Source organism: Coffea eugenioides, chromosome 1 (assembly GCF_003713205.1).
Source record: "Coffea eugenioides isolate CCC68of chromosome 1, Ceug_1.0, whole genome shotgun sequence".
In the NCBI taxonomy this organism is placed as follows: Eukaryota; Viridiplantae; Streptophyta; class Magnoliopsida; order Gentianales; family Rubiaceae; genus Coffea; species Coffea eugenioides.
Genome location: NC_040035.1, coordinates 39,257,573 through 39,397,118, shown reverse-complemented (window position 1 = coordinate 39,397,118; position 139,546 = coordinate 39,257,573). Strand labels below are relative to the sequence as shown.

The window sequence follows — 139,546 nt, the reverse complement described above, 5'->3', positions numbered from 1 at the left end:
AGTTCGGATTCACAGACCTCCAAGTCATGAGTGATATAGAGATTGCCGTTATTGAATTCCAGAATTGTGATATCCAAAGGGTCAAATAATTTTATTTTTGGCCATCTGAAAGAATTAACGAATGTGGGATAATAAGCAAATAAGCATACAACAAACAAATGGTCAAGCAATACAACGAAGATATAAACAAATGAATAAACAAAACAACATGACAAGAACAACTTGTACATTTTCATAAAACCTTTGATTGAAAGCAAATGGAAATGAAAACTTAACAATATTTACATGCGAAAATGTTAGTCAAAAAGTAAAATTGTTTTCATTGGCTATTTACAGATGCAACTTTTCATGAATTCACATGAATGATAAACCCCTTTTAGTTTACCGAAACTCCTTCCGAACGGGCAGGGACTCGGCTGTCCAATTGGGAATTGATCCTTCGGGGATGTCAGGAAATTCAGCTTCGCCTGGAACACTATCCTCAAATGTTGCCCCAACGAACAATTGAGCCAAACTTGCTTCAATTTCGTCGACTGGATTAACCTCTGATGTGATAACCTCTGTTGGTCGTGGAAAAGTATACCGCAGTGGTGGAATGTCAAAAACCCTTTGCCTGCCCTCTTTCTCTGCTTTCTTACGTTCCTTCATTTCTTTGATATCCTTAGCAATTGGTCGGAACCCTAAGCCAAATGAATCTTTCTTCTCCATAATCTCCACTGGCTTCAAAACTCCTTGCAGATTTCGTCCTAGTCCCTTGTCAAATTCATAACCTCCTCGGATCATTTCCTTAGCCATCATAACACTGGCCTTTGGTAGAACTTGCTCCTCGTTTGTGATCCAACTTACAGAGACGATATCAGCCGTGCTATGGGGAGTCATGGTGACATTGCGGCTTCCATCCTCTTTTGTCCCAGAATCAGTGATTACAAGGCAATCCTCTTCGGCAAATATAGTGATCAGCTTGTCATTCACTACAAACTTTAGCAATTGATGCAATGAAGAAGGCACAGCCCCAGACTTGTGAATCCATGGCCTGCCAAGCAAAACGTTGTAAACACTAGAAAAATGCATGACTTGGCAGGTTATTTGAAACTGGGCGGGCCCCATTTCAACTACTAAATCAATTTCTCCTATTGGCTCTCTTTGCGCTCCATCAAAACCTCGGACTATGGTCCCTGAAGGCCTCAACTTGACGTCTTGCAATCCTAGCTTTTCCAAGGTGCTCCAGGGACATATATTAAGAGCAGATCCATTGTCAATTAATACCTTCGGCAGCATTTTTCCGTTGCACCTCACAACTATGTACAGGGCCTTGTTATGTCCAATGCCTTCCGACGGCAATTCCTCGTCGGAAAAAGTAATTTGCTTGGTGAAGAGTACATTCCCAACTACGTGTGAGAAATTATCAACTGAAATGTCTCTAGGAATTTGAGCTTTAGTCAGTACTTCGAGCAATGCATCCCTATGCACATCTGATGAAAAAAGTAGATCCAACATGGATATTTGAGCGGGCGACTTGCTAAGCTTCTCGATCACATTGTATTCGCTTCTTTGGAGCCTTTTAAGGAAATCTAAGGCTTCTCTCTCGGTAATTGTTGGTTTGGCGGGTGGCTCAGAGTTATTTGCTTGAATCGGAATGGTTGCTTCAAACGGGCTTGCAATTTTCCCCGATCTTGTGACCACTGATACTTCCTTCTTTGCAATTGACCTTTCCCCAATCTGCACGTCAGGTTCATCATAATTCCATGGTACTTGTTGCAGGCTCAGGACAGGCTCCTGCTTCGGGAATTCAATAACCACCGGCTCTAAAGACTCACTCTCAGCTGGCGTGAGATCCAAGATAAAGGGTTTCTCGTCCTCTTCAAATGGCAGTTCTATGACAAAAGGTTGGTCTGTGACCCCAAACACTTCAGCTTTCCTTGCCAATTCTTTGACTGGTTCCACATACTCCGTATCATCCAGAATAACCCCAATGGTATTGGCATGTTCCGGTAAAGGGTTCCTATTTACGTTCGGCCCTTGCGCCTCCCTTTTCCGGATTACAATCTCCCCGGCTTCAACCATATCTTGGATTTTATGCTTAAGCGCTTTGCAATCAAAGGTGGCATGTCCGGGGGCCCCAGAATGATAAGCACAGACAGCTTGTGGATTATACCACGCGGGCATACCATATGGGTAGGTAGGAGGGGGTACTGTACCAATTTTCCCGGCGGCCTTCAACTGGTCATACAATTGGTCCAGAGGCCTGCCTAAATTGGTAAATGTACGGCTAGGGGGTCGGTTGTAAGGTTCAAGAGGTTGAGGATGGTTGTAAACAGGTCTATTTGGTGGAGGAAATCTTGGGTTATATGGAGTGCGAGGTCGGTTTTGAGGTGGATTTGGTTGGGAAATTTGAAAAGGGGTTGAAAGTGGGTTTGGATAGCTTGGGTGAGGTCGAGGGTGGTGGATGTTGGTAGTATATACAGGATGCGGATTTGAGTAGTAAGGGTAATGGGGTTGGTAGGTTGGGCTGTGTTGGTATCGGGGTCTGGGTGAAGGGTTTTGGTTCCAAATAAATGTTGCATCCCCCTCTTTCTTTTTGAACGGCGGCTTCTTCACATTGCTTCCCTGCCCTTGTAAAGCATCCAACTGAGATTTCAGGGCAGAGACATTGACAATCTTCCCGGCTCTCACGAAGTCGTCAAACTCTTCCAATTTATTCACAATTGCAGCAAAAGAACAACCAGTCATGCGGAAAATTTCTTCGAAATATGGAGGATCATGCGCCTTTATGAATGTGCGAATAATTTCATCCTCAGTCATCGGTGGCTCCACCTTCGCAGCTATCTTTCTCCATCTCTTGGCATATGTCTTATGATCTTCAGATGGTCGCCTTTTCGTTCCTTCCAGAGTAGTCCGAGTTGGCGCTAGCTCACAGTTATACTCATATTGTCTAATGAAGGCATTGGACAGATCGAGCCAGGTCTTCACTTCCTCCGGCTTTAGGTTGGAATACCAGTCAAGCGCATCCCCTTCTAAGCTTTCTGGAAATAATCTCAACGGCAAATTCTCGTCATCCACTGGCTTGCCCAACTTGTTAGCAAACAAGCGCAGGTGCGTTTTAGGGTTGCTTGTTCCATCATATTTGTTGAATTTAGGGGTCTTGAACCCCACTGGCAGTTGCACGCTCGGAAACAGGCACAAATCATCATAATCCAACACCCCTTGTTTGCTTAAACCTTGGCTTTTCCGGATAAATTCATCAAAACGATCCAAGCGTTTAAGTAACTTCATATTAATCTGGGCAGACGACTCTCCCATTTCTGGCTTATTTTGAAAAGTGTGCTCCGGCACCACGGGCTCCGCGGTGGTTTGATAAAAAGCTGGTGGGTTCTGATGCATGTTTGGGTCGCTTTGAGGCTGAAATCCTTGACCATAAGGAGGGTAGAAAGGAGGATTTTGAGTAAAAGCATATTGCGGGTTAAAAGTTCCCTCAAAGGTGGTTTGAAATGGAGGAATAACAAATGGTTCGGATTGTGGTTGTGTAGCGGGTACAGGCTCAGGTTGCACTCCGCTACTAACGAGCTCGTCAATCAACTTCTTCTGAGCGGCCATTTCTGACGCCATTTCCCCAAATTTTGTGAGTAACTCTGTCAACTGAACCCCAGGACTTGCAGCTTCCGGCTGGGTAGTGGCAACGGCCTTATCGGATGATTCTGGTTGAGTACTCATGTCTACACGATTCCTTTGGGCCTTACTTCGGGATCGCGTAATAATGGGGCTTTTCCGAAAAGCTATTTTGAAATTTACCTGAAATGAAGAAAGAACTCCCTTAGATAAACCAATGATTACTGAATTTCTGCAATTTATTCAAAAAGAGAAAAAAGAAAAAGGCATGAGTTAGTAATTATTCGAAAAATTCGGATGCATGTCCTATGGGGGGGCCCTTTTTGTGCCAAGGGTAGGCCTAGCATGATGCAACACTTTCGGAATGAGACCCATTAATCAAACCTGTTATTTGACAAACACTTTGTGAGAAGGGATTCATTGCAAAAACCAAATACATCTGTTTACATTATATTGCGAAGGCGATTTTGTACAAGATCACCAAAGTTCCTAAGCCTATCTAGTACAGAGTCTTTACTCTCTCTAGTATATGGCATCTGGACACGTTCGGCTTGATCATATAATTCCCCACATTTCCGCTTCATCTCTTGGCGCCTTTCTCGCTCCTTCTCATATAACCTCTTGTTTTCTTCTGCCTTTCCTTTGTGCACTTCGATGGATTTCTTCAACTGTACCACCTCCATGTCCTTGGCTTTAATGATGGCTCTCAGCTTCTCAATTTCCTCATACGACTCATGTTGCAACCCTTGCGTGGTGGAATCTTTCAACCAATCCTCGTATGGTGCGGTCATTACCCCACTCTGTTTGAGCTCCGGAAGATAACGAATGCTTCTATCATTGGATATTGTTCTCCAAGATTCAGTGATTTGGCTCTTCATAGGGATCTCTTTTGGGCATACCCCCTGATCAAAGAAAATGGTGACTTCACTAAACTCGGAAATCGGTGGCGGCCCCTGAATGCGACCTAGTTGTCTGAGAAATCTTTTCGGGGTATATGAGATGATTCCTTGAGTTCCCAGCAAGAGAACACGTTCGGATTCCTTAGTGCGAAGTATCGGCTCAAAGCAGTCTGTCCAATCTAATACCCACCTAATGTTGAAATCTTGCAATGTTTCCAAGTAATCCACACATTCGGATGCGTTCTTAGGTAGATCTCCCTCGTTGACTCTTTTGGGATGTGTGATTACCCAATTATATCCAACCACCGGCAAACTATCGGCAACTGATGCTTGTCTCTTAAAATGTTCCGTAGCCCATATGTATAAAACCAAGTTCGCCCCATGGAAAAACTTTTCTCCCTTTCGACAACCAGTACAAGCTAAGAAAATATCTGCGAGAATGGTCGGGACTATAGAGCATTGCTTACCCTGAATTCCTAAGAGAAGGTCATTCACAATTTTTGCTGATTTGAAGGCTATCTTTTGATCTTTTCGCGGAAAGAGATAGGTCCCAGCCATAACTACCCCATATACTAGTAGCCTTTTGCGCTCCCATACGGCTTTGGAAGTGAACACAAAATCCGTCACATGCCTCTCGAATCCATCGCGTGGCGCAAATCGTTCAAACAGAATATTCACAGCGACGCCCTGATCTGACCTTCGTAGCACGGACTCTTTCAATCCTATAATTTGACAAAATTCGGCCTTGTCGGAAGCAAATGGAAACACCAAGGCAGTTCCTCGTGTGGGTAAACCAAGGAGGCCAGCTACTTCTTCGAGTGTTATAGTCATTTGCCTATTGCCTATTCTAAAAGCAGTACACTCGGGGTCCCAAAGATGAACTAAAGCCTCTACCAAATAATTGTTGGATTTGATCTGCTTAAAGTCTCCAATTGGTCCTAAAAATTGGGCTACTTGATTCAATTCACTAGGTAACATGAAGGTGGGCCATTGTTGAACCTCAGTTGACGGTATTAACAATTGGTAGATGCGGCGAGGGCAAGCCATCTGATAATGAAGAGAGTAGTTTGTCAATTACCTTACCTACGAGTCTCATTCCTCCAGTTATGCGATAACTTAAACGTGCAGTCCCTTGAAGGGTTAAATACCCATGGGACACAAAAGGGTTGGCTTTATTCCTAAAACGGGATTCCCTACGTGGCGTTCCCTTTCTAGGGTTTATGCATGATGCCATTTTATTAAAACAATAAAATATGCAATTTGAAATGAAACGTGACCTAAGGATCCCTTTATTTGCCAGAGTAGGCCTAAAACGGTATGGCATTATGAATTGATGAACAAAATAAACCATAATTTGTCAAACGTGCAATAGCCTATCTACAAGGGTAGGTCCTAAAAGAAGGTCATGCCAGACCTCTTATTTCTTAATGTTTGTGAATGCCAAAGACAAAAACAAGGAAACGTGAGCTCAACACATAATCACATAACACATTTGGACAAATAGAAAATATAAAAGGCAATAAAGATAAATAAGAAAAGAGGGTTGGGACCCCTCCCCTCGTGAATAGTGTCCCTAGTTCAGGATAATGGCTGACTCTACTCTAGGCAGTTCTAATATGAATGCATGAGACTTGGCTTACTAATGCATCTAGACTCGATAGGTCATAGGCCCCCGAGCCTTCAGACTTAGAAACCAAGGGTCATCAATCCCAAGGTTCTTTGTCGGTGGCTCGAGCGATTCCCCAAACACCGCTACGCACACATCGTGTCACGGCTACGTGTTTGAGTGAATCTATCAAAACCTCAATCTTCGACCAAAAGCTAAAGGCTATCAACCAATAGCTTTAAGCGGAAGATTGAGTGACCCATTGGAACATGCTACACACACATCGTGTCGTGATCACATGTCCAAGTGAGTCACCTAATCCTAATAGGGTGGAGTGGCGTGACAAGCCACTAAAGAAAAATAAAAGGGATAAATAATTAAAGCGTATGCACGTATGCTAGTGCTCGTTTGGAGGGGAGGGATCAAGAACCAACGCGAGGCTCTAAGGTGATGTCCCCCACCCAAATGCAATGCAAGCGCGAGATAAACAAGTAAACATACATCCAATCAACCAATCATACATTTCGCGAGCGAGGGAGTAGTTGGATATGCGTGAAATGCAAAAATCCTAATAAAAGGAAAAATGCAATCCTAAACACCCAAATGTAATATATAAAAAGGTTAAAAGAAGAAAATGGTTGATTAAATCAAATTTGCTTGGACTCTCGAATGTCCCCAGTGGAGTCGCCAACTGTCGCGCCCCATTTTTTGATAAATAAATAAATGGTTTGAAAAAATGTATTTTTTGATTCAATTTGTGGTTGGAAAATGAATTTTGATTTAAAAGAAAAGTGGGCCTCAATGGGGTTTTGAGAATGCGACGATTTGACCCAAAATTATAGTTTAAAAAGGGTTTTTTGAAATAAAAATCGGAGTCGCCACTTGGTAATGAGTTAAGGTGTACCAAGTCACCCAAAAATGAATTTTTACAGAAAAAATAGGAAAAAGTAGTAAAAAACCCCTTTTAAACGACTCCTAGTCCACGCAAACCAAAGAAAAAGATTCGGGAGTCACATTTGACAAAGGGGAAGGCAAGGATAAAAATCCAAGGCACCCCTTTGACCTAGCCAAGGCTAGTTGCGTGATTTAATCAAAGATTTTCTTGTTTTAACCAAAGAATTTATTACATTTGGATGCACTACATGAATGCAAACCCTAGACCTAGGGGTATTGGGGGAAATTTCTCTTCAAAGGTTGAATGGTGCCAATCACATTAATTGTGAAGCCCAATAATGACCCTTTGGAGAGGTCACGAATAATGCGAGTGGGATGCAAATGAATGAAATGCATGTATGCAATGTGAGGACATGAGTTTGAAAAAGTAATAAAAAACAATAAATATGTAAATGAAAATGTGCACGTGAGCGGGCAAGGTATGGTATGTGAAATGATAATATGAAGTGCATGTGTGCAAGTGATGATAAAAGTGTTCGTGTGCAAGTGAAGAAACATAAAGGTGCACGTGTGCAAAATGGGAGGAAAAATGAAAGTGTGATGAGGGTATAAAATGGTAAAGTGGATTTGAAAATGCATGAGCCTAGGGAATTCATGCATATTGGGTACGGGGAGACCTAAATCGTGACTCAATTTGCCCTTTTATAGAGGGAATACAAGCGTGCTAAGGCTTAGAAAAAGCCACACTCGTCTATATCCCATATTTAAGGGGACCCTCAAGCAGATGAACCCTATAACTAGCATGAAATGCAAAAATCCTAAAATGGAGGGAAAAGGGGTTCGAGGGGCATGCAAAATGATAAAATTAAAAAAATGCATGACATGTAATGAACATGCAAACATGTACTAACGAGGGGAAGTCCCTAAGGGTCTAGCGTTGGACTAGCCCATTCTATGAATTCCGACTAGCGTTGGACTAGTGGAAACGTACATTCATCCATCACATTCATCTACACTACGGAAAGCTAGTAAACATGTCAAACACTCATAAACACGTAGCACGTAGCACTTAACATGCTTGACTAGATGCAAAACCTAATAAAACAAGTAACACGTAACACATAGGCATGCAACCAAGCTAATGAAATTATTACATTCACTAACTAAAACAAAAGGGAAAGGGGAAAATGGACCAAATCGCTCGCCAAAGCCCTATTTATTACAAGCCAAGAGGTGTACACATACCCCATAAATGAAAGGAATGAAAGGAATTAAAGAAATGTAAAGAAAGCAAGGTAGACATGCAATTCACTTAGCATATTGGATCATATAGGAGAGATAAACAAAGATAAAAGAAATTATACCTTCCCCTAATGGTAAGCAAATGAAGGAAAATGGCTTCAAAACAATAAAGGGGTCAAGGCATCAATTTAAAAGTAAAGTATAAGCAAAAACACCAAAACCCACCTAATTGCGACTTGAATGAGCTCAAAAAATGCTTAAAGACCAAGAAAACGGAATAACCCGTTCAATTTCCAAATATAGCATCTACTAAAGACCCAAAACAAGCATTACTCAAACATTCAAGTCCAAATAAATCGTTTAAGCACTTCAAAGATTCCAAAAATAAAGAAAAAGAGCCAAACAATGATTGAAGTTGCAATGATTTTAGGACTTAATTACAAGATACTAAAACATGCTTGGGCTATTGTGGCACAAAGAGAAACTTAGAGGGATCAAATTAATTGAATTCTTCAATTTGCTTGGGCCATGGTAAGATAAGGAGAGACTTAGGGGGCCAAAGTGTAAAGAAAAAGCCAAGGAATGGTTCAATTTGCACTTTTAGAAACCAATTACAACCATCAACAACCACTCAAGTCTAATTAACACATTTTGAGAAATTCACAAGCTCAAAAGCAAGGAAGGGGGCCAAGTCATGACTCAAATTGCAATTATTTTAGAACTCAATTGTAAGCTACTAGAACATAGTTGGGCCTTAGTAATATGCGGAGGAACATGGGGGACTGATTTGCAATTTTTTTTTTGAAACTTTTTACATGCCAAATTCATGCAACAAAGAAAACAACGTAAACAAGTTTCTGCAATAAACTTTCGGCAGCTTCCTCTTGTAAACTTCATGCCAGATTTTAAACAAACTAACTAACCAACACCAACTCTCAAACACCCTTGACAACTGAACATTTTTGTTAACTCAATCCCTTCATAAACAACCAACCCTTAAAATGAAATGAAAGATCAAATGATGAACCATATTGCGGCAGAAAATAGAACTTGCTGGAAATTTTATTTCCCAAAAACGCAGGTTCCCATCCAAATGCCTAATTTTGATCTAAACTTTGTTCCCCAGATACCAAAATGGAAAACTAAGCAACCAAATATAAGAACTTCCGCATCTAAAAGGGCCAAAAACTTAACAGGATATCACGCCACATTCTGAAAGAAAAACATGTTTCAAAATCTGCTACAACTAAAGGAGAAGTCTGCTGCAGCTTCATTTACAAATGGGCTCTAGACAGCCTTAAGTATAACCATTTCATTTGTCCAAACTCTGGATTAAGCAATCAAAACAAATAAAACTCACATCCAACAAGCAAAACATAGAAGGAAATTATATAAAACACTTATGGAACTTTTAGGCAAGATGGAAAAAGATTGCTGTAATCTTATTGATTCACTTTGAGTTAAGCGCATATGATATAGCAAGGGTGAAATATCTTGAAGACTTTGCTGGACAGCCTCAATAATAGCCTTTGGTATATAAAAATCCTCCAAACACACACTAAACCCCTCGGAATACAGATTTTCCATCAACAAGGGTGTCAAACAACTGAAGAATCTTAACACCTCCTTAGGACCTTTTTGTAAAGAAATGAGAACATGTTTGGGCTTTTGTGGAACATGGAGAAGCTTGAAGGATTAAATTGATTAATTTTTCCAATTTCTGGGTCATAGTACAACCAAAAGAAACTTGGGGGGTTAAAGTGTAATTTTCTGAAAAAATATTTTCATGCAAACTTTCATGCAATCACGAAAGAAAGAAGAAAAAGAAACCGCTGCAACACTTTGCTCTTTGAGCTTGCATCGGCCAAAACAGAAAATCTGCCCATAACTTTCTTTCAAAACAAACAAAAAAACAAAAAAAAACAGGTTTCAAACACAAACTTGGGACTTCAGCACACCTTCTTTAACCAAACCTTTCACCTAAACACTTCTCAAAAAATTTCAAATAACAAACAGACTAAGTAATTTAAACACTAAGGATTTCAGCATGCCGAATGTAAAGCCTGCTGCATTTTGGTTTCCTAACTCAAATTTCCAATTTTAACACACGACTTTGATTAGATACCTTCAGCTCCAATGTCACAGCTTTAAGCTAAGCAACATGCAACATGATTTCAACATGCAAACAAAGCAAAACATAGAAAAGAAACTCATGCAAATGACTCAAAGAAGTTCATGCATTCTGCAAATTTTCCTTGTTCCTCGTGTGACAACTTATCAGATTTCATGTTCCACCGCAAGTTTAGCTATTCCAATCAAATCCAACTTGAATCAAAGAACAGAATTCCCTACGCATCCTCCTAACGTACACTGACCAGGATTTAACATTAAGAGAATGACCTGAACTATCCATATCAGCCACCAAAACAAAAATGAGTGAAACAGAGGAAGACACCAGCAAAGAGAAAGAAAACCCCTGAAACTTTGATAAAAACCATTTCAACTCTTGCCCACTAACCAATAAACGCAACCCAGAGACAACGAACCCACCCCAGAAATTAAACCACTCAAACTTTAGAACAACCAAACGATACATCTAGCAATGTTGCTGCAACAACAGATACTCTGTTGCAGCTCACTATTGTACCGCAAATTGCTGCTTCGAAATGCAGTCAGCAAAGGCATGAAGACATGATCAAACAGGACCAAAAGGAAAATCGAACCAGTCCAGAAATTTCAACAAAAGACCATCAAAAACTGAGCACTTCGAACTAGCAAACAGAACCCAAACATCTAAACATTTGAACTGATTTGAATTGGTAACATAGGATAGTCTTAAACAGAATTTTCCTTCGGTTAAAACCTTGTATTTGGCACTTAAATCTCACATGCACAACTACTGAACTGATTATCTAGCATTTCCAGTCCAAATTCAGTTCGGTTATTACCAAGAATTCGTCAATCAACCAGCAATTTGTTCAGCTTCCCTCGGATGAACTTGCATGCAAGCCGATTTTGTTTCATCTCTTCTTTTCTAGCTTAATCTGAGCTAACTAACTTCATGCAAGACCTAACCATCCAGTTCTTAGTTAGTTAATAACATTTAAAAGCTCAGATTACTCCAAGAAACAAGATTAACGCTGCATTATCCAAATCAGTTCTCGGTCAACTCATTTCTTTTGCAAAACAGATTTTCTCATGTGGTAATTTCATCATTCAGTCGCACCATCCAACATGCAGACTCTTAATCTCTATCATCTACCATTAATTAGCTTAAATTTGGCTCAGAAATTACCTCTGTAACAACTCAGCTCACGCACAAAAAAAATCTGAAAATTTTTCCTTCCTTCCTCTCGGCTTCACGCACCAGTTCGGTTCGCGAGTTGGTGTTGCAGCTGCGGTTGTTGAAGTGGGTGGATGATCGCAGTTGGTTGAGGGTGAAGGGTGCAGAAATGGGAGGAACTCACGCAGTGTCTTCCTTTCCGTTGCTCTAGCTCACGGTCTGGACAGACAGGAGAAGAAGAAAGATTGCAGCTCGCTATTTTCTTTCCTCTCGCGGTGCTTACCAGGTAAGTCTCTCTCTCTCTTTTGGTTGTGGCTGGAAGGAACCAGAAATACTCCCCCACTCTCACTCTTCCTCACAGTTTCAAGCAGACAGCAGAAAAGAAACCTCGCTCTCTGTTTTCTTCCTTTTTTTTTTTTTCTCGGTCGGTATTACCTACGTAACTAATCACTCCAGCTCCTTATCAGTCGGTGGTGTCAATACCGAAGCTCTCCACTCAACTTCTACTTCTAAGGTTCACACAACATTCACGGCTTTAGTTAGTTTTTTTTTCTTTTCTTTTCTTTTTTTTCTTTTCCTTAACTTAATAATTTAACAAAAATAATAGTAAAACTAAATAATAATAAAAACAACAATTTTAATTACAAACACATCAAAATCAATCAAACTAAAAATAACAAAATTACCATTTTCGATCTTTTCTTTCATTTTCATCATTTTTCATCATTTTTTCCTTCTTTTCTTTTTTTTTTTTTCAAAATAAATTAACAAAAATAAACCAAAATGCCAAAAGATTAAATTTGAATGTATTTTTGTGAACAATTTTCTTTTTTTCTCTTTTTCCATGATTTTTCTACGTTAAAACTTAAGAATTAAAATAGAAACTAGAAACTAAAAAAAAACTAAAAGCAACCACGACAAATGAGAATAAAAAGTAAAAGAAATTACACCAAAAATTTGGTGTCTACAAAATAAACAAACAAATTAAACACTAGAGAGATTTGGCTATGATTAGGCTCATTTGTACTCCAGTTCAAAAGCTATTCAAGAATTTGCAAGTTAAAGGAATCTTGTCAAGAAAACCTTGAAATGTGTAAACATTAAGTTAAGAGTAAATTTGTGTATATGTCTGCAATCATTCTCCTCAAACTAAATATATCCCTCGACAAAAAGTTTTGGGCTGCTTTCGATTTTCTAAAAGTTTTCCAGACTCAAGGCATATTCTTTAATTATTGAATATAAGTAAAGAACGAAACTCTTCTTCTGTATAACTTTAAGTGAAGTCGCACTCGAAAATCAAGAAAGAAGCTTGAAGGCAATATTTTGTCTCTAACTTAAAACTTTTAATGTTGAATAAGGGGGAAAATATTCAAATAAGAAAATGATTTATTAATTAACATTAACCTAGAGATCAACGTAACGTAAAATTAAGAGGCAAAAAACAAAAAGGTGATTATCATTGCCATAAAATGTTACCCACTTGTATTGCTGAGAAGTTGCTGGGAAATTAGTAAACGCGACAAATTCAGAATTTTTTATTTCCCATCTCAGGATTGACACCAACTAAGTAATGCTTTAAAAAAAAAACAACTAAATAATGCTTTAGGTAAAGATGTTCACGATTACTCAAAGCTGCTATTAACGTTGTGAAATATAGTCTTGCATTTACACTCTAAACATCCTTGAAAATTTGTCAAACGAGATTCATTTTTTTTCTACTTCTTTAGGAAGAGTTAAATGTACAGCAAACAATCTCAACCTGAAAATAAGAGTTGCCATCTGGCAAGATGTACCTAACTACCTATTTAGTCTTTGTACAAATGGTTTGTACTACAAAAGGTAGTTTTGTGTAATGACCAGAGGGCAGTTCTGAACTTTGACAGACATTCCTGATCAGGTTACTAGCTTAGGCCACAATCTGTCAAATTTTGCTCCCACAATCCTGGCACACCCACAACTCACCATCACTCCAGCAGTTAATTTGCAGAACAGTTAGGGTACAAACTAAATGCACAGCAGAGCACAGAATATACCCCAGAAGCACATACCATCACACCTGCAACACCTATAACCACAGGGATTGGCCCAGTGACCAGAGAAAAATTTAACACTCTCAAAGTTCTCCCTGTCAGGTTCAATGTTCGAATTCTTGGCTTGGCAGTGGGAGATGAGAAGGGTGTGGAGGTGGATGGGATGATAAAAATTAAAAAAAAAATTCCCATTTTGACACAACACATTTGACTAACTGAAAAAGCACAAATACAAGATCGTATCAGATTTTGTATTTCCATTTATTAGATGAAACATATCTTTTACATAGAACTCACTAAGGTAAGTTTATATTCCATCATGTAAGCTTCAAAGATACTTGAGAAGCAAGTGTAAACATCTGGAACAAATCATAAGTATATCCATCCTCAATATTTGAGCAATCAATTTAATCAAACAGTACATTAAGTTGTTATTAAGACAAAGCAACTTATTTATGCATTACAACGACAAATATGACATCAATACAAACAGAACCATACAGAAGATAGTAACGCTTACGGCAGACGATCGTTAGCCTGATCATCTGTGTGAATTTCCGACGATGAAGAAGACTCCTCAATTTCTTCTGGTAACCATCCGTCTGAATCTCCATCTGACCATGAAGAAGACTCATCAACTTCTTCCGAGATAAGGATTTTAAGATCCATGTTTCCATAATCCATCTGTTGTTTCTTAATGTCCCGAGCTAAATCTCCAGCAGAGTATAGGCATCCATGCACCTCAATCAATTGAAGAGTTAAAGTATCCTGTAAACAAGAAGGGAGCTCTTCCAATTCCGCGCAACCCTCCAAAATTAATCTCTCAAGACTGGGAAAATGCACTCCTGTGCCCATCCACCTGACCATCTTCAAGGATTCCAATTTCAAGAACTTGAGTTTAGGGAAGATTTCCTCCTCTTCCATGCATTCAATGTCTCCCATGTCCCATTCCTTTTCCGCAGCTGCTTGTCGGATTAATTTGAGAGCCTCAAGATTGGGTAGCTTTCTGATTGTGCAAATTATACTCCATGAGAAGTCCTCCAGTGTCAACTTTTTCAGATTCAAGGGGGGATGAAATTCAATACAATTTGCAGTAATTTTACCCAGTAGCAGCTTTAGTGATTCTAGCTGACTCAGAGAGTCCATTGCCACGATCCTTGTGCTCTCACTAGAAGATTCCTCTGACTGTAGCAGACAGCATTTCAGTCTGCGGATATTTGGAAACTTCATCATCATCTTTTCCATGCTTTGCCCGAGATAAAGCTTTGGAGTGGAAAACGTGTGTAAATTGTATAACATACAGGGGCCTTCAGGATTTTCCTTTGCCAACCTAAGATCAATCAAAGCACCACGTACTTGTAGATGCCTCAATTTCTGCAATTTCCAAAAAATATCTTCCAACGATGAAAGAACAAAATCAGAATAATGTGTTGTCACAAGAAACGTTTCCAAGCTCGAGAGGTTTTCCAGCGAGGGTGGGATGCATTTGATCCAACCCGAAACAGCCAAGTACCTCAACTGAATGAGCAACCCTAATTCACACAGGAAAGTAAAACCAAGACTAATTTGTTCCAAATCCAACACTTGAAGAAGTTTCAGGTGACAAACAAAGGATGAGTTGTATGATACTCCACGGCCCCAATACCATGAGAAGAATGTAATAGAGAGCGTACATGGGGACAAAATATCTTTGACTTCACAAAATGCTTTGGCTGAGAGTGAATAGATAACCGATATGGGTAGTGTGGTTCATCAAAATTAAGAAATCCATCACATCCTCGTATCAAATGTAGAAAATTTTGATCTTGAGCTTTTCCCAAACAAAAGACATGCAACAAATCATGAATGTGACACGTCTTGGCCCCGCCAATGGATCTTTGTTGCCCCTCCATAACCAAGCTTCTGTTGATTAGAGCTATTAAATAGCCTTCTGCTAATTTTTCAAGGCTCTCTGATTCCTTCTTTCGCACAAATCCTTCAGCGATCCACAGCAACATCAACCTCTTTACAGAAATTTCTTGGTCTTCTCTAAATGCACTGAAGTAAAGAAGGCATGGCTTCAAATGGTCAGGCAGATGCTCGTAACTCAACTCTAATATGCTCTTGCATTGTTCTGTGGCACCAATCTTGCTGTTTGAGTCTAGCCTTTCTGCTACCTCTTCCCAACGACCTTGATCTAGAGTCCCAAGAATTCCAGATATGATGACGATTGATAAAGGCAGTCCATTACAGTTTTTTGCTATTTGCCTCCCAAGAACACTTAGCTCTACAGGATAGCCACCTTCTATGGTAATTGACAGCTTCTTCTGTAGTAACTCCCAGCTTTCTTCTTCATCAAGTGGCCGAAGATGGTGAGATTCACCAATAATCCCATGATGTCGACTTGTAAAGAGAATTCTGCTTCCGTTGGTATCATCCGGGAAAGATATTTTCAAAGCATTCCATGCCTCAATGTCCCAAATGTCATACAAAACTATAAGATACTTCTGTTTCCTCAAGTGTTTGCAAAGCTTGTGAGCCAAATCATCTTCATCAAACTCCGAATATTGAGCTTTTGGATCAATGCATGCCAAGATCCCAAGCAACAGATCTTTTTTGCAATATACTTGAGAGATACAACACCATGCAAGAATATGGAAGTGAGATGTAATTGACGGGTCACGGTAAACTCTATCTGCCAGAAACGTCTTGCCTAGTCCAGGCATTCCCACAATGGAAATGATGTCCAACTGCAGCGATCCTCCTATAAGTTGACCAATAATTGTTTGCTCCTGATCCTTCAGATCTACCACAGCTTTATTGATTGTTGAGATACTACCCTGTGATGGCACCTGGTGAAATACTCCACTCCACTTCCTTCCTGCTATTTCAAAACAAATTACAAAGAGAACGAAAGATCATTAACAATATCTGGAGAGCTAATATCATCATCTTTTAAACTATTGCAGGATATTACCTTGTGATGACACATCCCTCAAACCATGGGTAGGTTTTTGGGCTTCGATGCTGTCAGTCTCCCCTGTCTTAGTTTTAAGAAGCTTAATTTCTGCTGTGACATCATCAAATAGCAGAAGAGAATAATATGATATATCTCCAACAATTAAGGAGTCAATAACAAACACTGCCTTGTATGCCACTTCCACAACATGACTACTAAGAGCTTGGAGCTCTTCAGGGTGGTTGCTTTGATCCCTGTTGTTTTCCAAGAATGATCTTAAGAATACAAGACCATCTTGCACTGTTTGAAGTTGAAGCTTTTCCTTATCTACGTGCTGCTCCAAATTATTTTCCAAGAATGATTTCAAGAATGACAAATCTTCTTGGATTGTTTGTGGTTGGAGCTTGGCATCCTGGCTGTGCTGCTCCGTGGCATTCTTTAAGTATAGCCTTAAGAAATGAACTCTATCCTTTGCAAAAGTAAATATAGGATCAACTTTACAAGTTGCCAGTTCCTTCAGCTTTTCTTGGAGAAGATTGATAATCCCCAGCACATTAGTAGTAGGGAAGTTGAACCTTGGCACTACAGGATAGCTTTCATCAACAGCTGCCTTGATAGTGTTTATCCTCCCCAGCAAACAAAAGAGCTTAACATCTATTTCCTCAGCTGAAGCTACTTGAAGGTCATTCTGATAAAGTGAAAAAATTACAATCCCAGCGTCATTGACCACAGCTCCAATAAGATCCTTGATTTTTCCCTCTATCCCATCGTACTTCTCCTTATTGAGAATGTTTCTTAAGAATCGCAGTCCCTCAAAAAGCATCCGCAATTGATGCTTCAAAGATACCACAAAATAGGCAGGACAATTTAGTAGTAACTCCCCAAGATGACCTAGGAGAGAATCAACAAATTCAGTCACTATAATCACATCCTTCTTGGCAGACAGAGTGGGGGAAGTTGTTCCAGATTCAAGGACGCAAATATATGTGAGATGGGCTCGGTGATCAACACGCATGATCTTGTCTGTTAATTCAGAAATCTTTGAGTCCATCCAGTTGAGCTCTTGATAGTCATATCTGAAAAACCAGCAAATGTAACAAAGATGTGCTGCAGATAAAGCCACAACTGCACAGTGCTCCGAGAGTTTCCTCTTGGACTTGCCTTGCAAACTGGCAAAGAGAATGAAAGTTCTAAGGAACACTAGCTTCTCTTGAATCGGTTCCAACAATTTTGCAAGTCTTGAATCACAGGCTTCGCCCCAGATGACAATATCCTCAAGGTTTTTTAAGAGAAAATTGAAGAGTTCCATGAATTCATCTCTCAAGCCAGAACTGGATGTTAAAAGGCTATCTACATTCGAATTACGACTCTCGCTGCGATAGCGGTACCTGTGGAATAATAAGTCCGGCATCTTAACATACGATTTACTGAAATTTTGCCTATAACTCTTTAAGATTCTTCTTAAATTGGAGATCGCCCCAGCCAATTCGCTGGGGGGCAATCCATGCTCCAATTGAGAAAGAAAAGAGCAAAACTGCTGGCAATTTTCACGAACAGAATCTCTAAAAATTTCAGTTCTCGTTGACGAATAACACAATTTCCTTGCACACAGGAAAAATATCTTCACTAGGCTCAACTCTACCTTCAGCTGCTTCAGATCATGAACATCCTTGCAGAAATCTATGATCGAATCAATGCAAGTCATTGCCTCGGTAGACGGAGTGAGTGACCGCGATTCCCAGACAAAGTGAATTCCATCTCTTAAAACCCAACAACAAAGACGAGCTGCGAATAGAGCCGCAAATGGAAATCGCTCGATATATTCAAGGCGATTCACCCAGCCATAACTGAAATCCCCGCGATTCACCCACCCCGAACTGAAATGTTTCACAAATGGAAATCGCTTGATAAATTTGAGGCTATTCCCCCAGCCTGAACTGAAATGTTTCACAAATGGAAATCGCTTGATAGGATGCCCTTGCGGTAATGTTGAGTAAATAAGAACAGGTTTCCAGACTTCTGCAAATCTTGAATCACAGAGTACACCAAGGCGGAGAATGCACTCAACATTCAGTTGGAAGGATGTGAAAAGATCAATGACTTCACTTTTCGCACAAGACATCTCTTCCCATCCACCCGTCCAGTCATTATCCCAGCGCTGCTGCAAATATCTCGTTCTGGATTCCGAAAAGAGTGGCACCATGGAATCCCACATCCGTTTGTAAAAATCCCTGATTTGTTGCCCAAAATTCACTATACTTTCTCGATCTGCTACAGTGGAGGGCAATCCATCCTTAAGAAGAAGAGAATAAAAACCCTGCCAACCTTGATGAACAGAATCGTCAAGACATCGGGTCTGTTGCCTAAAATTCTTCAAAAAATCTCCAAAAATGAAGGTTGCTGCAATTGAGTCGAAGCTGGACGATGCCTGATCTAATTCAGAAGAAGAGTAAATCTGCTCCCTTTCGTCACAAACAAAATCTACAAGACTTTTAAAAGAAATCTCCAATTTCCATGCAGCCAGAAAATACTCTCTCACTTCTTCTAATTCCCCCTTCAACTTGTCGAAATAATCCTCCTCCCCGATGAAAACACCCTTGTCCACCAGCAACTGCAGCATATGCAAGATCGTTTCAGTATTCCGAATAAATGATGCTCCTCCCGGAAGAACCTCCTCCATGACTGAGAGTTTACACTTTTTCTGATAGAAATTTGTCAAAACCAGCGGACAGGAGCACTATCCATGTCTCTTAATAGAAGTATTCGTAGGTTCCCCAACTTAATACGACGAGCGATAATTATAAAGTAAAAGAAAATATGCCTTTTGTGACTTTTAAGCTGCTTTTTGTAAGTGGATTCCTATGTATTTTGTGAGTGGACTCCGTTGCTCCTTGGAAAAAGTAGATTCATATGCCTTTTGTGTTGGTTGGCATCAACTCAAAATCAGAGGAATAAGCAAAATTTGTCCAACTACATCTCATGTCTCAGTAATGCTAAATTTTTCTACCTGATTAATCAACTGCCTAGACTCTTCAAATTCTCTCTGCACATTTGTAAGCAAAAGTGTAAGCATCTCCGTCGAAAAAGAATGTAATAAACTTTTTATAAAAAAAAGTTGTAAGCATACAGCTTTTTATAAAAGGAAGGACTTTTATTTTATGTTCCTGCAGAGGCCCCATCCTGGGTCTAGACACGTGGCAGCCCAGGTTTGGACGAGCTGGGCCTCGACCTCAGGCCCTTGGCAACCGTCCTGGGCCGTGCCGCCACTAGGGCTCCAGAAGAGCCAGGGGACCGTCCCGCAGAGGTCGGAGGAGATCCCTCTCCGTGCGGGATAAGGGCTATGCCAGGCAAGTCCCGAAACGTACGGAGGTCGGACTCTCAGGAAGGTATAAATGGCAATGCACGCCACTGACACAAGGTACGCTCTCTACTGGCACATTACGCTGAACTGTCTTACCTCCCGCTTCATCCACCGGAGCACTAAATTCATTATGAGTTTTTGCCTTTTTAAGTTCGAAACCTACACTAGCACACTCGGTGCTCCCTCACTCAGTGTCCTAGTGGGGGGCTAGGGGGATGAATGATAATGGACGTGTGACGCCTTTAAAAGTGTGGGAGTGCTCGACCCCAAGAGGTCGGCACGACAGAGAACTTTGAAGGAGTCTGAAAGTTCAACGCTCGGCCAGGAGGTCAGCGTAAATGCCTTTAAAGCGTGATGCTCGACCCCAAGAGGTTGGCACGGGTTAAAGCTTCAAAGGGGAGGCTCAACCCCAAGAGGTTGGCTCGGCTCCAAGCATTAGTATCTGAGGGTTCTGCGTTCGACCCAAGAGGTCGGCATGAATACCTCTAAGGCTCGACCCAGGAGGTCGGCGTAAACACTCCTACAGTATGGTGCTCGACCCAGGAGGTCGGCACGACGAGGAACCACGTGATGCAAATTCAACGCTTGGCCCAGGAGGTCGGCGTGAATGCCTTTAAGGTGTGGTGCTCGACCCCAGGAAGTCGGCACGGCTTTAAAGACTTTAGGACTTGAAAGTCCGATGATGCTCGGCCCCAAGAGGTCGGCGGGGCGTGAACTATTTTGGGTTGGTTAGAATTCGGGAGTTCGACGCTCGACCTAGGAGGTCGGCATGAACGCCTTCAAAACCAGACGTTCGACCCAGGAGATCGGCAGGAATATCCTTAAAGTTTGGTGCTCAGCCCCAAGAGACTGGCACGTCCTCTTGGTGGGTCTATTTGGTGCTCGACCCGGGAGGTCGGCACACGGTTTTAATAGTCTGATTGCCTTTGACAATTTAGCTGTTGGATTAAAAAGGGGATATATTCGGTGCTCGACCCAGGAGGTCGGCACATGGTGGTGGCTGCTAGAGTGGGTCGCAGGCGAGAATTGCAAGGAAATTTCCTTCGAGTTTTATATATGCATTCAAAGCCTATCTATTACAAAACTTCCAAATCGCCTATCTATTACAAAGCCTACCGAGCTATAAGAGGAAGACAACTCGGACCCTCTTCTTCTTGCTGGTAGCCTGTTTGGAGCAGGGGCTGAAGGTACACCTTAAGCATGTTGAGAGGCGTATGGTGAAGGCTATTCAGAAAGATAGCTGGGGAGGCCCTGGGACAGGGGGCCCATCCATTTCGAATGGACCTTCAAGAGCATTTTCAATTGGAGCATGGTCACGTCCTTATAAGAAAATGGAAAGGGTTCCTGGAGTGGTCGCTGCCCTAGGCCACCAGCTCTTTCCCTGAAACTCTGCCAGGAACCTCGTCCTCCTTCAGGGGAACCTCCGCCAGGTCCGCTCCTACATCAGACCTTCTCGCCAGCTCCTTCAGGGCATGCCCCTTGCAGTACCCGTCAAAGAGCCAGTCTACCCTATCCTCGGCTTTAGGATTGTACTCCTAGAACGCGGACAAGTCAAAGCCAGGTAGGCCGAGCTCCTTGACCCGGTCCAGAGCTCGCGTGAAGCCGATCTGGAGGATGGGCTCGTTGAGGAGGGCGACGTCCGCGGCAAACTGTTGGGAGGAGATGAACTCCCGAACAGCCTTCTTCCGTTCCCGGCTGACGGTGCCGGAGAGCTCGATGGCGTGGTCTTCCTTCAGCTTGGCCACGCCGGCCTTTTCTTGGTCGAGCTGGACCTGAGCCGTCTCCAGCCCCTTCTCGGCCTTACCCAATTTGGCCTTAAGGGAGTCCGCCTCCTTAAGGGCCTGGGTAAGCCTCTGCTCTGTCTCCCGATTCTTCTTTCGCAACTTCTCCAAGTCGGGAGACAGCTCGGAGAAGCGAGTCGCCAGGGCAGCACCAGCGGCGTTAGCCTGAGGAGGAGGGAAAACAGGTCAGCATGTTACGCTATCTAACCAAAACACAGGAGGACAACTGGCCCAAGGGGCTAGAAAACTTACTTGAGCTTGGGCGGTGTAGTACGCGTCCTGGAGCTCGGAGGGGCTCGCCAGCTCCATCCACCTCCTATCGCGCGGGAGGACCGAGCCCGCCATAAGCTCGTGAGCCACCTCGGAAAACTGGGCTCGGTCGTTGATGGAAAGCTCCCAGGACGGACAGAAGTGGCGGGAGTCGTGCATGGTGGGGGCCTGGCCCGCCTTCAGGGGGCTATGTGGCGAAAGTGCCACAAGCTCGCGGGAGGTGACTCCCGAGCATGCTCCTCCGCGGAGCCAACGCCCAGGTGGATTGGCCCCCCCGAGGTCATCTGGAGGGGAGGGGGCGGTGTTGAGATCAGTGCCAGCCTCTTCCCGGGCTGGGAGGGCTCGTCCCCTCGACCCCTCTTCTGCCCGGTCGCCTTCTTCTTGTTGTTGGCAGCCTTCTTGGAGGGGGATGAGGTGTCTTGCGCTTCCTTCTGGGGGCTTGGCCGCCTCCTGGGGTCGGGGCCGCCCCAGGGGTCCTTGGCCGCCTCTGGCTGAGGGGTGGGGTAGTCTCCTCAGTGGACGCGCCCAGTAGCTTGGAGAGCCTCCTCACTGCGAGAAACACCGCCAGGTCGGCCAAAAACAGGTCAGTAGGGAAAATATATAACGTGAATGCAAATGCAACGAGCTACAGGGACAGAGTCGGCGTTACAGGCGTCGAGGTCGATAGGGGAGGCCACCACCTCGCCGGGGGACCCGGACAACGTCCCCATCAGCCCGATCACAGAGATCTGCTGGGTGGAGAACTTGGTGGCATGGAGCTTCACCTTAGAGCTCACCAGCTGGATGAGGGTCTCTGAGTCCAGGTCCTCCGGGTAGGGATCGGATTTGACCTCCCCGATCTTCCACACGGTGGCATCACAGCCGGTGGATTTGACAAAGAAGAAGTCCCCCTTCCAGTTCTTGACGGAAGTAGGAAACGCGAAGAACAGGTCTTGGGTGCCCTTATCCCCCCGACCTTGGTTCCCGGTACGGCGGAAGAAGTAATACCACCCAGCGAGGGAGGTATTGAGGATGTAGGCAGCTCGGAAGAGGGAGAGAGAGTAAGGGATGGAGCAGATTCGGCAGTAGATCAGGAATCCTATGATGATCCTGATCGAATTAGGATGGACCTGGGTGATCCTGAGCCCCCAATAGCTCAGGATCTCAGACAGGGCTGGAGGGATTGGCAGTCGGAGCCCCCCGATCAGCTGCTCCTTGTAGATGGCTACAAAGCCAGGGGGAGGTCGGCTGGCTCGGTCGTTGGGCCCGGCAGCCCTTGACTCGAAGGCCGGAGGGATGGAGAATGACTTGACCAACTCGGTCACCGCCTCGGGGGAGATGGTGACCTCTTCGTGGTCGGGTTAACCGTAGTTGGGTTCGGGATCATCCCCCTGCTCAGGGGCAGGGGTCCCCTCGGAGGAATCCCTATCCTCCCAGCTCCTCCCAGGGCTCCGCCCGGGGATTCATGTGGAGACTGGGGAGAAGGGACGGAGTCGGCCTGTTGCTCGATATAGGCATCGAACTCGGCCGCCTCCTCTAGGTCCCGGGCAGAAGGAGAGCTCATGATAACAATGGGCTCGAGTAAGTCAGGAATGGGGAAGTACGGATTAGAAGAAGAAGAAGAGGGAGGAGAAGGAGAAGGTGACGATGAAGATGAGGACGAGGATGAGGAAGAAATGAAGATTCTGGGGGTTCTACGAGGGGCCGGAATCTGAGATGCGGTGGAAGTGACGCCGGAATGATCCGACATAAAAAGCAGAGAGTGCCTAAGCAAGAGGAAAAAGTGAAGGGGGAAGGGAAAAGATTTACTGATGACTGAAGTAGAAAAAGGATGAAGGAGTCGCCGGAATCTGGGCACAGAGAGCCGAAAGCCTCTTTACTGGGAAATGAAAATGCGTGAAGGAAGGAGAAAATGGCAAATAGAGTTGAGTGAAGTCTGATGACTCCCATTTATAGGGGGAGAAATGGGGGGAAACGGTTGCTTGAATTTGAACCGTCCCATGTGAATGCATTTAATGAGGGTACGGAGACCGAAGGGACGCGACAACTGAAAGGACGTGAGTGCGGCTTCCCTATGACAGCACTGTACCGGTGGTGAGCTTGGCAGAGCAGTGCGCGGCGCTGGCCTTCCACGTGGCAGGGATAGATTAGGTCTGCCTGACAGCCCTACCTAATCTAGGGGGTTAGTGCAGAGGCCCCATCCTGGGTCTAGACACGTGGCAGCCCAGGTTTGGACGAGCTGGGCCTCGACCTCAGGCCCCTGGCAACCGTCCTGGGCCGCGCCGCCATTAGGGCTCCAAAAGAGCCAGGGGACCGTCCCGCAGAGGTCGGAGGAGATCCTCCTCTGCGCGGGATAAGGGCTATGCCAGGCAAGTCTCGAAACGTACGGAGGTCGAACTCTCAGGAAGGTATAAATGGCAATGCACGCCACTGACACAAGGTACGCTCTCTACTGGCACATTACGCTGGACTGTCTTACCTCCCGCTTCATCCACTGGAGCACTAACTTGATCGTCGGAGTGCCCTCGGGGACGACCTCGGGGCCCCCTGTTAGATCATTCTCCTCTGTCTTGCAGGCTTGGGATCAGCTCTTCCCGTCAGCACGCCGAGTTCACCAGTTCAGCTCGGTCCGGGGAAGCTCAGCGCTTCTTCAGTTCCCATACCTTGACTTGACCAATTTTTTTTTTTACAAGTATCTTGAATAAGTTTCATAGATATTTCTTCCGTATGATTGTTAAATTTATTTGGCATTCGCTCAAAAGTTTTACACGTTTAACTTTCTTTGGCAATATTTTTTCTTTAGAAAATTATAATGTTTGGTGTATAAGATTTTCGTTTCTCTTGATATTTGGTTGATATGTACGATTTGCATAATCATAATTTTAATTTTTTTTCTTGCATTTTTGTTGAAAAAGTAAGAATATTCTATTTATTACGTACCATTAATTGACACTCTTAGTAAAAGCTGTGGATGGGAAAACAATTAAAGTACATTATTGTTTAGGATATTATGCCACTTATAAAATGATGGCGCAAAAAATAATGCACACTTTATGGCTTCATTTTGGCAATACGAATTTTTCTTTTTATCTTGTTTCAGAATAATTTGATCAAAATACCTTAAAGGCAAAGTTCTAAGTGATGACGAGCCAATAAAAACCATACCAATTGTTATACTCAAAAGCAGGACATCATTATTATTAGAACAGAAAAGAAAAGGACTATTCGAACAAAACAGAAAGGGACAGTGAACCACAACAGATAATTTCACAATTCCCTTTAGCTTGTTTCAGAAAACAAGCAATAAAAAAGTAGCATCAGGCAAATTTTTCTAAATTTCACAAAAACAGATTTCATGCAAAGCCAAAAACTAGAAAGAAAATAAGAATGATTTCAAGTTAATTTCAAGTTTTACTTTTAAACTTGATTTCTGATTGTTATATCGTAGGTATTTCCAAAATTTGGCTGAAGTTTTGTTCTTTAGCCCTAACACCTTTTAGTCCCTGTTCATCCCAAATTTTATTGGTGTTATTTATTAGTTTTTACCTTTTATATTTGGCAATAATTTTTAATTGAATTTTTATTTATTTGTATTTAACTAAAGTTATAAATAAAGCGTGGACTTTTCATTTAAAACATCAAAGTTTGTTTGAAGTCTTACCAATATTCCTGAAGGGGCCAAGCCAGAGTAGGAATTGCATCACAGATGAGGATGAATTGTTCCAACTTTTTCAATGACACATATACCTATTATATATATTTTTTTTAAAACCCGACTTTGTCAAAGCTCGTTTGTTTTGTTCGTCAATTAATTAAGTCAAACATGAATACAATTTTTGTGTTTAGCGATTCTGGCTTGATTCAACTAGCATAAAATTTAAAATTTATACGTAAATAATTCAAAATTTTCGAATTCGACAGAATCAAACCTCGTTCATATTTGGTTCATACAATAAACAAGTTTAGGTTTACATATGATTTCAATCGCGAACAAATTAAACACTAGAGAGATTTGTCTATGATTAGGCTGATTTGTGCTCCAATTCAAAAGCTATCCAAGAACTTGCAAATTAGGGAATCTTGTCAAGAATACCTTGAAATGTGTAAACATTAAGTTAAACCACAAAAAGAAGCAATCAAGCATTTGAATATTTGATTCCTCCTTTTTCCTTAATCACATTTTGTATATGTTAAATACTGGTGTAGCAAATATATACTGCATTCCCTTCCATGAAAAAGTTAATGTTGTTGATACAGAAACACAATACCCATTTCATACAGTTTAGAGAGAGAGAGAGAGAGAGAGATGTAAGCGTTAGATATAATGCTTATAGTATCTTATTTTTGCAATTTAGGAGAGATTCTAAATCTTACTAACTAACTACTTTAAGGGAAAAAAACAAGCTTTATAAAATTATTCTAGAAAACTATAAGAAATTTTTTAGAAAGATGCATTTATTTATACGGTATAAATTTTCATCCTGTGGTAGTTTTGATCAAAGGCCATTCTCTCGAAATAATTCTCCCTTCCCTTTTTCTCAAAATTGTCGTACCGTTTGGGGTGGAATATCTGAAGCCAATTGAGCTGGTCCTCTCATTTTTAGGTCTACTCAGGAGTAAATTCTATCCAAGCTGCTTACAAGAGTTTCACTTTCAAGTTTCAACATCCTTGGATTATGAGAATACCTCCAAGTTAGTTATCTAACACTTATTCCACGGACCTCAGAAAAGTCTTGGCATGCTTAAGAAAAATTATGAATTCCAACGTGCAAATTGGTATGAAATGTTCAATCCCCAAACCCCACCCCACGCAACCCAAAAATAAAAAAAAAATAGAAAAGAAAAAAGAGGTTTAAACTTTAAAGTATTGTTTATATCTTTGTCGCTCTGCATATTACCACATAATCCTCTAATGTTTGAAAATATCTGTAAAAGCCCCTTACAGTGTTATGTAAAATAAAAAAACTAGATGTGCTTCAAAAAGATATATAAAAAAGACAAAAGAAAAATAAAAAGGGATTGTTGTTCTTTTTCTATTTTCATGGTCAGTGCCTCACACTTATATTTTATTTTGCCAAGTTAAATTAATGTTAACTATTCTAGTTTTCATTTTCATAGGGTAGCATAGTGTATATTCTTTCCAAATAGCAAATAGTTTTGTTATGCCATTCATTTAAAAGTTGTAAGTTGAAAGATGAAAACTCATTCTTTTGCAATATAACCCATTGTATTAGTTAATAGCACAATTTTGCTATCTGTTAGTACATATGTTCATTTCCTCTTACTAAGAAAAAATTAGAATGAATTATGTTAATTTTTTTAATACAATTTGTTAGTAAAGAAAGCTTAATTACAAAAAAAAATTCCTATTTTATGTTATGAACTATAAGCTTTCCTTATTTGGCTCATAATTTTTAGTTGAAGATTATTTTAATTTCAATTTAAATGCAGTTGATTAATAAAAAAAATTTTACAGTAGCTAAAGATTGAATAAATTTCATGTATTTATAATAAAACTAAAAATTGAGCATCAGGAAGTCTATATTTTACTTTTCGTATTGCACAATGGAACATGTACAACATGTAGTAATAAAATTTGATATTGGGTTTGACCAAAAATGAAATTACAATTTTAACAATCCGTTTTGAAAACTAAATTAATTTTGTCACAATTACTTTTATATTTATACCGGTGAAAATATTACAAATCTCCAATTAAGATTGTAAATTTAGCTATTTCATGTCTTATGTCGAAACATAAGATATAATATTTTCAATGTAAATAATATCTTAGAATAGGACGAAATTTTCTATTATCAAATCTTAGTGTCACTTTTCATTTAGAATTATTGGAGTTGAAAGAAAGAAAGAGAAAAACCTAGGAAAAACCTAGGTTAAGCAACATGGTTAAAAAAGCTAAAGTCAATGGTTGAAAATTACATTATACACGTGTCTGTTATCCAAAGATATGCTTAGAAAAATTTGAGAGAAGGGATAATGGAGAGGAGGCTACTCCATTAGAATTAGAATGCTATCCAAATGCCTGTGCCAAATGGGCGTAAGAAGGATGCTACTTTCAAGTTTCAAGCTAAAGTTAAGGACTTATAACCCATTAAGCACACTTCAAACACGCCAACAACAATATAAAAACGCCAACGCCAATGACAAAACTATTGACTTATAACCCATTAAACATGCCAATCACAACATAGATCGTATTGATCAAGCCTTTTATCCTCCTACTTTTTTCCCGAAAATTGTACTAGTGAAGAAATTTCTATATTTTTGGGGCTCAGAGATGTTGATTCATGTCTTAGTTCACATTTTTAACTCAAATGTTGGCCACAAAATGTGACGTCACACTATGATGTAGGATTTTATAAGTAGTCGTATTGAAAATTTTTTAGTTTGTAAAATTCAGGGTCAATTCACTATATTAAGACAACTGACAGGTGCCGAACCTGTGCAATAATAATTACCTACTCAAGAAAAATACAGATTTTGTATATAGCGGTGAGCAGGGTCGAATCCACAGGGACTGGGGATAGTTCGTTTCTTCTAGAGTTCAAAGTATAGGGGGTTTTGAGATTAAATGCCAATTAAATAAATTAAATGCAGAAAGTAATTAATTCAAAGAAATAATTAAGAGAAAACTCTAGGCAAGGGTACACTTCAGAAATGGTTCAGGCACTGATCATTGATTCACACATAATTCCACATTTATTAATAGACCAGTTATAGTTGTCATGCACGTGATAAACAACCAACCTTTCCTTAATTTCTCGATAGTTAAGGTACGACCGTTAACTATTTCTCTAACCCAAAAACAACCCTAGGTACGACCATAGGATTTAATTTCTAGATTGCATTAATAATTAGAAAGGCCCAATCCTAACTAACAAACACGCTACGAGGGTTTGTTTAAGTTAGATCGTATGCTCCCTTGACATAAACCCAATTACGCCAGTTGCTACTGAGATAAAGATAACGAACAATTACGGATTCAATTATCCCTATTTAGCAAAATAGCCTATGTGAATAATTAAATATTGCGCATCTATTCAATCACTCACACGAGCTATAGCAATTAAAAGCAGGAAACAGATAAATACCAATAAATTAAGGAAGCAATTAAAATAAATTAGATCTCACAGTAATTGTTGAACCAAATCTTCAGTTGTCCCCTTGACTAGAATTAAGAGGTTAGTCCTCCATTAATGGAGAACAACCATGCGAAAGAGCTCAGAAAAAAAAACTAAAACTATGCTAAAAGCCTAAACTAAAACTATTGATTCATTAACCTCTCGTACGTTTCTCCCTTTTTAAAGCCAAAAGGAAGTCTAATGCTATCTCTAGTGGTCCCCACACCAAATTCAAAGTCTTGTACGTTTCTTTTCCTAGAGTCCAAATGACTCATGCTTCTTATCCGTGGTCCCCGCACATGTGGACAAAGCCTCAAAAGTACTTGTTGTTCCAAGTTTCTCTATGTTGCTTTCTTTGAAAAGCCCAAATGACTAAATGCCTTGCACTAGCTTGTGGTCCCCACCAATTCAAGGACCTAAAGGTTGAAGCCCTTAGAAGTCTGCATTTTTCCATACAAGTCCCTCCTTTTTGGTAATTTTCTGCTTCACTCCTGAAATTGATTCCAAATACCAAATATGAGTAAATATCAGCAATTAACACAATATTTGTCAGGGATAGAAGGGGAAATCAATAATAAATTTACTAACAAATTATACCCTATCAACAACTTATAATTGTTTGATACTGTCCCATTTGCAACGATCTGTACTAATTTTCCAAGATATCATATTCGCAAATTAATACAGACCCGGAGATCACGAAATTAGGAAAGACCAATTGCTGCTTTTGCCTTAAAATTTCTTTAAATTGATGCAAAAAAGTTCTTCCAGGAAAGAAAAACTGAGGAGTTCGTGAGCCTCCAATAGAAGGAAGAAAAGTTAGATACTATCAAATGATTTTTGTATCTAAATCTTTAGTTGATACAATTTGTTCAAAGTTGTATTAACACAATACCGAATGCTAGTTGCATGTTTATACGTGAATAACCGGACATGTCATAGTGCCGTCTTGACTCAGTCTTGAGAAAAAAATATGGCGGAATTTAAATTATCCTTTCTTTTATGGATGGTGAAAAAATAACAATGACTTGAATAATGTTGCAGAGCCTTTGGGCCATGCTCCTTCAAGACTTCCATGACATAGTTGACGAAGACTTTCTACGAATATTCTTGCTCCTCTTGTCCATATCAGGACCACATTAAAGCAGCAAGTGAGAAACACAACTTAAAAGCTGAAAAGATTTATATGTTATGCATAGTGCCAAACCATTCTTTCATTTGTCTCCAAATTTCTGGAGAACTTTTCAAAGAATTATGGAGATAAAAGCTTCTGACATTATACAAGAGCAGCGTGATGCTTAATTTGATTTTCATAGAAGCTTTCGTGGATCTATGAAATTTCTTAATCCGGAAATATACACGTAATTAATACAAGATAGCAATTGTTTGAAATATTACTTGAATGGTGCTCTAATTTTACCTGCAAAGTGCTAGAAATTTAGTTGCTAAAAAAGTTTTACAAATAAGGATTTATTGGCGTGATTGAGCAATGAAAGGGTTCATAAGAGAAAAAAATGAAGCAAAATAGATATTAAAATTTGGTATTGTGCATAACTCATGAAGTAGTAAGACATCCGTACAAAATCAGATAGATAGCAAATACACAGACGACCTCTCCTCTTTAGGTTAGAAAGACTTTAATTTCTAACTTTTAACATTTCTTTCACCTTTTACAATAAGTTAATCGAGAAAAGAATAGATCCCATTACATATTTGTCTGCATGCAATTCCGTAGAAGGCCTATCAGTCCAACTTCTAGTCGACATCATTAAATTTTCTGCAAGACTTAACACATTAGCGTGTCTTAATTGGAATGCTTAGCATAGAAAAACATTGTGACAGTATGTAATAGTCTCTGTAGTAAAGTGATGTGATGAAGAAACGATAGGGAAATATGTTGAATTGATGACCTCTAGAAATTAGCCCCACAAGTTGATCTGTGACAGAATTCTAAGCAGGAAAGTGATGTAATTACAAAATTGGGAATTTCGCCATTTTCGTCCCTAAACTTTTACACTAAAACCAATTTCGTCCTTTATGATTTTTTTTAGCCAATTTAGTCCTTCGACTATTTTGAAATCTCTAATGTAGGACTTTTGCGGCGGCGACATCATATTTTATATATTCCGTACAATCGGTGATGGGTATATCTGTCTTTTTAAATTAAATTCTTCAATTTAGACGGACTTTGACCATAGTTCTTCTTCTTCGATGAATTTCACTGAAAATTTCATCTGGATTTATTAGAAACTTGCCCAAACTCTCTCTCACACACTCAAATCAAAGAAACAAAATCCATGAGAAAAACATAGAAAACCAAGAACCAAAAGGAAAATTGAAACAAAATTTGAAGGAGAAATCTCTCTCATACACATTTTTAAATATACTCACCGGTAAACTCATTTTGTTTGGTTCTGATTCTTCGATCCTCCATTCATGGTTGCTAGCAAAAACACCACCAATTGTCACTACCGACCCACTTTCATCCGTCAACTCTCTCATGACTAGTCATCATTCATTTTTCACCTTGAGTTTCATATGGACTCATAAGAATCTCTCCAAAATCCTTGCAGAATCTTAGTTGTAGAGTTGTATACTCCATTTTCTTCCCAAGAAAAGAAGAAAAGAACCAAAAACAGAAAACCAACAAAAGCATTAAGGGAATCCGAGGAGCAAGGGGAGCTCGCTGCCGCCATCACCATTGCCGGAGTTGCTATCTTCTTGCTAGAACCACCACTACTTACAGATCATCATGAAGAAAGTACTGTGCAGTTTCCATAATCCTTTTTTTGTTTTAATCTCTAGGTTGAGATGATTTTTTTGGCTGTTGAAATTGCTATCTTCTTCCCGTATGCTTTGTTTTGTAGATGAATGAAATTGAACAATGATACTTGCTGCAATTTTGTTGTTTCTTTTTCACCTTTTCTGCCTGAACGAAGCTTGACAAGATATTTGTCGACTTAGCCATAGTCAAATTTCATACGAAATATTCAATTTTTGTGACGACCTTAATCTGTTTGACAAAATGCCCAAACGAAATGAGTTTGTAAGTAGACTTGAGAGTATGTTTGAGAGCCATTTCTCCTTTAAGACGTGCGGCGTGCCTCAACCCGATTCCCACCGCTATACCAAAATAATCAAGCACCCTTTGTTAAAAGATGAGACCGCCCCTGGTTTCCGGTTCCTCCGATTGTTTTTCATTTTGCCATAGTAACCCCTCTGGGCTCTGAGAACTGAGACCATCCAGCCAACCACGTATATATATATATATATATATATATACACACACACACACACACACACTTGTCCTCCCACATTCATTCACCGGTCACCACCCATTCCAAAAGAAAGGCCAAGACCTGCTCCTCAAGGCAAAAGAAATTCCCTTCCTTATCGAACCCACCAAAAAAAAAAAGAAAGAGCAAAGGTAAATATAATAATAGCTCCACGGATTGGAATTCCATCTTTTCTCCCCAACTTTCTGGAACTTTCTCATTTTTTCCTTCCGCTACTTTTTACTTGCAGCTACAACCGACATCTTAGATGTCGCCGTCCTCGTCTCACCGTCGAAAAAACATGAACTACTAAGATCGGAGCATTGGACACGTGTAAGCCACTCAGCAATGACGTCGGTTGTCTCCCCACCAATGGCGCTGTTACCATCCATCAATCTCCCATTCCTTTCAACTCTGCTGACTCCACTCTCGGACGCCACCTTGCTCGCCGTCTCGTCCAGGTCGGCGTAAATGATGTCTTCTGCTTGAGAGTATGTTTGCTTCACTTTCTTTATGGTTCTTGATTTTTTGTTTTTTTATTGTGAAATTTATTTCATGATTTGAGTGTGTTAGAGAGTTTGTGCGAATTTCTGGTGAATGGGATGAGATTTCTATCGGAGAAGAAGAACTATGGTCAAAGTCCGTCTAAATTGAAGAATTTAATTTAAAAAGACAGATATACCCATCACTGATTGTACAGAATATGTAAAATATGGTGTTGCCGCGCAAAAGTCCTACATTAGAGACTTCAAAATAGTCGAAGGACTAAATTGGCTAAAAAAAATCATAAAGGACGAAATTGGTTTTAGTGTAAAAGTTTAGGGACGAAAATGGCGAAATTCCCTACAAAATTACATTCAAATTGATGATATTGGCACGGCCTGATTACAGCCTTTAAACCGTTGAGAAGTAATGTAGAGACGACATCAGTGAATTCATTGCTGGAGATATCTGTAAATCTTCCGAACATAATTTTTTTTTCTGAACGTAAGTTGATTCTTCAAAGTGCTAATGGGCCCAAAAAACCAAATAGCTTTCGAAGTCTTGGAATTTGGAAAACTTCCGAGTTAGTCATGTTGGAAACATGTCACCTTGATATGCGTGTTGAGGACGTCAAGGGCTTCCAATTTTCTTCAGAGTTAGCTAATTATCGTGTTAAACGGTGAACCTTTCAAGAAATTGTAATTCAAACCAAGGCTTCTCAATAAACGTTTTTCAAGTTCAGTGCCCAAAATTGAAAAGGTTGTGTTTGGATTGCATTTTTCATGATTTTTCATGGAAAAATTACTGTAGCGATTTGATGTATGTGAGGGAAAAAGATAATAGGGAAATGTGATCACGGAAAACGACGTAATTTTCCGATGAAAAATCGCAATCCAAGCAAGGCAAGTTTCCCAAGCATGGTGGAATTGCAGTTTGCATGGTTGATTTGTTTTTAGACAAGTCAAGGACTGTCAGTCCTGCTCATTTGCACATAGAAAGTAGCAATGGATGCTGGACTTGTGATTAAATCTGGATTTTATAACAACTAGATTTTTTTTTTTAATTAGTGAGCCGAAAGAAGAAAATTAAGACATTATCAAAATATTTTTGCATCTGCTTCTACATTTGTTTAAATTTGTATCAGCATGGTACGTATTACTACTTGAAAATGAAGCATCCTACTTTTCCTTCTTAACAATCTCCAATTGAAGGGCAACTTTAAACTGATCACTCTTTTGAAGGGCAACTTTGTGCTAACCATTTTTTTTTCACCTATTACAATTAGTTAGTCTAGGAAAACAAGGATTAGTCTGGAAAGGGCAGCTCCCAGATTGATTCCAAGGAAGACCTATGAGTCCAACTTCAGCTCAACATTGTTAAAATTCTTGCAAGGCTTAACATGAGGCCCAACTGACAATTGTGTGATAGTTTGAATTAGAATCTGGTAAATAGCATTTAGGAAGGGCCCAAGTCCTAAGGCCCGCCCAACTGACATCTCTAATATTTCTTTGCACAAGAAAAAAAAAACCATTTTCCTTAGAAAATGGTTTCTACATCCATATAATATCGGTTAGGCAGAAAATGGCAATGTATTTTCTTTAGACTTTAATGGCAATGAATAATGACCAATAAAAAATAACAATTAGATTTCTTTATAACTATAACTAGTCGATTTGAGTCATTGGAGATAATGTTGCTAGCTTCGGAAAGTTATCGATCAGATCAAATAAATTAAGCGTAAAAGATGAAGGACAATAAATTAGATACGGATAATGAGCTTCTCACAATTTTCTTTTTAACAAATGTCTTGATTCATGTAAACACACATAAATTGTCTTGAAGACTATACTTGGATCATATACAAACAACCAAGCTGACAAGATATTTTTTAAAATATTATGATGTATTTACCCTTTATCATGTATCCTTTGAAATTTTTTAATAAACAGCTCAGAGTTTAGGTCTAACCCCCTGTCACTTTTCAGTTATTTTTAAATTAAAGAGAAAAAAAAAAGAAAAGACAAGAGACATAATCATTTGCACAGATTATGGAAAGCGAAAGATTAAAAAAAATGTAGAATGAGGGAGAAAACATAAACCATAGAAGATGATCAAATAATGGAAAATAAATAAATCATGAAATGAGCAGAATTTACAAACCTATAATCATTCAGAAGATAAACCAGTCCATAACCTACAAGCGAATGAAACCCTGAAAAGCTTAACTCTCGAAATGGTGTCAACTTTGATACATATTAATATATTACTCCTTTGATTATCTAGCATTTGGATTGCTTTTTTTTTTTTTGAGTTTTTGTAGAAAAAATTACTGTAGTGATTAGACATATGTGAAGTAAAATGTGATTGAAAAATGTGATCATAGAAAATATACCAATTTTTTAGGGGAAAGCAGCAATCCAAACTTGGTGGATCAATAAAGAAAACCTGTGTGTGTGTGTGTGTGTGATGCTAGGGGGGAAAAACTGATTATTCAACGTATAGAGAGAAATTGAATAGATATAGACTGAAAATTAATATATATATATATATATACACACACACACACACAATCAGATAGACATTTGTGACTTCATAAAATCAAATGCTTCTTTGTAAAACTGTGAACTCTTATCTAGTTAGGCATTTTGAAAAACATTCTTCCTTTCTTTTCTTTTCTTTTTTATGAATAAAAAGGCTGTAAGGATTCCCCCCCCCCCTTTTTGGGTCAGAGGGAGGCTAAAGGTAGCAAGAGTTTGTGCAAAATGGAATAGTCATCTAAGGTCTAACCGCATGGGCTACAGATAGTGAACAATTTCTTGAATTTCATCAATTTCTTGAAAATAAATCATTCCAAGAATCTCATTACAAAATACAAAGTAGTTGAGATCAACATTCTACTTACAAGGCGAACTTAATTTTAATGGTTAAATGGGGAAAGCGAACATCAATTATGCAAGCTTTTCAGACCTGGGAAAAACTAAAGAAGAAGGATAATGTTATAATTGGTAATCATGCAAAGGAATAACATCAATTATTTGATAATAGGGGGTAGAAAAAGAATGCTTTGATTACCAGTTATGTAAATTATTGCACTGCCCTTCTTAAGTGCCTATGTGGATCCATTTCCTCGGTCGCCTTCGCAGTTTGAACGACTCTTCGACAATCGTACTTGGTTTTCCGGTTGAGAAAATGAGACCTCCCATAACTAATCCGAGCACCAATCCACAGCCATATCCCAGGAGAACAGCTTTCCAAGTGAACCCATCAAAGAATTCAGAATCATCATATTGTTGTGGGAATGGTGTCAAAAAGCCTATTATTTCGCAAATCCATAGTGTCTAGATACTGGCTGGAGTTTCCCAAGCATCGAGGAATTGGGCCAGACAAATTGTTATTTGACAAATCAAGAATACTAAGAAGACTTGAGTTACAGATAGAAGGTAGTATTGGGCCCTGAAGTGAGTTGGAACTCACATCTAGAGAATATAGATCTGGAGTAACAGGCAGTGGGTCTATGGTACCGGTCAAAAAGTTATGTGAAAGGCTCAAGTAGAACAACTGATCCAAAGTCTTAGACATGAACCAGCTTGGAATTTTGCTGCGAATCATGTTATTTGAGAGGTCCAAAAATTCTAAACTCCCTGAATTTCTAAGAAACTCTGGAAACTCCTTTATCTGGCAAGATGACAATCCCAAGACCCGGAAATCTGGATAGGAAATGCTCACATTGTTTGTAGTGTTCCATGGTGCTTCACTGTTAAAAGCGTTGTTTTGAAGCTTATTGGAGTCCACATACAAGTCTTGCCTTACCCCCGTAAAAAAGTTAGATGAAAGGTCAAGGTAGGATAGGGCCGGAATGGTAAAAATTGATGGAGGAATTGAACCGCTTAGTTGATTACTGGAGAGATCTAAATGTTCAAGATGCTTAAGGTTGAGAAGTGAGATCGGAATGTTCCCGGACAATAAATTATGACCAAGTGACAGCCTACTTATCTTTTGTGAAATGGAAAATTTGTCTGGAATATTACCTCGAAGATAGTTATCGTCCAGATGCAATTCAGTAAGCTGTGTAAGGTTGCCAATTGATTCAGGAATGACACCGAAAATTTGACAATAACTTAGATCCAAATGATTTAAGAACCCTATGCACCCAATTAAATCTGGCAACGCAGAGGAGAAACTTGTACGCGATAGGTCCAACTGCCTCAGAGAATTTGAAATGCTGCAGTTCAACTTAGGTAAACTAACAGTAAGATTCTCATTGCCACCTAAGAAGAGAACTCGCATATTTGGCAGAAGAAAAACATTACTCGGTAGATTACCTCTTATTCCAGTATCCATGAGGTCTAGATACGTCAAAGATGAAGAAAAATTCACCCTCAACTCGGATGAGATGCTCACCGATAAAAGCAACAACTCTCTTAAATAGATTTACAATAAAGAAAACATGTACGTGTGTGTGTGTGTGTGACGCTAGTAGGAGTCGTGTGTGTGTGTGTGTGTGTGTGACGCTAGGGGGGGAACTGATTATTCAACGTACAGAGAGAGATTGAATAGATATAGACTGAAAAAATATATATACATTCAGATAGACATTTGTGACTTCCTAAGATCAAATGCTTCTTTGTAAAACTGTGAACTCTTATCTAATTAGGCATTTTGTAAAACATTCTTCCCTTCTTTTCTTTTCTTTTTTGTGATTAAAAAGGCTGTAAGGATTTTTTCCCCCATTTTTGGGTCAGACGGAAGCTAAAGGCAGCAAGAGTTTGTGCAAAATGGAATATACTGATATATAAAGTATCCATTTAAACTCAATCCCCGAGTACAGACTAAATATCTTGTTTTTAGGGTACGAAAAGAATAATGGTTGTTAGACGAAATATGAAACTGATCTTTCAAGAGTTGAAAATAGTGAAATGACTAAAGAATGTTAAAATTTCACACAAGACTTAATTCGAACAAACTACAAGCATACGTTCGAAAGTGTGTAGGTTCTTGTAAGGCTTTTATAATACTTTGCTCTAAATGTACAAGTTAAGCACACCAAAACAGAGGGAGTAAGCCCCCCTTTAAAATTCTAACATTATTTCCACCCCTACTTGTGTAAACTTTTGGATAGAAATTTTAAAATTTTTTTGAATAAATTAATTAGTTCCACCTATTATTCTGTACGTTCAGGACACAAAATAGAAATACCTTTCCTATAAGATGTACACAAAACTGATAAGAGGGTTTTTTTTTTTTTTGAAGGAAATGATAAGAGGTTTGACACAGGCCGTCCTTAGGTTTAGGTAAATGTATTTTTTTTCAAGGTAAATGTTTGATAAGTGACTTTGAAGCATCTTCATGATCAATAAATCCATTGGGTTTAAAAAGTGATGCAATTTGTTGCTCATCATTTGTATACGTTGTTCTACGCGTAATAATAGTCTGTCACCTGGCTCTACTTATAAGAAAAACCTCTTACAACTTTCTTTGAATAAGACCTCCTCCACACCTTTATATAAACTGTTATGCTGATCATAAATTTATCAAGCAAGAATGAGAAGACAAATAACATTTTTTAGTGCTTTACTTTTCTTCTTTCTATTGCAACCTCAAGAAGTGATCTGTTTCACTTTCTTGGGAGATCATTTGTGCCGTCATGATGACGCTGTTGCACTGCTTCAATTCAAAGAAATGTCTAGCATTTCAACTTATGCTTATCTAGATTGTGAGGATTTGGGTCAGTATTCATATCCAAAGACAACACATTGGAAAGCGGATACAGATTGTTGCAATTGGGACAACGTCACATGCCACAACCTCACCGGCCGTGTGATTGGGCTGGATCTGAGTTGTGGCCAGCTTCAGGGAGTCATCCATCCAAACTCTAGCCTTTTCCGTCACTCCCATCTCCGCCGCCTCAACATTGCTTTTAACAATTTCACCTGTTCACAGATTTCACACCGATTTGGCTCGCTAAAAATTTTGACCCTCCTCAATCTCTCATTTTCAAATTTCGAAAGTGAATTTGCTTCAGAAATATCACACCTTTCCAACCTAGTTTCACTTGATCTCTCTTTCAATAAGTTTGTAAGATATGAACCTAGCAATTTTGAAACAATGCTTCGAAACTTAGGGTGTGTTTGGTTCTACAGAATTGAAATTGAATTGGAATTGGAATTCTATAGAATTAGAATTCTATGACTTGGAATTCCAAAGCACTGGAATTCTTTTGTTTGGGTAATGCATAGAATTGATACAGAATTCATTTGGAATTCCAAGTTCTTTGTTTGGATGAGAGAAGAATTCATTAAAAATTAGAATTGTTTCCAACTAACATTTCCTTACATAAATTTTTTTTTTTACTATATAATAATTTTTTAACATTTAGCTAATTGCTACTAAAGCTTTAAGGAAAAAGCCAATTAGTGCCTTTAATAATTTATTTTTTCTTGCATTTAACTAATTGTTACTAAAGCTTTAAAGAAAAAATAACAAATTAGTTCCTTTTCTGCAAAAAAAAAAAAAATTCTTTTTTTTTCTTAATTAAATTATATCAAATAAAAAATAATTGTATATTCTAACTTAAAAAGTAGTTAATATTTATCAAATTAAAACCTTGATACTTTTTTTAAAGTTAAGAACTTTAAATTTTAGAAAATCAAAAGCCTACTTTATGATATGAATTGGGGAGGAAAGTCATAACTTGTACCTATTAAAAATGTTTGAGTTTTGTATCTTACAAGAAATTCTAATAGATGAATACGCAAACAAAGTGATTTTAGCCAAAAAAAAAAAGAGAAAGAAAAGAACAATTATACATTGCTACTATTTTTCAATAAATAGCCATTCTAAAATTTGAATTCATGCCAACTTGCCTGAGGGTCAAACTATAAATAGGAAACGCATGACAGTTGACGATGATTTGTAAAACATGCTTTACTTTATAAGCACAAATCAATAATGAATTACTTTTTTTTTTTTTGGTTTGCTATCTATTACCAGATAGCTATTGAAAAATTTGCAAATTAAGGAAGCTTGTTATGAAAACCTTGAAATGTGAAAAACATAATTTGTGTGTATTTCTGGTAATCATTCTTTTTAAACTGAATATTATCCTTTAATGAAAAGTCCTAATGCATAAGTATGGACGGCTTTCGATTTTTCTAATAGATCCACTAACTCGAGAACTTATCTTGTAATAATGAATGATTGCAAATAAAGGACCAAAATTTTCTGCTGTAAAGGCTATCTTTTCTTTTCTAACTTAAAATGGAATAAGCAAAAACGAAAAAAAAAAGAAGTTAAAATAAGAAAGCGATTTATTCATTAAACATTGACGTAGAAATCATCTTATGTTTAATTAAGAGACAAAAAAGCTCAATGGTCACCATCATTACCACAAAATATTACCCATTTGTTGTGGTGATAAAATTGAGGAATGAGGATGAAGTTTTTGGGTTGAAACGTTAAGCCTAAAAGTTGACAATCCTTTTTTTTTTTTTTGTCCGTCCAAATTGACAACCGCTAGTTAGTTAATCCACTGGCTAAGAATAAGATGCTCTCAATTACTTAATGCTGGTGTTAAAATATTGTCTTGTATTACAGGCCTTGAAAATTTCTCATATGATTCTCTGTGTTTGCATTATTCTTTATCGATAAACAATTATCTGTTCACATTATAAACACGTTTTCTATTACCTTTTCCTTTTAATTTTTCAATCATCTTTTTATTTCATCACACGTTACATTACAAAAAAAAAATTACAGTATTATTCTAAAAGAAATTTCCAAATAATACTAAATAATTCTCTGGCCAAGCGCACCTAATGAAGGGGTAAATGTACAAGAAACAATCTTGATATGAAAAAGAGAGTAATTCAAAACCTTAAAATGTGTTGATATATAATTCCTAGAGAAAAGCATCTTCCACCCTATTTTTTGATCAAAATATTCTATTCATATTTATTGAATTGAACTAGATCAAATTTCAATCCCATATAAGACCCAAAAATGTGCTTCATCTTAAAAAACGGAAAACAAAATCTTTTAGCTTAGGATGCAGAGCGTAAACATCTGGCACAAAGTGCAGTATATCCATCATTGACATTTTCATAATCAATTTTATAAAGTAAGATATTCATTTGATATTGATACATTGCAACATATACATGCAATACAACGAAAAATATTACACCATTCTCAGCAAAACCATACAGAAGATAGTAGCACTTGAAGCCGATGGTGTTTACCCTCACCATCCATCTGAATCTCCATCTGACTCCTCAATTTCTTCTGAGATAAGGATTTTAAGATCCTGATTTCCATAGTCTATCTGCTGCTGTTGCTTAATCTCTCGAACTAAATCCCCGGCAGAGAAGAGGCATCCACGCACCTCAATCAATTGAAGAGTTAAAGTTTCCTGCAAACGAGAAGGGAGCTCTTCCAATTCCGCGCAACACTCCAAAATTAATCTCTCAAGACTGGGAAAGTGATCTCCTGATCCCAACCACTTGACAATGCTCAAATCTTTCAATTTCAAGAACTTGAGTTTAGGGAAGATTTCCTCTTCTTCCTTGCCTTCCATGTCCCACTCCTTTACCCCATCAGCTTGTCGGAGTAATTTAAGAGCCTCGAGATTTGTTAGCTTTCTGATTGTGGACATTATGCTCCATGAGAAGTCCTCCAGCGTCAACTTCGTAAGATTCGAGGGGAGATGATACTCGATGGGATGCGCAGTCACTTTACCCAGAAGCAGCTTTAGTGATTCTAGTTGACTCAGAAAATCCATTGCCACAATCCTTGTGCCATGACAAGAAGATTCCTCTGACTGTAGCAGACAGCATTTCAGTCTGCGGATATTTGGAAACTTTCTGATCATCTTTTCCATGCTTTGCCCAAGATAAAGCTTCATAGTTGAAAAAGAGTCTAAATTGTTCAAGATGGAGGAGCTTTCAAGGTTATCATTGGCCAATGTAATATCAATCAAAGCACCATACACATGCAGATGCCTCAATTTCTGCATCTTTAGAAGAGTATCTTGCAACAAAGAAAGACCAACATCATCCTTTGTTCTCACAAGAAAAGTTTCCAAATTTGAGAGCTTTTCTAGTGAGGATGGAATGCCATTCTTGAGCCAACCTAGAACTGCCAAGTACCTCAGCTGAACAAGCGACCATAATTCCCTCGGAAAATCTGAACCTAGACTAATATTTTCCAAGTCTAGCACATTAAGAAGTTTCAGGAGAAAAATGAAACCAAAATTGCACCGGAGTTGGCGGACCCCAAAATCTCGAGATGAATATAATAGAGAGCGTATTTGGGGACAAATTATCCTAGATTTGATGAAATGCTTTGGTTGAGCTTGAATAGATAATCGACGTGGGTTGTACGGCTCATCAAACGTAAGATCCTCATCATACCCTCGCACCAATTGTAGAAAATTTTGTTTTTTGGCTTTTTTCACACAAAAGACATGCAACAAATCATGAATGCGGCAGGTCTTGACCTCACCTGCGCATCTTCGTTGCCCCACCATAACTAAGCTTCTGTTGATTAGAGCCATTATATAGCCTTCTACTATTTTCTCTGGGCACTCCGACCCGCTCTTCTGCACAAATCCTTCAGCGATCCATAACCATGTCAACCTCCGGACACAAATTTCTGAATCTTCTCGAAAGGCTCCAAAGTAAAGAATGCATTGCTTCAAATGGTCAGGCAGATGCCCATAACTCAGCTCTAGTATGCTGCTGCATTGTTCTGTGGCACCAACCATGGCAGTTAAACTCACCATTTTTGCGACTTCTTCCCACCCAGCTTGATCGAGAGTTGCAAGGATACCAGATATGATGGCAATTGATAGAGGCATCCCATTACAAGTTTTTGCTATTTTCCACCCGAGAAAATTTTGTTCTTCGGAATAGCCTTCTTCTCTAATAACTGCCAGCTTCTTCTGTAGTAATTCATAGCTTTCTGATTCATCAAGTGTCCTAAGATGATAAGGTGTGCCAATAATATCAGTAAGTCGACTTGTTAAGAGAATTCGGCTTCCATTGTTTTTCTCTGGGAATGAAGATTTTAAAGCATTCCATGCTTTAATGTCCCAAACATCATCCAAAACTATGAGAAACTTCTGTTTCAACAAGCGTTGCCGGAGTTCAAGAGCCAATTGATAATCATCCTTCTCAGAAAATTGAGTTTTCTGATCAATGCATGCCAAAATCTGAAGCAACAAATCTCTCTTGCAATATGTTTGGGAGATACAACACCATGCCTGAATGTGGAAGTGAGATGTAACTCTAGGATCACGGTAAACTCTTTGTGCCAAAAAAGTCTTGCCTAGTCCAGCCACGCCCACAACGGAGATGATGTCCAGCTGCTTTAGACCTTTTATAAGTTTATCAATCATTGCTTGCTCCACATCCTGCAAGACCACCTCAGCTTTATCGACTGTTGGGATACTACTCGATGATGACACCTGGTAAGATGCTCCACTCGTCTTGCTTTTCACTGTTTCCAAAAAAATTAAAAAGAGAATGAAATATCATTAATAAAAATGGAGTGCTAACATTGTGATCCATTCAACTATTGTTGAGATGTTACCTTGTGATGTCATATGCCTCGGAATCTTGGTAGCTTCCTGGGCTAGACTTTTGACGAGCTTAATTTCTTGTGCAATATCATCAAATAACATCAGAGAGTAGAATGAGATATCCTCAACTAGTAAGGATTCGATAACAAATTCTGCCTTGAATGCAACCTCTATGACACGACTCCAAAGGGCATGGGGATCTTCCTGATGGTTGTGTTGCTCCCCATTTCCTTCCAATAATGATCTTAAAGATACAAGATCATCTTTCATCGTCTGAAGTTGGTGCTTTTCATTCTTGATGTGCTGCTCCAAATTATTCTCCAAGAATGACGTTAAGAATGGGGCATCAGCTTGCATCTTTTGATGTCGGAGCTTTTCAAGCCGGATCTGCTTCTCCAGATCAATGATCCAGGATGGCATGTCATAATATGTAAATGTTTCCAAAGGTCGGTCAACTTTAATGCATTGGATCTTGTTCAAGTATGAATTTAAGAAGTCAACTCCACCCTTTGCAAAAGAAAATATTGGATCAACTTCACAGCTTTCCAGTTCCTTCAACTTTTCTAGAACAAGATCGATCAACTCTAATGCATTGGTTGTAGGAAATTTGGACCTTGATGCCGCAGGATACTTTTTCTCAATTTCTGCCTTAACAAGCTTGATCTTCTCCAGTAAACAAAAGAGCTTAAGATCTATTTCCATGGCTGAAGCTTCTCGGATATTGTCCTGATATAGTGAGAAAATTACAATCCCAGCATCATTGACCACAGCCACAATGCGATCCTTGATTCCTCCAGGAAGCCCATCATAATCCTCTTGCTGCTTCATCAAAATGCCTCTCAAGAACTGCAGTCCCTCGTAGAGTATCCGAATTTGATGCTTTAGAGATGAAGTAAACCAGGTAGGACACTTTACGAGAAACTCCCAAAGATTACCTAGGAGAGAACCTACAAAACCCCCCACTATAGACATATTAGCCTTGGTAGACATCCCAAGTGATGAAGACTTAGATTCCAAGATGCTGATATAAGCCAAACGGACTTGCTCAACAACAGGCTTGATCTGATCTTTTACTTCATCAATCTTGAAGCTGATTTCAACAAAAACTTCATTATCATCTCTGAAAAACCAGCAACTGTGACAAAGATGGGCTGCAGACAGAGCCACAACTCCACTGTGCTCCATAAGTTTCCGCTCCTGCTTGCCTTGCGACCTGGCAAAGAGAGTGAAATTTTTGAGGAATACTAGCTTCTCTTGCAAGGGCTCCAACAGCTTTTCAAGTTCCGAATCGTAGGCTTCACCCCAATTGAGAATATCCACAAAATTCTCTAGCAAGGAGTGGAAGAATTCCATGAACTCATCTGTCAAAGAAGAACTGGATGCCAATAAGCGATCCAACATACTGGGATACATTTTCCTGTCCCAATTATACCTCCTGAAACCGTCTGTCTCAAAATCTCTTGTATTCCGTCGGATTCTATCCTCATCAACGGATTTCAGTAAGGAATCGGAATCACAGACATAGGATCTCCTGATTTGTTGCTTAGAACTCTTTAGAATATCTCCAAAAGTTGAAGCTGATCCAGCCAAGTCGCTGGGGGACAATCCATCATCCTTGAATCGAAGAAGAAGAGAGTAAAACTGCTGCCCATTTTTATGAACAGAATCTTCCAAGTCACCCCCGGAATATCCCAATTTCCACTGACACAGAAGGAATGTTTTCACTAGCCCAAGCTCCACCTTCAGCTCATTCAAAGCACGATCATACTTGCAGAGATCACCCTGGGGAACCAACAGCCGCAGTTTATCTAAGATGGAATCAATGCAAGTCATCAACTCCATGTGCCTTGTTGTTTTAGACATCCCTATTCTCAGATTTCTCTCTCTACCCTTTCAGTGAGTGATTGTTTGTTTCTACCTCTCAATGAAATGATTTGGTGGCTTTCAAAACACCAGTACTAATACATTATTCATTAATTGAGTAAAAAAACAATTTATAAAAAATATTTAAATCAACCTTATATGATCAAAGTGTAAATGAACTTTTCAAAGTTTGAAATATTACTATCAAACAACACAATTTATCTAATTGTTTATTTTTAAACAAGCACCCCGAAAAGCTTAAAAAATTCATAATTTTGCAAAGAAAGTAACATCGAGCCTACCCTTTTTTTGGGATAATTGCAGAAACCTCCCCTGAGGTTTCCGACATTTGCACTGACCTCCCCTGTGGTTTGAAAAATTACACTGACCTCCCCTGAGGTTACTAATCCTTTGCAAATTTAGTCCAAACGATTAAAATATTGTTTTAGGGAGTGAAATTATAATTTTGTACCAAATTTGTCCTTTGTAATACATGTCCAATGAATAACAAAGTACTATAAATCAATTAACAATTAATAAATTTTAAAGAGTATAATTTATGGGCAAACACACATTACTCATTTAAAGTACCGGCTTTTTACGAGTATTTTACTTTCAAACATTTAATTTAATACAAATATTTACGCTCAAATACAGATTTATATTTACTTTCAAATATTTAATTTTTGTTAAATGCAAAAACTACCAATCTCTCTTCCGTAAAAATATTAATATAATACTTTGTTAAGTTTAGTTACAAACATTTATGTATTTAACATAAATTAAATGATTCAGAATAAAATGTCCATAAAGAGCCAATACTTTACTCATGTAATGGATGAAAGTCATAAAGAATCAATGCTTTATGGGCCATTTCTTTTAAAAAAAATATTTAATTTATATTAAATAAATAACCTACCGATTTCCTTTTTGCAAGAATATTACTGTAACACTTTTTAAATTTTACTTACAAACATTGATATATTTATCATGAATTAAATATTTGAAAGTAAAATACCCTTAAAGAGCGGCACTTTAAATGAATAATGCGTGTTTGCCCATAAAGAGCCGGTAACTATTTAAAGTACCGGCTCTTTACGGGTATTTTACTTTCAAATATTTAATTTAATATAAGTAGTTACGCTCAAATACAGATTTGTATTTACTTTCAAATATTGAATTTTTGTTAAATACAAAACCTACCAATTTTTCTTCCGTAAAAATATTAATATAATACTTTTTCAATTTTAGTCACAAACTTTTATGTATTTAACATAAATTAAATGATTCAGAATAAAATGCATATAAAGAGCGAATACTTTACTCATATAATGGATAAAAGTCATAAAGAATTAATACTTTATGGGTCATTTCTTTTTTTTAATATTTAATTTATATTAAATAAATAACCTACCGATTTTCTTTTTGCAAGAATATTACTGTAACATTTTTTGAATTTTACTTACAAATATTGATATATTTATCATAAATTAAATGTTTGAAAGTAAAATACCCGTAAAGAGCCGGTACTTTAAATGAGTAATAACTAATACTAATACGTGTTTGCCCATAAATTATACTCTTTAAAGTTTATTAATTGTTAATTGATTTATAATACTTTGTTATTCATTGGACATGTAACACAAATGGCAAATCTGGTACAAAATTCTAATTTCACTCCATAAAATAATATTTTAATCGTTTGGACTAAATTTGCAAAGGATTAGTAACCTCACTCAGGGGAGGTCAGTGTAATTTTTCAAACCACAGGGGGGTCAGTCCAAATGTCAAAAATCTCAGGGGAGGTTTCTGTAATTATCCCTTTTTTTTTTTTTAATCCGGTGTCCTAAAGGCATAGAATAGTATAGCGCTTATTGTTATAAAATTAATAAAATAAGGTACTATAATATCAAGTGAAATATTGGAGAAAGAAGTAGAGAAAGAAGTGGAGCAATGGAGAGTGATATTCTTATTATTCCAACTGATGCAAAAGTTCATTCCAAAGGGTGTCAATGTACCTCTATATATAGGTACTACAAGATTAAAGGAACATCAATCCTATTAAACACCCACTATTACAAGAATATGAAGAAACCTATGAAACGGTTCTTCCACTACATGAATAGATTTATGGATTGTAACTTCTATACATAATGTATCCATAAATCAAGAATTAATCCTCTTGGGAATACAAAGGGACATCCATACTTTTAATTGTTTCATAACACTCCCCCTTGGATGTCCATTACACAAAGAATATGCCTCGTTAAAACCTTACTAGGGAAAAACCCAACGGGACAAAAACCCTAGTGAAGGAAAAAGAGTACACTATTCTTGTGTATTAATTTCTCCCCCTGATGCAAACATCATTTGAGATCTTTTAATCGTCGCATTTCAATATTCTTCGCCAATTGTACTGAGATATGGTACTTCAGGACCAAATATCTCTCCATCTTCCTCTCGTGGTCTAAAAGAATCCTTATTAGGATTTAATGATCTGACGACCATTGGGGTACTTAATGTATGTGTCTTATCTATATAAAACCGCTTTAATACCTTCCGGGTATATGCAGTTTGGTGGACAAAAATTTCACTTTTCAAATGCTCAATTTGTAAATTAAGGTAGAATTTTGTTTTTCCAAAATTCTTGATCTCAAAATCCTTCTTCAAATATTCAACATTATTTTGAATCTCTTCAGGAGTTCCAATCAAATTTAGATCATCAATATACAGCAATTATCACAAAATTTGATCCATTTTTCTTGATAAAAACATATGGACATATTGGATCATTGGTATAACCTTCTTTAGTCAGACATTAATTGAGGCGGTTATACCACATACGTCCAGATTGTTTTAGGTCATACAAAGACCTTAGTAATTTAATAGAATAAATATTTTTAGAATTTGATTTGCATGCTTCAGGCATGTTGAATCCTTCGGGAATTCTCATATAAATATTATTTTCAAGATTCCCATATAAATATGCAGTAACGACGTCCATTAGACGCATATCTAATTTTTCATGTACTGCAAAACTCATAAGATATCTAAATGTGATGGCATCCACTACAGGTGAATACGTTTCATCATAATCAAATCCAGACCTTTGTGAAAATTCTTGGGCTACAAGTCTTGCTTTATACATCACAATTTCTTTTTTCTCATTTCTTTTTATTCTATTAGTTTTACACCTTCAAGTGTTTGGACTACAGGTCCAAAAACTTTTTCTTTTAACCAATAAATCCAATTCAGATTGGATTGTATCTTTCCACTTTGAACAATCATTTCTATACCGACATTCATCAACCGATTTAGATTCATGATCCTCATTAACTTCTATAATATCAAGTGCTATATTTTATTAGGCTCCAATTAAATTTTCTATGATTTTATTCTCTTCAGGAGTTGGCTCTTCAGGAGCAACCTCTTCAAGAGGTTGAATTTTGTCATGACATTTATTTAATCTCCGGAGTTATTTGAAATCAATTTATACCTTATTTAGATAGGCCGGCCTTAAATTTATTTGTAGCACTTGTACATGTCATTCAGGGACATCAATTTTAACCAGAGTATTCCTGCAGGAATAGTTGATTTAATGGCTCTTCTGGAGTCGATAAATATATCTGACAATTGATTTGCAGTTTTCAGCAAATGAATAATTTCTTGAACTTCCAGTTCACGTTATTTTGTATGAGGATCGAGGAAATCTAATTTTTTTTAAATGACTTCCTTTCGGTTGATCTTTTCCTCTCCCTATTATCGGGAATCGTAACTTATCAGAATAAATAAATCATTCAATAGATCACTCATCAATATTTTACGATATTTAATCGTAAAAAGTGATTCATACCCGACATAAATTCTAAATTTCTTTTTGGAGCCATATATAATATAAAGGGGGTATGTATAAATATTTGTCGGCTCTCAAATATTTTCACTTTCGTCAAATCATGTATTCATTGGGATCAGTAAATTTCTTATTTACTGCAGGTGATGATTATAAATCAAATGAGAATGAAGACAACTATATCGATAACCATTTCTCTCTCGAATGGTTATTATGGTATAATTACCCTTTATCTCATTTGATTTCTAAACATGATCTCTATTATTGTCTCATTTAGTGTCTCAATTTGATATCCATTTCAACGGATATTTATATTCAATAAATTTTTCGAGACATGATAAAAAGTAGTGTTTTATTTATGATAAACTTTTTTCCTACAGGGAGAAATATAGTAGTGGCTCTTCTGGAGTTTTCAATCACTTAAACACTACAACAGATTGTGTTTCTCTCTCATTGGAATATAGTGTATATAGTAGCACTTATTAATGAGACACATATCATTGTCATTATAATTCTTATGGGACAAATATCATCACCATAATCCTTTGATCCCAAATGTTTAACATTCATTTCTTCTTCAGGAAGAAAAGCTAATTACTATTATAAATTAAATCAAATATCATACACCTTCAGGGTATTTAAAGAAATTGGCCATATGAAGATGCGATTATAATTTTGATTCGTCAAATGTACTTCGGGATATTTATCTTTAGGACCTTTATTTTCTTGTCCTTATCATTATTATCCCACTTCAAGTGGTAACTTTTTCTTTTGTCATGGTAAAATATATATTTACCAAAATCGTAGTCATGGCAACAACCATAACTAATAAATTGAAATTTAATCGGATTCACTTCTGGGAATGGACTAGAATTAGCATGCAATAAGTACAAAATACTTCTCAAAATTTATCTCAATATTACTACTACAAGAGCATATTTGAGAAATATGTAGAGAATATTATTTTCAACCAAAAAATAATTCTAAACATAGCAAAATTGTGTACTTGCACCCATAAGTAAATTTATCATACCAAGTTTTGAAATAATGACCATCTTCTGGTGGTCAAATCTTTTCGTTAAAGAACGACCATCTTCAGGTGGTCGAATCTTTTTCTTTAAATATTTCAAAGGACAAGTAGATCCTCAAATATAATTAATTTTCTACAATAACATCTCCAAAACTCAATGCATCGGAATATAATTATTTATAACAAATAATTCTAAAAATAAATAAGTAGAATTAAAAGGAGAAATATTACCTCAAAGATGTCAAACAGTATATATTTGTGTTTAGTGATTGTTCAGCAATAAGCACTTGTATTTTGCGATCATTCAAGTGTTAACCATAAGAAATTGAAATAAGTTTATGGGTTAGAGATTTACCTCAATAGGTAGTCAAGAGTTGCTCGAAAAAAAACCAACGGTTGATTTGACACTAGCAGAATCTTGACAGAGTCTCGTGTTTCACCTTTGCTCAGAAGTAGAGACTCGTGCTGATAACGTGTTATAAAACTAATAAAATAAGGTACTATAATATCAAGTGAAATATTGGAGAAAGAAGTGGAGCAATGGAGAGTGATATTCTTATTATTCCAACTAATACAAAAGTTCATTCCAAAGGGTGTCAATGTACCTCTATATATAGGTACTACAAGATTAAAGGAACATCAATCCTATTAAACACCCACTATTACAAGAATATGAAGAAACCTATGAAACGGTTCTTCCACTACATGAATAGATTTATGGATTGTAACTTCTATATATAATGTATCCATAAATCAAGAATTAATCCTCTTGGGAATACAAAGGGACATCCATACTTTTAATTGTTTCATAACACTTATCTTATTTTTCTGATTTTTTTTTCTATATTGTCAAGTAAATGTTGACTTTCCTCGGATGCTATCATCCTCGACTAGGATTCATTAGCGGAGTAGAGACACTAATTAAGTAATTATTCCCCGACAACTTCACTCTAATTAATGATAGAGGACCGACTTTTTCTAAAATAATGTTGAGTGGAGGTGAAACCATTTGCTAATCAAAAGACAGAAATTATATGTTGAAGGAATAAGAAACTGTTGATGATGATTTGTTGAATAAGCACAATTCCATAATTCTTTTGGTTTCTTTTTTTTTAAAAAAAAAATTTTGGGCGTTATCATTTATTAAATAGCTGTTGGAAAATTTGCAAATCAAGATAACTTGTTATGGAAAACCTTGAAATTTCAAAAACAATGTGTTAAAAGGATTTTTGCATGTAGTTCTCATGATCATTCTTCTTAAACTGAATAAATTCGTCAATAAAAAGTATTAAGGTGTAACTATGGGCTGCTTTCAGATTTTTCTAAAAGATTTTCGGACTCGAGCCTTTCTTTTTTTTTCTTGTTCTAACTTTTATTGAATTTTTTGCTAAGGAAAATTCAGTGAAGTTGAAGGCTGCATTTTGTGATTGGCCAAAAACTTAAAGTCGAAGCCATGGATTAATTAATTAAACATTGACATAGGAATCATCTTAATCTGCAATTATGAAAAGAAAAAAACACAAGAGTCACCTATCATTAGCACAAGCCAATGAGGGCGATGTTGGTTGAAACCCGGAGGCTATAAGTTGAGATTTATTTAATTCATTAGGTAAGATGCTCTTAATTACTTAATTCTGCTGTTAACGTGTGAATCATAGTCTTGCATTTACACTAAAAGTCATTGAAAATCTATCAAGTGAAATGTTTTTTCCTCCCTTTTATTCAGACTTGACTAATACAAGGATAAATGTACAACAAACAACCTCAACTTCAAAATAAAAATTGTTGCCCATCTTAGCCCATCTGTCCTTCGAAGGCAGTAGCCTCTATCTTGTATAGTTTTGTGATTTTCTCATTTTTACTCATTTACGTTTCAAAATATTCTCCTTAAGAAAGTAATTAGACTATAAAATTTTTGAAATGTGATACTTAGAGATAAGCATCTTTCACCCCATTTTGGATTCAAATATTTTATTTACATTTTACCGAGCTAGATCAAATGTGAATGAATCATGATACGTTTAGGCTTGAAAAAGAAAAGAAACTTTCAGCTTAAAGAATAGTTATGGTTACTTTTCTTCATGACACAGAGCAAGTTAAGCTTCGTTAGCATTTTCCTTTCCTTAGCTTTTAGTCTTCTATCAAGTTTGGTTTGTATATTAAACATTTTTAGACAAATGAACCAAGATTTATAAGCAAACCTTAATAACAAGTTTGCTTCAAGTTTATTTTACTTTAAAGGTTTGAATTTCACACACATAGTTTAAACTTTAAAGTATATCAAAATCATTCTGCTTTGGGGCTTTTTAGGCACCCAATGATTTATTGCCACATAAACTTTCTTAAATATTTTATTGTAATAACAATGTACTTGCATTCACACAATTTTCACGTTTGCTTTTTCTTTTTTTCTCTTTAGTAATTTACCCAATTTTTGCCATTTAATTTTTTTCCCTTCTCTTTATTTGTTCAAAAGCAATTTTTTCCTTATTGCATTTACATTTTTTTATTCTTTTTTAAATATAATTTACCCAACATTTATTCTTATAATTTGTAAATTTGATGGCTACCCCAACTATCAATGATTAAGCAAAAAAAAAAAAAAAAAAAGGGTCTTTTGATGCATTTACACAATCTTTACATGAATTTTTTAAATTGAGCAATTACATCAGTGAGTTATTCCACTACATAAATAATCACAAATAACCAAGAAATCTTGAGTTTCTCTATGGTTCTAAGATGATAATGGTGTTTTTTGTTGAAAAAGAAAAGGAAAAAGTTGGCTAAATCATATTTAAACAAAAGAAGAAATAGAGTTAAAAATGGTAAGTGCAATGAACGAAAAATTGCTTTTGAACAAATAAATAGAGGGAAAAAGTTAAATGGTAAAAGTTGGGTAAATTAATTTAAACAGAAAAAAGAAGGAATATCAAACGTGAAGATTGTGTAAATGAAGGTATATTGTTATTAAGATGGAGCACTTAGGAAAATCTAAATGACAATAAGTCATTGATCTTGATATACTTTAAACTCTTCCACATAATGGAGGTTTGGTCCTTTTGATGTCTAGGTTACCCAACCGAACTTAGTAACCCACTAACTCATTAATCCACTATGAAACGTGGATTAGCCGACTTGATTTCAAGTTTTATGTTTAAACTTGATTTCTGACTGTTATATCGTATGTATTTCCAAATTTTGGCTGAAGTTTTGTTCTTTAGCCCTAATACCTTTTAGTCCATGTTCATCCCAAATTTTGTGGGTGTTATTTATTAGTTTTTACCTTCTATATTTAGCAATAATTTTTTAATTGACTTTTTATTTATTAGTTTTTAACTAAAGTTATGTATAAAGCGGGGATTTTGTCGATCAAGACTCACAACCACTGAAAAGTGAAAACACTATTCCAACAATAGAGGACCATTATTCTAGTACTACGATCTCGAGTGGAGGAAGCATTTACGAATCAAGAGAAAGAAATCATGCACACAGCAGTTGAATTTTTTTCTTTTTTCAAAAAAAGGTGTATTATTAAAACATTAAAGTTTGAAGTCTTGCCAATTTGGTGGAGGGGCCAAAATAGAGTAGGAAATGCACACAAACGAGGATGACTTGTTCCAGCTTTTTTTCAATGTCGACATATACCTATTTTAGATGTTTTTTTTTTCAAAGCCCGACTTTGTCAGAGCTCGTTTATTTTCTTCACCAATTAATTAAGCCAAACATGAATATAATTTTTGTGTTTAGTGCTTCGTTCTTGGCTTGATTCAACTAGCATAAGATTTAAAATTTATATGTAAATAATTCAAATTTTTTGAAATCAATAGAATCAAAGCTCAGTCATGTTTGATTCATTTAATAAACAAGTCTAGATTTAAATATGATTTCAATCCCGTTAAAATAAACAAACAAATTACACACTAGAGAGATTTGGTGTGGCTATGATTAGGCTCATTTGTACTCCAATTCTAAAGCTATTCAAGAACTTGCAAATAAAGGAATCTTGTCAAGAAAACCTTGAAATGTGTAAACATTAAGTTAAGAGTAAATTTGTATATATGTCTCTAATCATTCTCCTCAAACTAAACATATCCCTCGACAAAAAAGTTTTGGGCTGCTTTCGATTTTCTAAAAGATTTCCAGACTCAAGGCGTATTCTTTAATTATTGAATAACAAGTAAAGAACGAAACTCTTTCTATGTAGTATAACTTTAAGTGAAGTCACACTTGAAAATCAATAAAGAAGCTTGAAGGCAATATTTTGTCTCTAACTTAAAACTTTTAATGTTGAATAAGGGGGAAAATATTCGAATAAGAAAATGATTTATTAATTAACATTAACCTACAGATCAACGTACGTAATCTAAAATTAAGAGGCAAAAAACAAAATGGTGATTATAATGTTACCCACTTGTATTGCTGAGAAATTAGTAAAGGCTACAAATTCAGAATTATTTATTTCTCCTCTCAGGATTGACAAATACTAAGTAATGCTTTAGGTAAAGATGGTCACAATTACTCAAAGCTGCTATTAACGTGTGAAATATAGTCTTGCATTTACACTCTAAAAGCCCTTGAAAATTTGTCAAATGAAAATTTTATAGGAATTCACTAATAAAGAGTTAAAGGTATATTAATAAATGCTCATTGGCTATCCATAAAAAAAAAAAACCTATAAAATATACAACTTCTTCTACATGTATAGCAAAAAAAAAAAAAGAAAGAAATATTTGTACAAGATTAGGATTAACTAGTCATTAATCACTGCTTTCTACTGAATTATTAAGTAGAGATTGGTAATAAGCTAATTAAAACAAAAAAAATAGTTCTCTTTTTTGTTAGTATATATAGTACCATCTCAAAAGAAATTGTAATATTTTGACTTGCAGTTTTGTGCCGGTGTTCTCTCAAGGCCATAAGAATAATCAATATGAGGCCTCGAAAAGAGATTAAAGACCAAAAAAAAAAAAAGAGCTCCAAGCCTGTCAGCCTAGGAAGTTTTTTGCTCTTGCTACCATTTTCAAGGCTCTCATAGAAATTGTTTTCCCAGGTCTCCACTTGCCGGATTGAATTAGCTTTTTTTCTGAGAAAGGCTCCAAGAACGCGAGGTTCATAAGGAGGGGGCAGAGTGCATGGAGTATTATCGGATGGACTCTTCACCAAAGACTCCAACATGAACTTCTTTTCCGTACCATCTGAATGGCAAGCCATTGTTTCTGAACATATTTCCATTGCTCCTTCTGGGATTTTTGGCTCAAACCTCAAAAGCTTTGCATATTCATTCAATAAATGAAACATGTAATCGTAAACAAACTCCATCTTGAGCTCTTCTTGAATGTAATCCTAAAACTTAAAAACTTAATGTTGAGCCGTTTCTTATGTTAAAAACTTGAAAATTTGTCCTTGAAATATATAGGAATTCACTAACAATCTCAACCTGAAAATAAGATTTGTTATCTGGCAAGATGTACCTAATCAGTGTAAGTTGGCATTTTCTTTTGCCCAGCTAGATATTCGTGGCTAGATACTGCTCAGATGCAAAAGAAAGATGGTCTTTAATACTCGAATCAAGAATATTGAAACTCCAAAAAGCACTTAATGGTAATCCCCTAGAAGAAACTCTGAAAAGTACTTAAAAAGGTAATCACCCCAGTAGTTAATTTGCAGAACAGTTTGGGTACAAGCTAAATGCATAGCAGAACACAGAATATACCCCTGTAGCACGTACCATCACACTTGTAACCACAGGGGTTTGCCCAGTGACTAGAGAAATGCTTAGCACTCTCAGAGTTCTCCCTTCTGTCAGGTTCAAAGTTCGAATTCTGAGTTTAAAAAAAATAAAATCTGAATCTCATGACACAACACACTTGACTAACTGAATAAGCCCAAGTTCAAGATCGTATCAGATTCTGCATTCCCATTTTCCAGATGAAACATGTCTTTTACATATAACTCACTAAGGTAAGTTCATATTCCATCATCTAAGTTTCACGGATACTTGAGATGCAAGTGTAAGCATCTGGAACAAATCATTAGTATATCCATCCTCAATATTTAAACAATCAATTTAATCAAACAGTACACTAATTTGCCATTACTACATAGCAACTTATTTATGCCGTACAACGACAAATATGACATCAATGTAAACAGAAGCATACAGAAGATAATAACGCTTATGGCAGATGATCGTTTGCCTGATCATCTGTGTGAATTTCCGACGATGAAGAAGACTCCTCAATTTCTTCTGGTAACCATCCGTCTGAATCTCCATCTGACCATGAAGAAGACTCGTCAACTTCTTCCGAGATAAGGATTTTCAGATCCATGTTTCCATAATCCATCTGTTGTTTCTTAATGTCCCGAACTGAATCTCCAGCAGAGTATAGACATCCATGCACCTCAATCAATTGAAGAGTAAAAGTTTCCCACAAACAAGAAGGGAGCTCTTCCAATTCCGCGCAACCCACCAAAATTAATCTCTCAAGACTGGGAAAATGCTCTCCTGAACCCATCCACCTGACCATCTTCAAGGATTCCAATTTCAAGAACTTGAGTTTAGGGAAGATTTCCTCTTCTTCCATGTATTCAATGTCTCCCATGTCCCATTCCTTTTCCCCATCTGCTTGTCGGATTAATTTGAGAGCCTCAAGATTGGGTAGCTTTCTGATTGTGCAAATTACACTCCATGAGAAGTCCTCCAGTGTCAACTTTTTCAGATTCAAGGGGAGATGAAATTTGATACAATTTGCAGGAACTTTACCCAGTAGCAGCTTTAGTGATTCTAGCTGACTCAGAGACTCCATTGCCACGATCCTTGTGCTCTCACTAGAAGATTCCTCTGATTGTAGCAGACAGCATTTCAGTCTGCGGATATTTGGAAACTTCATCATCATCTTTTCCATGCTTTGCCCAAGATAAAGCTTTGGAGTGGAAAACGTGTGTAAATTGTATAACATACAGGAGCTTTCAGGATTTTCCTTTGCCAACCTAAGATCAATCAAAGCACCACGTACTTGTAGATGCCTCAATTTCTGCAATATCCAAAAAATTTCTTCCAACGATGAAAGAACAAAATCAGAATAATATGTTGTCACACAAAACGTTTCCAAATTCGAGAGGTTTTCCAGTGAGGGTGGGATGTATTTGATCCAACCTGAAACAGCCAAGTACCTCAACTGAATGAGCAACCCTAATTCACATAGGAAAGTAAAACCAAGATTAATTTGTTCCAAATCCAACACTTGAAGAAGTTTCAGGTGACAAACAAAGGATAAGGTGTATGATACTCCACGGCTCCCAATACCACAAGAAGAATGTAATAGAGAGCGTACATGGGGACAAAGTATCTTTGACTTCGCAACATGCTTTGGCTGAGAGTGAATGGATAACCGATATAGGTAGTGTGGTTCATCAAAATTAAGAAATCCGTCACATCCTTGTATCAAATGTAGAAATTTTTTATCTTTAGCTTTTCCCAAACAAAAGACATGCAACAAATCATGAATGTGGCATGTCTTGACCCCGCCAATGGATCTTTTTTGCCCCTCCATAACCAAGCTTCTGTTAATTAGAGCTATTAAATAGCCTTCTGCTAATTTTTCAGGGCACTCTGATTCCTTCTTTCGTACAAATCCTTCGGCGATCCACAGCCACATCAACCTCTTTACAGAAATTTCTTGGTCTTCCCTAAATGCACTGAAGTAAAGAAGGCATGGCTTCAAATGGTCAGGTAGATGTATGTAACTCAGCTCTAATATACTCTTGCATTGCTCTGTGGCACCAATCTTGCTGTTTGAGTCAAGCCTTTCTGCTACCTCTCCCCAACGACCTTGATCTAGAGTCCCGAGAATTCCAGATATGATGACGATTGATAGAGGCAGTCCATTACAGTTTTTTGCTATTTGCCTCCCAAGAACACTTAGTTCTACAGGATAACCACCTTCTATGGTAATTGACAGCTTCTTCTTTAGTAACTCCCAGCTTTCTTCTTCATCAAGTGGCCGAAGATGGTGAGGTTTACCGGTAATTCCATGATGCCGACTCGTTGATATAATTCTGCTTCCATTGGCATAATCTGGGAAAGATATTTTCAATGCATTCCATGCCTCAATATCCCACACATCATCTAAAACTATGAGATACTTCTGTTTCCTCAAGTGATTACAAAGTTTGTGAGCTAAATCATCTTCATCCATATCTGAGTATTCAGCTTTTGGATCAATGCAACCCAAAATCACAAGCAACAGATCTTTCTTGCAATATACTTGAGAGATACAACACCATGCAAGAATATGGAAGTGAGATGCAATTGATGGATCATGGTAGACTCTTTGGGCCAGAAACGTCTTACCTAGTCCAGGCATGCCCACAATGGAAATGATGTCCAACTGCATTGATCCTCCTATAAGTTGATCGATAATTGCTTGCTCCTGATCCTTCAGATATACTGAAGTTTTATGAATGGTTGAGATATTACCCTGTGATGGCACCTGGTGGAATGCTCCAGTCCACTTGCTTCCTGTTGTTTTGAAAAAATTACATAGAGAATGAAAGATCATTAACAAAATCTGGACAGCTAATATCATCATCTTTTTCAAATATTGTGAGATACTACCTTGTGGCACATCCCTCGAACTATTGGCGGGCTTCTGGGCTTTGATGCAGTCAAACTCCCATGTCTTGGTTTTAAGAAGCTTAATTTCTTCTGTGACTTTGTCAAACAACATTAGAGAATAAAATGATACATCTCCTACTATCAAGGAGTCAATAACAAACTCTGTCTTGTGTGCCACTTCCACAATACGACTTCTAAGAGCTTGGAGCTCTTCAAGGTGGTTGCGTTGGTCCCTGTTGTTCTCCAAGAATGACCTTAAGAATACAAGACCATCTTGCATCGTTTGAATATGAAGCTTTTCCTTCTCTGTGTGCTGCTCCAAATTGTTTTCCAAGAATGATTTCAGGAACAACAAATCTTGGATTGTTTGTGCTTGGGGGTTTGCATCCTTGTTGTGCTGCTCCATGGCATTCTTCAAGTATGACCTTAAGAGGTGAACTCTATCCTCTGCAAAAGAAAATAGAGGATCAACTTCATAGCTTGCTACTTCCTTTAGTTTTTCTTGGAGAAGATCGATAAGCCCCAGTGCATTAGTTGCAAGGCAGTTAAAATTTGACACTACAGGATACTTTTCCTCAACTTCTGCCTTAATAATCTTAATCTTCTCCAGCAAACAAAAAAGCTGCATATCTATTTTCTTGGCTGAAGCTTCTCGAATGTTGCTCTGATAAAGTGAAAAAATTATAATCCCAGCATCATTGACCAGAGCTCCAACAAGATCCTTGATTCTTTCATCTACCCAATCACACTTCTCCTTAGTGAGAATGTTTCTCAAGAATCGCAGTTCCTCATAGAGCATCCGCAATTGATGTTTCAAAGATACCATTAAACAGGAAGGACAATTTAGTAGTAGCTCCCAAAGATGAGCTAGAAGAGAATCTACAAATTCACCCACTATAATTATATCCTTCTTGGTAGACAGAGTGGGGGATGTTGATCCAGATTCAACGACGCGGATATATGTGAGAAGGGCTCGGTGGTCAGCTGGCTTGATCTTGTCTATTAGTTCTGAAATCTTTAGGCCTAATCCGTCAAGCACTTGATTGTCATATTTTGAAGACCAACAAATGTAAGAAAGATGTGCTGCAGATAAAGCCACAACTGCACAGTGCTCCAAGAGATTCCTCTTGGGCTTGCCTTGCAAACTGGCAAAGAGAATGAAATTTTTAAGGAACACTAGCTTCTCTTGAAGCGGTTCAAACAATTTTGCAAGTCTTGAATCACAGGCTTCACCCCAGATGACAATATCCTCAAGATTCTCTAGGAGAAGATAGAAGAATTCCAAGAATTCATCTCTCGAAGGAGAACTGGATTCCAAAAAGCTCTCCAGATATGACTTATGACTGTTGTTGCAATAGTCATACCTGTCACGGCCCTGAGAGACAGATTTTAGCAAGGAGTCCAACATCTCGACGTACATTTTACTGATCTTTTGCCTACAATTCTTTAGAATCCTTCTAAAATTAGAGGCAGCTCCAGCCAATTCTCTGGGGTGCAATCCATCCTCTAACTGGAGAAGAAAAGAGTAGAACTGCTGCCCATTTTCATTAACAGAATCTTCAAGAAGTCCAGTCTTTGAGGGATTACACAATTTCCTTGCACAAAGGAAAAATGTTTTCACCAGCCTTAACTCTACGTTGAGCTCATTCAAAGCATGATCATCCTTGCAGAAATCTAAGATTGAATCAATGCAAGTAATTGTATTGGTAGACAAACAACTATCAGTTCCATCAAATACTTGATTATCACCTCTGAATAACAAAAAACAAAGATGTGTTGCAAATAAAGCCACAACTACATTTTGCTCATTAATTTTACTCTTGCCTTCCGTCCGCTTCCAGAGACAGTCACTTGAAACGGTCAATGCTTTTAGGTCCCTTTCAAAAAGAGCCACGACCAGACCAAGTCTTGAATCACGGAGTCTGGCAACGCGGAGAAAACAGCAGAACTTCTCTCGGAATGAGTTGAATAATCTCATTAATTCATATGTCCAAGAAGAATGCTCTCCTCGTAAGCGATCCAAGATACTGGAATACCATTCACCAGTCCAGCCATGCTCCAAAAGCAGCTTCGAATATATCTCTGTGGACTCTGAAAAGAATTGCACCATGGAATTCCACAGCTCTTTACAAAGATGTCTGATTTGCTGCCTCAAATTCTCTAGACTTTCTCGAAAACAAGAGTCTCCAGTGGGGGGCAATCCATCCTTAAGAAGAAGAAAGTAAAAGACCTTCCAATTTTGATGAATAGAAGCTTCAAGGCATCCGATATCTTGCCTAAAATTCTTTAGAATATCTCGAAAAGTAGAGGCTTCTCCAACATGAAAAGGGGAAAACAGCTTCCTACTTCGATGAACAGACTCTTCAAGGCATCTGACCTGTTGCATAAAATTCTTCAGAAAATCCCGTAAACTAGAGTCTTCTCCAATCAAGTGGAAGCGGGAAAATTCCTGATCTAATCCAAAATAAGAGTAAAACTGCTGCCCATTTGGAAGAACAAATTCTAGAAGGCTGAAAAAGGAATCCTCCAATGCCCTCGCATTCGGGATAAAGTCTTTCAGTTCTTCTAAGTCCCGCTTCAGCATCCTGAAACTACTATCATCCTTGGAGAAAACACCCTCGTCCCCCAGCAACTGCAGCTTGTCTAAGATTATTTCAGGGCAAGACTTGCTGTCCTGCTGCCTCCTCCTGTAATCCATGAGTCCGGTTCCAGTATTTTGTCTGAGATTTCTCTATCTCCGGAAGTCTGTCGACTGTTTCTCCTCTACTCCTCAGTAACTGATCGAGTCAGTCAGCCCCATCGAAATGGACTCACAAGTCACCACCAACCAAAACTTTTTCACTTGGCAAAAGGAAACGAACAGTTGTAATTCCATTTTATTCTAGAGTACAAAAAATGAGACTATTTCAGTTTGAGGGACCAAATTGAAAATTTTATTGCTATTTCGCAAGACCATATTGAGATTTTTCTAATTTTGAGAGACCAAATGAAAATTTCTATTCAATTTGGAGGACCAAAATAAAATTAATTCCATTTTTTTTTTTTTGACAATTTGCATCAACTACTGTTTTTTTTTTTTTTTTTTTTTTTTTAACTCTCAAGAGCGCACAACGGCCTAAGGTCAAAACTCATCATTGTGTCAGGTATATAATAGTCAGCAAACTACAGATTCAAGCGCCTAAATTGGATTTGGAGCTAAACTTGTCATGGCATTTTTTTTCAGTAATGAGGGTAACTTTTTAATTTTTAGATTGTAAAACAAGGGCTAGCTTTTTTTTTTGGTCAAAGTATTATGGTGATAATTGACGCCTGAATTGGCTCCAAACTTTAACGGGTGCCTATTCATCACTCGTTAATTGGATAACAAGCGACCTGTTTAATTAATACATTAATTATTTTATATTTTAGAATGCTATTTTTAAGGGATTCAAATGTTAATTGATATATATATAACCTTCTTCCTAAAAATAAATATCTTTCTGCTAACACTTATCTTTCTACTGTCAAAATAATGAATTCAACATGGCGGCCAAAGTGATGCTTTTAATGAAAAACCAAAAAAAATGGAGCCATCAAGATGCATAAAAATCATATTTAACTCCTATCTACAACTACATAAAAATCATATTTAATTCTTATCTAGAACTATGAAAATTGTAACTTATATTTAAAATCTTCAATGCTTTGAGAAAATATATTAAAGACAAAACAAATGTAAAACCCAAGAAAGAAATTATCATTTTAATTGAAAATGTTCTTGCATTGGAAGTTCGACTCATTTTAGTTGTTGACATGTTTTCATATTAAAATCATTAATTTAGTTTCAAATTAGTTGCTGGTTTGAGTCAAAGTATTGCTTGTGTTAGTCAAGGACCAAAATTTTCATCTATAAACTTGAGTGAAGTTGCATTTGTGAATGAAGAGAGAATCCTGAAGGCCATCTATTGTTTTCTTAAGACTTAGGCCCTGTTTGATAATTCAGTTCAACACTTAAATTTAATGAATTCAGATGTTAATATATTCAAATCGTTTGATAACAAAAAATTGAACATCTGAATTAATTAAGTGGCACTGAATTTTTTAGGCAAAACTTGCTTTTAAAATTAAATGATAAGGTTCCGTTTGATAAAACTGAATCTGAATTCTGAAATCTGAATAATGAAACAATTAATTTGCTGCATTTTAAGCACTGAAAAGAAATATATGAATGTCTGAATTTTAATGTTAAACCTATTTATACTGTTTGATAAACATTTATAACTGAATGCTTAATAAGTTAATTTTGATAAATTTGTTCTTATATCTTTTTATCCAAAAAAGAAATCGAACCTATGATTTAATTAGCTAAAAATGTTTGGTATGAAAATAACAATATTTATTTTTAAATCAAATTAATATAAAAGATGAAATATATTATATGAGAAGTATGGAGAAGATGTGAAAATCATTCAAAAGGGAGAAAAAAGAAATAGAAAATCATTAGATAGTTTAATTAGATAAGAATTTTGAATATAATTAACAAACAAATGGTAGATTTGGTAGATAAGATACGGTAATTGAAGTAATTCTATTGATTCTTATCAGAATTAAGCATTCAATTAGGATTTTTGTGCTGAAAAAAAATACACATAAGTTCAGCACTACTTAACAAGTTCAGTAAATGGATTTTCATTTATCAAACACTCAAAACATCTGAATGTCTTAAAAATTCAGATTCAGCACTTTTTTATATTATCAAACAAACCCTAAGCTATTCACTTATCATTGAATGTGTTATATACTCAAATGTATTAGATTTAATACTTAACAATTTAATAAATTAATGGATTCAGATTTCAGTTTTCAGATGTCAGTTTATCAAATGCACCCTCAAACTCCCGTGAGAATACTTATTGGACCTCTTCTTTTGGCGTTTCAAAAGCACTAGCTTTCCCTTCTCTCTCAAACACAATAACTCATTCACTCTCATGGCTTTCTTTTTTTCTTTTTTTATATTTTTAATAAAGTCTTTTCCAGAGCTTTCTAGTAAGAATTGATTATTTTTTAGGGTCTTTTAATGTGAGCTTTTTTCTCCTAAAGTTTCCTAATAAAAGTTTTCTTTTCTCCAAAGGATTTATAGTAGAAGTTTTTTAATGTAATTTTTACCACTAGTGCAAATTTAATGAAATTATAATATTATATGAACAAAAAAGTCAAACGGGAAAGCTATGAATTAAGTAAACTTTGACGCAAGAATCATCTTAATTAGCAAAACAATAGACAAAAAACACAAAGATTGTTTAAAAAACTAATAAAATGAAATACTACAATAGGAATTGAAGAAGGAGTAGAGTAAGGGAGAATGATATCCTTATATTTCAACAAGATCCAAAAGTCCTACCAAAGGGTATCAATGTACCTCTATATATAGGTACTACAAGATTAAAGGTACATAAATCCTATTAAACATCCACTATTACAATAATATGAAAAAACCTATGAAACGGTTTCTCCACTACATGTATAGATTAATGGATTGTAACTTCTATACATAATGTAGCCATAAAATCATGAATTAATTCTCTTGGGAATACAAAGGGACATCCATACTTTTAATTATTTCATAACACTCCCCCTTGGATGCCCATTACACAAAGAATATGCCTCGTTAAAACCTTACTAGGGAAAAACCCATCGGGACAAAAATCCTAGTGAAGGAAAAAGAGTACACTATTCTTGTGTATTAATTTCTCCCCCTGATGCAAACATCATTTGAGATCTTTTAATCGTCGCATTTCAATATGTTTCACCAATTGCACTGAGATATGGTACTTCATGACCAAGTATCTCTCCATCTTCCTCTCGCGGTCTAAAAGAATCTTTATTAGGATCTAATAATCTGACGATCATTGGAGTACTTAATATATATGCCTTATTCATATAAAATCGCTTTAATACCTTCCGGGTATATGCCTTATTAATACCTTCCGGGTATATGCAGTTTGGTGGACAAAAATTTCACTTTTTAAATGCTCAATTTGTAAATCAAGGTAGAATTTTGTCTTTCCAAAATTTTTTGATCTCAAATTCTTTTCTCAAATATTCAACATTATTTTGAATCTCTTCAGGAGTTCCAATCAAATTTAGATCATTGACATATACCATCGCAAAATTTGATCCATTTTTCTTGATAAAAACACATGGACATATTGGATCATTGGTATAACCTTCTTTAGTTAGACATTCATTGAGGCGATTATACCACATACGTCCAGATTGTTTGAGCCCATACAGAGACCTTTGTAATTTAATAGAATAAATATTTTTAGAATTTGATTTACATGCTTCAGGCATGTTGAATCCTTCGGGGATTCTCATATAAATATCATTTTCAAGATTCCCATATAAATATGCAGTAACGACGTCCATTAGACGCATATCTAATTTTTCATTTACTGCAAAACTCACAAGATATTTAAATGTGATAACATCCACTACAGGTGAATACATTTCATCATAATTAAATCCAGGCCTTTGTGAAAATTCTTGGACTACAAGTTTTGCTTTATACCTCACAATTTCCTTTTTCTCATTTCTCTTTATCACAAATACTCATTTATATTCTACTGGCTTTACACCTTCAGGTGTTTGGACTACAGGTCCAAAAACTTTTCTTTTAGCCAGTGAGTCCAATTCAGATTGGATTGCATCTTTCCATTTTGAACAATCATTTCTATACCGACATTCATCAACCGATTTAGATTCATGATCCTCATCAACTTCTATAATATCAAGTGCTACATTTCATTAGATTCCAATTAAATTTTCTATGATTTCATTCTCTTCAGAAGTTGGCTCTTCAGGAGCGACCTCTTCAAGAGGTTGAATTTTGTCATGACATTTAATCTCCGGAGATATTGGAAATCAATTTATACCTTATTTAGGTAAGCCGGCCTTAAATTTATATATAACACTTGTGCATGTCCTTCAGGGATATCAATTTTAATCAAGATATTTCCTGCAGGAATAGTTGATTTAATGACTCTTCTGGAGTCGATAAGTATATCTGACAATTGATTTGCAGTTTTCAGCAAATGAATAATTTCTTGAACTTCCAGTTCACGTTATTTTGTATGAGGATCGAGGAAATCTAATTTTTTTTTAAATGATTTCCTTTCGGTTGATCTTTTCCTCCCCCTATTGTCGGGAATCGTAGTTCATCAGAATAAATAAATCATTCAATAGATCACCCATCAATATTTTACGATATTTAATCGTAAAAACTGATTCATACCCAACATAAAATTTAAATTTCTTTTGGAGCCATATATAATATAAAGGGGTTGTAACGCCCCGAGGCAGAAGAAAAGGGAAAAATTTCTGGTGAATAGTATTTTGTGGGGAATCCGGCCAGAAGCCGTGCAAATACCTTATATTCTTCTTAAAAATTCCCTTTTCTTTGACAAATACCACTTTATAATGGCCCTACTACTCAATCACCCCACAATAAGTGCCAATGAACCTAAAAAGTAGGGTTTCACGCTTTGGTTTCAAGTTTGGAACAAACTAGGGTTTTCGTAATTTTTCGCCGGATGAATTTTCGGTACAGAGTAAGGATTAAGTTTGGGGATTAAAAGTGACTTTTAAGTGAGAAATAATATGTGACTAGTAGCAATGATATAAGGTTAGTGAATGGGAAGTAAAAACCCTAGTACTTGTATTTTTAAGAAAAACGGCGCGAACCGCCAGGTCCCGCGCACTACCGATTGAACGCACCACTTGACCACCATTTTTCTTACCAAACAAGTTTATTGACTTGTGAACAAAATATCTTCTTAAATTGCAGCAGCTTTGACCGAAATTTGTGGCTCAAATGCAAGGAAGGAAAGAGAAAATTTTTGTGGTTAAGGTTAAGCCAAGTGTTGGCCAAACTTATGGTTAGAATTAATTCTTACCTTTCTACCTTCTTATAAGACAAACTTAGCTTAATCTCCTTCATTATTTTCTGCATCTTGGCCGAGTAAGAAGAGAGAAAAAAAGGGAGAGCAAGAGTTCATCATTTTCTTCTTGATTTACACCAACCAAGTGCTAAAATCGAATTCCAAACCGATTAAAGGGTAGGTTGTGAGTTGGGAAGCTTGAGGAACCAAGAAATTTCAAAGGGAGTGAACTATCACTCATCCAAGCCTTGCTTTAGAGGTACCAACATTTGATCATGATCTTTGTTGCTTTGAATCTTGCTTTAAGATGTGTTGTAGCTTAAGTTTTGGTTTGATTTCATGATTATGCAAGTGGGTGTGATGAATTTGGAAGTTTTCCCCTTTTATATGATGAACTAGGGCTTGAGGAATTTCTGCCCAATTTGTTGTATGATGCTTGTATGTTGCAATTAAGGTTGTATAAGGTGTTTTGGTAGTGATTAGAACAAGAAAATTGAGAAAGTTCCATTGATTGCAAAGAATTCCAGAATCTGGAAAATTTTCCCCAACATTCTGTCTGAATTTGTAACCCTATCATAGAGGCCGAATTAGCCTTAGGTTAAAGAATGAAAGTTGTAGAGAATGATATTTTATAGGTTCCTACAAAATTTCAGCTCAATCGGAGCAACGTAGGTCATGAAAAGTCCAAAATACCCTTACTGTTTTAAGTATTTCCCCAGCAGTCCGTTTCATCAGTTAGTCCAGTTTATCACATTTTTTGACTAGGATACATACTGATTTAGCTCTTGGCCAAAACATGAAAGTTGTAGTATTCCGACTTAGCTTTCAAATGCCTCTGAGAACACCTGAATTGGACTTTTGTAGCCTAAGATATGTCCATTACAGTGTAATGCGGTTAAGTAGCCGACAAATTGGATTGTGGTTCTGTAATTTGAGGATTTGACTAAGTTACATTAGAAACTGGACTAAGTGACCTTCATGAACATTGTAGCCCTAAGTCTTAGCTTCGAAACGGCATAGGTTGTGCCTCAATCCGATAAGCGTAGCCTCGGATATGTTATTTCCGCATCCATACGTCAAATCTGTCTTTTGCTAAATTGAATTTCTGCACTTGCTATTATTGTGATTCTTGTTCTTATGATATTATAAGCCTATGGAACGGCTTTCGACTTGAATTGATGATATGTGTGATGTTGGGTTGTGGTTGAGGAAAAATAATGAAGCGTAAATGGCTGGAAAATTAGGTAAACACAAAGGGCATGCTGCCCGAATTTTTACTCGAGAACTAGAAAACTATATTTGCAACTTGAGTGAAGGTTAAGTGATTATCACTTGAACTAGCGAGAACCTTTGCTACTTTGTTATCGATGGTTATACGTTAAAAACCTAAACGAACTTGTACTCTTGAGGAAAAGATATAATGGCCAATGTAAACTTGTATTTCCTTGTACTTTCAACTCAAGTATTGTTTCCAAGTATATATGCTACAAAAACCTTATGATTTGAAAAGCGAGTAAGTGTTTCACGAATGCCTTTCAAATGAATTTCAATTGGTTGATTCTTATGAACGGAACGTTTAAGTTTCAAATCTTACTCGTGTTTCAAAGTTCTCAAATTGGATTTCTATCGCAGATCTGAACTCCAAACCTGGAGTATAATTGAACGTGACTACTTGAAACACTATAGTTTGAGTGAGTGATCCCTCGACTGTCCCCAAAGTTACTTTTGAACTAATTCTTGCATCTATTACTCCATTGCATATCATTTGGGGTTTGGGTGTGTGCCATGACATAATTTGGCTCCAATGAGTTCCTGGAAAGTCTTGTGCTTAGAACCAATGTCTCCACTATTATTTACACATTCTTTGGAGCACAATGGCTCCTTACTTCTGTTTCATGGTTACTTGATCTAAACGAGCATTGGGTATTTAAGTACAAGAACTTCACTGGCTCACATGAGCAATAAATGAGCATTTGATTACTGCATCATGACATCATATCAATGCTTTATTGTGAAATATACTTGGCTGTTGATTTTACTGGTCACTCACTGAGTTTCTAACTCACCCCCTATTATCTTCTTCTCCCCACAGGGATCGAGGTAAAGGAAGAACTTGTATTTGGATCTTTGTGTGGCTGGATGGCGTACATCTTGTATAGTTTGGTTTTGATTTTGGTTTATGTACTTTTGGGCCTGTATAAATATTTGGAATTGAATCGGATGTAAATCTACATTTTACGCTTAGAATTGGTTTCCGCTTCGCTTATGATATGTAATTTTGGAGAATTGGATGTATTATTTGAGTTGTACTTTGTAATTTACTTGAGGAATGTAGTAAGTGAGTGAGTCCCGGCGAGAGTTGGGCAGGCGGTCCGCTAAACCCTTTGGTTCGCCTTAGGGGGAGGTGGGGTCGTTACAAAGGGGGTATGTATAAATATTTGTCGGCTCTCAAATATTTTCACTTTCGTTAAATCATGTATTCATTGGGATCAGTAAACTTCTGGTTTACTGCAGGTGATAATTATAAATCAAATGAGAATGAAGACAACTATATCGATAACAATTTCTCTCTCGAATGGTTATTATGATATAATTAACCTTTATCTCATTTGATTTCTAAACATGATCTCTATTGTTGTCTCATTTAATATCTCAATTTGATATCCATTTCAACGGATATTCAAATTCAATAAATTTTTCGAGACATGGTAAAAAGTAGTGCTTTATTCATGATAAACTTTTCTCCTACAGGGAGAAATATAGTAGTGTCTCTTCTGGAGTTTTCAATCACTTGAGCACTACCACTGATTGAGTATATCTCTCTTATTAGAATATAGTGTATATAGTAGCACTTATTAACGAGACACATATCATTGTCACCATAATCCTTTGATTCCAAATATTTAACATCCATTTCTTCTTCAAGAAGAAAACTTAATTACTATCATAAATTAAATCAAGCATCATACACCTTCAGGGTGTTTAAAGAAATTGGCCATGTGAAGATGCGATTATAATTTTGATTTGTCAAATGTACTTCAGGACATTTATCTTTAGGACCTTTATTTTCTTGTCCTTATCATTATTATCCCACTTCAAATGGTAATTTTTTCTCTTGTCATGGTAAAATATATATTTACCAAAATCATAGTCATGGCAACAACCATAACTAATAAATTGAAATTTAGTCGCATTCACTTCTGGGAATGGATTAGAACTAGTATGCAATAAGTACAAAATACTTCTCAAAATTTCTCTTAATATTGCTACTATAGGAGCATGTTCGAGAAATCAATTGTAGAGAATATTATTTTTAATATATCTTATGAGTAAAATTTTCTCAACACAATTTCAACTGAGAAGTAATTCTAAAAATTGCATAATTATGTTTTTGTAGCCACAGGTAAATTTATCATACCAGGCTTTTGAAATAATGACCATCTTCTAGTGGCAAATATTTTCGTTAAACAACGACCATCTTCAGGTGGTCGAATCTTTTTCTTTAAGTATTTCAAAGGACAAGTAGATCCTCAAATATAATTGATTTTTTATAATAACATCTCCAAAACTCAATGCATCAGAATATAATTATTTATAACAAATAATTATAAAGATAAATAAGTAAAATTAAAAGGAGAAATATTACCTCAAAGATATCAAACAATATATGTTTGTGTTTAGTGGTTGTTCAACAGTAGGTACTTGTATTTTGCGATAATTCAAATATTAGTCATAAGAAATTGAAATAAGTTTTTGAGTTAGAAATTTACCTCAGAATTTTCTTGAAAAAATATGGACAGAATTTCGACAAAATCTTGTACTTCACCTTTGTTCAAGGTAGAGCCCCCGTTTTCACCTTTTGCTCAAAAGTAGAGATTTCGTGCTGATAACGTGTTATAAAACTAATAAAATGAAATACTACAATAGGAATTGAAGAAGGAGTAGAGTAAGGGAGAATGATATCCTTATATTTCAACAAGATCCAAAAGTCCTACCAAAGGGTATCAATGTACCTCTATATATAGGTACTACAAGATTAAAGGTACATAAATCCTATTAAACATCCACTACTACAATAATATGAAAAAACCTATGAAACGGTTTCTCCACTACATGTATAGATTAATGGATTGTAACTTCTATACATAATGTAGCCATAAAATCATGAATTAATTCTCTTGGGAATACAAAGGGACATCCATACTTTTAATTGTTTCATAACAAAGATCAATCATTATGATAAGATAGCTAAATAGCCCAAAAGGCAAAAAGCAGAGGTAACAAGAGATGACACATTTGTATGTAAAATTAGCGGCGGAGCCAGCACATTTTTACTTAGCTCTGTGAAATATTCACATTAAAAGTAGTAACAAATAGCAACACAGATATTTAATAAAAATATACAAAAATGCAATAAACCCACCAATCCCTACGATCATTAAACTGCATATCTTTTGTGCATGGGAAAACCTCACCATTGGACTAAACCTATTAAATAAGCATTAGGGTTATGCTTGTAGTCATCAAAAATTACATAAATTGCATTTTTTATCTTATCAATTGCTATCAATTTATTTATACAGATACGTTGACTTTCAACAAATTATTTAATTCAGGAAGCAGAGAGCAAAACTGCTGCCCATTTCGATAAACAGAACTTCCAAGAAGTCTAGTCTTCATTCTTCAAGGGATGACACAATTTCCTTGCACACAGAAAATTTGTTTTCACTAGTCTTATCTCTACCTTGAACTCATTCAGAGCACGATCATCCTTACAGATATCTAAGATTGAATCAATGAAAGTCATCATCTTGGTAGACAGAGTCAGTGATGATGATCCAGATTCCCGGATTCCCGTATGAGCCAAACGGGCATGGTCAGCAACAGGGTTGATCTTCTCTACTGATTCAGAAATATTCGAGTCCATTCCATCAAGCACTTGATTATCATCCCTGAAAAACCAAGAAAGGAAACAAAGATGTGCTGCAGACACTGCCACAACACCACAGTGCTTCATAAATTCATTCTTGTGCTTGCCCTGCTTCCGGACAAAGCAAATGAAATCTTTCAGTAATACTAACTTCTCTTGAAGGGGCTTCAAGAGTGTAGCAAATCTTGAATCACGGGCTTCGCCCCATAAGAGATTATCCTCAAAATTCTCCAGCAAGGAGTGGAAGAAATCCAAAAATTCATCTTTGCCAGAAGAACTCAGTTCCAATAAGCAATCCAACATATAATAGCATTCAGGCATCCTTTGCTTCCAGTGCCACTGAAGCTGCAGCTCTAGCGATGGCTCAATATCTTTTGTATTGGACAGGAATCCAGGGTGAGAAAGGGATTGGGACATGGAATCTGACATCCATACGTATGCATCTCTAATTACTTTCCCGAAGCTCTTAAGTTGAAAACAACAGTCTTCTCCAGAAAGGGGCAATCCACCCTGAAGAGGGTAAAAACACTGCAAATTTTCACGAGCATATTCTCGAATGCTGCGAATGGAGAACCCCAATTTGTTAGCACAGAGGAGAAATGTTTTCACTAGTCTTAACTCGACCTTCAGCATATTCAATCCATGATATTTCTTGCAGAAATCATCCTCGCCCACCAGCCTCTTCAGCTTGAGTAAGGCTAAGTCAATGTAAAGTATGTAGTCTAGCTGCTCTCCTCTTCTGCTGAGCATGATCCCTCTTCCAGTATCTGAGATATATCTCTAATTCCAAAGTACTAGAAATCCGAGAGAGATGGAGAAAGGCGACAGGAAAGAGAGCGTGCAAGAGATGAAGCAGAAGGGCAGGGAAGGAGGTAGAAGAGTAGAATATTGCCGTTCTTGCCTTCTTTTTCGATTCTAAAAAGAGCCAAGTAAATATGCCGTTATCTTTTATTCTTTTGAGCACTTAAAGGAGGACCCTATTAGGCCATTTGAGGTAGGATAGAATTCTGTTGACATGCCTGAGATTCAGCTACCACTCTAAACAACATTCCCCGGCACACACAAAACACACCAACACCAGTCTGTTCACAGAACATATACAGATGACTAAAAAGATCTACAATTGGATTGTTCATTCCATCACACCGGCAGCCTCTCTGTCACATGACACAACACAGATGACTAAAAAGATCTACAATCGGATTGTTCATTCCCATTTTCCAGCAAACGTAGTGCGCCTTTTAACACATGACTTCGTAGTTTTACATTTACAGTCAATCAAATGAACTGCACAAATACTTGGGATGCAAGTATAACTATTTGGCATAAAGTAATCAACATTTTTGCAATCCATTTATCAAATGGTACATTCATTTGCTACCAATGTCAACATATTTCTGAACCTCAATCTGAACATGAAGAAAAATCCTCAATTTCTTCGGATGTTTAGATCCTCATTTCCCCAGTTGGTCTGTTCTTCCCTGATGTCTTGAACTAAACAACCTACAAGCTCTGGACATCGATGCACCTCAATCAATTGAAGAGTTAGACGTTCCCCTAAACAAGAAGGGAGCTCCTGCAATTTCATGCAACCTTCCAAAATTAATTTCTCTTTTGCCAAATTTGTATTAATTTTTCAATTTACAATTTAGATTAAAGTTACATTTATATAAAATGATTAAACATAAAAATAAGAATTATTACTATTACATATTGCAAGACAAGTTATATGCAAATTTTCTTATATGTTAAATTCGCTTCCTTCTACCCCTTTATCGCATCCACTGAAACTAACAGTAGCATTAAATTTGCTTCCTTCTACCCCTATAAAGTGTTACTAACCCCCCAAAAAAATAAAGTCCTATGATAGTCTGCACTTTCAAGCGAGATGCATTTATTGTGGGTTTAATGAGTTCTATGATCTTATTTGGCGTACTTTCATTGATTAATAACCAGCTATTAGATGCTAGTTTATGCTCTCAAGTTTCAAGAAGTTTTTCCAATTCAGAGATAGAGAACGATAATTTATATCCAACCGTAGAAGATTAGGAAAATGTTAAAAAAGTCTGCTCAGTTTTATCAGTTGTTTGGATAGCAACTCAAATAACATCCTGTAGTAATTAACCGACACGGTCTATGCAGTCCATGTTGCTTTGTTCTGTTTGCCATTGTCCCCCTCTTCCTCTTGTTTTCTCAGATTTCTCTCTACCTTTATAGGAAGTGTCTTCGTTTCTTCTTTGCCTCTCAATAACCGGACCGAGTGTGATCGAAACCCCCCAGTTTTTCCAATAAAAGTACTGGTATAAGAAGTGATTTTAGTTTTTCCCTTCATTGAAAACATTATTGTTCTACCAATAGACAGCCAACTTTTTAAAACAAACTTGAGTGGAATAACCATTTACGAATCAAAAGAAAGAAATGACGTTGATTGAATTTTTTTATTAAAGAAAAAATCTTTTCAACAAGTTGAAAGATCAAGAAAGCAGCTTTTAATTAGACAAGAACATCTGATCCACCTCTCATGAAGTATGCACGATCCACTTTGGTTGCTATAGCAATCGACTGAAGCAGAGCAGCGCGAATTATGCTATGACTTGGGAAATTTGAATAACAAACGTAAAAGTAAAGTAGGAAATCGATGACAGACAGAGTTGATGATGATGCATATCAATGTTTTAAGAATCTTTCGTCCTAAAAGCTATTCAAAAGTTTGCCAATCAAAAGGAATCTTGTTATGAAAACCTTTGGAATCTGAGTGCATGTTGTTAAAAGCATCTTTAGACGCCACCAAAGCTTATCATTCAATTGCCGTATAAGGACCAAACTCGTCTCCAGTAAACTTCAGTGAAGTCGCATTTACTAGTTAAGAAAGAAGTGTGAATGCTATCTCTTGTTTTTTTTTTTTTTTGCTTAATACCCAGAGTCGAATAAGAAAGTATCAAGTGAACATTGACATAGAAATCATCTTAATCTGCAATTACGAAACAAAAAAGCACAAAGCTCACCATGATTAGATACATACATACACAGTGAACTGAACAGCCTGAATGGTGGAGAGTAGAGACAACAAAATCTAGCAGAGAAAGAGGGAAAAACAGCTTTTAGCCGGATACATTCATCAGGTAAAAGTAAGAGTGCACCATAGGGCATCTCTGACATTCACAATCTAATAGTAAGGTGCCAGTACAATGCATAGACCATCATACATTCCTTTTTGAAATGATGCTTCATGTATTTACGAGAGGCGAAGGTAGAACAGCACAACAGAGATTCTCAAAACCCGTTTTACTGCAGGCAGCTTCTCTTTGACAGAACATAAGGTTGATGTGGTTAGTTGCAACTAATACCGAGTTTAATCCTCTTAGCTAGCTTGCTGGCTGGATTGTCGTACAAAAATTTGTTCAAATCTGGGATATGCTAAGCCTGTCAAACAGCCTGGAATCAAAGCCAGAACCAGCCACATTACAGTTCAAAGATATCTTCCTTTCAAGGTCAATGAAAAAGAAAGAACAGGGGTAAAATAACTGTACGGAAAAGACACTAAAAAGAAACAACAGGTCACAGCTTTCTATTAATGTCTACCAAAAACAATGAAATTAATAATAATTGTTTATTCTCTTTATTTTTCAGAACATTTATAATTCTTCTTTAAACTGATAATACTCCAATGGCACATCCTATAGTTTGCAAAAATCGAAACATGCAAACTATTTAATCAGGATAAGAGAATAATACCTTCTCATTCAAGTTTTTCTAGATTTTGAGGTTGTGAAAAGAAGTCTTTTGCATTACGAGCCACCTCTGCCTCCAAGACTGCTTCCAAAACTATGTCAGATCCCATCACCGTATCTGATTTCACTATCAGCAATAAGTGCTTTGTGGCATAATTAGTCATAGCAGATTCATCAATAACCTAAAACTATCAGGTTCATATACCACAAGGCTAAACCACGAGCACTTTCAACGGCCCAACATTTACTTTCAACAAGTAAAAGAAACAAAATATAATATTCCAAGCTTTAGTAATCAATGGATGCAGTAGATTGTGGCCTAACGTTGTGGAAGAAACAAAAAGAGACCAATGATGCATATCCGATAGCCTGCAACATTGGAGAGTCCATGATTGTTTATTCTAGCTAGCTAGTTTTGTTTCTCTATCTCCCAGTCCTTGCTAAAGAAAATAACACTTTCCTGTAAGCATGACATCCTCTTGCCAACTGCCTCCAATCTGTACTAACTAGCAAGGCCAGTTAGGTGGGCGCACTTCTCCCTCCAAACCTCATGAATCCTTGCCTAATCTTCGTCGGCATGAGTCTTGAATTCCAAGATCAAGTGAAGCAGTATATTCTAAAATGACATGCTCAAAAGAAAACAAGCAGATTTCATAAAATGCAACGCCTATCCAGGATCCTCAGCTTCTACTATATCATTCAGGCAACAAACACCTGATAAAAACTAGTAATACTTGTTCATATCTTAACTTCACCACGGAAATGAAAGTTTATTTTAATGTCACCAACAGATACGGTAAGATACATATCTAAGTTACCTTTTAGAACATCCTCAAACATAAAGTTATTTCACTTGCTATTCCAGATAATAGGTCACTACTGGAAATTACCCTCTAAATCACACAAAGAGCAAAAGAAAGACTGAAAAGTCTAGATGATAAATAGAAGCACATTTAGAAAATAGAGAGCAAGAAGAAAGACAGAAACTGGCAAAAACCAAAACAAGAAAATGGCTCACACCTTTTTTACTTGCCAACAATCCTGCACTTTCAGCTGATACTGGTAGGATGGTAAGACCAGATTCATCCGTTAGCTCATTCAGAACTTCATTATTCACAGAAGCAGGGTTCAATGACTTAGATTCAGCCAACTTTGCATAAGCAGTAGCTTGGCTGTGCATGTCAGATGAGGCAGAGGTCCGTGAAGCATAACCCTAGGAAAGACATAGTTTTAACCCTACTGATAAAACTTGCTGCTAAAAGAAACATAAATGATGTTACAGGAAATAGATTTTTAGCAACACGATGAACCTTAGCAGTGGGGATTGCTGAAATGCTCTCTTTACCTGGTTTTCCCAGCCCAGTTTCATCTAAGTCAAACCAAAGGAAAAAAAAGAGTGGGTTGGGGCATGCAATAAGGTGAAAACCTGAAAAGGGAAGATTCAGGCTATTCAAGAACAAGAGTTAAAAGAAGAAGTTATACCACTTGTAGGAGATGTATTCACAGCATTGTCCACAAGGCTCCGAGTTAATGGACCAGGATTCATAAAAGATATAGTTCGAATCTCATGACGAATAGCTTCAAGTTGGGAAATAGTGTCTTGTAGTTCTTTATGCACCTACAAAACACAAAATTAGTACAGCTCATCTACAAAAATCATTGAAAGACAAAGTGCACTTTACATTTTAATTGTCTAGCCAGTGAACCTCAACCACTAACTATGCCATGCATGTGCTTTCTATACAGACAAACAGACACAAAATTTTAGAGACATATATCTATGTGCATGTAGAGAGAGAGAGAGAGAGAGAGACCTGACGAGCCTGAGATTGCTGCATAACACTATCGAATTGGCCACGGGCCACTTGGACATATCCAATTGCCCTTCCAGCTAACCTCCCCGCGGTTCTTGCAATTATTGGCAAATCCTTTGGGCCTGAACTACAGCAATGAATATCAACACATAAACCTCAATTCAACATTGACTCTAATACGTGTGCACATATGCCAGAGCAAGAGACAGAAAGTATCATTTCCAAAGGATCATCCTTGAAGCCATCCAAACAAAAATGGAAAAACCGCAAAACACAACACACTTTGTCTTGATAGCAAACAATACAACTTACTACATTGTTTCATCGCATTTAGAATCTACATCAATTATATGTAGGTAATCATCAAAAAAGATGCAAAGATCAAAATCTATACAAGGAGGAATAGCCAATAGCGTACCAATTAGAGCAGCAGTAGCTCCAATTATGAGAAACAGCTCCCCATAAGAAATGCCAAGCATCACTCTTTCCTCTTGTTCCCCCTCCTCCTAGGCACTTGTAGCTGCGCAAAGTGCATGACAGGGCTAAATTAGTGTTACTTTCTGAAACTTTGGCTCAAAGATAAAACTGTCAGGTGTAGAAAAATTGTATTAATAGACAACCGTTGTTGTCTTCTTTATTCAATGACAATAAATTGCACATTGTATTCAAGAAACAATCAATTAAAATCCCAAATTGCAACCACTAACACCACAATATTCTCTTTTTGCTTCCTCTCTAATGCCGCCTCCTCGCGCGTGATGCACACAAGCACAATTTCGCACATTAACACACAAAAAGCACGAAATCTCTCTTTCCTTTGCATTTTTTCTTTTTTGGGTTCTCATGTGGACATTTTATCAAAAGCTTGACGTGCATGGGCAAAAAACAACGATTTTTCTGCTCAAACTGAACTAAAGCAGGGCCAAACTTTCTATTTCAACCATATCCACAGCCTTTTCCACATAAATGGAGCAAATAGTCACAAAGTTGCAGATGAAATATTGAAATACCAAGAAAATTAAAACAGGACCATTCAACAATACCCAGCAAAAAAATTCAATCTTGTACATAAACTATACATGATTTGAACGAAATTGACAATTGATAGCATGAGAAGCAGCTTACAGTGGTATTTCGAAGAAAAATTGCGCCTTGATAGTATCCCTTTTTTTCTTCTTCTTCTTCCTCAAGGAAATGGAGAGTTCTCAGAGGAGCTGGCGATGGGGGGACGTTGTATTTTGAAACCCAGACCAAATTTTGTCGAACCGAAAAAAGGTGTCAAGGGTCATGACATCATAAATATGTTAAAACTAATTTTTGTGATCTAAAAGATAATTATACAAATCAAAAAATTACATGAAGCGATTGAGTGATTCGTATAATTAATTAAACTGGTAAATTTGTAATCTTAAATAAAACATGCAAGTATTCTAAAATCGTAAATCAAAGTTGAAGAGTAATTAACTAAGATTTAAAGCTAAATATATCATTAACATTAATATATTTCATACTTTTAGGTTAAGATAGCAAATTTAAAAATATTAATCATTATGTTCTCTTTGGTTATTTAGTGAAATAGCGTAGGTAAGAAAATTGGAGGAAAGTTTGAAATAAAGAAAAAAAAAGTGAAAAAAAGTGAACTGTAAAGTAATAAAATAAACATTGACCAAATTAAGCTCAATAAAACTCATTGAATGCTCCCAAAAAGAAAAAAAAAACTCATTGTATGGTAAATGAAATTTGAGCCCTTTCATGCCAATTATTTACAGCATAAGGATTATGAGAATAATAAATTCAATTGTTATTATTTAGTTAAATTTATGGGTTGATAACTAGAGGTCTAGCAAAAAAAAAAATAGAGGTCTAGAAAATAATTCTCATAAATTCACTCAATTTAATGGTTTGCTAATTGAAACATCTGACTTTTCTGGTTTGCATTAAAATGGGTGGTTTTTTTTTTTAACGTTTGTGAGTTGAAAGATTGGACGAACTCGAAAATCAACCGAGTTGATGTATATTACTATATGCTTTTAAAAGAATATTATCACCAAATAGTTTAGTTTTAAAACATTAGTATCATCAAGTGAGTATAAGGATTATATTCTATTATTCTTCTCCTTTTTTTTTAACTCTCTCTCTCTCTCTCTCCAAATTGTTTTTAACTTTACAACTGCATTGTACCATCCTAAAGTGTAAAAATACCAAACAATTAAAGAAAAATAGGCTAAAAAACATGTGTGGTGTTTATCATGTGCGAGTTGAAACACAGCACTATGTTGGTTTCAAAAACTCCTGAATAATATGGTAATGTAAAAAATCCTTGCCTTGACAATTTTAGATATAGCAGTCCAAAATGGTCTTGCTTAAGAATAACTATAGCTACTTCAAAACAAAAAAAAAATTTAAAAAGTAATTAAATTTTATGAAAATGCCTAAATAATTGAAAATTATGACATGACAATGGCCCAAACGATGTACACAAACGTGAGAATAGTTAAAAACAAGGAAGTTGGTTATTTTTTACTTTATTTTTTGACTTACTTAAGCAATATATGCAAACGTGAAAATAGTTAATAATAAAAATAAATAATTTTTACTTTGTTTCTGCTCATAAACTTGGGTATCTTATAAAATATCATTTTGCTTGAAAGAAATATGTAGTTCACTGTTCTAAATCGCCAACATGCCTAGTCACCACAACTTACTTTCTTTAAATTATTAAAAATTAGCTTTAAATTATTTACTTTCTCTCTTTTTATGATTTATGTCAAACTTTTAATAGAATACTTATTGAGCTGAAAAGGCTTTTATAGGTTGAGAGGTAGAAAAAAATTTCTAGCTACTACTTGTTAAATACCTAGATCAAATAATTTTCACCATGCATTTAGAATAGACTTTAGTGGGAGCTTATCACTATGTAATGTTTGCATTATTCTCTTCAAACACCAACCAAATGGCAACAATGGAAAAGGAAATAACGGGAAGAAAGATAGACCAAGGTCTAATAGTTCAAAAGAAGCAGAAGTAAAAAAGAAAAAAAAAAGTGAATCAACGTAAAATGCAAGAAAGGAAATAACAACATACAAAAAGGAAAATAGGAAAAAAAAAAAGGGCAGTGAAGCAGCTGATTTTAGAGGCCAAGGAAAACCTGAGCTCCACAAACAAATTTGATCTTACTCCATATGCCTATATCCCCTCAATGGCCAAACCACTGGCTCACTCCTCACTCCACTCTTTTCCCTCATCATCTTCTTCAACCTCATCATCTTTTTTATGTCCCATAACGGTATGCTCTTCTTTTCCCACTCAATTGCTGACAAACTCAGAAATCTCAATTCTTTCCTCAGTTTCCTCTTGTTCTTCCAAGCTCCAGTTCATTCCACACCACTCCACTGCTACAACTACAACACTAAAGCATCCAATTTTGCTCTTCACTGCCCTTGATACGCCCCCTGTTGATACCCAATCCTTTCTTGCCACTGTTAGTGTCTTGGCTGCCATTGTTCTCTCCCTATTTCTTGGCCTCAAGGTTGCCTTTTTGTTGATTAAATTTGTTATCTTTTTGTGGTTTCTGCTTGATTTAGCTTCATATGCTAATTAGGCAAAAGGGTCGTTCTTTTTTTAACACTAAATTTTCTTCATGCTTTAGGATTATCTAGTGCAGCTTGAAATTATAAGCATACTGTTTTTGTTTCTTTTGCTAAAAAGCTGTTATTTTTGTGGTTTTGTAGGGGGATCCTGTTCCTTGTGACAGGTGTGCTGGAAATGGTAATCTCTTTTTCTTGGAACGAAATTCTTTATACATTAGTATACGTGCATTTAGTCTGCACAATTGACTTGTATGTAGATTGCAAGTGAATTTTTATGTGTAATTTTACATTATTGTATTAAAAACTGGTGTTTTCGTTTATATGCACAAAAAATCTAATGCAGATTGGCAGGAAACTTTATAAGTCAAGTCAAGTCGAGAGTTAAGTTTCGAGACATGCTCTCTCTCTCTAATGTCTTATTTGGTGTTCCCACAAAGGTGAAATTTTTTGGTTTTTCTGGTCGAGCAATGCTGATGATCACTGCAGATTTTGGTTGGCATGTTTTGTGTGTAAGGCTATGAAAAGTGGAAATCAAGCATCTCAATGTCAAAATATAAGCTACTCTTTTGCTTTCTGATTAAAAAAGCAAAAAAGAAAGAGAAGAAGTAAATAGGGAGGTAGAATTTTTCAGGAATCTTTTTAACCAGATGTGATTTAAAGGTTTATAGCCTGAAGTTCTGCTTTTTCATAATATGAAAAATCTATGTCCAATGAGAAGAAATCTCTTAAGTCTGTTAAAGAAACAGTGAAATTGAAAATAAACTTCTAAGTGCAGATTGTGGAATATTAATCTGGTATTACTTCGTTCAAAAGTGTGTCTGTATTAATCAGATATATGCTTTTAGAACAGTGTCAAAATGAGCATCTTTAATTTGAGGAATTGACGTACAATTGATTCACGAATTTCCAACTGATACCATATTGGAAATTTTAGCTACTTGGCTCTAAGACTGTATGAATGGTTACATTCCAATTGACAGAATTCATAGTAATTCGTTTGGTACATAAAGAAGACCATGTTTCTCTCTTTCTCGGATGGTGCTTAGCTTCAACTGACTCAACAGAATATTGCCTGAGCTGCTCCTTTTGCAAAAATAGACTGATAGAGGCACCATGTGGAATCAAAGTGACAACCTAATAATCAGAAGTTGCAAGGCTTCAGAAACTGATTTCCAAGGGTGAGGAATGGGTAGGATGGTGTAAGACGAAGGTCAAGAATGAAGATCATACTTTGTCCCTTGTTAGCACCATAATCCTTGAGATGGTATTTAAAGTTGTACCTACCTTAACCTTTCAAAATTGCTAATTGAACAGGATTTAAGTAACTCTTTTTCACCTTTGGTTAAGCATAAGCAAAACGAAAATAGAGCTGCTACAATTCAATTTGGGAGTTTTTAAGTCAATTTACTAGTTTAATATCCTCTATGATGTGCGTTTGCATAAGTCATACTGGATTGCTGTTTCACTACTTGCTTCTGAGTGATTGACAAAATACCACTTGGTTTCTTTTTGGGCAATTTTAGGCTCTCCTAACAATATGTTATGTAGTTGACTCCAAGGATAAAGGATTAAGATTTGGAGCATATTTTATGAGTATAAACTTCTAATTAGATTCATAAACCTAACTAGAATATTAGAAAGGTCTGTTTGTTCCAGGTGTACATAGTTTGACTTCAACAAGCACATAGGGAATCCTATTTTGACATTGGCCCTATGAGATGGCTCTTTACAGATTCTAGATTAAACTATCCTATTGCTGACCCTTAGCCCTCTGTATCTTTGTATAAAGTTCAAATATGAACCACCAAGTCATTTGCCTTATTGTTTATGTCTATCAAACTCAAGTGTCCAATCACATATGCGCCGGTGGCCAGACACATGGAAACACTTCTCAACCACCATCTAGAAGTGTAACTAAATCAATCATCTTGACTCTCTTACTTACAGCTTCCGTCACCAAAGTATAAGCAAAGTCATTTTAAGTGCCATATGGTATACTGAGGCACTACCCGGGAAAGTGAAGAAGCAGAAATCAGATGACCTGATAGCGTCAACTACATTACAAGGTGTACATACTCGATCATAATATATCAAGAGGAGTTTAACTGGTGGAAGCAAGTTGGGATAGTTAGGCAAAAGTACATGTTGTTTCTGGAATGTTTGAGCGGTGGTGTTGCTCTGCAGCCCACAGACTCTTAGAATATAGTGGTACTGGACGAGTTATTCCCCTTAGCTATTCCCTTATTATGGTTTCATTTGACCAATTACTTGTCCTTTATGAGTTTTGTATTATTGCCCTTGAAGGATTTATTTAGCTCAATGCATTTTTAAAATTTTCCAATCAGTTAAAACCTGGTATATACATAAGTGGATCGAATTATGTTAGGGTCACCAATGAGTACGTAATCACGCTCTTGTTTGGCTTGAAGACTTCTGTGAATATCTGTAGTCCTTTTGGATTTGAAGCCATGATGATTTCAGATACTTGTTGATAAATGGTAGTGTTCATTACGTGTTAGTAGTCATTTCCCCCATAGCTGATGAACTATTCTTTGGTAATTGACGACAGGTGGTACCAAATGTGTCTTCTGCAATGATGGTAAGATGAAAATGGAAACAGGGCTGGTTGATTGCAGGGTCTGCAAGGGTGCAGGTTTGTTACTTTTCAACTGTGTATGACAATTAATATTTCTGATCATTAACAGGTCTAAGAATACATTGTTTGTAAACTTGATATTGTTGCATTTTTATCACTTCGTGTTGTTAAGCTAAAGTTATCATTCTACAGGTTTGATACTGTGTAAGAAGTGCGGAGGCTCTGGATATGCAAGACGTTTGTAAAGAACTTTAGAACCCCCAGAATTGCTTTCTCCCCTTGTAATTGCTAATATGGAAGATAATGTCATATCCCTAATTCATTTATTCAAGACTATCTTCTTAGCATCTTTACTGGTCCACTTAACAGTTTCCATCTCTCTTTTTTTTTTTTGTTCCCTTTTTTTTTGGGTTTTTTGGGGGGTAGGGGGCGGGGTGTTAGTATCATTTTTATCTACACTTCCTGACTTGGTCAATATGTATGATTTGTATGGCATATTATCACCTGTCTGTTGCTATAGGACACCCAAAAAGGTGGAAAAATTGTACTGAAAGTGGGAAAATAGTAGTCCAGGTAATCGATCAGTTTCTCTTTTGGGAAAATTCTATCAAGTTAACAACAGAAACAGAAACAGGAGCTGAAAGCCGCAAAGACTCTCGTGGATTGTTTCTGCCCTCCATGTTTCAACCGTAAGCCATTAACAATTGCAGACAGCTACTTATGCATCTCACTTGGTCTTGTATCACGTTCTAGATCAACCTGTGTAATCCCACAAAACATGGTATTTGGTAGCATTTTACTGCCTTCTTCCTTCTAGTCTTGCTACAATTTCCAACCTTATTAAGCTCCAGCCTTTGGTGGTTAGGATGGAATGATGTTTCCATTTGAAACAATAACACAGCACCATCCAAAATGAACTTGTATCAAGACTTATGTGCTATATTTTCCCCCAAAAAAAGAAAAAAAAAAGAAGGAAAAAGAAACAGACTTATATACTAGATCGTATATGTATGTATGGATTGCATAATTTGCATTCAAAGACATCTAATTATTGTTTGGGAGCTTACATGCAAAGACAACTAATCATCCTCATTCTAAATCAATTGACAAACATCTACTTTTACAGAAGGTTGGTAATAAAAGCAAAAGCATATTACATCCACTGTATATTGGATCCACGCTAGCCAGCCAGGAAGAGTTCAATTCTGTCACCATGTTATTTTCAAGACATAAAATGAACCCAATCAGCTGCCGTATTTACTCTGTCATTTATGAAGAAATCACTTATCACTTTGCCATCCATTTGTCTAGATAAGATGGAAATCCTAGCCATATCATTACCTAACTGATAAGATGGAAATCTTAGCCATACAATTACCTAAGTTTCCATCTGACAGGCCTGCCAGCTTTCTATTCTGCTGCCCATGAGCAAAGACTAACATGTAGGCCATCTTTTAAAAAGAGTCTTATAATGGTTATTCTCATCCACTCTCCTCCGGCCACCATGATACGAAGAATGTTATATTTTCCATTTTAAATTTAAGAAAGTTGCACATTTGTTTCATAATAGTACTAAAATTTAAATAATTTACCATTTTTTTGAACCATAAATTCACTATTTTGCAAGGTAATTACATTTCGTCGCAATTTTAAAAGAACCAATCTAGAAATGACTTGGATAGAGAATCAATTCGGCTTCAACAAAAGAGCAAAACTCAAAACACCAAAAGAAACACGTCAAAAAATTGAAGCAACAAACCAATAGAAGAAGCATAGAACTCACAAGTGATTCAGCAATTAGCCTTTTGGTTCAAGTGGAAGACCAAGCTTTGTCTTTAATCCTGTCCATTATTTCTGGCACCACATTAACTCAGAATTTGCTTACATAAACATTTCCAACCTAATCCACAAATATCCTAAAACGAAATATATTTCACAAACTAAAATGCCAACAAAAATTCCAATTCAGCATGATCAGTAGTTGAAACCCTTTTGTCCTACTAAACCACTAGGACTTTCATCAATACTATTTAACCCCCACCTATTTTTTGATAACGTAAAAAATTCTTCCTAGTAATAATTTTTCTGTCAGACAATTTATCAAACATGTCGGATACGGCTATTCCTGAGACTCCGCCGGCTGCCTCTGCCGCTGCCACCGAACCGTATGAGGTGGACGAATGCCGGGGAGCCCTCCGAGTCTATAGCGACGGCTCAATTGTCCGGTCCACCAAACCAAGCTTCGAAGTGCCTGTAGAAGACGACGGCTCTGTGCTCTGGAAGGACGCCTTTTTCGACCCAGAACGCAATCTTCAGCTCCGGCTATACAAGCCGGCTACAGCGACGTCGTCGAAGAAGCTCCCGATCTTTTACTACATTCATGGAGGAGGGTTCTGCATTGGCTCACGTGCATGGCCCAATTGCCAGAACTACTGCTTCAGGCTGGCTAAGGAGCTTGAAGCGGTGATCATATCTCCTGACTATCGGCTGGCGCCGGAAAACCGGCTTCCGGCTGCTATTGAAGATGGGTTCATGGCAGTGAAATGGCTTCAGGCCCAAGCCGTGGCTGAGGAGCAGGATACATGGCTCACTGATGTAGCTGACTTTGGCAGTGTGTTCATTTCGGGTGACTCGGCTGGTGGAAATATATCTCATAACTTGGCGGTTAAGCTTGGAGCCGGCTCACCTCAGCTGGCACCGGTTAGAGTAAAGGGCTATGTTCTTCTGGCTCCTTTCTTTGGCGGGACTGTGGTTACCAAGTCCGAAGCTGAAGGGCCACAAGATGCATTCTTGAATTGGGAGCTCATTGACAGGTCAGCTGGCTGGCTAATTATGCAGCACTAATTTCATATTTTTTGGAATACATTAATTCAATAAAAATGCACTAAATACTCTCCCTTTGGCTAATTAGACACATAATGATATTTTTTGATAAATTACAAATTTTTATTAAGGGTTTTTGTGATTTTCCAAGATTACCTCATACATGTTTAAACAAAAATAAAAAGGTTGTTTTTCAGTTATATAATAAATATAAAATAGATCACTTTTTACGTTTTTATCGATTCTCATATTACATAAACTTGAACGGGTCAAAAGTGATGCAAAGTAGTAGTTGTAACGTGTCATGCCCGTCGAAAGCGACACAAAGTGATAGCGATTGTAATTGTTTAAGGAACTCATGATTAAGATTTGATAACTTTTACATACAGATTATGTGAATTCCTTGTTTGAATTGCAAGTTTTCGTAGAAAAATTTTCTCGACACATTTTGTAATCACTTTTTTACCTCACAGTATATTTTTCTACAAAAACTTGCAATCCAAATGGGTAAATTTTGTGATTTTGTCAAGTGCAACATCTTGAATTTCGTAAGTTATATGTATTGTTATTTTTGATTGATGAATTAGGTACTGGAGGCTATCAGTACCGGCTGGGGAGACTACTGACCATCCACTAATAAACCCATTTGGACCCTTAAGCCCCAACCTTGAAACAGCTGATCTTGATCCAATCCTGGTGGTTTGTGCAGGAAGTGATTTATTGAAAGATAGAGTTGAGGAGTATGCAAAGAAGTTGAAAGGGTGGGGAAAGAAAGTTGAGTATGAGGAATTTGAGGGACAGCAACATGGGTTTTTCACTATAAATCCCAACTCTGAACCTTCCAAGAAGTTGATGGGAATCATTAAACAATTCATTACTGAATATTCTGCCTAAGTAATCAATAATGTTTGATGAGCTTGAAACGAAGAAGAAAAGAAACAGTTGAAGCCTCATTTGTGTTTATCAATTGTAGGTCTTTCAGTAGCCCCCACGGGTTGCTCGGCTGGGTTTCGCGTTCTTAGTTAAGGCGCCGGTCCTGGTTTCGATTCCGAAGCTGGACAGCCTGGGGTATCTTCCTGAGGATCGATGGGGCCTGCTCTCCTCAGGGTTAGAGGAATAGTCGGGTGTAGGCCCGGATACCTCTAACGAAAAAAAAAAAAAAATTGTAGGACTTTCAGTTCATGTCATGTGTTCCGTAATTGCTCAAATAAATATATCATGTTTTAAATTTGTGCCAAGGAATTATAGGCTCCATTAGTGTTTTGTCTCTGACTTGTGCTTTATCTCAAGTTTCATCACCTTACAAATGATATTAAGTTGGAGCTACACAGGAATCAATTGACTAAACAACATTTTCTTTACTCGAAGAACAAGTTCATTTCAAAATGACGTTGAAATGTTGATCATCGATTTAAAATACAAAAGCATTCAAAGAGGAAAAAAAATAGATAAATACTGCAACTTATTCATGGGTACTAGTTGTCCCTTTCCAAATTCACAACTTTATATGATGATTATTTAAGGGTAAGTTTGACATTTCGAAATTTCGAACACATCTATTTCACAACATCACTAAAAAGGTCAATAATTATACAACCTTTTATGTGATCATGATGTTGTTGAATGCTGTTTTGTATATTAACTCGTTCTTGATGGCACCAAGGATACCATAGTGCATATGATCTTTCCTTTAAATAGTAGTTAGCCTACTGCCAGAACAAATTAGGTATGTTTGGTTATCAAGATTTGCAAAAAAAAAAAAAAATCAAAATTTGTTCTGCTTACATCATAAACACAATTTCCAACCACTTTTTTTTTTTATCTTTCACATATATCATGTCACAAAAAGTGCTACGGTAATTATTTCAAATAAATATTTCAAAATAACCTCCCTGCCAAAACAAATGTTTTCAAGGTAAATAATATTTGACACTCGCTAACGAAGAATGTAAAAGTTTGTGTGAAATAAATGTAGAATTTTTTGTGACATGAATTGTCAATAACAGAAAGTTCATAGACAATCTCTATGAGTTATAAATTTCCATTTAGGTTAATCATTTAAGTCATTTGCCACGCAATGTATATAGGTGATTGTCATAGTTCATGAAGAGTTGTTCTCCCCTTGCATGACATCCACAATTTGGTTCTTTTTTTTTTTAAATTAATTTTTCTTTTGGATTTATTTTACTAAACTCTTCCTTCTTGTCACAACACTAGCACAACTCATTCCTAGCCTAGGGAAAAAGACCAAAGAATTGGCAATAGAAGTGAAAACAACTAAACAAGTATCATAAACATTGTCAATCTTTTTTTGCTTTTTAATACAAGCTCACCATTTCAACAATAGAAATTATTTTACTTATTCACTTTTGGTCTAACACTGATCTCTCCAATGATTCATCTCCTTCGATTAGATTTCAAGCCTGTGATGGTGGCAAGCAATGGTGGTGTGATGTGCAGGCATGACAAAATGTTTACATATTGGATTTTTTTTTTTTTTTACTTTTTAATCAAATAGCTAAATTGAAACTTCTAAAATAAACTGAATCATTTGATATAAATCTCAATGGGTTAGATGTGATTTAAAGGAAAGATTGGTTGAGGATTATTGATGATGGATGCACCGAGGATTCTGGTTCAAAAAGGAGAAATGACTAAGGACGATGAAGATGAAGAAGAATTAAGAGAGAGAGAAAGAAAGGAAAGATAAAAAAAAAAAACAATAAAAGATTTTTTTGGTAGATAATTGTATATCAAAGGGAAAAAAATTAAAGCACGACCTATTTAATAATCCCTTTATGAAACACGCTATGAAATATGACAAAAATGATTGTGGGGGTATCATTATAAAAAGTGAAGTGCGATTAACATTTTTTGACGTCATGGTATAATTTTTTGTAATGACACTCTCACTATATTTTTTTATCATATAGTTTAATAAATAAAAATGATAAAAAGAGTATCATTATAAAAAGTGGATTGCAATTAACATTTGCAATAAATAAAAAGCCATTATCATTAATCAATAGAGGACACAATAATCTGCCCCACTTGGCTGTAGGCCTGTCAACGGGTCGGGTCTAGACCCGGATCCAGACCGGATCCGTGAAATTATTGCGGGTATGGGTAGGGATTTAATTCCGTTTTCTGGATCCGGATCCGGATCCGTTTTGTCAAACAAAAAAACGGGTCGGATATGGAATATAGTATTCCGACCCGTATTAGACCCGGATCCGGATATAAATGAATTAATAATTTAAAAAATATATATTTATCAATATAATTTGATTAGGGTGATGTATTTTAATAAAATTAATTTGATTTCTTTTCTTATTTGGTTTTTTCTTTGCATTAGTTAGAAATTAGTTTATAAATATATTTTTTTCTCATTTTTATTAGAAATTATAAAATTTGGTAAATTTGTTCGGGTAGACCCGGATCCGGATCCGGGACCCGCCGGATCCGGATCCGGAACATAGAATAAAAGACCCGTCGGGTAAACGGGTCGGGTCCGGATCCGGGATAGTAATTCGGGTCCGGGTCCGGAATAATGAATTCCGGCCCGGACCCGGCCCGTTGACAGCCCTACTTGGCTGCACCTTCTTGACTCGCATGATTCAAAATTTCACATTAAAAAAACAAAAAAAAAAAAAAAACCTCTAACGGTTCTCTTTTACTCCCCTCCACATTTGAATTCCATCCCGCATCCTAACCGTCCATCTCCTTCCTCCTCCACCGTCCGATCTTCCCTCTCTCAAAATTTTCCCCCTCTTTCAAATTCCAACGCCTCCATTTCACACTCCCCATTTCGACTCCCAAACAACAAAATCCTCTTCACAAACTATCCCAAAAATTTTCCTTTAATCTTTTCCATTAATCCAGATTTTGCTAAACCCTAATTCTTCTTTAGTTCTGAATTTGCTGAGAAAATGCCATTGTTTTCTGATGCAGCGAGCGCGATTAAGTCCAGATTCAGATATCACGACCATGCTTCTTCATCCTCGTCGGAAGTTTCGTCGGCGATGCCGGCAGTTAAGAGCACCCCGGATCTGATGTTTAAGTCGGCGACGAAGGAAGCGAACTCCCTGACGATTAGGAGTTTCAGCGAGAGTGGTTTTAATGATGATGATGATTCCAAAACTACGCCGTTCGTTAGGAGTTTCGAGTTTCACGACGACCCCTCCTTCTGGAAGGAGCAGAATATTCAGGTACTGATTATCTAGGTTTTCACATTCATTTTCAATTCTTTTTTTGCTGAATTTCAACTGATATTGATGAAGCTGAGGTAAAAGATTTGAAGCTTGGATACTGAATAGAATATTTCTTTAGCAAGCTCCAGACTTTAAGAACCGATTGCAAAATTTGGACTTGGCTGTAATGTGTAACAGTTTGGTGTTGTACTTAATGCGTTGAAGGTTGTACCTCATCAACTTGTTGCCTGAGGAGATTCTCAGGCAAGAAGGATTTGAATTGCTAAATATTTCCCTGTTCGTTGTCGGAAATAGAAATTGCGGATTATGATAGTTGGCTGATTTTATTTTAGAAGAGAATTTGATAGACTTCTCATAATTCTTTGTTGCTAGCTAAGGAAAAAACTAGAGAAATCATTCATTGTGTACTAAAAGTTTTAAACTGCTCATTCAATTAAATAAAATATGAAATTTTAATAGCTAACTCAAATAATTTGAATATTAAGCAGAATAGTCGATGAGCTCAAAAGTTTGTTGAAAATTTATGTTTTGTTAGCTATTCTTCAACGAGCTTAGGAAGGAGACACCAAGCTAATGGACATCTGTAAATCTTGAATAGTTAATACTAGTAGGAAGTGGATTATCCTTAGAGTTGAGAATAGTTAAGTATAAAGTATGTGGCAACTGTTCCAGAGTTCAATTTATGCTCAAACGTTATAATTAAGTTCAGGTTTTACTCATTTTAGGTCAGTGTTTTTATATTTATCTCGATAATGTGCAGGTTATTATAAGAATTCGTCCTTTGAGTAGCTCTGAGATATCATTGCAAGGACATGGCAGATGTGTCAGGCAAGATAGTTCTCAGGCAATTACTTGGACAGGACATCCTGAATCACGTTTTACCTTCGACCTTATTGCAGATGAAACTGTTAGCCAGGTAAATATTTCTTTCATGCTACTATGTCTATTTGTTCACATTTGTTCCTTATGTCTTCTAACCTTTTTTTTCTGTTTTTTTTGAACATATATGTTAACAGGAGATGCTATTTAAAGTGGCTGGGGTACCCATGGTGGAAAATTGCATGGGAGGCTACAATAGTTGCATGTTTGCTTATGGCCAAGTGAGTCAAGGACTCTGTGATTATTCGTTTCATTTCTAATTCATTCTGGATAACTTTGTCAGTAGCTAGATACAAGGTTAGGCTTCATGGCATTAATTAGAGATGATCCAAGTTGGAGTCCCAGTTTCAAAATAAACAAGCTTCTGGTGAAAATTGCATAGGAGACCACTCTTTTCCAATGTTTGCTTGGGATGAGTCAGTTAATGGACTCTTGCTTTTCACTTTTTTCCTCTAGTAAAAAGAAATCATAGTTCTTTTTTTCCTCATTAGAGGACTCTTGCTTTTTTTTTTCCTTTTTTTTCCACTAGTAAAAAAAACATCCTAGTTGTTTACTCTGCCACCAATTGTATACTTTCTTACTTTATGCAAAAACTTGTGGAAATTTTTATTTTGAAGTAAAATTTTAGGTCATTAATTATGTCTGAACTTAGATATTCTTCACAATGAAGTTATTTAGCAGTGAACTTTGTGTTTTCTTTTAGTTTTGTCTAATTGATACAAGAATTTTAATTTCCCTTTGTTTTTCTTTCCAAAAATAGACTGGAAGTGGGAAAACTCACACGATGCTTGGAGATATAGAGGGAGGAACCAGAAGACATAGCGTCAACAGTGGGATGACACCTAGAGTGTTTGAGTATTTGTTTTCAAGAATTCAAAAGGTGCATTAAATCTGTTTTAGATGCATCTTCAGCATACATGGGTTATTGGCTTCTGTATTTCGACTGATGGATGAGTTCCCTCAATCATATGATTTTATACTGGGGTACATTAAGGTTTTAAGCAATTAAATATTCCTTTTTAGAGTTTTTAATCAACTTGAGTTTGATTGCAAGAGTATATTTCAGAAATGATTAATCTTGTTCTAGAAGTCTCACATGCTACTTGTTTTTGACTTGTCAAAACAATTATGTAAGTGGTGAAATATCCTACTAATGAGGAAAATCTCTATTCATTTGCTATCACAAATATCAAAACACAGTACATTCTTCTAGTTGTAAACTTATTCATGTGCTTGTGACTTATCTTTCGTGCATTGCCCTCATGCAAATGCAGAGCACATTAATATGGAAACAGCTAGATAGTTCCATTTGGCTTTAACTTTAAATGGCATATCAACTTGTAAGGTTGAGGTTATCATCAAAATATTCAGAGTGTTAAGAGATCCACATTATTCATCTCAACTTACAGTTTTTTTGCTTCTACAGGAAAGGGAGGCACTGAGAGAGGAAAAACTAAGATTTACTTGCAGATGTTCTTTTCTAGAAATATACAATGAGCAAATTCTTGATCTTTTGGATCCTTCCTCTGTGAATCTACAGGTTTTTGACAATTTATAGCACTCTGATGTCATTTTTTGTGGAATTTCACATTTATCACAATCCTCTCCTGTGAAATGACAACTTAAGAGAGCTTTGATTGGCTTGGCAGATAAGAGAAGATAATAAGAAGGGAATTTATGTAGAGAATCTTACTGAGGTAGAAGTGACAAGTGCTCGAGATGTGATTCAGAAACTTCTTCAGGTAAGCCATGACATGCCTATGATACATGTTATAAGTTCTTAGTCTTATTATGGCAAGATTGATTGTTGTACTATACCCTGTTCTCTAATTCAAAGTGTGGATTGGTATATACTTCTAGATTGTGACCCTGTTACGAAGTTTCCCTAATAAAGGAAATGGGTAAATCTAAATTTTAATTCTTACACAACAAAAAGTATTGCTCTGCTGTAGGAACTGAAGTATCCTTCATTTTTGTACTATGTTTGTCATAATTCTGGGTCATGCTGCTGTAGAAAGACAAAAGTGGTTTTACAGATTTATAGACTGGAGCAGGTCATGATGTCTAGTGATGGATTTCTAACAAAATAATGAATAAACAAAACTTCACCCTTCCCACCCTAGTTTATTGTTCCCTTGAAGATAAACTTTGCTAGGAAGTGTACAGGGTTTTGTCCAAGATTGCGATCAGTTAAAACATCAGACAGCTTATTATCCCTTTTAGGTTCTAAAGGTGTAGCATTTTACTTTGTTATTTTCATTTTGTCATAATTTAGTAAACTGCAGGATTTGTCCTACATTCTTGTTCACCAGAGTTTCTCTAACCTGGTAATTTGCAAATTGCATTTATCCTTTCTGCCTGTGAATATCATCCAGGGGGCAACAAACAGAAAGGTTGCTGCAACCAATATGAATCATGCTAGCAGTCGTTCACATAGTGTGTTCACTTGTACGCTAGAAAGCAAGGTAACAATAATACAATTCTTGTTTTTGCTCTATTTTTCTTGGCTTGTTATAAATAAACTTTCAATTTAACAAATGTAACCTATTTGCTTATTTCTTTCGTTTCAGTGGGAATCACAAGGTGTAACTCACCATAGGTTTGCACGGCTTAATCTTGTTGATTTAGCTGGTTCTGAGAGGTACATAAACAAAATGGTGGACAAGATTTTTTTCATTTGAGTAATGATATAGCATTATATGGAGATTCAACTATTAATCACTATGTTAATCTTACAATTACAGGCAAAAGAGCTCCGGTGCAGAAGGCGAACGTTTAAAGGAAGCTACCAACATCAACAAATCTCTTTCCACATTAGGGTTGGTGATGCTCATATCTTTAATATCCTTAATTTTTGACAAAAGAGCTGTTGAAAATTTACAGTGCTGTTCCCTGTCCACATATTCTTAGTTTTGTTCTTTTTATTATACCTTTGAATATTTAACTCATTATGGGATGCACAGGCTTGTGATTATGAACCTTGTGAATGTATCCAATGGAAAGTCACTTCATGTTCCTTATAGAGATTCAAAGCTCACATTTTTGCTTCAGGTAAAAACAACTAGCATTTAACTCATATTCTTCCTGCATGCATGCTTGTACAGAGTGATTGATGTGCATGCTGATTGAAGTTCAATAAATAGGTGCGATTGTGACCATATTACTGCAGCCAAGTCAATTTAGATCACATAAAATCGAGAATCAGTTTTTTTAGATTTTTTTTTGTAGTGCAGTTAAGTATTGATTTTCCTTTTCCTTTAGAGTTATTTATGGCTTGATATCTAATATCAACACTAGTACATATTCAGATGAAATGACAGCATAAATGTGTCTAAAGTATCATTTCTGAATGGTAGAAATAATGGTCATCAGCAGTGAGAAGCTTCATTTAACTATACATTGCTTATAATGGTAGAAATGATTTTTATTTCTCTGATGGTTTGCCATCTGGATTATTTTATTTCATTTATGCACTGGTTTTCTCAGATTTCCTTGTGCAGGCCATTTGTTGCTTGTGTCATTTCGCATTTTGTACAGATCTTGATATTGTGTTTGTACTAACTGGAAATGCACAAATATTGTATTAGTACAGATCTGATTATTCCCTGTGTTTCAGGACTCACTGGGTGGAAATGCAAAAACAAGTATCATTGCTAATATCAGTCCATCTAGCAGGTTAGCAATCTGAACTAATATACTTGTGTGTCCTATGAACTTGTATATGATTGAAGAAGTTTCTTAAAGAGTATCTTAGGGCCGCAACACTTTCAACTGTTTAGCAACTTAATATGTTTTCTTTTATTCCTGTACTTTTACTCTGAATATTGATATGTTTGTTCTTAATGAAAAAAATGGTGCCTTGCAGCTGTTCACTGGAGACATTGAGCACATTGAAGTTTGCCCAACGTGCCAAATACATAAAAAATCATGTAAGCTGTACTCAGCTGGTTGCTTCATTTTGTTGTTTTTGAACTTAATCTCTTGCATGCGATAGTTGAGGTTTCCTATTCTAGCCCACCTAGTATGCCTATCGAAAGGTTGCCATAGCATGATGGTGTGGTGGTTACTCTCACACTTGTTTATCTAGACAGGAAACATTCCACTTGGAGTTATTAGTTTAACATAGAATTGACTGTAGAGTTACTTCTCTTTGATAGCTTTTTGGTCCCTTAACACAAATTGCATGTCATTAAATGCAATGGCTTATATTTACTGTGGCATACTTATTGTCTTGAAAAGGAAGGAGAACTATTAGTAGTTTAAAATGTGTCAGAACGAATGAATTGTTAGGATGCAACTTAACTTGATTGAAGATTTATTAAAAGAGCACAATCACTGTTGACTGAAGCTGACATTTTGTGTTTTCTGTTCTCTGTTTTATCTTTTTTTGATCTTTTCTGTTAATTATATAGGCTATTGTCAACGAAGATGCTTCAGGAGATGTTCTTGCTATGAGGATTCAGATCCAAAATCTGAAGGTATCATGCTCTGCAAAAACCTTGTTCATTCATCCTTCTTGTTGTGCAATTGACTTTTTGGTAAAAGCCATGAAAGAGTCTAATCCTATACTTTTTTTCGGTTTTTTCCCCCTAAAATTTGTGCAATGCTTGAGTCTGTAACCTATTCAGAGCAAGTTATTTGCTGTGAAACCCTTTGTTTTTCTGGAGATGCTTTCACTGTTGTAATTTCTTTAAGATGTAGTTAAATTTTGCCATAGCTGGTGTTCATCTGTGTGATGATTTTTTTACATTTGTTTGAAAAGGAAAATGATTTGTTAAGACTTAAGTGCCATAAATAGACAGAATGCTCGATTAAACATCTATGGTTTATGCCATTTTGGATTAATTTTTATTATCTGATACTGCTATTCTGTTTCTTATACTTTTCTTCAAAAATAGAGCTTATAAAATCATCAGAATTGGCAATTATCTTCGCCTAAATCTGCTGGATGATGGATGACTGTTATATCACTGTCAGCAACAGTTTCTTGGTATTATTCCGTACATTTTTATTATCTGCTTGCCTGTGGTTTACAGAAAGAAGTGGCACGTTTAAGGAGTCTAGCAAATGGAGTAGCTGAGAACCATGAAACTGATCCTCTGGCAGTATCTTTTCCCGGATCCCCTGGAAACTTTAAATGGGAAGGACTCAATGGTCTATCAAGTCCACTTACTTCTAACAAAAGAATGTCAACTGTAAGTACTGTTTCCTGATACTGAAGAGATTGCTAAAACCTGTTCTGAATATTGATAAAAGAGTTTATATTTTCAGAAGAAAGAGTATGAAGTTGCCCTAGTTGGGGCTTTCAGGAGGGAAAAGGATAAAGACATTGCACTAAAGGCCCTGGCTGATGAAAGTCAGGCTGCAATGAAGCTGGTATGTTTACTATAAACATCTTAAACTTCTGTTCTATCTGTTTCAAAAGGTCTGGGCACAGGTTCTGATGATGACAAATTGTCTAGAAAAGAAGATGACTTGATCTGGAAGTTTGTCCTTAACTTTTTTACAGAACTTTTTTGTTTCCTTTCATGAATTAGGCCAAACAAAGAGAAGATGAGATCCAAGGTCTCAAGATGAGATTAAGGTTTCGAGAAGCAGGAATAAAGAGACTAGAAGCTGTTGCTTCTGGAAAGATCTCAGCTGAGACTCACTTGCTAAAAGAAAGGGAGGAACATTTGAACGAAATAGAGGTCTTACGTGCTCAGGTTGATCGCAACCAGGAGGCGACAAGATTTGCTATGGAAAACCTGCGCTTGAAAGAAGAGATTAGAAGGCAAGCTTTTGTTGCTCTCTTTCTTTCAACAACTCATGGATGAACAGGCCAATCGTGTTTGATAGTTTTGACCAGGGACTTTTGAAAGTTTAGGAATCAAATGTTTAATTTTCCCTAGTTGCTTTGCATCACCTTAGGAATATCATGATCTACGTCTTCTTCTTTTTTTCTGAAGAATATGATTTAATTGTGTTCTATACTTGACAATGCAGATTGAAATCATTTTATGAGGAAGGGGAACGTGAAAGAATGAATGAACAGATAATGACTTTGCAAAACAAGGTAAATGCACGGCATGTCACCTTATTTTCTTATCTTAGTGTTGTATTTCTTTTATTTTTGATTCTGTAATGTTGCCTACGTTGCATGAAGCAATAAACACTAACATTGCAGTATCAAACAATCTTTAGTAGATTTCAACTCAGAAATTGAATTCTGGAAAGGGTTTTGAATTAAATCACCTGCTTTTTTCCCAAAATTGGATAATGCCATCTCTTGAATGAATTGGCTGGCCAAGAATGATAGAGTACTTATCAAGGTCGATATATTACTAGATTATTTTTATCTTTCTCACATCTCCTTTTCTCCCTATTTCCCATATCTACCTTTTCCTTCTTTGAACAGTCACAGATATCAGCTTCCTGTTATTGCTATTTAAAACTTAATGTTCATCATTAAAATTCGATAGCTTGGTCCCTTTGGGAAATGAGACAAACAACAACTAAAAACTAGAGAAACATGGAAGAATACTACTTACTCTGCGTTTACACAAATACATGTATATAGATAGATGTCCATTTTCAGAGCAAGGGAGCGAAAGATGTTTCCTAGTTTACTCCTGCCTTAGGAATTATAACATTTAGGGGCATTTTGGGACTCCTTGCTCTGTGTGTTTTACTATATTGGCTCACACTAGAATATAGCCCTTGTTAATTTTCTTGTGAATTGTAGTTGCTAGAAGCTCTGGATTGGAAACTCATGCACGAATCAGACCCGATTATTGTTCAGGTTAGTTTACACTTCTGATTTAGTTGGATTTGTCATTTATTTACTTTTTGGCCAGTGTAATGGGCCAGAGAAGGTCTCTAGCTTGTTTATGGCTACTATAACATTGTTCTCTATCTATGTCACACAGAAAGAAACCTCTGAGCCTACACTTTCAAGTGGTGACGATCTACTGCTTTCTAGTCATGTAAGACATATTGCACTTTTTTGTTAATTTCCTTTATTGTGAACTTTTCTTTACTGCTTCCTATAGTTGCAAAAGTAAGCAGGCTGGTAATTCATCAGCCTTTGGGTTATGGGTCCATTGGAAAACATAATACATATGTATATTTTTTGGATCACAAGTACCCACAAAGGCAATAGAAACTTTACCAATCAGCATTGCTACTCGGCTAAAAGAATGAGTTGTAACTTGTCAAATAAAGTTTACAGTTTTTCAGTAAAAAATCTTGACTAACAGACTGCACCAATTTCGTATAAAATATTTCGAATATAGGGCTCTGCATCACCCTGGCGTACATCGATCAATGAGGAGAATGAGTTCCTTCGTATGCAGGTAACTTTCTAGCAGTTTGAAAGCTCTGTTTTGCAAAATACACGCAACTAGCAGCATAACAGGGTTTATAGTTTATCTAGTTATTTGTTTGTCGAAACTTTTGTTCCATAAACTAAAAAAAGATTATGTAAACTCTATCAGGCCATTCAGAACCAGTCAGAACTGAATTGTCTTCAGAAGAAGCTTGATTGCTGTGTTGATGAAAAAGAAAAATTGCAGAGGTATATAGCTGCTCTCTGTTTTTCCCGAATATGGTCACCCATGTTATCTCTCGTTCCTGGATGACGGTGATACGTAATAGATTCTGGTGTTAGTATATAGTTGACCCGAACCTTCTGCCCTTCTTCGCTTTCAGAGTTGAATTTGGACATTTCTGATCCCATAGTACTCTTTTGGTGTCCAAAAATCTTGTAGGCATGTAGATGACTTGGTAAGACAACTAGAAGCTGAGAGGACTCAAGATGCACTGAGAAATCAGCCTGGTCTTCCTTCAATGGCCAAGAATCAGATACCCAATACTGCTCCACCTGAGCAGATAGAACTAAAAACAATGGTTGATGCCATTGCTGCAGCAAGCCAAAGGGAAGCGGAATCTCATGAGATGGCCATTTTCTTGTCCAAAGAAAATGATGAACTTAAGATGAAGCTAAAAGTATTAATTGAAGATAATAACAAACTGATAGAACTATATGAAGCGGCAGTTGCACAAAATCATGCTGATGGTAAGGAAACTCATAAATCCAAAGAGCGGATGGAAGAAGAACAATATCATGACAGCCAATTTGCTGGGGAGCAACTGGAGATGAATAAAGAGGTTCAGAATGTAAAGCATCAACTTCTGGAGATGCATGAAGAAAATGAGAAATTGATGGGGCTATTTGAGAAAGCCATGCAAGAGAGGGATGAACTTAAACGACTTCTGGCCTCCAATGAACAGAAAAGTGTTGAGAAAAGAGGTGAGTGTGACCGCCCAGTTGAGCTTGTTGAAATGTATGAAGAAAATCATCTGAAGCTTGAAGAATCTTTCATGCCTGTTGATGAGAATGTTACTTCTAACAAAACGGGTTTCCTCGAAACAATGATGGAGGGTGGACATCTTCTTAAGTTAGAAGATAATTCAATATCTGTTGATGCAAAAAGCTTGTTGGTGGAAAGTGGTTTGTATGAAGTAAATGTGCAGGATGCCTCCAGTGAATGTTCTGTTAGTAGTCAGGACAATGACAGGTCTGAAGATTTGACCTGTTCTGAGATCGCAAATCTTGCAGAGAATGAAGTTTCAGGGCAAAGTGCACAGCATAAAGTTGAAACAGTCATGCTAAATGAATCTGAATCTGTAAGAGGGGACCTACTTCCGAATGAAGCTGGTTCATCTGAATACAAAACCAGTTTGGGGCATCAGGAGTCTGGTGGTAGTCCAAAAGTAGATAACAGGTCAGCAGCAATTTGCTTGTCAGAAGATGTGAGTTTGTTTAGAAAGAAGCTTGTTGAAGCACAAGAGAAGATTTCAAACTCTGCACAAAGTTTGAGTATATTTGGTACGCTTGAGAGAGCAATCCTTGAGGTTGATCAGTTATCACAAGAAATTGGAAGGCTAGAAAATGGCCTACAGGTGAAACAACAAGAGTATGCATTATCGAAGGTTTGTTCTACAGAGATTCATGAGAGGAGAGTCATTCTTGACAAGAAGTTGGCAGCACTGAGATACTCTTTGTCGAGCTTCTCTTCATCAATTAGATATTTTGAGCTACGTGAAGATCAAGCAAGAGAGAAGTTGAGTGCTTCATCGATGCATCTAAACCAGAAGAAACAAGAATTGGCCCGTCTGCAAGCGTCTAAAGATCAAATGATGGATGCACATGTAAGAATAAAAAAATCTGAAATTGAAATGCAAAACTACCTGGCTGACCTGAAGTCGAAAGTGGAGGAAGAAACACGAAGACTAGAGAATGATAAGGTTCTCTTTGCCATAGATAATTTTGAAAAAACAGACGCCCGTCACTCACAGAGGAGTTGGCATCTGAGTGGTAAAGCAACTGAGCTTTTGAAGTCTGAGGAAGAGAAGACAAAATTGCAAAATCAAGTAAAGCAGACTCGGGAAAAACTTGGGCTCGCGAGAAAGGAAATTGAGCATATGAACCATAAACTAGGGAAGGTGGAGGTTGACATACAAGTTGTCAGTAATGAGATAGAAAATACTCTGCAGTCAGTGGAAGAGATGGGCAACAAGCTTCAGGGCATCATTAAAGAAAGAGAGATGCTTTTAGAGATGAAAGAAAATGGAAGGGATGAATTTGAGAACATGATACTCGAGTATCATCAACATATGTTTGAAACTGAACTAAAAGAGGAAGAATTGAGGATCTTGGATGAAGAGGTGCAGTCAGAATCAAGTAAAATAGAGGACTTAATGAGAGCAAAAGCAGTAGCAACGGAGAGAAAATCACAGTTGTTGGAGGCAATTGCTTGCCATTCCTGCTTTGTGTCTGACAAGATTGAGGAGGATCTTCATAGCATAAGGATGTCAGTTATGGAGTTGAATTCATTACTTAAATGAGTGTTGAAGGATTTGATAATTCTTTTGTTAATGCAGTTTCCTGACTGCATGATTTGCAAACCTGCTCAATTTTTTTTTTTTTTTGTTAATATGGATCGTCTCACCCCATGCTTGTTGTAATGTATTGCCCGATCTGAAGTTACCCTGACTTGTGCAAATTGTGCACTACTATAGGGATAATATCAGAAACCTTCCTTGAGGTTTCTCTTAATATCAATTGACACTCTTAAAGTTTTAGAAATATTACTTACCTTCCCTAATAATTATAAAAAGACTATGTTAAATCTCACTTAACACATAATTCACATATCAAATAAATGGGACTCAAAAATTAAAAAAAGAGAAACGAAAGTTGCTTTGTTCTTTTTTCCTTTTCTTTATCATTCTCTCTTACTATTTTTTGGATGATTATGCAGTATTTTATTTGTAAATTATAATAAATTGAATTTTGTTTATCTTTTATTTTTTGTGATTGTGATAAAGTGTGATATTGCTTATTTTGAATTGATTTTTATAATGATTAATACAATTTAACGGTTTGGACAAGGGTTGAATATGGAGAGTGGAATTGATGCAAGTGTATTTCTTTTCAAATATCTTTTCTATTTTTTAAATTTATATTTTTATGGGGTTTAGTATTATGATGTGGTACTACTGCAAGAGATTTTTTTTAAGGTAATGGTTTTCTTGAAGTGAACAAAGTGATTTAGTAATATTTTGATTTAGCAAGTGAAAGGGTAGTTTAGAGCTTTTAAAAGTTTTGTTACACTAATAATAAAAGTAAGAGAGGTAAGTGATTTTTTAAAACCTTAGAAGTGCTAGGTGATATCAAAAGAAACTTCAGGGTAGGTTTATGATATTATCCCACTACTATAATCACATCAAACGGAATAGCATGTAAAGCATACAAAGGTAAGGGATAATTTCAAACCTCCATTGAGGATTCTAACAATTCCACTATCCTCCCCTAAAATTTAAAAAATAATCACTTACCTCCCCTATAAGCTATTTGGAACCCAGTGCTTACCTCATGGGTAGAGCTGTTAAGTCAATCGAGTAGCTCGAAAGCTCGTTAGAGCTCGACTCGTTAAGGCTCGAGCTCGGCTCGTTAATTTTGGTTAACGAGTCGAGCTCGAGCTCGAAACATGCTCGTTTAGTTAACGAGCCGAGTAAGCTCGGCTCGTTTGATACTCGAGTAGCTCGTTAGAGCTCGTTAATGAAGGGCATATTTGTTATTTTAGAAATCAAAATTATAAAAATTAAAAATTATAGGTTTTTATTAAGATTAATTTGCACGAGCTCGAGCTCAAGCTCGTGAAGCTCGACTCATTTGTGATAAACGAGTCAAGCTCGAGCTCGAGCTCGAGCCACATGTAAATTTAACGAGCCGAGTTCGAACATATTTTAAAGCTCGTTTTCCTAACGAGCTCGAGTAGAGCTCGGCTCGAATTAAACTCGAGTCGAGCTCGGCAGCCAAATACTCGGCTCGACTCGGCTCGATTAACAGCTCTACTCATGGGTGGTCAAATGACTTTACCATCCTTACAACTTAGGAAATATTACGTATTTATATGGAGAGAAACAATTTAGTCACTCGTACTAAATTAATCATGATTTTGAATATAAAAAAATTTGAAAATCTTGAACACTAAATTTTATAACAATAATTGTTAACATTTTAAAATTCTTTTTCTATATTTTAGTAGTTCTTTTAATTTCTTTCTCCTAAAAAAAGATTAAAATTACTATTTAGATATTATTATTTCATCAATGTTTCATAAGAAAACAAGATGAATATGAAAATACACAAAAAGAGGGTAAAGTATTAAAATATGTTTACAATTAGATTTTATTACATTATGGATAAAATGTAACTGCACATAATCTATTCTTTTCTTTCTTTAGTGTTTCTTTTCTTTTCTTTGTATACGTAATCCAAACAAGATGGTTAGGAAAAAAATTTTCTACTTTGATTTAATTGCTTTTCCAATAAAATCATGCCCTTTTATTAATCCAAATGTTGCTTGAGAGTTGGTTTTTTTTAATTAAAGAAATAATTCAAAAAAACATAACATATTTTAGCATATTCTATATTTTTTAATAGTAGCCATCTATTGTGATGTTTTTCTCATGAGAATGCCATACTTTGTCTTGTTCAATTTCTTTTCAAATTCTGATACTAATAGTTTTGGAATTTTTCGTGTAAATCTTGATTCCAAATAACAAGTTTTCCTCTCCAATACTTTGATTTTGCTATTTTATGTAGTACTATGAAAAATACTTATTGTTTTTAAATTCTATTACACTCATGCTAGAGTTTAGTCTTTATTATCTATTTTTAACTAATACTTCCTTTTGATTCTAAGTCAACCAACTAGTAATAAGTTAAGGGATATTTTTGGTATAAAATATTCTTCTTGCTCTTGAAATCATTTTTTATTGTTGATTTTATTGCATTGGGCTAATTTGTTACAAGAATATTAGTTTTAAGGGAGGTTAATGATATTTTGAAAATATCAGGGGAGGGCAGTGAAACTGTCATAAGCCTCAGGAGAGGTTTCTGAAATTATCCCTAAAGGCAGTGCAAAACAATTTTGATCTTCAGCAGTAACATGACAGCTAACTTTCCGAGATGGACAAATGAAATACCAGAAAGGATTATATGATGATGTTTTTGGTAAACATCCTTAGGACTGCAGTTTCTTATACACGAACTAATTACAGCATTATAATTATGTCTGAAGAATTCGATATAAGAACCTTTTGAAAACAATATAACCATTAGCACTTGAGCACATCATTATCTGGAAGAAAGGAGGTTTTTTTTTTTTTAAAAAAAAAAAAAAAAAAAGCCACAATTTCACCTTCTAGTTCAAAGCACGTATACAATGCAATAGCTGTACGCAATCACTGTCAGCAGTAAGACTCCAGATTAGTGTCTCAGCAAAAGCAGAAATGAGAAAGGTGAGTGTAAGTAACCTGCTGCAGGAATTTATCATGCACCAGATTCTTGAGTTTATTAACATTCCAGCCATATCAGAAGAGAGAAGCTCATTAAGGTATTAACTGGATTTGTTATTATGTTTTCATAGGACCATGACACATAAGCTGCAGCAAGCTCAATGCGAAGTCTTATCATTAACAAGCCATTGATGATGATAAAACCAAATTGCAGTTTTAATAGAGGGGAAACAAGACAAGTTTTTCATTATATTTACTTCAGGGATATGAATCAAATTCCTCCATTCCTTGCTGGAAATGCTTTTCTGCTTGGTTGAGAAGTATTATTGAACTTTTCCTGGTATTTATGTTTATGTACTGCATTCCCCCTTTAGTGGTAGTAGTCTCTCTAGAACACATTAATTGAACTCGACTCTTTAGAGGCAATGGTCTCTCTAAAAGACATTAATTTGAACTCAACCATGATAGAAGCATCGGTTACCACCATCTGCTTCTGAACTCAGAAGTGACAGAAGTCATACATACAGGAACATTTAATGGTAAAATTTCAATCACACAACAAGAAGGAAAACAATATTTGGAATCTATATTATACTCGTACCTTTAATAGAAAACAATTAATATTTCTCATATCTTCTCAATTTTCCTCCACAAGATACACCTTACAGATATCATCAATAAGCTATACCTTACAGCCTTCTTCTGGGGGAAAAAAATTTACTATTCTCACAACAACCTTACATTCTTTTGACCACAATGTGTATGAGGCGATGTATTGTATTACAAGAGTTGCAAAGGTCAACTAAGATTGCACCATAAGAAGCTGCTATACCTTACGAGCCAATGTTCTCTGCTTTGTTGCATGCTGAACCACTTTTTCTTCCACAGGAAGACCCTTCCTGCGTCTCACAGCATCAATGAGTTTCCTTGCTGTATTGTGTGGCATGCTCGAACCATCTCCAAACTCTTCTCTCTCTTCTTCTGTCTTGGGTACAAAGAAAGGATCCTCTGGAAGTGTTTCCCAGTGACTAAGGACAAGTAGAGCACTTGCAGCACCAGAAGTCCATCTCCTCAGCTCATCGGCAAATCCAAAACTTTCAGCAACAGGAACATATGCATGTACAGTAAATAGAGGTGACCCTTCCTGCATTTCTTCCTTGACAACTCGGGCGCGCCTCCTAGAAAGCACTGCATACATGGAACCCAAATGCTCGGTTGGTGTGTTTAACTCACAAAAATACATTGCTTCCACAAGCCTAGGTTTTCTTTGAAGTAAAGCCGCCCTGCAAGCATCCTTAACAGCTGTCATAACCTGTCCAGCAAAGATGCCATACTGCTCTGACTGTGGAGCAGAAGCATCTGCCTCAATTGGTTGCTCAGCCAGTGGAGATATATAAACCTCAACTACAAATGCCAAACCCCACATAGGTTCTTCACACAATGGGCCAGATGCTGTAGCAAATTGGAATCCAGACACAACACTGCTCTCGAGACTCTCTGCTTCTCGCCATAAAGTTTGATCTGTTACTCCTGATGTATCAGCTGATTTACCACTCAAATCAGAGCCATCGAGGAATCCCAATCTAACAGAGACATAAGGGTGTCCCCTAATTAAAACAGGAGAATCGTCAAACTTTCCCTTTGTATCTGGAGTCAACAGAAGATTAGGACCCACCTGTCTAGGCCCCAAAGCCCAGATCCTATTAAAGAGTTTTTGCCACCGTGTTCTGCATTTCTCAGATCGTTCTTTGTCGGCCTCTGAATCTCCATTAGTATAATCACTTTCAACAGCATCAATAATGCGTTTCTTCAGTGCTTCAATTGGATTTTCATCTTCCACAATGCTACCTCTCGATGTTTCCAAGCTTTTGCAATCTTGACCAGATTTACCTCCTATAATATCCCCAATAAGCTCAGAACTCTCATCAAGCAGCTTCGTTAACATAGTTGGAAGTTTCATCACCTTCACTCGAACTACACACCTTCCATTTGGGGTAGTTTTCTCAATAACTTCAGAGCTGCCACTCAATTGCTTCAGATTATCTAATGGATTGCTTAACTTGCCTTCAATCGTCTCTTTGTATGATACAAGAGGGGGAGAGACTTCCAAGCTTACTTTTGCAAATCTCTCCTTCAAATCTTTAATGCATCTTTCGAGATGAACCTCACCTGCAGCAGCTAGCACGTGTTCACCTCTAGCAGATACTGCCACCTCAACAAATGGGTCTGCACGATTCAAAAGCCTTAGACCTTTCATCAGTGCGCCCATATCAGCAGGATCAGAAGGCTCAATTGCAACTTTCAAAGTGGGTGCAACTTGAAAAACCATGCTTGAGAAAGGCCAACAGTTCTTTGTGGATGACAGAGTTGCACTTTTCAGTATATTCTGGCCAAGACCTCTAATGGCAATGATATTCCCTGCCTTTGCAGAGGCAACAGGTCTCAACCCCTGACCCATCATCAGATAAATAGACTGCAGCTCAGCTTCCTGCACATGCTTCTGCATTGATTCCCCCTTTAATGGATCATACAAAGCTGAAAGCACAAAAATCCTCTGTCCTGCATGTAGAACTCCACTAAAGACCCTCGCAAATGCAAGGAAGCATTCTTCTGATTCACCACTAGCGTCATCTGCATAATTACTCAGATCCTCTCCTCGAGGAAGCATTTTTAATGGCACTGCAAACATCTTGGAAACAAAAGCAACACAAGGCGCAGTAGGGCTAGAATTGCAAGCCTCCACGGATTTCCTCACAACCTCTGCTTCAGCAAGCACCTCAGAGCTGCCAGCATTGTCCAAGGTCTCCCTCTTAGGAAGCAAGCGAGATATCCGGAAAGACTGAGCAGTAATAGGGTCAGGCATATGCTTAACCACCATTGCCAATATCCTGTCCGACAATGGGAGCCAACGGCTCATCACAGACTGAAGAACAGCCTTTGGATCCTTGTTCTGAAGTTCACGTGGAGGTATCAACAAATTGAAGGACTTGATAACTTTCTCAAGAACTCCTCTATCACCATCCTCTTCTAAAGCAGCCTGATATACTTGCCAAAGTGGCTCCAAAACAAACTGAACAAACATGGGCCTTGCCTTAGATCCAGAACTCATACCCTTTTTCCCAACAATCATCTTTGTCTTTGCATTGAAATACCGAGGACCCCACAATGCTTTCTGCAGTGCAGCGGAGCTGGCCCCAAGTTTGGAAGCATAGAACTCAGCAAAATCCAGAATGCTAAACCCCCACCCATCTAATGCACAAACAAATGCAACATTTCCCTTCTGAGGTTGAAAAGTGTCCTCTTCATCGTCTTCTACGAACTCAAAGTTATCATCACCAACATCCCCAGAAGGTACCGAAAGAAGTGAATCAACATCTGACAAATACTTTTCAGACTTATATGCACTCACAATCCCATTAACCTCATGTACAATCCTCTGCAGCCGAGTATACGCTTCCATAGGACTCAATCTCAATTCAGAAATCAACCTATCAATCTTATTCAAAACCAAACACGGCGTAAGCTTCTCAATCCAAGCTTGACGCAAGACAGCATGAGTCTGAATATGAACCCCCTCAACAGCATCCACTAACACCAAAGCCCCATCACTCAACCTAGCAGCAGTAGATACCTCACTACAAAAATCCATGTGACCCGGGGAATCTATAAGATTTATCGAATGGTCCTCATACTGAAGAGCTATAGAAGAGCTCTTCATTGTTATAGCGCGCCTCTGTTCCTCATCTAAATAATCCATATATCTAAGCCTACCCGCCTGCTTAGGGTGGAGCACCCCACCTCCATAAGAGGCAATTAGGTGGTCAGCCAGTGTGGTCTTCCCATGATCCACATGGGCAAGAATGCATATGTTTCGTATTTTCGTACGGTCAAAATCACCCATTGTTCTACCCTTGTAATCCCACAAACTATCAAGAATAAACAATTACAGAGGTCACCCTAATTACACCGAAAATTCAAAACCTATGCGAACAACAAACCTACAAAAACCGAGTTGTAGAACTTCAAGAAACAGGTAAAAGCAGCAAAAAGGTTACTCTTTTGACAGTTTTCTTAAAGTGATCCTCGAATTGAAGAAAACCCAATAAAACGCAAGCAAGAAAAGACAGAAAATTTTGAGCTAGAGATATAAGTATACAGAAGAACAAGGCAAAAATGGTTTCTTTAGAAAGGGATGCAAAGATTGTCTGTTGGGCTCTTTCCTATGAAGAATTGGGGTAACTCTGGATTTCAGTGTTTTGTTGTATCGGCTGTTCTTTTCCTCTGGATTAAGGAACATGATTGTGAATCAAGAAACAAGTAGGAAGGTTTTCTGGGGCTTCCAAGATTGGGAAAGTCTGCAATATTTAGGGTTTCAGAGTCTATAGGAAAATGCAGGGGAGCTAGCTGAGAGAGGAAGAAAGAGAGGAGATTATGGGCTTAGGAATTGTTCGTGTTGTAGGCCTGCTGACTACCTTGTGTAATTTTGGAGTAGTCAAGCCAATTTATGGTTAACTAAGCCCAACTTCAGTAGAAGGGCAAGCATGGCAAAATGTATACACTTGATTTGAGTTCTATTGGAATGGGAAATTTGCTCCTTTTTTTTCATACAATTTCCAATCAAGCAACCGTAACTGCAGTAGAAGTATTCAATGTGGTGTAGAAATGTATGAAAAATATATCATTTTGAAAATGTAACTGTAATGAAGAAAAATACGATTACTGCAAATAGAAGAAGAATGTCATAAAAAGTAGTTTAATTATTTCCAAAAACATAAAGGAGCAATTTGATGCTGTAATTTTTTACATGAAAAAAAATTACCAACTTAAAAACATCTAAATGATGCAGGAATTAAAAGGGTGAAACTTGTAATTTAACTTAGTTTGTATAAGAAACTTAATAGGGGGATGCGCTGGTGTTTGGTGCCTGTGACTAAAGAGAATTATTCAATAGGTAAAAAATAATAGGCAACTTAGATTAATAAAGAGTTATGTGCATTCAATATTTTTTGCAAGGTGAACAAATGAATGAAAATAAGAGTAGGATAACAACGCATATTAAGTAATATTAATAAAATTGTTGCTGATAATAATGCATATTAACCCAATCCTACTTAATATGAGTAGCAGGAAATGCATAGATAATAGAGTAGTTTAGAGGACATTAAGTATGTCTGCTTATTTAGAGATAGTTAGAGTTATTGAAACCAACTTGGGCATCAACCTGCCATAAGGATCGGGTTGGCGAAGGATTGGATTGGTGAGTCAGTGGTTCAATCGATGGGTTACTGATTGAATCGTTGGGTCACACTACATAATAAAATATATGTATAATATAATTAAATAAACATATAAATTATAATATAAGTACAAAAATTCTTAAATGTTAACAAGTCATAACCTATTTATGTTTCATAGTTCATACACACAAACTATACCCATACGTGTTTTTTAGTTTATGAATTCATATTGATATTATATACAAACATAAATGATAAATCTAAGTGTCAAAGAGAGAAATAAACCCTAATTCCTAAATCCCTTTTCAATTTTTCTCATCTAATTGACAAAAGATGACAATGCTCATGTTAGTGTGGCTGGTCAAATTAAAAAATTGGGTAAAAAAATAATTTTAGAAAAATTGTCAAAACCCGCCGGGTTTGCCGAGTCACCGGTTCCACCGTCCAAATCAAACAGTTCAAAGTGAGTCATCTGCAACTCTGGTCCAATTGCTAAACAGGCCCGGTTCCATGGCGGGTTCATCGATTTGACTGGTTCAACCGTCAGGACGGGTCGGATTTAATAACTATGGAGATAGTAATAGTAGAATACCTAACCCCAGCAACAATCATCCATAGGCCCATTACAAGGAAGAAACCCCATGTACACTCAACAGACACCTTATGCTAAACCTACTATTACTATCCATTACTATGAATCGAAGCATAGAAACTGAACAAAAAGAAGAACTTATGACCACTACAGGGAGACATGCATGATTAATTTTCTATCACAACCTATATAGTTCCTTCTCTTTATTCAAAACAAAATTAGCTAAAGAAGATGAATTCGGAGGTAATTCATATTTGAGATACCATATAGTTGGGCTAATTACTTAGAATATAGGTTAAAAAAAGAAAAGTCGGACAATACAAAAATTGTGTCCAATGTAGGATAAAGCGAGACAAAAAATTTGTTAGGAGCTAAAGTGAAAAATGATATATATTTTAAGGAAATTAATTATGATTAACGCCTATTTCTTATGCTCAATTGTAACAGGTCCAAATCATCCTTAGCTTTAGGAAAAACGCTAAGTGCTGATTTTGGTATCAAGACTAGGAATTCTGTAGTGGGAAAGTTGGAGTCAAGAGGTATAATTGTTAACGTACACTAAGAATTCCTAAAGCTAGCCACGGGATGCTAAGGCATTAAGGGATGCCCAGCCTAGCCTTTTTCTTTTTTGTCCAAAAGTCAGGCTTTGTTTTGTACTTTTTGGAGGCAGCGAGTCAAAGCAAAAGCCCGGCAGCCTACCAGTTTTTTGAAAAAAATTCGGTCAGGTGCCGGGCTATCTTTTTAAAAAAAAAAATTCGGTGTCAGGTGCCAGGCTGACAGATTTATACCCAGCCTATGTCAGACCAATAAGTGTCCGACTTTTCTTCTTTTTACCTATATTCTAAGTAATTACTAATTAGCCATATAGTTGTATATTTTCCTCTTTGATATGCCATTGGCTCCAATCTAGGGATTCACTATTCTTCGGTGTTCAGTCTTTTTCTCTTGGTAGCCTTTGTAGCTACTATCCATTAGTATTGTTCTTTTCCTATCACATCATAAGCACACAAGTCAAATTACACAGAAGCACAAAGAGGAAGCTAATTAAGATGAACAATGAAAAAGAAACCCAAAAAACAGCAAGTAAACTGGCAACAAAGATTCGAATCAGTTATGGTTCTTTGTAAAATTTGAGCCTTTGGTTGCGTAATTTAGCTCCAATATTCCAACGGCATCCAATGCTAACCCCAAGAATCACCCACATAAATAATAAAACTATGGAACAAAACTCACCTCAAGTTGAACCACCACGAATAGCTTCGGCTAAAGACCATTCTGAAATATTGAGTATAAAGGCAGCAAAAATAGCCTAATCTTTGAAGCCGAAAGAGGGAAAACGAAAGAATGTGAAGGAGTAGGCATTGGAAGAACCATAACCGATGCTCAGACATTAATTCATAGGCCTGTCAATCGGGCCTAATGAGCCGGGCTTTGATGAGCTCAAGCTCAGCTCATTTAATTTGAATCATTTTCGGGCTTCGGCTATGAGTTTCGGGTTCGTAAATGTGAATCTCATACTCAGCTCACATAATATTCGGGTTGTGAGCCTTAATCGGGCTTAGCCCAAGCTCACTTATTACTCTTTAATTTTCTTAATATAATTACTATAACTATTAAGTTGTAAAACTAATTTAACATTTACAAGACTATAATATTAAAACTAAACATGAACAAATAATAGTTCTTAAAACGTATATAAACCAAAAATTTTTCAACAATATTTATATTTAATCCATTCAAAATGCATGAAAAATAGTAATAAAACATGCGATCATAAGCCAATACATCTTTAAAAGTTGAAACTTTTTTTATAATCTTGTGATTTAAATCCAAATATGCTTGATGATTTTTGTGTTTGTAGACCAAAAAAAAATCAACCAATATTATGCCAATACAAAAATTTACTCAACCAATAAGAAAAATTAGAGATTTAGTTATGCATTACCAATATTGGCTCTCAAGAAAGCTCATGAAAGAGTTTTTAGATGTATTTTTGTGTTTTGTAATTTATGTATATATTTAGTATTTAGTAATAATATATTTGGATATATAATTATACATAATATCAAAATATAAATATTATATATATAGGTAATTAAAGGGCCGGACCTATATCGGGTTTGAGCCTAATAAGGCCCAAGCTCGGCTCACATTTAATTCGGGCCTAATTTTTAGGCTCAGGCTCAGACCGGCTCACTAAATGATCGGGCTCATCGGCTTTCTGTCCGGCCGAACGAGCTGAGCTCGGGCTGGCCCAACCCCATTGACAGTCCTATTAATTCATCAACATGCCCACGTTTTTGGCTGTTTAATTGCTAGTGTGGAAGCTGTTTCAAAGACATGGATTTCAGACATGGGAACTCATATGTTGGTATAATTATTAGTTGTTTCAGACAATTGAATATCCCTAAATGGTTAGTTATCAGCAACGTCTCCTTATTTTAATTGCACTATAACACAATTTCAGTAATTACACCAATACATACGATTATATGAGTTGTACCCAATGCACAAACGATTGTAAAATAATCTCCCATTCCAGAAATATATAGATGTCTCCATAAATACAAACTTTAAATGTACAAACATGTGGTCATTTCTATAAACATACCCAAACACATGCTATCATGAGTTGTACCAAAAGTTTTAAAAAGCGACACATCATTCCACATTCCCAAAATGCCCCTATCTATGCGATTGAAATTCAAAACTCCTCTTTGACCACAACTCATTCTTATATAGTATAAGGAATCTTTTAGTTCTAAGAGTGGCATATAATTGTAAAATATTACTAGGTTGTGTGGGAGTTTGGTGCCTGTGGTTTAAGATAGTTAGTAGTTTTTATTTGATATAATAGCATGGACGACTAATTTGTAATCAGAAAAAGAGAATCATGAAAAAATTAAGAATAACGATATATTAAACTTGATAAGAATGGAAGATTAGGTAAAAGCGGAATTCATAAGTTTCATTCCCTAGAAGATATTAATATTTACATGAAGTTCAAGTAGTAGTCCGTTGCGTTTAGTTTTTTATTGCAAATGGTAGTAGTTTGTTATAGTAGTGGCTATCCTTGTATTGTCTCTATTATCTTGTAGATAGGTTGAGAGTCACAAAATTATTGAATATAGTATCAAAAATCATTTTTGAGTTAATAGTTCCTCTTTAATATTTGTAATTTTTGTAATACTTACCATGGTATGATACTTACTTGGATGCAGGAACAATATTAGCCATTAGTTGGCTTTCATCAGCAGTATCTTTATACCAAAAAGTTAGTACCATTGGTTGATAGATACATAACATTGTTAGTGAAAATATATTTATAATGATTTTTAGTATTTGGGCAGGTATTAGTCGAACTATTGATCAACACTGATGACTTGTCTGGTATGTGGATCTACTTTTATAGGTTATGGTTGAATATGAACAGTAATTGCAGGAAGGTTTGAATATATGAATTCTTTGTTAGTGTTATTTAAGAGGCATACTTACTTATTAGTTTTTTGAAAGAAAATTTAAATCGTACCTTTTATAATTTCTATCAAGGTGGAAGATGAAGATATCTGAAATGAGTGTCCTATCAATTTCTTGCAATTATTAGATAGGAGTTGTGTTATTCATAATCCATGAATATTTATTTTTGTTTGTAGAATTTGTGACGGAAATAGGTTGAACTTTTGCATTGGAAATATAGTACCTTCTATAAGTTTTGAAGAATTTGTTGAAAAATTATATATGTAAAACATAAATTAGTGTTTCAACATAAATTAGTGTTTCAACATTTTATCACTGTATAGCAAAAAAGTATTAGAACAAAATGTTAGATAAAATTTTTTTTATGAAAGTGGTTTTGGTTTATAAGAAAAGACTGAAGCAAAAGAAAAGGGAAAAGAAAGATGTGATTATACCATGGAAGAAATGAGAAATGGAGAAAATATCATTTAAGGTGTAGATGACGAATGTAATTTAGAAATTGATTGTTTAAATATTGTGAATGACTCTTTAAACTAGTAAATTTATATAAAATGAAATGATACATGGCAACCATTGTGGTAATAGTGATTGAAGCAAAAGTAGGAAAACATAGAATTTATTTTGTATGATTTGTGTTTTTGTACATTGTTTGACCATTAATGAAGAACAATTTTTGATATTCCATCTTTTGAGTAGTGTGGCTTTTATCTCTCAATCATTTTGAATAATAGTGCTCTAATTGTAAGTGAGATGTTGAATTTTCAACAACTCGAGTAAGTCAGCAGTTATTGTTCTTCGTTTAAATGAAGATGAGAATAGTTGTGTGAGAACTAAAGAAATAGTAAGTATGAACTTTGGAGCAAAACTTAATTAATTAGACATTTGCATTTGAAGTCAGGAAAACCATGAGGCTAAAGTTAGAATAAATTGCTCACCTAAATTGGAATTAAAAGCCATAGATAGAAATTGTGCACCTGAATTAGTCACGTCAATAATTGCGTATTAGAGTGAAAAGAATGAAATGCAAAAAGAGGCAGCAAAGAAACAACTTCTAATAATGTTAGGAAACATGTTTTAGCAACTGATGAACAAGAAGTAAAATTCTAATTGATAAGCTACTGAACATTGGTGCTATGAAGATGGCACTGAATAAGAAGTTGAACAAGTTGGTTGTTCCTGTGATTATAGGCATTCAATATAAATTTTGTACTGAATTTTATTAATTAAATATTAACATTTCTCTTACTCATAAATATGCTATACATTCATGTTATATGAAATACAGGGACACACATTGATAAGGATACACAAGGAGAAGTGAAGCTAAAACTGATGCTCAGAAATAAATTACTTAGCAAACTACATTGTTCTAGCTTTAATTGAGATGAAAACGGAATTTGAATGTCTTCAAGTTGTAATAGTAAAGTAAGGGTAATAATTGATATTATAACTGAATTAAAACAAGCTAATCAATGTCTCTGCAAGAACATTTAAGTAATTACAGTAACACAAAAGCTATTTTGACTTGTACCCACTATTGAAAAGGCGATCAAATAATCTCACACTAACAAATCACCACTGCATCTGACAAGATATAAAGACATTTTGGTAAATATAGGAAAATACATACTACCCTAAGTAGTACCCAATCTATAACTATATTTCAAACAACTTCACAGTTCCAAAATACCCCTACCCTTGCAGTTGAAATTCAAAGACACTCTTTGACCAAAACTCATTCTTATATAGTATAAGAAATCATGATAATGTCAATTTTTAAATTTTTATTAATAAAATTAATTTATTAGACATGAGTGGAGTCACAAGTGAATTGATCTGGCTCACAAGCTAGGTCAAAATTGGATTCGATTAAACTCAATTTGACAGAGCATGAATAGAGTTCAAGCTGACTTAGCAAGTTGTTGAGTTAAGTCTAAGTACAGAGATATTCAACTCGTACATTTCTCAACCTACTTGATCCTATATATTTTTTTAATAAATTTTTCATTAGTAGTAAAATCACATGTACATCTTCCATATTTTCATTATTTATTGAAGTAAAATGTTTATTTTATTCATTTTAAAAGTATTATAATCATTTGTTATTTTATTTTATCTTGATTAGGTTTGAACTTGAGCTCATCTTGGTCAAACTTGAGTTCGAGTTTGAGTTCAAATTTGATGTTGAGAGCCCAATTGAGAAAAGGAGTCTGATAAAATTAAGTTGAATTTAACTCAGTTGGATCCAAATTTGACTTGACTAAGCTCATTTGAGCCTTAAACATGAGACATATTTCCCTATGTATTTGTTGAAAATATTACATATTAATAATTACCTCTTTGATTTATTTGAAAATATTAAAAATTAATAGTTATCTTTGGTTTATTTGAAAAATCACTATCAAGTATCTTGTACTGTCCTACATTTGAAATTATTTAGATTAAGTGTTTCGTTACATATGTAGAGTTTAGGGAAATCAATAGAAAAAAAATATGATCAAAGTTAAGAAAATATTTGAGCGACATCATAACTTTTGGAAGATTCTATAATTTCTTTTGGATATCATAATCTTGAGTTAAATTTACAATAAAATAAGCATTTGACCCACATCCAAATCTTTCAACAGTCTATGAGTAGTTGATGGACCAGGAGAAACTTCCAATTCAATCCCAAAAATCTTGTTTTCCAACACTTTATCTATCTTTTCAATATTGATTTTCAATCAAGTCCTTCAAAAAATGGCATTATCCAACTTTCTAGATCATTTAAATCCATATTTTAGCTGATTGCTAATTAAAAGAAAAACGTACAAAAAATAAGAAAAAAATAGAAGAATGCAGTGGTTGTGATAACTGAGGAGAAAGAATTCAACTCTTGGTGGTTACTTATGCAAAAGAGAAGAGTAAAAGAAATAAGGAAAATATAGAAAAATCAAGTGTAGACAAAAAAAACAAGTACTTAATTGTGATGTTATGATGGAAGAAAAAGAATTCTTAGAGGGAAAATAATTCATATTGGTCATTTGATGCAAAACAATAGTAAAAGAAATTAGGAAAAGATTGACGGGGCAAGCAAAGGGATATTGAAAAAATTAGGACTTGCTAAGCTACCAACATCTATTTATAGTTGAGAGAATTATTTTTAATGCAGTGAATAGATAGAGAGGCAAAGTAATACAATTGAGATATCTTTTTTTTTTCAATAAATAAATGGTAGATTCATGACAACAAAAGCAATTACACCAATACAAAAGAAATATATGTATGCTGAACTAAAAAAAATATTTAGAAAGTCTATTTTGTTGATATTCATTAATGAAAGTAGAGAAGAAAAGTTCACAAATATAAGTTGAGAGAAAAAAAAAAAAAAGAGGTAGACAGCTATAAACATAGTTGATAGAAGAAAAATTAAATAATCACAGAAACTTTGTTATCTACTCATCATCATAGTTAGTAAATGCTTGTAATATGCATATATAAATATATAAATGTATGTCTGTACATATAATTTAGAAAAACTCGTATATTATGTACATTTGTCAAATATTTTGAATAATACCTCTTATTTCCAACCAAAAGTACAAAATACGTAATAAACTTTCTTGTCTTATAGTTCATGAATAATAGTTGAATTTATATTACAATATATATATGTATTTTAAAAATAAGAAGAATTATAAGATATTTCTTCAATATATCTGCAATATAATATCAAAATTTCATAGAATTATATTTAACTTTGTATTTCATCAGCAAAATTTGTGGATAAAAATCAATGCTAATATTGCTTGGTATCTGGAATTGATGATAAATGAATCATTATCTTCAATTTTGTAATATTCATAGATATTAGCATTATTCATGTGTTATTTATGATGAAAAATTTTATTGAACTCATATTTTTAACACAAACTTAATATAATAGTGGATGGATATCCCAAATGCATCTTCATCTGTCTCTACAACCCCGAGCCATCGATTCCATCCCCTGAATCATCAACTGCAGAGAATGACTTTGAGCAATGACATTAGATACTGATCATCAAGGTATAAAAGCTCATAGTGGAAATAAAGAGTCTATTGATGCTTCAAGAAAAAATCTTGATTCTGATTCTCAGTCGACAAAGCAAGACGCAAGTGGATTAGGTCAGGTAGAAGATAAATTGGATAGGGACAAAAGTGAAGAGAATCAACTTGGCACGGGGGGGTGAGAATCCAACTATTGCTAATAGACATCTTGATGGATTCTTGAGTATGATGCCAAGAAGACTGGAAACTTTCCATTTAAGCTATCAGCTTTGAAACAATTCAGTAAGAACTGTCTTGTTGTTGATAAGTCAAATATGCAAAAAAGAATTTAGGAATTGAAGATGAAGTATGAACTATTTGCAGATAAAAGGATCAAGTTTTCAAATTTTCATGATTTCCAAATACTTTTAGAGTCCAAGAAAATTTGGGGTAACGTAAAAAATAAAAATACGTTGATTGGTCTGAAGAGCCTTGCAGAAATGTATGGATGTGATAAGTCACATATACTTGATGTTTCAGAAGCTCTAGGTGGAAAAATTTGTGAAAAGAGAAAACAGCATCCAAGCTTCTTCACGCTTGTTGTCGGGGAAAAGTAATTAAAAGGAAAAAGCAGTATAGGTGACAATGAAAAAATTACTTTCTTTACATGCTGAAGTTGCAGCAACTTTGGAAGAAAAACAAAGGGTAACTACAAAAAAAACCTCCTGTGATAAATCTAATATACAGAAAAGCTCCCCATAGTTTTAAAATATACAACACGACACTCCGTACTTTGAACTAAATTGTAAAAATGACGGAATCCGTTAAACTTAACGGAAATGACTTATTGGAACCTAAAAAAAAATATTTATACCTAATTTTTAACAAATATACCCATTCTACCGCTTAACCCTAAATTCTCTCTATCTAGAGAATAAAACAAATGATTTTTTTGATCTGTCTTTTGCTTAATTATATCAAGGCATTCTAGTCATTTCATCCATTTCCGTTAAGTTTAATGGATTCCGTCACCTTTATAATTTAGTTCAAAGTACATGGTGTTGTGTTGCATATTTTGAAATTACGGGGAGTTTTTCTGTATATTAGATTTACCACAGAGGACTTTTTTGTTTTTTATCTAAAAACAAATGATTTCGCAAAATATACTATTAGATATAAGAGTGCTTAATATTGTAGTTTTTATAGAATAAACATAACAACAAGAATAGTGTTTATTGTAGGTGCTTTTTAGCCTACAAATTTGATACAAATATTTAGACTAAGTGTCTTTCTTAATTTCACTTTTTCTTCATTCCACACCACAAGAACAGCTTTTGAGGATGCACAATTGAAGAATTTTTCTTACTTTTATTTCTTTTTATAGAAAAATAATACTTAAATGATTGAAATCTTTTTGTACTATTTCAATAAAAAGAAATTTTCACTTTTTCTTGTTAGTTTCATTGCAAATTACTATATTAGCAACTTTGAATAACTAAAAAGATGGGAAAGAAGACAAAGACCATAAGAACACAGTGGCATTATTTGTTGTGCTTAATTCATGATCATGTAAATCGTTGTGCAAGACATAGGCATAAGATCAGTCCTTAAAAATATAGCAACGATTGAAAGAAGACAACGATTGAAATGGAATCAGTTCTTAATGTTTTGTTTGTCATTCACATTAATTATACCTTTTCTTTGCTAGCTTTGATAACTAAGAAAATTCATTTTGTCATAATTATAATTAACCAAAAACAATTATGAAGACGACCTTTTCTTTGGACTAAATATATATATATATATATATTAGGACAAATTTCGCTTTGCCCCCTTAACTTGCACTCAATTCTTACTTTCCATCTTAAACTTCAATTTTAAAACAATTGCGCTTTAATTTCTCAAATGGATCCCATTTATACCATAAGCAAAATTAACAAAGTTAAGGGATGTGCACACAATGCACAAGAGTAGTCTTTGCATGTCAATAAAAGAACTAATCTCCCTTTACACCTCAATTTGCATTTAACTCTTCCTTTGCTTCCTAAACTTAAAATTTGAATAAATTGCACCCTAAACTTATGAACTTGTCTCCTTTGAGTTTTTTTTTTTTTTTTTTTAAGTTCAAACATTCCCACTGTAAGTGGTAAGATGGATCCTAAGGTGATCAAATTGGCTCAAGAGTTAGGCCAGTATGGACAATAGAAAAAAAGAGTGAAAATGTCAAAGCCACAACAGAACTTATCATTGCACTGGTACTTTAATTGTATGACGACAATTGCCATCTGTTTAAGCATTTTAGGTGGAACACACTAAATACTTTTGAAAACTAGCCCTTGAGAGAAAAGATGTCATTGAATTTGATTGGAGATGTTTGTGATTCTTTTTTTTTTTTTTTTTGGTTTGCCACGGTATCCAGGGCTTTGCCCTGACTAATCCGTTGGTGATTCTTAGATCTAGTATGATAAAGCCAAAAAATCCTTGTCCAAAATGTTCTTTCTCTTTCTTTTTTTTTTTTTTTTGGGATATGGATACCGTATGCCAATATTATTAGATAATATTTAAGGATGCACATAAAATAAGTGGAATTTTTTCTATTTTGTAAATCTTGAGAAATGGTTATTGTTTTAAAATGGGAGGAGTTTAAATGTTTCTTGAGCCAAGAATTTATTTGTGTCCATAAGGATTAAATGCAATATACACCAAGTTGCAATTTATCCTCTCAAACTTTTTTTCATAGGCACTGCACTCCTTAATATTTTTAGAAAAAAAAAAGTGAACTTTTTTTTTAAAAAAAATTTCTCTAGCAGGGGAGGGCATAAAGGAATTAGAACCCAAGACTTTTAAATTCTATAATCTCAAAATCAACTAATAGACCAAGGTCTCCTAGGTTAAAAAAAAAAGGTGCCCTTGCTACATCAATCATTATTTCTTTTCCTTTTCATATCATTTTTTATATGCACGCCTAGAAATAGTATTTTTAATTTTATTTAACTTGGTGTATGAGAGTATTTTTAATTTTATTTAACTCGGTATATGAGATTATGTGACATGATTTTTATTTGGTTTTAATTTATGGTAAACAATGCAACCTATATTCATCTTTTATTCAGGTATTAATATTTGAAATTGTTAAAACCACGTGAAAACACTTGAAAGATGTAAGGTCTGCATGGATTTACCATTTTTTTCACAAAAAAGTTTTTCAAATACATACTACAATGACACACTTCCAAAAACACATTCATACAAATCTCAAATATAACTAATAATTAAAAAAAAAAAAACCTTCCCTCTCTATCTTCTTCCACCTATTACCACCATACACCACCATCCAGGCATCCACCACCCCTCTCCCTTCCTCCACCGCCACTGCTGTTATTGTATAACTTGGTGTATGCCTATGCACACCGTTTTATTTATACATTGAATTGGTGTAAATGAATAAAAGTTTTTTAAAACAACAAAGTTAGCTTTATTGCATTATTCCACAATGCCTTAATGAAAAGGAATTATCAAATAAAATACATGCAATTTGTTCTATAACTTTATTATATTTGCTCTCAAATTGATTGTTATTAATCTCAACACCTTACTCACCTTCCCATTAAAAAATAAAAAAGAAGAAGAAGAAGCATTCTGATGTTAATCCCATCCTATCATCTTATGTTCACCTAAAGTAACCTTTATAAAATGATTAATAAATTTCCCACAACCAACAAACATCTCCTGCTCTCTTCACATTAAGTATAATAAACTATATTCTTCACTTAAGTTTAACAAAATATACTATTCTTTAAGGTGAATTATCTACTACACATACACATATATATAGCATCGGCAATTGGTATGTATATAGCATGTGTTATCTACCAAATGTGATTCTAGATAATTACTAAATAAGCAGCATTTTACCAAATTTTATTCAATTAAACTTCTGCAAAAGCATAGTGAAAATCAAAATCAATTTTCATGAGAATAATTTTGCAACTTACTTTCATTTTTTATTTTTTTCAAATAATTCTTTTAAATTTAATTAGTTATACACAGTTACACACATAAATCACGCCTTAATAGTAACTAATACATACTATACACTTTTTTTTTCATGATCAAAGTGGAAATTAATTAAGGGTTTTCAAATGAATGTTCATTGGGTATTTGTTTTTTTTTCCTTTTATAGTGTAAGTGAGGGGCTCGAATTTGAGACCTTTCAGGTATACTTTTTCCTCCGAACCACTCAACATATTCCTTCCCTAGTAGGTATTTATTAATACACTTATATTTCACCTAACTTACCATGTATATACATACTAACAATTATTATCTTTTCTTAAACTTATATATCCCTAATTAATTTTATCTTTTTAAAAATTTAACACCTCAAATACATCTATTTTAATGAACACGTAGACCTATTAATTAATTATTAGCTCAAGAATCTAATAAAGTTGCATGATAAACATTTTCTTTCCACTTCTTAGGCTGTGTTTGATAACCCTATTTAGAACCTTAACTTAATAGATTCAGATTTTTATATGTTCAGATGTATTTGATAACTAAAAATTGAACATCTGAATTAATTAAGTGGCACCGAATTTTTTAGACAAAATTTGTTCCTAATAATAAGTGACAAGTTATTCACTTATTATTTAATGTGATATACAATTAAATGTATCAAGTACTTAATAATTCAGTAACTTAATAAATTCAGATTTCAAATTTCAAATTTTAGACTTCAGTTTTCAAATTTCAATTTTATCAAACGCACCCTTAGATTCAGGACAGAATAAATCTATTTCCCTTTCCAAATATCAAGTGAAAAGGCATCAAGTTCCCAGAATCCAACTTGGGCTAAAAATTTATTCCCAACCTTTCTGCAAGGGATAATTTTAGAAACCTTTCACGAGGTTTCTGACTATTTCATTGGCCTTCCTTTAAGTTTTAAAAATTACATTAACCTCCACTGAGGTTAATTATCCTATAACATTTAGATCTAATCAATAATTAAAAAGTGATATTAGAAGCGATAAAATAATATGATTCCATTATTGCCATCATCTACTACATTATTTAATTAATTTAATACCAACCTACATATTAAACAAAAGCACTAAAATTTGTTATTTATCTTTAGAGATCAAATCACATATAGCATAAAAAATAGTATAAAATTTTATACAAGATCCAAATTATTTAATACAATATTCAAATTACTTTTTTTAGTTACATACCCATTATCAAACATGATCAACAATAGATAATCAAAAAATTTGCAACCAAAATAATATAGAGAACAAACTTTAACATCATAAATATTCTTGTCAACATATTAAGGTTAGTTATTGAAATTTTTATGGTATTAAAATTTGCTCTTTATAATATTTTGGTTACAAATTTTTTTGATTGTTTGTTGTTGATTATGTTTGACAATGAATTTGTAACTGGAAAGAGCAATTTGGATCTTCTATTACATGAAATATATAGAATGATATATTATTTTTGATGCCATATGTGATATAAATACCTGATGATAAACAGCAAATTCTAGTGTTTTCTTTAACATTTAGGTTGGTATTAGTTTAATTAAATAATATAGGAGATGAAAGACAGTAGTGGAATTATATTATCTTCTCTCTTCTAATATCACTTATTAATTGTTGATTGGACTTATATCTTACAAGACAATAAACCTTAAGGGAGGTTAGTGTAAATTTTTAAAACTTGAAGGGAGACCGGTTAAATAGTTAAAAACCCTAGGGGAGGTTTCTGAAATTATGCCTTTCTACAAAGCTGAAGGGGCATATTCCAATCTTCTCCGGGTCCCTCAAACTTTCCTTCTGTTTTTCAACTCCTATTTTTCTCTTTCTTGTCTGGTGGGCGTCCAACCTATTCAACACGGACAATAATTTTGTCCTTTTCATCAAATAAATTTAAAAAACTACCCCTTTATAGGTAGATATAGACCGAATAAAACCCACAAAATCCCCTCTTGATTCCATCAAAATTCGACGAATTGTCTGTTTTTCAAATTGAAAGAAATATAGGGATCTGAATTGCTCATAACTTACAATTGATAAATTTTGCTTGAATTTGTTTCAATTTTTTTTGGAGAAACGAAAATGTTTAATGGTATGATGGATCCTGAATTGATCAGATTGGCTCAAGAACAGATTAGCCGGATGTCGCCGGCTGAGTTAGCCCGGATTCAACAACAGGTAATTTCGGATGCATTTTACAATGACCCTTTTTGTGAATTTTGGATTCGATTTTGTTTTTTTTGGGTTTTTTGAGATTGTATAGGACACCCTTTTAGATTCTAAGGAAAAGCCGTGTTGTAATTTTGAGTTTAATAATCATTATTTACCTCGTTTTGAGGATTTATGGTTTTGGATATGTGCTTTAATGAGTTCCTTTTTTGACGAAATACGAGGTTTAGTATGATGTAACTTTGTCATGTAGCTGTCCAATTCATTAGATGATTTTATTCTCTTAGCTTGTCTCACTTATCTGGAGCAGCTTTGTAATTTTGGGCAACTAATAATGTTTTCTTTACATTTTACTTTAGTTACTAATGTTTCCTTCTGAGCATGCTCCTTTTCATGATTTTCTCTTATGGAAGTTCTAAGTTTTGAAACTTGAGGTTCAGAGTTATCTGCCAATTATGGTTATTTTTCTACTGATTGATTGGATGGGCCTAAGATATTGATTAGTTCTCCGAAGACAATGTACAATTGAGTTAAATGTGGTTTCACTCATTGCTGGTCAAAGTTTCAGTGAAAGGAGAATGGGGTAAGAAATTAGGGGTTAGGGAACGGCTGGTAGCTGCACCTGGAAATTAGTAAAGTTTGCTCTTGATCCATTTTAAATTCTCGATTTCATAAGATTTTTAGTGTCGCTTGTCGATTTGGTTGTATTAACAGTATCTATTTCTTGTTTTTCTTTTCTCCTCCATTAGTTTTTCCTTTTTCTTTTGTGCATGAATTTTAAACCCTAATTCAAATATATCCTAGTGCAACCTAATTGGACGTGGTCAATGTGGACATTGCAGATGATGTCCAATCCTGAGTTATTAAAGATGGCTTCTGAAGGCATGAAAAACCTGAGGCCTGAAGACTTAAGGAATGCTGCAGAACAGATGAAGCATACACGGCCAGAGGAGATGACTGAGATTGGTGAGAAGATGGCTAATGCATCGCCTGAAGAGCTTGCAGCTATGCGCACTCACTTAGATGCACAGGTTGCTTATGAGATAAATGCAGCTGAGATGCTGAAGAAACAGGTATTTCATTGGCCACCAGAGAGTAATGTTGCAAATGTAAACTTTTAGAAGTTGTTTTGAATTCTCATTACTTTCTTCAGTGAGAGACTTGAAACTGATGAATTGATAAGCTGGAAGTAAGTATTAACATATTCATAACTGGAATCCGAGTGACTATACATTTATTTGACATTTTCTTTCTTAATTTACCTCTTAGATTATGAAATCTCTACATTGACTGCTTTTTCTTTTACACTTCAAATATTGAAAATAGAAGCATAAATTAAATTTGAAAATTTAATGTAAATTTGCATTAAGGGATGGCTTTCTATAAGTGATTTATCAGCTACGCTTCTGAAATATGACTATTTAGTGCTCCATGGAAGTGTCATTGTTTGTTATCTTTTTCTCTGCCCTATTTTTGGAGTCAGTGCTTTGGATTAGATTTGCATATAAATATGGTTCTTTCTGTATATTACAGGGGAACCAATTTCATAGCCAGGGAAGATATACTGATGCCCTGCAAAAATATTTGCTAGTAAGTATAGCACTAGAGATGTTTGCATCTTTAGGTTCCTTATAGCTGGGCTGTACTGTGATTTTGACAATTACTGACTTGTCCTTTTTTTTTTTTAAAGGCAAAGAATAACTTGAAAGACATTCCTACCTCCAAAGGCAGAAATCTTCTTTCAGCATGTTCTCTTAATTTGATGTCTTGTTATCTGAAAACTGGACAGTATGACGAGTGCATAAAGGAAGGTACAGAGGTATGGCTTCCTTTGTTTTGCTCTCGGCTCAGATACTTGTTGTGCTTTAATTGCTGAAATCATCATGACATATTCTTGTGCCTGTCTGTTTTAGCACTTGCTCTTGGAGACTTACATTGAGTGTCTGCTGTTTGTTATGGAAAATGATTAATGCTGCCTGAAATCTTACTGTGATGTGTATTGCTCCAGGTTTTGGCATATGACAGGAGCAACATCAAGGCCCTCTACCGCCGTGGTCAAGCCTATAAAGCATTGGGACAATTTGAAGTTAGTTGACTTAGTTGACTTATGGTTGGTTGCAAATGCAAGTTTGATTCCCTTTATTGTTTTAACATAGTGCATGTGTTGTTGGGTCAGAGTGCTGTTTCAGACTTGAGTAAAGCTCATGAAGTTTCTCCTGATGATGAAACAATTGCAGATGTTTTAAGGTATCTAATTTTCACTTAAGACAACCCTTTAGTCTAAAAATTCAAAGATTGTGTCATATAACCTCATAAACTAATCTTCCCTACTGTGTAAGTTCTTGTTGACTTTGCTTTACTTCTCAAAGCTTTTAGAAATTGAGTTTTAAGTCTGCGCTGCTTACTCATGCAGAGATGCTAAGGAAAATCTGATGAAAGAAGGTCATGCTCAAAAATCAAGAGGTATGTAGATTTTCCATCAACAATTAGTAGGAATGTAGATTGAACAGGCCCATTTATATTAGTTTTTCAATCTGGTGGAGTCTCAAAATTCAGAAATAGCCATAACTCTTGTAATTTCTTTGTGCTAAGATTATGTTCATTTCTATTGTGTTGAGGCTTGATTTTCCTTTCCATTTTGTAGGGTTGATTATTGAGGAAATAGCCGACGAAGAGCCAACCAGCTCATCTGCAAGCCATGATAGTGCTCCTGCAGAATCGTCTTTCACCAAACCACAAGAAACCAGTGGCCACTCTCAGAATCAACCTGATGTCCCTGGGCGTCCTCATTCAACAAGTTCAGAGTATTTGCAGGCATTAAAAGATGATCCAGAATCTATCAGGTATATTTAGCTGCATGACAATTTAATTAGACAGAAATAGTCCTCTATCAAATTAGCACCGGAAGTTATGCAGTGCTAAAATTGAAAACTATGACGTGACAATGTCAGGGAACCTGAATACAACAAGGGCTGTGTGCATTCACTCTTTCTTTCTTTTTTCTTTTGTCTATGTTGGTTGTGGCGAAGCTGGAAAGTGTACACAATTTGCCTGATATTCGTTTCTTTCCAGAGGAAAAGTTTCATCTGTATAAAAGTTAGAATTGTCTCTTGGACTCCTTTTTATTTGTTCTTGAAGAAAAAAAAGACAATAAAGTGCAGGGCTGGCCTTCGGACATTTTTCATGCAGATTGGATAATTACTTAACATTCTTTGTGCTCTATACTATGTTCAGTTCAATTTTCATATGCATTTGGCTGTATCTGCATTGGCACATTTGATCGTTATTCTGCTTGTAACAAGTATCTTTTGATGTCATCATTCTGCATCTTGATTTGCTTGAGGCTTTATAATGCATGGGCATGTTCAACATTAAATAGATATTGCATTTTCTTGATTTCATACTGTAAATTAAATACATAATTACTATTTCCTGATTGTCAGCCTTTTGTTGTTTTGCATTGGAATACAGATCCTTCCAAAACCTTATTTCTCAAACAGATCCTGAAACCCTAGCTGCTATGGGTAATGGGAAAGCTGAAGGTGTAACTCCCGATATGATCAGGACTGCCTCGAGTGTTATTGGCAAAATGCCTCCTGAAGAACTTCAAAGGATGATTAAACTAGCTTCCTCCTTCCAAGGAGGTAACCCAATTTTAAATAGAGGATCAATGCCAACTGATGTGAGTCCTGACATGCTCAAGATGGCATCAGAAATGATGAGCAAGATGTCACCTGAAGATTTCCAACAGATGTCTGAAATGGCATCTTCTTTGAAAGGGGTTGATGGAGCATCATCATCTGCAGCTTCTAGTGGTTATAGATCAGATTACCAGTCAAAAACTCGAGATACTCAAAACAATGTGATTGTTAGTGACAATGCCAGTGAAAGTAGTACTTCCCAAGAGTTCCTGAGTTCAAGTAGCTTTCAGTCGAGTATGCCAAGCTCAAGTACTGATCTGCAAGAACAAATGAGAAACCAAATGAAGGATCCAGCTATGCGGCAGGTGATTAACTTATTTCCTATGGAACAAATTGTCATCGAGATCAATGACATCTTATTCATACATCTTTCCTTTCCGAAACTAGTCTTTCCTCAAATTTGCTGTCTATATCTAAAAAATGCATCATACTTATATTTAGCAGGTTTTGTCTGTTTACTTCCTGGAATTTCGTTTATGTTTGTGTATGGAATTTAGCAGGTTTTGTCTGTTTACTTGGTGGAAGTTTGGTTATGTTTGCATATGTAGAATATTTATCTGTTGCTTAATTGTTTCATTTCCATGATTTCCTGGCAGATGTTTTCGTCAATGATTAAAAATATGAACCCAGACATGATGGCAAGCATGAGTGAACAATTTGGACTAAAGCTTTCTCGCGATGATGCTGCAAAAGCTCAACAAGCCATGTCATCTTTGTCACCAGAAGACTTGGATAAAATGGTAACTCTCGCTTTGAGATTGGCTGTATATAAATCGTTACATTTTCCTTTGCCTTCTTGCTTTTAACTTTTTCAGGCCATTCGTTATCATGCTTATTTCTTCTGGATGTACCCTCTAAATATTGAACAACTCTCATTGCAGATGAGGTGGGCGGATAGGTTGCAACGAGGAGTGGAAGGGGCTAAGAAGGCAAAGAATTGGCTTCTGGGAAGACCCGGTATGATTTTGGCAATCCTCATGCTTCTTTTGGCAGTCTTCCTCCACTGGTTGGGGTATATTGGTAAGTAGATTGGGGCTGCCAACTACCAGTATCAGCAGAGTGACAAATGATCTTCAAACTAACAACACAACGGGTTGATTAATCTTCATTGGTCCTTAATTCTCCCTGGACCTAAGATACCTACCTATATGCCAACAGTGTGGAGGTGCATTCGGTGGATCCTAGACATCATCCTCTGTTTGTTTTTGTAATTTGCTAGCCTCTAAAATTCACTCTTTTTTATTATTATTTTATGTTCATTGTCAAATTCTTTCGTTTGTAACTTAGAATAATGATTGAAGGGAGAACCAAGTGTTCCAACCCTTGTTTACTGGAACATTCTATGAGTAAAAGTGCCACAAGTAATTCTAGTGCTTAAGATGAAAATAATACTGATTCTATAAATTTTTGGCTTAGAACGACCATGTGTAGTTGAATATTCAAAGTGCATACATTTGCAGCAAATGCTCATCCCTAAAAGGATTCTACATATTGTTTTTGGATTACACATTATTTTCACCTTATTTATACTGACTTGCTTGGATCATCAACACATTTTTCAATCACTTTTTTATCTTATATATATCACATCAAAAAAAAGTGTTACAGTATTTTTAAACAAAATTATCTCAAATAATTTACTATCCAAACACACGAGATTACAGCTAATGCAGCGCTTATGGTTCCATGTCACCAAGTGATTCATGTTACTTTGACAGAACTTCATTCTTGTATCGTCAAACCATCACTCAATAATATAGTACCAATATTTATTTGATTCCAAAGTCAACGCAGTGTCTATTTTCTCCACAACAAATTTAACTAACTAGCCCGCCATTACTTCTTGAAGATCATTGGCATGAGCAATGCCAGTATCTATAATCACTGTGTAAAATTACTGTCATTGTTGAGCCAGCTGCAGGCCATTTCGGACTAAATGCTTGAAAAGAGCCTGGTCAAAGGTGAAATCAATGTTGGACGCTCCAACGTTGGAGGCAGCCAAGGTCACATCAGAATGCTTCTTTAGCTCGTGGCCACGGCTGAATTGCTTCATCCATGATCCAGTTTCCGTCGACCAGTTTGGTTCTTTCGGCAAAAGCATGTTTTTTAAAGGGATCAGCCGCCTTTCCTAAGCCGACATCATTTGGCATTATATTGTTCGAGTGTTTGCTTTGTCATGTATGACGAGGAAAATCAAAATGAAATAGAACAACAGAGCAAAAAGTTGTGGGCTTGTGAGATCCAAGGCCACAGTTTCTCTGTCCGAAAAAGATGGTATAGCCACCATTTGACAATGAATCATCTGTTTCGATCAACTGCTTTTACATTCTGTATTGTTAAGAAACACTTCACCTTTTTTAAGGGGGAGGGTAGGATATAAGAAATTGAGAGAAGGAAGAGGAGAATAAAACTCGAGAATTTTAATTCATGGAGTCTCAATCTTAATCACCAACCTAATGCCTATTTGACAAGAAACACTTCACTTACATCTTATGTCCCAAAAAAAAAAGAGAGAGAGACTTGTTAAGAAATGATGTAGTAACATTTTTCTAAAATAACCATTAAAATGGTAAAATAACGAGCTCCATGAACCTTTTATATGGTTTTTGATCGAAGGGGTTACATTGCTTTCAGGTTTTGTTTACATGGACACGTCACACAAAAAATTTAAATTCAACATTTATGATTTATGTGGTTGTTTGGTATGAATATTTCTTCCTTTTCCTGTTCTCCTTCCTTCGCCTTTTTATCATCGTGTGCGTGTGCAGAATCTACGATACTCACTCAAGAAAATATTAAATGAATCATATACAACACGTGATATAATATTAATCATCTATCATCAAGTGATGACAATGGGTCATTCTTTGTCTATCCGCAACAATACCTTATATTCATTACACAAGAAATGACTCGCTATTATTACTTGATGACTTAATAGTTTATAGTATATATATTTTTCCTCCTCCACGGTTCACAATGGCAGCATACTGGTATTTTTCGAGTAAATTTCATTTTTATGGTTGAAACAAATAAAACTCCTATAAAGATAAGGCTAGAGATCGAAGCCTTAGGCGGCACTTTTACTTTGTCATCGGACCACCAACCCCTACACTTAAGCTTTACAAAGATTACACCAAATTGACTTTCTCTACAAAGATAATACTAAACTGACTTTCCTCCACACCCACCAAACTTTCTTCCACTCTCATATTTACTCAGGAAATTGAAAGTCCTAAATTTTTAGACAAAGAGCCAAAATCTCTATTAGTGCTATCCATATGCTCTTGGTGTTAATTCGACCTACTTGTGTACTTGAGACTTTATTTGACTACAACTAGTTTTTAACTGCATGGCGGAACTAGAAAATTTTTAGTTTGAACTTTGAGGGGGCGTAATATATACACGTAAACTGTGGAGTCAATATAAATATTTTAAAAAGTTTTAGGGGACAAATTAAGTTATCTGCGGTAATTTTTTTTAATACGTGTAGATGCACGTCAGGTAATTCAATTTTAAATTTTAAATCTATTTTTTGTATAAGTCACATATATTTACATTCACTATATTAATAGTGGATAAAAACTTAATCCTAACTTAATATATATACATATATAAGAAATTTTGAAAATTTTTCAAACTCTTAAGAGGAGAAAGCATGACTTTCTAGAACATAGCAGGGCAAATAGCCAAATATATAAAGGAAACTTTAAAAATTCTCAAAATTTAACGGAGTACTTTTTTTTTTTTTGGTCAAAATTTAATGAAGTACAAGGTATTCATTTCTAGAAATTGGGGGCGGTAACCCCTCCCTGCCGCCGCCCGCTTAGTTTCGCCATTGACTATATAGGACTGAAAATAATTCCGCCTAAATTTCGAAAACTAGTCATTAAACATCAGTAATGCAAGATTACCAGGAGTCAAACATGGAACTTATTAATTTCTCCAAGTATTAAATTGTCATTAGATGTTTTGCTATGACCTTTCCCACCTGATCAAATCTAATCATCGACAACGGTTTAATTCCGCAAAAGTATTAGATGTCGTGTGGAAACACAATCTAATATTTTTCAAGAAAATGAGCTGTCACTAATTCAGGATTAATTGCTAAGCAACAACCCGTGAAAATTCTTTTCTTTTTTTTAATTTTTTGTAAAAATTTTCTCTTCAGCTCCTTGACACGCATTGGGAAACATACATAGTATAGAATTAATATTTATTTTTACCAAAAAAAAAAAAGAATTAGTATTTGCATATGGCATACTATTGAGATCGTGTGAATTGAAATTAAGTAAATAGCAATATGATTGGAAATTAGAGGGAAATAAATAGCACTAATTTGTCAGTACTAATTGAAAAAAAATTACTTCTAGAGGGAATGACATAAGTTCTTTTTTTATTAAATAAAAATATGGATTTTTATCAAATTTTTGATCAAATCTATGGATTTCTCTTATATTGTATTCTTGGGGGAATAATAAGAAATACGGTTGCCCCCATTTCTGGTGACTTCTCTCGAAAAACAAAAGAAAAACGAATGGAAAATGGGAATATGGTTGCTGACTTAGTGATTATCATGATGGTAATTAGATGACCAATTCAACGCCTTTTGTTTGTGGCAATCCTTGAAATTCCAGCCACTGATGGCAACACTTAAAAAGAGACTGCAGTTGATAGCTGGATCATATAATTAGAATTTGAAAAAAGAAGGAGTACTTCATGCTTAGACACTACAAGATTGAAAATGAACAAATTCTAGAACAAGTATACCAAATGTTTTCTTTAAAAACGGAGGTGGCTACCTTGACTTTTTTTAACAAATTAACAGCCTAATAGGGCCAATGAAATCAAAATTTCAGCTCCAATATTATGGTCACGTCCCTAACCATTAAAACATCCCTAATTTGTCTCCAACAAAAATTTTCAAGTTGGAAACAAAAACTAATTCTTCTCGAAGGAAATACTATCTAGTTTATTCTTCATGGCGAACAAGATTAGCTCTTGCTCGAGCTCAATGTAATGAAAAATTTCCCCAAATTTTAAAATATTACGATGATCTCTCCTAAAATTTCTTAAATTTTAAACCACTCTTATAGTTTGCAAGGATAATAGAGAGGGACGTCGTCGCAATTGAAAGCCTAAACAATTTTACAAGGCCAAGAATACCAAGTTAACAACATTCATATGCGGGAATTTTGTAATAGTCGTCGTACAGGCAATATTATGGCAAGAAAAGATATCAATTTACATAAATTTTTTGCGTTTTATACCTTGTTCATTTTTTGTGCACTTCTGAGATAATAATAGTGGACTTCAGCTAATCTTGATGAATTGGTATCCTTATTAATTACACGATCAAGATTAAATTGTGTACTAATAATCTTTTTTATTTTTCAACAAATACATACCAATCGACAAATCCTCCAACAAATACATACCCTAAATCGATCCATTGTAAATATGGGAAAACTCAAGGAGCTTATTGTAATAAACGCAGTTCCATGGTCCATTGGCATGGTCCCATTAATGTCGAACCCACAAGCAGACTTCAGTTGCGTGACCGGTCAAAATCACATAATATAAGAACTAACTTCCAAAATCGTGATATCTATGCGTTAAATTCGCACTTGCGTGTTTCTTCTTTTATGAGTTTATCTGTCTTTCGTCTGGCCCTCAAATGTCTCCCTCCGCACACCTGCTGACGCGTCTCCCACTTGTCCTCCCAATTTGTTTCTTGCCACTGTAACTCAAGCACTAATTGAAATATCTTCCTATAATTGAAGATTCAGGTTGCTATAATTCTCCATCCACAAGATTTTCCCCCTATTTTCTCCGCTTCTAGCCAAATTTAACCTCATCTCCTCTTCCTATTTTAGTGCTTTCTGGAATTTTCCCCCCATAAATCTGATCTCTTTTAAGAACCCATCATTTTTTTCCCCTTAGATGGGCTTAAGCATGGCTTAGGTCGAAAACCCAGATTAAGAAAAGGAGAAGAAACAAAAACCCATTTGGATTTTGCCTTAGGGTGAAGAATCGTTTTGTCTTTTTTTTTTTTCCATCCTTTGATTGTAGTGAGTTGACTCAGTGGTAGAGAGAGATGGCGACGGCGACGACGATGGCTCAGCATGTTATGATTGAGTCGCCCACGATGAATAGGAGGCAACCGTTGTTACCGGGTGGCTCTGCGGCTGCGGCGACTGCGACTGCGGCGGTGAAGGACGAGAGGGAGTGCCCGAGTGGGAGGACGATAGGGGAAGTTGCAGGTGTGACTACGGCGGAGTGCGCCGCCGTGTGCTGCTGCTGTCCATGCGCGGTGATGCACCTGCTCATCTTGGCCGTCTATAAAGTTCCCAAGGGGCTGTGTAAAAAAGCCTGGAAGAAAAATAAGAGGAAAAGATTATTAAAGAAAAAGAAGAAGAATTTGGAGGAAAATAAAAGTGGGCCGAATGGCACTCATCATGATGATGATGAATCATCATCTGACGATTATGATGATAATCAGAAGGGCGTTGGTGTAATGGACGCCGTTGATCTTGATTCTGAAATGTGGGACCGGTTTTACGGGGCTGGGTTTTGGAGAAGTCATTCTCAAAGGGAAGATTAATTGATTAATGATTTTTTTCCCCCAAGATTTTTCCCTTTTTCTTTGAGAGGTAAATTTTGGGGTTTTTTTTCCACAAAAAAAAAAGGTAAGGGGATTTTTGGGATGATGAAAAATGAGTAGTTGGCTTAAAAAAAAAAAGAAAAAGAAAAAAAGAGTAGTTGAGAAAGGGATTTGATTGTGATTGATCAAAGATGAGTGGTGGTAGGCGGTTGTGATTTTGTTTGGAGTTCTGAATTTTGATTGATCACTTGTTTTTCTTCAAGGTATGCAATGTATAGGCAACAGGCCAAAAACTTGAAATGTTATGAATATATGGCAACTGTAAAGAGTGAACCGAAGGGTCTTCAAAGGTTTTTTCTGTCTTCTTGTTTTACGTAGTGAACGAAAGGCTTCTTTTGCTCTCCATCAAAAATTCAAAATGCATCTCTTATCCAAAATCTTGCTTTGACATTTTCATTTTCTTTCTCAAGTGCCTTTTAGGTATTTCGAGCTTTTTTTTCTGCCAATTTTGATTACGTTTGAGCATGTTGACATCTTATAAAAATTCAACTAGACATCCAAATTATGAAGTTTGATACTCTATTGAAGTGTGAAAATGTGTAGCCTATGCATTTTCTTCTTGATTTAGACACCATGCAAAAGCTTATGTGTGTGTATAAAAATTTATTGCAAAATGTTTATTTACCCTGCTACTATTGGTGGTTTTGTTTTTTTTTTTTTTTGGTGACAATCTTTTTGCAAGTTTTAGGTCAAAGGGTTTTCGATATCTCTGATGTTTCATCTTTAATTTACTAGGACTCATTCTTGCTCCTTTTCTGCATTGAGGTAATCTCAAGGTACAGAGACAATTGCAATAGGCTATGATTATGAGAATATGATTGTTGAAGCTGTAATTTCTTCTATTGGGGTGGCTCCAAATTTTGTAGTGGATGCTGTTTTGGGGATCTGCCTGTCAAATTTTCCCATTGGAATAGGGTGGTTAATTCAATTGACTAACAAGACATAGATAACAAAGGATCCCCCCTTTTAGTAGTAGAAATCTGTCTATGCTAAACATTTGCAGCAAGGGCTTTTGCTTTTGTTGTGGACTTTGTGTCTGTTCTTTGTTGTATCTTTCTTATTTTCAAGTTGCAAAATTGAAAACATGAAAATTTATACCCAAAACTTGTATTGATGAATCCAGTGTAGGCTTGCCTAGCCATGGGAGTATTGCAACTCGATCAAGAGTTATTTGATCAATAAAGTGTAGAAATTTAGCCCTTTGATATGAGTGGAATAATCACTTTCTAGTGCTGCTAAATTATTGAAATGTTGAGTTTCCAAATGGTACGAGTCAAATTTCTGATACACCAAAACAAGCGTGAGAAACTTTGTATCTTTTCAAGTAAACCTTTTACATGCAAAAAAAAAAAGGTTGTGATGTAAGAACCTAATTCACAAGATTAGAGAGCATCCATCATATGGCCTGGATGAATGTATAGATTACCTTTAGGTGGTTGCATTGCATGCCATACGTGGATGGTACCAATACCATCACCTGTATTGGTGATTATAATAGGAAGTTTAGGATGAAAACACACACCTGAAGCATTGTGGCCTTCGTCAAGCATCTGGAGACAACTTTTGTCATGATCATCCACAGCTGATAATAAGACAGAAAAAAGGAGATCAGAATTGTATCTGTATTCAGCGTGTCATCATGAGTATATGGGGACATGAAGAGTAAATATTAGCAGTGCAATCATCAGTGAGTGGATAAACCTGCTTCCACCAAAAAGAAGTCCATCGGCTATCCTATACAAATGCAGATTCCCAATTTTTTTTTGTTTTTTTAAAGAAAAGAAGGTGCAATCCAATGATATGATATCATACATAATAATCCATTGATATCATAGCATACATGACAAATGGCTCCTCCACTAATTCTCATTAATCGTGTCTTAATTCTAACAGATGATTGATTAGCTTTGTAATAAAAGCAGTTTGTTTCTTCAGTGACAAATGCACAAGAAAGCATAAATAGTCACTTTAAGGGTAAGAATGTAATTGCAAGTACTTACAAGGAGGCTCCCATGTATTAAATTGTTGTACAATCTGCTCAACCAAGTCAAGATACCAAATATCAAACCACCAAATTGCCCTTCCATGGGGCAGATGAAAATTGTCAACAATTATCCCATAACTCCTTTTTACATATGCATGGAAGATTTTGTCTTCTGGGTTTATTGATTGTTCTCCCCAACTTTTTTTTTGTGTTCTCATGACTTCTTTCTTTTTTTCTCGTCTTCCTTTGGCAAGATTTTAATTGCATATCACACGGAACTGAAAAAAGGTAAAAGGGTTTGAAAGCTATTTTGAATTATGTATAGTTGTATGCCGCTGTATTGTCACTATAGTAGCTGTCTATTATTGCACTTGTGACAATAAAGTCATGGTTGAAATTTAGGATTTAGGTGTTGGAATTGAGGACTTTTAGTAGTAGATTTTGAAATGAATGGATCCTTTTACCAAGTCAATCCACAATTCCATATTGAATGATGATAGTCTTCTAGAAATTTTAAAAACAAAAAAAAAGGCTCAATTTATCACCGTATTGGTAACTCAAAAACTCCATTGAAAGATGGAAGCAAGAAGAAAGCTCTTGTCCAACTTGTTTTTTTTTTTTTTTGAAAAAATTGGATGTTGTTGTAGTTACTTCTGTAATTTTTAATACTTTGGTTTACCAAGATTTCATGTTAGTTTTCATAAAACATGTTCCAAGGGAAAAAAAAATTTACTTGGGACACCCACATAATTAGGAATAGATATCTCTTTTTCACTTTTATTAACCGGTAAGGGAAAGACATTATTATGTTGATCTCCAATGAAGATGAAAATCACTTACCAAGTGACAGAGACCAAGATATTGATGACAATCAGTTCATCCAAATGATTTCAAAGAAAGCCAGAAAAAGAAAGCCGTACTCAGAAAATGGCAACAAAAAAAAAAAAATTCATAATGTGGCAGAACCCTGCTGGTCTCACCAACAACTTTTTGGAACCTATAGTGCCCTGTTAAGAAGTTCTAGCCATGATTGCTTCTATTGGTGTGTGTGTGTATATATATATATATCCAATATAAATCCTATTACAAATTTCATACCTTTCCATTTTGAAAATTTTGGACATTCAATGTGATGATTTGCTGTGCACATGAAATGCAATTTATTCACAACGCAATGTGCTTATGTTTTTTTAATTATGCATTAGTTTCATATATAATTTTTGGTTTTACATTTCCTTGTTTATAAGGAGTAATCTTCTCCTCTTTGCTAAATAGTGTATGTGCAATTCCTATAGCAGAGAGAATCTTGTCTTGCCCGATATTTCATTCCTCATTCTAATCGTTTTTCGGCTATTTTTTGGTATATCATATGTTCCTTTTCTTCCCTTTGGACTACTTTGTTTTTTCTTTGGTGGTTTTTGGGGGAGGGGTTTCACTTTCAAATCAAAGGGGAAAAAAAAAAACTAGTGAACTTTTCCGTTTGAGGTCAGCTGTACAGTTGGATTTGAGGTCTTAGTTTTGAAGATTTTAAGACTAGTATAGTTCAATTTTTTTTTACCTTCTTTTATTATATTTTCTTTTCTTCCAATACATTTGTATGAGACAAACCAAAATATAGGGTGTGTTTGGCATCCTTATTTTTTTAGCTTTTTTTAATAGACAAAATTTTTAAATAATTTTATCTATAGCAATCCTCTAAAATCACACACAATTTTGAAAATACACATTTCAAAAAACTCAAAAAACACACACCCATTTTCCTCTTTTACTTCTACCATTCCTAACCATTTACACTTTCATCACTGCCGCCCCCATATTACCCTCCCACCACCACTACCAACATCGGCGCGAGCACTTCGCCCTCCCTTTGTTTTCCCTTCTCTCCCTCCCTCTCCTTCTCCCTCTTTTCCCTTCTCCTCCTTTCCTTCCTCCTTTTTCTCTTTTCTCTCCCTCCCTTCTCCTTCCCCCGTTACCCTCTCTCCCTCCTCTCCCTTTATCCAGCACGCCTCCTTCTCTCCCTTTTATGTAGCTAGATCAATGAAGGAGAAGAGGGGGAAAGAGAGAGAAGGAGAGCGAGGGAGAGAGGTATAAGGAAAAAAAATGGTAGGGAGAGTGAAGTGCCAACGCCACCATTTGATGGTAGGGGGGAGGAAGAGGGTGGCAGTAGTGGGACTGAAGAAGGAAGTAGAGAGGAAAATGAAGAAAGGAAAGAAGGAGAAAAAAAGCAATAGAAGAAAAGAAAAATAAAAATATAAAAAAAATTTCACAAATTCCCCAAACACTCAAATACGAAAAAGTTTTTTAATAATGTTACAGTAAATTATAATAAAATTTTGTACAAACCCTCATAAAATACACTATCCAAACGCAGACAGAGAAATTAATGTACTCCCTCCGTTCCACTTTGATAGTCCAGTTTTTCTTTTTCGTCTGTCCCAAATTGTAGTCCAGTTTCCAATTGAAGAATGTAGTTGTATTTTAATTTTCCTAAAATACTCTTATTCAATGTAAGTTGTTGTTACTATAAACCTACTCTATTTAATGAGAGTTGATTCTTTTTTTACCATCAATTCAAGTTCCCATAAAGTTATACTCTAATTAATGTGAGGGTATTTTAGAAAAATAGCTACCTAAATTGATTGTTCCAACAAAGTTAACTACTTTTTCTTAAATTATGTGAAAAAACAACGAGAACTATCAAAGTGGGACGGAGGGAGTACTATTTAGCAACTACTCTTGACTTCTTCGGTGATACATTTTTGCCACTACTCTTTTATTCCTAAGCTTTCTGCAAGTCTTGCTTGAAATCGTCTCAAGTGGAAAACGCGCACTATTTCAAACTTAGTGTCCAATTATTCCTAAGCTTTCTGCAAGTCTTGTATGATTTCAAAACATCGTTTGAAATCTTGCCACTAATTGGTAAATGTTTGTTCTAATTGTTGTAGCCCGTCAAACATTCATCTTTTATGAATGTCGTTTGAACGTCACATGCATTTGAATAGGACACTTTTTTGGTAGAAATTCATAAGATGTTAAACCTTTCATTTGTTTGGTTCTAAAATATCTTACAAAAGAAAGAAAAATGAAGAGGGATTGAAAGTGGAACCAGAAGAATCATGATTTTATGTAACTAGTAAATTGGCTTCAATGCTATTCTTTCCATTTGTTACTGCAGTAAAAAAGCTTGAGAATGGCTTGAAAATTTTCACCCACGTAACAGTTTCAATGCATTAACGTGCATACTCAGTGATGAAACACTGAAAATTCAGCTGCTATGCAAACTCCAGCGTAAAAGCTCTCATTTATTTCTGGTTCTTCTGTTTTTGGGCATTCTGACCACTTCGTGATGATTTGCTAAATAAGTAATGACATTTGTTTTTTTTAGCACTTTCATGTGATACTTTCAGATTTTGGAGTACATCCCTACAAAGCAAAAGGAGCTTCAAATCAATTCAACCATTCTCCCCGTCTAATTTTGATAGTTATGTTTTTTTTTCCACACAATTTAAGAAAAATTAGTTACCTTTATTGAAAAAATTAATCTAACATACTATTTTTCTAAAATATCCTCATATTAATATTTGGAGTACAACTAATCACTATCGTT

The 139,546-nt window shown here is 35.9% G+C and overlaps 11 protein-coding genes across 12 annotated transcripts; 5 read left to right on the top strand and 6 right to left on the bottom strand.

Annotated features, from left to right (window-relative positions):
- Window positions 1-14,076: 14,076 nt before the first annotated feature.
- On the bottom strand, window positions 14,077-19,178 carry LOC113772328 (putative late blight resistance protein homolog R1A-4). The gene is made up of 4 exons (XM_027316924.1): window positions 16,517-19,178; window positions 15,190-16,420; window positions 15,074-15,092; window positions 14,077-14,934 (listed from the first exon to the last, which is right to left on the bottom strand). Exons 1-4 carry the CDS (start codon window positions 19,176-19,178, stop codon window positions 14,077-14,079), a joined length of 4,770 nt encoding a protein of 1,589 aa, XP_027172725.1.
- A 16,893-nt stretch (window positions 19,179-36,071) lies between these two features.
- On the bottom strand, window positions 36,072-37,130 carry LOC113772318 (receptor-like protein 7). The gene has a single exon (XM_027316913.1). The coding sequence runs from the start codon at window positions 37,128-37,130 to the stop codon at window positions 36,072-36,074; it is 1,059 nt and encodes a 352-aa protein (XP_027172714.1).
- A 3,898-nt stretch (window positions 37,131-41,028) lies between these two features.
- Window positions 41,029-45,228, bottom strand: LOC113772307 (putative late blight resistance protein homolog R1B-23). Its single transcript, XM_027316902.1, has 2 exons — window positions 43,377-45,228; window positions 41,029-43,283 (listed from the first exon to the last, which is right to left on the bottom strand). Exons 1-2 carry the CDS (start codon window positions 45,226-45,228, stop codon window positions 41,029-41,031), a joined length of 4,107 nt encoding a protein of 1,368 aa, XP_027172703.1.
- A 10,875-nt stretch (window positions 45,229-56,103) lies between these two features.
- LOC113780451 (putative late blight resistance protein homolog R1A-3) lies at window positions 56,104-59,144 on the bottom strand. The gene is made up of 2 exons (XM_027326253.1): window positions 58,726-59,144; window positions 56,104-58,629 (listed from the first exon to the last, which is right to left on the bottom strand). Exons 1-2 carry the CDS (start codon window positions 59,129-59,131, stop codon window positions 56,285-56,287), a joined length of 2,751 nt encoding a protein of 916 aa, XP_027182054.1. The 5' UTR covers window positions 59,132-59,144; the 3' UTR covers window positions 56,104-56,284.
- Window positions 59,145-74,502: 15,358 nt separating this feature from the next.
- On the bottom strand, window positions 74,503-78,372 carry LOC113779459 (sec-independent protein translocase protein TatB-like). Of its 2 annotated transcripts, none has more exons than XM_027325042.1 (8): window positions 78,245-78,372; window positions 77,538-77,639; window positions 77,120-77,241; window positions 76,788-76,923; window positions 76,616-76,674; window positions 76,326-76,518; window positions 75,310-75,423; window positions 74,503-75,009 (listed from the first exon to the last, which is right to left on the bottom strand). In XM_027325042.1, the coding sequence occupies exons 2-7, from the start codon at window positions 77,596-77,598 to the stop codon at window positions 75,314-75,316; spliced, it is 681 nt and encodes a 226-aa protein (XP_027180843.1). In that variant the 5' UTR covers window positions 77,599-77,639; window positions 78,245-78,372; the 3' UTR covers window positions 74,503-75,009; window positions 75,310-75,313. The 2 variants fall into 2 exon arrangements, with proteins under 2 accessions (XP_027180843.1, XP_027180850.1); XM_027325049.1 differs by having other exon boundaries at window positions 74,503-74,997.
- A 1,914-nt stretch (window positions 78,373-80,286) lies between these two features.
- LOC113780632 lies at window positions 80,287-83,652 on the top strand. Its single transcript, XM_027326417.1, has 4 exons — window positions 80,287-80,648; window positions 80,851-80,887; window positions 83,279-83,362; window positions 83,498-83,652. Exons 1-4 carry the CDS (start codon window positions 80,319-80,321, stop codon window positions 83,548-83,550), a joined length of 504 nt encoding a protein of 167 aa, XP_027182218.1. The 5' UTR covers window positions 80,287-80,318; the 3' UTR covers window positions 83,551-83,652.
- A 1,439-nt stretch (window positions 83,653-85,091) lies between these two features.
- Window positions 85,092-87,219, top strand: LOC113775618 (probable carboxylesterase 15). The gene is made up of 2 exons (XM_027320573.1): window positions 85,092-86,118; window positions 86,716-87,219. The coding sequence occupies exons 1-2, from the start codon at window positions 85,412-85,414 to the stop codon at window positions 87,020-87,022; spliced, it is 1,014 nt and encodes a 337-aa protein (XP_027176374.1). The 5' UTR covers window positions 85,092-85,411; the 3' UTR covers window positions 87,023-87,219.
- Window positions 87,220-89,961: 2,742 nt separating this feature from the next.
- On the top strand, window positions 89,962-101,321 carry LOC113751238 (kinesin-like protein KIN-12E). Its single transcript, XM_027295207.1, has 22 exons — window positions 89,962-90,336; window positions 91,100-91,255; window positions 91,356-91,439; window positions 91,979-92,098; window positions 92,645-92,758; window positions 92,868-92,960; window positions 93,594-93,683; window positions 93,789-93,859; window positions 93,963-94,037; window positions 94,182-94,269; window positions 94,835-94,893; window positions 95,084-95,147; window positions 95,631-95,696; window positions 96,255-96,413; window positions 96,490-96,594; window positions 96,756-96,991; window positions 97,204-97,273; window positions 97,943-97,999; window positions 98,127-98,183; window positions 98,493-98,552; window positions 98,694-98,773; window positions 98,967-101,321. Exons 1-22 carry the CDS (start codon window positions 90,058-90,060, stop codon window positions 101,104-101,106), a joined length of 4,323 nt encoding a protein of 1,440 aa, XP_027151008.1. The 5' UTR covers window positions 89,962-90,057; the 3' UTR covers window positions 101,107-101,321.
- Window positions 101,322-104,635: 3,314 nt separating this feature from the next.
- On the bottom strand, window positions 104,636-108,510 carry LOC113761443 (elongation factor-like GTPase 1). The gene has a single exon (XM_027304434.1). It carries the CDS (start codon window positions 107,966-107,968, stop codon window positions 104,894-104,896), a length of 3,075 nt encoding a protein of 1,024 aa, XP_027160235.1. The 5' UTR covers window positions 107,969-108,510; the 3' UTR covers window positions 104,636-104,893.
- Window positions 108,511-123,311: 14,801 nt separating this feature from the next.
- Window positions 123,312-128,669, top strand: LOC113750668 (outer envelope protein 61). The gene is made up of 11 exons (XM_027294623.1): window positions 123,312-123,599; window positions 124,433-124,663; window positions 125,124-125,180; window positions 125,281-125,409; window positions 125,599-125,676; window positions 125,767-125,837; window positions 126,004-126,053; window positions 126,235-126,433; window positions 127,062-127,596; window positions 127,888-128,031; window positions 128,173-128,669. Exons 1-11 carry the CDS (start codon window positions 123,504-123,506, stop codon window positions 128,317-128,319), a joined length of 1,737 nt encoding a protein of 578 aa, XP_027150424.1. The 5' UTR covers window positions 123,312-123,503; the 3' UTR covers window positions 128,320-128,669.
- Window positions 128,670-132,992: 4,323 nt separating this feature from the next.
- Window positions 132,993-135,152, top strand: LOC113777312. The gene is made up of 2 exons (XM_027322346.1): window positions 132,993-134,245; window positions 134,691-135,152. Exon 1 carries the CDS (start codon window positions 133,389-133,391, stop codon window positions 133,893-133,895), a length of 507 nt encoding a protein of 168 aa, XP_027178147.1. The 5' UTR covers window positions 132,993-133,388; the 3' UTR covers window positions 133,896-134,245; window positions 134,691-135,152.
- Window positions 135,153-139,546: the final 4,394 nt, after the last annotated feature.

Excerpts from the sequence above, each read along its gene's own strand:
- LOC113772328 (XM_027316924.1), bottom strand. The coding sequence starts at position 19,178 with ATGGAGGAGGTTCTTCCGGGAGGAGCATCATTTATTCGGAATACTGAA. Across the intron at positions 16,421-16,516 it reads GAGGGATGTGTCATCACAAG|GAAGGAAGTGGAGTGGAGTA; the intron begins GTAATATCCTGC and ends TTGAAATAGCAG.
- LOC113772318 (XM_027316913.1), bottom strand. The coding sequence starts at position 37,130 with ATGGATACTGGAATAAGAGGTAATCTACCGAGTAATGTTTTTCTTCTG.
- LOC113772307 (XM_027316902.1), bottom strand. The coding sequence starts at position 45,228 with ATGTCTAAAACAACAAGGCACATGGAGTTGATGACTTGCATTGATTCC. Across the intron at positions 43,284-43,376 it reads GAGGCATATGACATCACAAG|TGAAAAGCAAGACGAGTGGA; the intron begins GTAACATCTCAA and ends TTTTGGAAACAG.
- LOC113780451 (XM_027326253.1), bottom strand. The coding sequence starts at position 59,131 with ATGGAGCAGCACAACAAGGATGCAAACCCCCAAGCACAAACAATCCAA. Across the intron at positions 58,630-58,725 it reads TTCGAGGGATGTGCCACAAG|GAAGCAAGTGGACTGGAGCA; the intron begins GTAGTATCTCAC and ends TCAAAACAACAG.
- LOC113779459 (XM_027325042.1), bottom strand. The coding sequence starts at position 77,598 with ATGCTTGGCATTTCTTATGGGGAGCTGTTTCTCATAATTGGAGCTACT. Across the intron at positions 76,924-77,119 it reads AGCAATCTCAGGCTCGTCAG|GTGCATAAAGAACTACAAGA; the intron begins GTCTCTCTCTCT and ends TGTGTTTTGTAG. Across the intron at positions 76,519-76,615 it reads CAGCAATCCCCACTGCTAAG|GGTTATGCTTCACGGACCTC; the intron begins GTTCATCGTGTT and ends TGTCTTTCCTAG.
- LOC113780632 (XM_027326417.1), top strand. The coding sequence starts at position 80,319 with ATGGCCAAACCACTGGCTCACTCCTCACTCCACTCTTTTCCCTCATCA. Across the intron at positions 80,649-80,850 it reads CCCTATTTCTTGGCCTCAAG|GGGGATCCTGTTCCTTGTGA; the intron begins GTTGCCTTTTTG and ends GTGGTTTTGTAG. Across the intron at positions 80,888-83,278 it reads TGACAGGTGTGCTGGAAATG|GTGGTACCAAATGTGTCTTC; the intron begins GTAATCTCTTTT and ends AATTGACGACAG.
- LOC113775618 (XM_027320573.1), top strand. The coding sequence starts at position 85,412 with ATGTCGGATACGGCTATTCCTGAGACTCCGCCGGCTGCCTCTGCCGCT. Across the intron at positions 86,119-86,715 it reads AATTGGGAGCTCATTGACAG|GTACTGGAGGCTATCAGTAC; the intron begins GTCAGCTGGCTG and ends TTGATGAATTAG.
- LOC113751238 (XM_027295207.1), top strand. The coding sequence starts at position 90,058 with ATGCCATTGTTTTCTGATGCAGCGAGCGCGATTAAGTCCAGATTCAGA. Across the intron at positions 94,038-94,181 it reads AAATCTCTTTCCACATTAGG|GCTTGTGATTATGAACCTTG; the intron begins GTTGGTGATGCT and ends TGGGATGCACAG. Across the intron at positions 96,992-97,203 it reads TTGAAAGAAGAGATTAGAAG|ATTGAAATCATTTTATGAGG; the intron begins GCAAGCTTTTGT and ends TTGACAATGCAG.
- LOC113761443 (XM_027304434.1), bottom strand. The coding sequence starts at position 107,968 with ATGGGTGATTTTGACCGTACGAAAATACGAAACATATGCATTCTTGCC.
- LOC113750668 (XM_027294623.1), top strand. The coding sequence starts at position 123,504 with ATGTTTAATGGTATGATGGATCCTGAATTGATCAGATTGGCTCAAGAA. Across the intron at positions 125,181-125,280 it reads CCCTGCAAAAATATTTGCTA|GCAAAGAATAACTTGAAAGA; the intron begins GTAAGTATAGCA and ends TTTTTTTTAAAG. Across the intron at positions 127,597-127,887 it reads AGGATCCAGCTATGCGGCAG|ATGTTTTCGTCAATGATTAA; the intron begins GTGATTAACTTA and ends ATTTCCTGGCAG.
- LOC113777312 (XM_027322346.1), top strand. The coding sequence starts at position 133,389 with ATGGCGACGGCGACGACGATGGCTCAGCATGTTATGATTGAGTCGCCC.